Source organism: Furipterus horrens, unplaced genomic scaffold, assembly GCF_987537825.1.
Source record: "Furipterus horrens unplaced genomic scaffold, mFurHor1.1.pri manual_scaffold_6, whole genome shotgun sequence".
Classification (NCBI taxonomy): Eukaryota; Metazoa; Chordata; class Mammalia; order Chiroptera; family Furipteridae; genus Furipterus; species Furipterus horrens.
In genome coordinates this window covers 69,853,172-69,977,938 of record NW_028327176.1, presented here as the reverse complement: position 1 = coordinate 69,977,938, position 124,767 = coordinate 69,853,172, and the positions used below count along the sequence as shown (strand labels likewise).

At 43.1% G+C, this 124,767-nt stretch overlaps 1 protein-coding gene across 1 annotated transcript; it reads left to right on the top strand.

Moving 5' to 3' along the window:
• The first annotated feature begins 3,125 nt into the window (after positions 1-3,125).
• On the top strand, positions 3,126-98,741 carry MERTK (MER proto-oncogene, tyrosine kinase). Its single transcript, XM_090281737.1, has 19 exons — positions 3,126-3,267; positions 23,554-23,956; positions 32,751-32,851; positions 34,754-34,927; positions 49,594-49,680; positions 52,207-52,322; positions 57,184-57,367; positions 64,324-64,475; positions 71,057-71,210; positions 75,809-75,962; positions 80,343-80,428; positions 81,906-82,001; positions 82,905-82,985; positions 84,838-84,930; positions 85,981-86,099; positions 88,972-89,081; positions 90,289-90,448; positions 91,097-91,233; positions 96,434-98,741. Exons 1-19 carry the CDS (start codon positions 3,180-3,182, stop codon positions 96,945-96,947), a joined length of 3,009 nt encoding a protein of 1,002 aa, XP_090137863.1. The 5' UTR covers positions 3,126-3,179; the 3' UTR covers positions 96,948-98,741.
• Positions 98,742-124,767: the final 26,026 nt, after the last annotated feature.

The window sequence follows — 124,767 nt, the reverse complement described above, 5'->3', positions numbered from 1 at the left end:
ACTTAACTAATTAATGGACTTAACATTATTTTGTGTTCTGCTTTATGGATAATTTTGTGATGATTACCTTTGTATAAGTATCTCTGAACACTTATTCAATTATTTTAAAGTAATTTCCTGCGTGTAAAGTTTCTGTATTTCAAAAAAATACACATTCTAATGTCAGAATTTATAGATTAGGTTAGCCGGAATTCTGCCATTTTAATTATGATGTGTCTTGGAGTGGGCATGTTTGAGTTCATCTTCATTGGGACCCTCTGTGCTTCCTGGACTTGCGTGACTTTTTCTCTCATCAAGTTTAGGGACGTTTTCTATCATTACTTTTTTAGAAAAGTTTTATATCCCTTGCTTCTCTTCTTCTCATTCTAGTATTCCTGTGGTAGGGATATTATTACGTTTCATGTTGTCCTGCAGCTCTCTTAAAACCTCTTCATTCTTTTTCGGTCTTTTTTCATTTTGTTGCACTGTCTGGGAGTTTTTTTCTATGTTGTCCTCCAGCTCACTGATCCAATCTTCTGCTTCCTCTAGCCTGCTTTTAATTCCATCTACTGTGTTCTTCAATTCAGAAATTGTATTCTTCATTTCCTTCTGGCTCTTATTGATAGCTTCTGTGTCCTTTTTAATGCTGTTGTAATTCTCAGTAAGTTCCTTGTAGTTTCCTGGAGTCCTCTGTAATTTTCTTTGAGCTCGCTGACCTCATTGAGCTTCCCTATAATCCATATTTTGAATTCCGTGTCTGGTAGTTTGTTTTCCTCTGTTTCATTTAGCACTCTTTCTGGGGATTCCTCCTTTCCTTCGATGGGGGGTTGTTTGTCTCCTCATTTTTTTGTGACTCTTGTTTGTTTCTGCATCTTATATTGATCTACACTTCCTGGATCTGCCCTTGGTGGCATTGGTTCGTGTCCCAGTCTGGGCCTGTTGGAGACTACCAGAGATCTACTGCCTTTGTCTGTCTTCTTTAGTTGTTAGTCTATTCAATCTGTGATCGGCCATCAGGCTTAAGCACAGAGGGTGGGGCAGATTAATTCCTGTGGTCGGAGCTATTGCTTCCCCTCAAGATGATGCCACTTGGAGGGGAGTGGTCTGCCTGTAGTATGGGAAGTGAGTCAGCATTGGGACCCGGTAGACTGCTCCCTCAGTTCTCTCCTCAAAGCCACCGCCCCAAAATCTCCTTAAGTGTCTCTAGTCCTCTCTGCACCCCCTCTGCCTGAGCCCAGGGTAGGTGGGTGCCAATATATTTTCGTATGTGATCCCTTTAAGAGCTCTTTGTCTCCAGTTATTTCTTTCAGGCCAGCAAAAAAAATAATGCTGTTGATTTTCACTTTTTAAAGCTGGATGCTATCTTACCTTCTGCTCTGTTGCTGTAGTCTGGGGAGCACAGCTGGGGTTTAGACCCCGCCCTTCTCCGGGGGAACCCCAGGCTGCTGAGCTGTTTCTCAGTCCTTCTGCTGCCTGTGGGAGCCCAGCCAACCCTTCTGTGTCTCCACACTTCCTACCGGTCACATTGTGATGAAGCGGCCTTTTCTGTCTCTTCGTGGTTATAAGGCTTCTCTCTAGCTACTGTTCAGTTGGATATTCCAGATGATTTCTCCACAGTTAAGTTGTAATTCCAGATTAGTCCTGGGAGGAGATTAGTGTAGCTTCCACTTACGCTTCCACCATCTTGGATCTCAGAGTTTTCATTGTATAGCCTTTCTCTTTCTTGGCTAAGTTAATTCTGAAGTATGTGAATTCTTTTGCAATATAGTAAATGGAATTATTTTCTTAATTTCCTTTTCAGGTTGTTCATTGTTAGTGTGTAGAAATGTAACAGATTTTTGTTTGTTCACTGTGTATTCTACTACTTCGCTAAATTTGTTTAAGTTTTTTTGTGGAATCTTTAAGTCTCCTACGTATGAGGTAATCGATGGATGTTTTTTAACATTATATAATATACTTAGTAAGAAAGTCAGCATCATACTTAATGGACAAACAGTAGAGGCATTTCCACTCCCCTGGCTGGTTTGGCTCAGTGGATTGAGCGTCGGCCTGCGAGCTAAGTGTCGCTGGTTCGATCTTCCAGTCAGGGCACATCAGAGAAGGAAAACTCTGACTCCAAAAAACCTCCGCTGCCTTGCGGCATACCTCTTCAGGGGAAAGGCTAAGGGAGTAAACCCCGACAGAAAATCCGGAGCCGGAGTCCCTAAGGCGGTTCGACGTTGTAGTCAACACCGGCAACTCCTGCGGCGTACCTGAAGCCAAGCTGTATTGACTCCGTCTTTCCCTTGGACCCTTCAGCTGCGAAGAGAGGGGGGGTCTGCTGCATGGGCAACAGCAGACCCTCCATATCACCCTGCCCAGGCTCTGTAGCTTCAGCTTCACTGGAGAGGACACTCCAGCGTCATCGCAAGATGTCGATTCAACACGGGAGGAGACAGATACCGTGTCACTCCCGAGTCGGACTGCACAACCATTCTCGGCGGTGCAGACAGACTCTTAAGAAGCTACACCATCGTCTCTCGAGACGGACGGCTGCTGACGAGAGGAGAGCCGGAATTCATTCACACGCTTCTTGAACAAGTAGGTTTGTACAGAGCGCCTCCTATGGGCCAGGCAGTAGAAGCGCAGTGGACAATCCAAAGAGCATGCAATGATTCGATTGCATCAGAGTCAACCCAACTAGCCCAAAGGTACTTAACGGTGAAGTCAGTACCTGCTTCTTTGCTCTCCTGCTCTGCGCTTTTCCTTGATGTTTATCCCTCCTGGAGCATCCCGCTCTGCTTCCCAGATAACACGGGCGCTAGCTCCTCCCGCCGGGCGGGCCCCACTACGTTGGCCAGTGCCCCGGGCTCTCGGTTGGACGCCGGGGCGCGGGGATGCCGGGGCGCGTGAGCACCGGTCCCTTTCTCCGCACCTCTCTCCTCGGCCGCGCCTCCCCTAGATGGGCCTCCATTCCCGTTCCTCTCGTTGTCCCTTCCACCCTTTCAGCTGCCGGCCGGCGGGTCCCCTTCGTTCCTCTGGGCCCGCCCCCTGATCTCTCCCCGCACCCCCGGTGCCGCCCCTTCCAGCGTTCCGCCCCTTCCAGAGTTCTGCACCTCCCAGCTGCATTCCCGGCGCCTGCTGGCAGGCGCCAGACTGCGTATCTCCGTTGGCCTATCCGCCGGCAGGTTGGGAAGAATTTGCAGACCCGCGGCCCCGGGATGGGGCAGGCGCAGCCACCGCCGCCGCCACTGCTGCTACTGTTGCCGTTGCTGCTTTGGCTTTTCGTCCCCGGGCTTCGGACAGGGGGTGAGTGCACAGGACTCAGGGTCTGGGAGAGGGGGCGCGCGGCCCGGGGACTTGGGGCGAGGGCAGGGGGAGTCGGGGAACGGGGCGAGGGGCGGGAGAGGAGGGCCAGTGTTGGGAGTTCCGCCGGGGCAGGGGCGTCAGTAGGCGGCGAAGGGGAGTGCGCCACGCTGCTGGGCTGGTTTGCAAACACCTACTACCCCGACGCCCCCCAGCACCCTCACCCTCAGCCCGGTTGGGACCGCCAGAGCCTGGGCGCCGGGACAGACAGTGTAGGTGCGTCCCGTGAAGCGGGCGGGGGTCACTGGGGCCCCCTTTCCGAGGGGAGGAGCTCGCGCTCGCGGCGCGCTGTGAGTGCCCAAGTTTTCCGCGAAGAGGATCGTGGTCGCAGGTCTAGGCAGGAATGCGCGGAAAACTTCCCTGGGCCCCTCTGCGCAGCTGGACCCGCTTTGGCGGTAGCTCTAGGGGCCGTACACTCGCCTTCCCAACGACCTGAGCCCACAGACGCGCAGGGTGCGGAGTTGGGTGGTTGTTTGGGCACGATGCATCAAGGCCGGAGCGGGGGATGGGGGTGGGGGACGGGTGGCCTTCCCACGGCTCTCACTGGGCCCCGGTGGGCAATACTAGCGTCCCTCTGCAGGACAGCCTGTGGGGGTGCAGGGCCAGGAGAACGGGGGCGCATTCTGTACTCCTGTTATTACCTGACAGTATCGACTGTGCTGGGACAGCGTCTAGATTTACCCTGGTTCAGCCACGTGTACCCACAGGTATTCCGGTGTAGACGCTGCAGGATGAGAGCAGGCCGGTCAGCGGGCCGGTTCTGCACCCACAGCTGTTTCGCGGGTGAGGGATTGAAAACAGGGTAGAAGTCTGGTCAGGATCCACTTCTCCTGGAAGCAGGGAGAAACTTAACCAGGCCTTACCAAAAAAGACAAAGAAAAGAGGAGGAAGGTATGCTAAATAAACACATCCCAGGCATTTTTCGTTGGCTAAGCTATTTCCATCCAGCGTGGGCGTTTTTTGACCATGAACATGGCTGAGTAGCTTTCACCTATTAAGAGTCAAAGGTGGTTTTCAAGAATACCCGGAAAGTTCAAGTTACAGTTAAGCACTTTACTTAAAACTTTTCCTTTGAAAGCTCAGTTGGTCAGTGAAAAATTATTGTTTTTAAAATAGATTTTTTTTAAAGATTTTTATTTATTTTTAGATAAAGGGGAAGGTTAGGAAGAAAGAGAGGGAAACACCCCTTGATGTTTCCCCTTGCTGGCCCCCAACTGGGGACCTGGCCGCCAACCCAGGCATGTGCCCTGACCAGGAATCCACCTCGCAAATTCTGGATTTGCCCTTTGCCAGACGATGCCCAACCCACTGAGTCACACTAGTCAGAGACAAATGAAAAGTTCTTAAGCAGTGCATCTTTTTTGCACATGAAATTACGTCTAATCAATTTATAATTTGGGACAACACAGCAATTTGAAACAAACATCAAAAGACAAAACCAATCAAAAAACTAAAACAATCCTTCTCTCTACCTCACAAGCCCTCAAAAATTCCTCAGCATTTCTGCCAGACCCATTTGTCATAATCTGCCAATCTGTTATGTTTTTTTACTAGTGAGGGCTGGCCATAAATAGTCGTACAAGTAATGTGTGGTGAAAAGTAATGGAAATAATAGTTTTGGTATAAGATACTTAAAAAGAGGGTGTTTTTCTAAAATTTTAAAAAGTTATAATAGAAAACTTTTGGAGCTGACAGTCAGGTTTAGTCAGATAATCATTAAAGTTTTGTTAAAGTATACCCAGCAGGAAGAATGAAAAATTTCCTCATTTTTTTTTGTTGTAATTTTGCTTTTTATCTTGAATTTACTTGGGAAATGTCTGACACTATTAGCACTGAAAAGCCTAAAGCCTGGTGTTCTCACTGGCAGAATTAGAGCAGAAGCAGGAGCGCTGTGGTGAAGGGATTCAAGATGGAAATAGACTCTTGGTCTAATTTTAAGTTTTCATACTGTGGGTCCAGGTGGCCTCCTTATGAGACAGGATCTGGTAGACTGTGTGTGTAAACTCTATGCTGTGGAAGGATGAATAAATAATTAACACTTACCCATCACTTAAAGCCAGGAATCCTCCCACCCCCCATTCCCCAACACACACACACACACACACACACACACACACCATCCCTCAAAGCTGCAGTGCAGGCAGGTAGAAGTGAGACTGCTGCCCCTGGGGCATTTCGGTCTGCCCTGTCTGATCAGTCTGGTGGGGGTGCTAGTGAGCAGCAAAACCTGGCAAAGAGGGGTCCCTTTTGTGTGCTGGGAGAGGACAGAGGAGAAATATAAAAGTAGGTGACAGTGAAGGCATTTCCAGAAGCTGGTCCATGACAGAGCTCTGTGTGCAGCTAAACTCAACCTTGAGAACAAATTGGGCTTTTAAAGCTCTTAAATGTTAGTGTATTACTCCCAAACGGATGCAGTAACATACATTACAAAATACCACTAACTTCCCAGGGAAAACTTGAATTTGTCCTTTTGCTTACTGGTTTTATAACAATGGCCTCAAATGCTTTCTGGGAGTAGTCAGGGCATATGTCACAAATAAATAATTTTTATTTATTTATTTTTAAGGATTTTATTTATTTTTTAGAGAGAGGGTAAGGGTGGGAGAAAGAGAGGAAGAGAAACATTGATCAGTTACCTCTGGCACCTCCACCCCCCAAATGGAGGACTTGGCCCACAACCGAGGCATGTACCCTGACTGGGAATTGAACCGGAGACCTTTTGGTTTGCAGACCAGCACTCAATACACGGAGCCACACTAGCAGGGCCAGATAAATCATTTTTGGAAAGTTATTCTGATTCATTTTCTTGAAGTGCTGAATAGAGCGCAGTTATTTTTTATATTAACAGTAATGACGTCTTTTCATCATGTTTTTAGAAATAATTTCTAGATAATCCAAGGAGCATGGCCAGTAAGTTAGCAGCCAGAGTTGGTTCTGAACAGGCTGACTTCAGATGACTGAGATTTGGGAATATGCTGCCAGGTGGACACACTGAGCCAGGACCTTCATAAATGGACACAAGAAACAGCCGCTTCCCACACAGTAGCCAGAATGAGATTTGAAGATGAGTCCCTTGTTTAGAATCCTCAGATGGCTTTTCATTCCTTTCCAGGATCTATAAGGACTCTAAGGGCCTCTCACTCCTGTTGACTCATTTCCAGTTACTCCCCCTTGTTCAGGTTGCTTCCTCCACAGTGTCTTCTTCTTAGCACTTCTGCAGTGGACCTGTCCTTTGGCTGACTCTTTCTCCAAGATCTTTCCTTGCTGGCTTCTTTTGATTTGGGTTTCAGCTCAGATATTGTCCTGAAGAAGCTTTCCCTTGCTCTCTCCCCGTCCAGTTACCTCTGTTTCTTTCTCCATCCACCACCTTTTAAAATTCCTAATGATGCTTCTCACCACCTGGTGGTGGATGGCACAGTGCTGAGCCTATCTCAGGTGCTCAGTGGGTGACTGTCTGGATGATGTCCAGGGCCAGGCCTCCATGGCCTCACATGTGCTTCTTCCATCTGTCTCCCCACTGATTTTTCCAGAAACAAAATTGCTGCAGCTCCTGTGCCCTTTTCTGGGGGGTGGGGGTGGGGGGGTCTTGGTTCATACAAAAATCACCTTTGATTTCACTGTGATGCCAAAGTGGTTTCATTACAAGAAAAGTAAAGACATTGAGAGAAGATAGATTTTGGACTCTGTTAACTCCAGTATAGCATGTTAGCATGTTTTATATTGTCTTAACTATTCCAACTGGGAAAACATCAAGAACTATTTTTTCTTAATGTTGAAAACACAGATTTAGCAGCTCCTCACCGGGGCAGGTTGCCTGGCCCTCAGGTGGTGGTGGCCCTGAGTGCCTTAATTTTGGCTCATTGTCATAGATTTAATCTTAACCCAGAGCAGGAGGCTGTGGTTGGCATGCATCTCAGCAGGAGGTTAATGATTATAAATACTGAAAAAAGCATTCACCTGGAATGAAGTGTTTAATAGAGGCTTGGCTCACAGTCTGAATAGCCACCAAGCCAGCTCTCACCTTGTCTGGCTGGCCTCAGTTTCCTCTCTGGTCAGTGGGACTCTCAATTATTCATAGAATTGTGGGGAGGATGAAATGAGCTATGTTGTATAGTCAGTGCTACAGAAGTATTAGCCATTATTACCAATGGTTTCCTCCATTCTTCTGAGCTCAAACATTTTTAAAAAGATTTTATTTATTAACTTCTAGAGTAAGGAGAAGGGAGGGAGAAGGAGAGGGAAACACTGATGTGAGAGAGAAACATCGATTGGTTGCCTCTTGCACGTGCCCTGACCGGGTACCAAACCTGCAACCCAGGCATGTGCCCTGATTGGGAATTGAACCAGCTACCCTTGGTCATGGGCCAACACTCAACCAACTAAGTAAGCTATACTAGACAGGGCCTGTTTTGTTCATTTTTTCTTTTTAAAAAATTTTTATTGATTGATTTTTAGAGAGATAAGAAGGGGGGAGAGAAACATATTGTTCCACTTAATTATGCATTTATTTGTTGATTTCTTGTATGTGCCATGACCTGGGATTAAACCCATAGTAACTTTGGCGTATCAAGACGATGCTCTAACCAACTGAATTACCTGGCTAGGGAGAGCTCGTATTTTGGGGTAATTGTTTTTGCTGGACAGATGGTGTTGGTAGGAAAGGGTCTTTTCTCATTGAAATGTATCCTAAATTGCACCTTGAACTATGGGGGCAGAACTGTGGGCCACCCTCCCCTGTTCCCTCTGGGACAAGGCTGTGGGGTATCAGTCCTGAGTTCAGAGTCTTAGCTATGTTCTTCATGATTTTATTTCCTGGTAGTTCCCTCGCAAAACCCACACTTGTCATGGGTGGGCAGGGCCTGCCCTGACCACCCCTGCCCTGCTGCCCTCTTACCTTCACTTGCTGGATTCAGACTTAACTCTGTCCAGGAATAGCTTCCTGTCATGTGCTTCCCTGTGAGGTTAAAAATGAAGGCCAATTCCTGCTCTACTCTCCCACGCCAATGTGGGTGTGGTTTTTGTTTTGTTTTTGTTTTTTGAGTGTAAACATCCAGCTATTTCCTTTTTACCAGCGAAAACCAGGTTTGTCAAGTGAAGTCTTTTGGCTACAGTGGATGGAAAACATGGCTTTGTTTCTTAGACCAGCCTCTGTGTACCTGCCTGATATGCATGTGCTTGTGTCAGGTCTGTACGTGCCAGTTGTGTGTGTGCCCAGGTGCCCTCCTGACTGGGTACTTCCTGTTGGTGGCAGATGTGAGCCGACCTTCAGGTGTACCTGGGGAAGCCCTGACCTGCCTCTAGCACTCCAGGCATTTGCTGAACCCTGACAGAAGGGGAACCTGTTCCTGCTCTTTACCCCTTCCTTGTTTGGGCCCCCTGTCTCAGCCTGGCAAGAGTTCAGAATTCCATCAGGATGTTGGGCAGGAATATTGAGGGGACCTGCTAACTCCCACTTTCTCCCTTCGAGGAGACCCAAGGTTGCTTCCTCTGAGCAGTGGCTTTGAACTACATGTGAGGAAGATTCTTGACTGCAGCCAAGGCCCAGCCCTCCCCACTTCTGTGAGACTGCGTAGTGGGGCGGCCCTCCTTGGTAGCTGTATCCTGCCCCCTCCCTGGACCTCTGTTACACAGCAGGACCCAGTGGGCCCAGCCCCATGCAGGTCCCACATTTTAAAGTGATAAAGAAAGGGTGATCATGTCTTCCACATTTCACTGGGAAACCTACACTCAATTCTAAAGCATTTTATTTCATCTCATTGCCCATTTCATTCATGGCCAGTGTTTCTTTATTCACTTAAAGGTAAAATGGATTTTCTATGAGTTGCAGTGGCAGGGGTAGGAGAAGGAGCAGGGGAGGGGGGCGGGGCAGAGGGAAGGAGAGAAGTAAATGTTGATTTTATGTTTGGACAAGGTCATCTAAGAAAATTTTTACACCGAAAGCTAAGAATATTCGAGAGACTTATCTTAGAGAGAACCCATTTCATATCTCAGTGTGTAGGGTTTGTTTATTTTTTAAAATGCTCTTGTGTTTTCCCTTGTACTCAGTCATTAGTGGTGTCTTGGATATTTCTTAGTCCCATCAAAGGTGCTGCCTAGCGTCTACTGAGCCATGTAAGGCCCCAGCAAGTTCCGGTCACATGGGTGGTTCCTGCTCTGGTTGCTTCAAGGAGGGGCCCGTCCTCAGGACTGGGGTAGCAGGTTGGCACCTATAATCAGGCAAATGGGACAGATCTTTATTTTGGGGGAAGGGGTATCCATTTACCTCCACGTTCAGGAATGGTAAACACCTTAGACTTTGCCTTAGCTGCGGTCTTGCCTCTGGTGAGACACAAGAGAAAGCCTTGCTTATTGGGGAGAATGGATTATTTTACTATTTTAAGCCTGAGGGATTGTTAAAGCTGCTAATAGACTGGCCTCATTATGGTTTTGGAAAATGATGGTTTGTACAAGTCAGAACAGGCTGTCTTGGTGCAGAGTATTAGAACAGGGACCCAGTGTCACCGAACATGGTTTTCCGTCCAGGACTGACTCCCGACTGAACGCTCGGCCGGCTGATCCATACTCGTGGCTCCCACTGCGGCCACAGCTGCCGGCGGGTTTCCACTCACCCGTGGCTGTCTGTCTGTCCCCACACAGGAAGGGGAAGCAGCCTATAAGCCTGTTTATAGCTCTGGCCCGTGATTTGCAGATTTGTGGGTGAAAACCATGTTCTTTGAAAGTTTTGGAGCAAAGAAAAAAGAAAGCTTATTAGGGTTAGCATTAGATCTGTAGCATTAGTTAGGAAAAAAAACAACCGTTTTGGGAGTCCAGAGATGTGCCTTCTCATCCCAGTTTTGATGTGAGCTCGGAGGACAAGGAGAGAGTCAACGAGGAAGCTTTTTCACAATGCAGATGCCCGGGCCCCACCCAGGACCTGTGGGCTCAGTCTTTGGGGTGCACATGTCATTACCCACCACAGATCCAGTGCATCCTATTCTTGAGGAGGGGTGGAGAGCGTCACCCCCACTTCCACTTCAGAACCTGGCCCTAAGGGTAGAAATAAGATAATTACATTTACCCAAGGCAGGTGGCAACTCTTTGACTAGGGTGACAAATGCGGGCTGGACAGTTCCCCAAACCAAGCACCCTTATGCTATTTGGACCCACAAGTGGGAGGAAGCTTGAGGTCCCTCATGTGAGCCACGTGGGGTGGGTTCCCACCATTGTCATTTGGTGGGCCAGCCAGTAAACCTAAAGGCTGAACTTTCTCTTTTTACCATTATGTTTTGTTTTCCCACCTGCTTTTTTCTTTATATTCAGATCTTGTTATAAAATATTTAGGATACACAAAAAGATATAAAGGGTAGTAATATGCACCTCTGTACTCACCACCCAGCATAAGAAACCAGCCATCAGCAATAGAGGTGCAGTCCCCCTTCTCCCCTCACCATTCTCATCCCCCGCCTCCCCTCCCCCAGAGCAACCACTTCCCCATAGTAGGTGTTTTAACTCCCAGGCATCTCTTTATCCTCTGACCAGACACAATTGTCCTGGCAGCACTCTACAGTGTGGTTTTACAGCAGTCAGTTCGGATTTCCATTTGGCTGTATGTAAGAGCAAACCTCACTTCAGTGAATCGAAAGAGAGGTATTTCTCTCACTTGACAAGCAGTGTGAGGGCAGCCAGGCTGGGTTGGGACAGAGGCTCCAGGTTGTGGCGAGGGACCTGCCTCTCCAGCTGCCGCCTTGACTGTGGTGTTGGAACTCACTGCCTTAGAATGGCTGCTGCTCCTCTGGGCATTGCATTTGTATTACAAGCAGAAGGAATCAGGAAGGACAGAAGACTGTGTTATACCATCTGAGTCTTTCCTTTTTAGGACAGGAGAGGAAGAGGATGATGACTTTTTATTTTTAATTTATTTATTTTAGAGAGAGAGGGAGAAACATTGATCTGCTGCTCCAGCCATTTATGCATTCACTGGTTAACTCCTGCATGTGCCCTGCAGGATCGAACCTGCAACCTTCGAATGTCGGGAGGATGCTCTAAACACCTGAGCTACTCAGCCAGGGCAAGAGGATGATAACTATGTGAAGCTCCATGCGGAGGACTTGTGCTTAGAGTTCCCTGGCTGCTTCAAGTGGCAAGTAAGAGGGCAAATCAAGTGTGTTAGCTAGACAAGCTGCTACCCTGAGTGAGCTGGGGTCCCATTTGTAGGAAAAGGGAGTATGAGCATTGAGTGGGACATCAGCAGCTGCTGCCATGCACACGTTATACAATGTTATGTGAATAGTGTGCCTTCTTCTTTGGCTTGCTGTTTCACTCTTTGTTGTTTGCTAGACATTTTTCATGTCTTTGCTCATTTTCATCTGGGTTGAAAAGTTTTCCCTAGTTCATTTATCTTCATAGGCAAATATGTGACTATATCATAGTTTATTTTATCCACCTCTTATGGGGCATTTAGGTTTTTCTAAATATTTTTATTGCCATGAACATGCTTCTTTTTAATCTTTTGTTTATAGAGGTTTAATTTGCTATAATAAAGTGCATAGATATTAAGTGTTGAGTTTGATGAGTTTGACAAATATATGTGTTAAAACCACTGTCTGGACCCTGGCTCAGTGGATTGAGCACTGACCTGCAAACCAAATGGTTGTAGTTCGATTCCCAGTCAGAGTACAAGCCTGGGTTGCAGGACAGGTCCCCAGTTGGGGGTGTGCAAGAGGCAACCAACCCATGTTTTCCTCATTCTCTTTCTCCCTCCCTTCTCATCACTAAATAAATAAATAAAATCTTTGAAAAAAAAATCACTGCCCAAGTCAAGCTACAAACTTTCGTGCATGTCTCACTGTGGGCAGAATGAATCTCTGGGGCCAAAAATGCTAAGTTGTAGGTTATATGCAATTTCAGCTTTGTTATATATTGCCAAATTTGTTATTCGAAGCGGAGAAAAGGCCTCTTTGTGCACATCTCATATGCAGGTTATTGCCATGGAAGATCTGGATTGAGATATTTCCTCCCAAGGATGTTCTAACAGGTCTGGGAAACTCTTCAGGGTGGGTTGTGAAGCTGGCTGAGGCCATCCTGGCATCACCTCCCAGCCTTCCCAGTGCAGGGGAGGTGATATAGGAGCTGGGTCCTTTGCTCTTACCCAATAGACCATATTGAACATATTTGGATTTTTAAAATGAAACTCTTAATTTTGAGATCATTTTAGCTTCTCGTGCTATTTCTAACAAGAATTAATACAGAGAGCTCCCGGGCACCCTTTCCCTAGTTTCCCCCAATGGTAACATCTTAGAAAACAGTAGGATGATGTTGACACCAGGATGCTTCCATCACCAGCAGGATCCTCAGGTGCCCCCTGTAGCCACACCCTCTTCCCTCCAGCCCCACCACATTTTTTTTTTTTTTTGGCTTAAAACAACACAAATTTATTTTGTATACCGTTCTCAAGGACAGAAGTCTGAAATGGGTTACACTGGGATAAAGTCAGGGTGTTTTTGGTTTGCCTGATTGCTATAGAACCCCAGCCTGTGTTGTTTGGAATAGCTGTGGGGTCTGATTGCCAGCCACCAAGAAGTGCGATTCCCAATACAAGTTTGGTGGAAAAGGAAAGTGGGTATGTTTAAAAGTCTTACAGATTCAGAATAATGGCAGGTTTCTGCCATTAAGTCCTACTCCCTTTAAAACACCCAAAAACACATAGTACCCCCTGCCAAACCAGGCCAGTTTCAGAACATACCTGTCAGAGGTACCATCCTCCAGAAAAGCAGAAGTCTGCGACGCAGCATTCCCGACCACAGTTCAGCATTTCAGGCATCTCCCACTAATCTGCACTTGGTTAGGCAGGTCCTTGCCATTCTAGTCTCATCAGCTGTGCTGCCATGCTCTCCAGGCAGATTTCCTGGTGGGTCTTCTCTTTGTTACTCCAGCTCTTAGTTCAAAACTGTATAGCACCTTTTTCACACTAGACCTCATGGATGCTCTGGGGAGGGCCCTTCTACATTCTTTCAAACAGCATGGCCCCCTTCCTTATGGATCCCCATCACATTTTTAACTACGGCATTCACTGATCTGTGTTCTGTTTCTATAATTCATTTCAAAAATGCTATGTAAATGGAATTATACTGTATCACTTTCCCTTTTGCTGTCATGAAAATTTATCAAAACTTAAAACAACAAAGAAGTATATTATCTCAACTGTGTAGGTCAGAAGTTGGCCCCAGGTCACTGGGCTGAGATCCAGCTTTTGACAGGACCACGTTCCTTTCAGGAAGCTGTCGGGCAGACTGCATGCACTTTCTTGCTCTGCCCAGCTTCCAGAATTTGCCCAGTCCTTGGCTCGTGGCCACCTCTTCCGTTTTCCCACCCAACAAGTGTGGATTGGTCTCTCCTTCTGGCACCCCTATGATGTGAATGTTGAAACACTTGACGTTGTCTCAGAGGCTGCTTACGCTATCATTTCTTTTTAATTATTTTTTCTTCTTGTTTTTATTGGTTGTTTTTTGCTTTCTTATGTTCCAGATCCTTGATTTGATTCTCAGTGCCATCCACTCTACTGTTGTTTCCCTGTAAATTGTTCTTTATTTCAATTAGTGTATCCTTCGTTTCCAACTGGATCTTTTTTATGTTTTTGTGATTCTCATTAAGTTCCTTGAGCATCCTTATCACCAGTGTTTTGAACTCTGCATCTGATAGATTTCTTATCTCCATTTCATTTATCTCTTTTTTCTGGAGTTTTGATCTGTTCTTTCACTTGGGCCATGTTTCTTTGTCTCCTCATTTTGGCAGCCTCCCTGTGTTTGTTTCTATGTATTAGGTAGAGCTGCTATGACTCCCTAATTTGATGGTGTGGCCTTATGTATTAGGTGTCCTGTAGTGTCCAGTGGCACAGCCTTTTCTATTATCCTAGCTGGGTACTCCAGGTGCGCCCTTTATGTGGACTGAGTACACCTTCCTCTTGTAGTTGAGCCTTGATTGCTATTGGCAGGTCAATGGGAGGGATTTACCCAGGCCAGTCAGCTGCAAGGTTGGTGACCACTGACCACCAACCTCTGTCCTCTGTGGAGGATCAGCTGTGCAACGGCAGGGTGTTGGTGCTCTGACATGGCCTGTAGTTGTCCACGGGCGTGCAGGCCCTGCAGTTTCCTGAGGGATGCAGGTCAAGTTCAGCCCCAACTTGCGTTCTGCCTGGGGCCACCCTGCCTGAGCTATAAAGCAATCTGCAGATGGCTGCAACTTGGGCTGGCCTTGGAGGTACCCAGGCAAAGCCAAACTGTGAACTTAGGCTGGTTCCTGCTAGTGCCAGGTCTGGGCACTTAGCAAGAAGAACCGAGGCTGAGGGCTCACTGAGGCCGGCTGTTGCTTGTTTGAGAGGATTTAGGAAGTTGTGAAGCTTGAGCCAAGACCAGCCATTCATATGGAAAAGCCTGTTAACAGCTTGGGTGGGCAGTAAGTTGGGTGGGGTGGAGCCTCAGGGATTCCCCTGGGTGGGATAAACAGTGTGAGCCAGGTTGATGAAGTCTCAGATATGGCTCCCTCCTGTCTGGCTCTGTGGCTCTATGGGGGGAGGGTTCAGAGAAGGGACAATGGCCTCTGCCTGCCTTTCTGTCTGGGAGAAAGCTGTCCCTCAGCTCTCTCCCTGATGCCAGACACTTTAGTTCCTCCTTGTATACCACTGGTGCCTTTTAAGCTGCTACCCCGTTATGGAGCTCAGAAAGAGTGAGTCCGATTAAGTCCGTGTGTGGGTTCTTTAAGAGGAATTGCTTGGGGCTCCAGAAGTTTCTTCCATTGACTCAATCCCCACTGGTTTTTGCAGCCAGAAGTTATAGGAACTTATCTTCCTGGCAGTGGACCCCTGGGCTGGAGGCCAGATGTGGGGCTGGGACTCCTCTCTCTGGAGATATCCCTCCCAAATTTTTATCCACCACATGTGGGTGTGGAACCAGCCTGTCGTGTGTCTCTGCCCCCTCCTGCTAGTCTGGATGGATGTGGTTGCTTTAGTTCCATAGTTGTCAGACTTCCATTCAGCTCAGTTTCTGGCAGTTCTGAGTGATGCTTGTTCTATAGTTTCACTGTAATTTTGATGTGGTTGTACGAGGAGGCGAGACACATTTATGTAAGCCTCCATCTTGACCAGAATTCCTACATCTGTTTTTGTAGGTAATTTTTTGCTGGGCTGGCAATATGTGCTGGGGGTGGTTTGTGGAACAAAGAAACCTGGAATCTGAGAGTTGCTCCTGGGTCTTGCGAAAGCCATGTCTGGCCCTAGTGGAGAACCAGTCTCAGGCTCCCAAGGGGGAAGCTGCTGTAGGACTCTGGGTAGGAAGTATTCCGTGTCTTTCTTTGACAGTTGGTGTGTTGCCAAAGGGGAAAGAGAAGGAAAAACCTTGGTTAAGCAAACATATCTTCCTCTTTCACTGCATGAAGCTGAATAGTCTAAAATCTAAGGCATAATTGATTCCATACGTTCAGCAGTGATAGTCCGTGCATGACCAGTGGCACCTCTGAAATAAGACAGATCATGTGTTTAATGTTATGAATTAGTAACTGGCACGTATCGCAAGTCTGTGCACAGCAAGCATTGTGCAGTGTTCTATGTGTAGTCTTCTGCTCTCACCTCTGAGAGAGTAGATGTTACCTGCCTGACTTTATAATGAGGAGACTGAGTCTTAGATGGACAGGTGACTTGCATAAGGTCCTGTGGCCTCAGTAAGGGTGAACTGGGCATACCCCTTGCCCCCCTGACCCTGAATTCTTATACTTACCACTCTCCCAAGTCATGTACATTCAAACCTGAGTCTTCTTCATGGGAATTCTCAGGCCAGACCCTTAGGAATGCCCCAACCAAAGTGATCTGATGCTGCATTCCTTAGAGCAGGGTATCTGGTCCTGGCAGCATGTTAGAATCTGTAGAAAGGATTTCCTAAAGTCTGACGCCCAGCGGCACCCCTATTAATGAACTCCAGCTGTGGGTGAGCCGAGGCGTCAGAGCTTTGAAACCGTCCCTGGAGATGCTGGTGTTCTGTTGGAGAGCTTGGTGGAGCATGGGGAGGACGGTGGAGTGTCGGAGTCAGGCCCTGGAACTCTCTTTTCTTGTTGCATTAGTTTCCCCACAGAGAGAACTAGGGGAACTTTTTCCTGCAAAGTAGTTCTACCAAGGAAACGTCAAATGCGCTAGTCAAAAAGTGGGGTTCAGGCTGAAGGGGTTGCCTAAGGGCCTTGGAGACCCTTGGGGCTCCCACTGCTGAAGTGTGTGTGTGTGTGTGTGTGTGTGTGGCCTGGGGAGAGGCCGAGGTGGACCCCTGTGGGCCTGCTCTCTCTCCTCTCAGCTAATGTATGGGCGCCCTATAAGTGGGTAAGTGGGAGAACACCTGATAATCATCATTTCTGCTCAGAGGTGGAAGCAAGTCCTCCAGGTGAGGACTCAGAGAGGTGGGAGGGGCTAATGGGTATGCTGTGGTTTCTGTGTGCTCCCCAGACCCACTCTTCCCCTAGCCTGACCCTTAACGGAGAGCTCCCTGGGGCTACTTCTGCAAAGTGATACTACATTAAATTTATCTGACTGAGTAGATCATCCCACACAGTCATTGTTTATCTGAAATGCAGGTGTAACGGGTGTGCTGTTGTTTTTATCTGGCAGCCCTGCGCCTGCTGGGGCTCTTGTGGAGACGTATTTTACCCCCGACTTTACCGTCTTCATTGTGCAGACATCTCAGTGGGTTGTCACTGGCAGCCCCGCCCCCACATGGCAGCTGGGACCCCTTCAGGCGCACGAAGCCCACCCCTCCTTTCCCGGAGGCCCCTGTCAGGGCAGCTAACTCCAGGTGGCTGAGTGCAGTCACTCAGAGGTTCATGTTTACCATTTACCACTTGAGGACCTCAGGTCAAAGAGTTTTTAAAAGTTTTCTCTCGTTCATTATTGTTGCTGCTCTTTATCACTGGAGAATTCTTGGCTTTAGCATAAAGTGGACACTAAGTAGAAAGTTTCTGTTTGTTCTCGTTTGGCTTCATCCAGCGGGTGTGAGGGATAGGGAGGAGTCCTTAAACTGTCACAGAGAGGTGGCCTAGGGACATAAAGAGAATAGTAAATATCAGCCAGAATTGGTGGGAGGGGAGGCACGAGTCCAGGCACACGTCTCTCCTGGGGGGCAGGGGCATGGACATAAATGGGATTCTGGAGGCCATAAGCCTTTCTATAAACCACAGATTCACCCCAGAAGGAGCCTCTCTCCTCCACTGCAGGGGCTGCTGGACAGCAAAGCCTGGTGGGCAGCAGGCTGATGGCACCGGGCAGTGCCCAACCCCAGGCTGCCGTCGTTATCCCTGCCCTCATATGCTCCACAGGTGGAAGCAGAGAACCCCTGGGAGTTCAAGGGCACTCTTCACTTTTGCAGTGCCCTCCATTTCCCCCTCGCCCCCTGCCTATTGATGGTTGGGCTGAACCTTAGAGACCCAGGCTCCTGCCTCTGCCCATCCTGCTGTCTGAGGAAGAGCAGAAAGACCAGGACAGAGGTCCCACAGGCTGGCGCTTCAGTCCTGCCCTTATCCCACCACTTGGTTCCCAGGACTGTGAAGCAGGCTGAGTGCACCTGACACCCAAGGGTAGAGGAATCAGACAGGGCTGCCAGCCTGCAGGGCCAGGAGGCTGCTTAGCGCAGCTGCTGCCCTTGCTACTCTGGGACCTGCAACTTCAGCAGCTGTCGCTCCCTGTATCTTCTTGAGACCCAAGTCTTCAGGAGAACCTAGGCGCTCATGCTAGGAGAGGGTGTGGAGGCCCACCCTAGGGAGCCTCCTCAGGGCCCAGAGCCTTTTGGCTGGAAGTATATTTTTTCCACTTGTTCGTGGCCAGCAGTTACCCTGCTCCAGTGTTGCCACTGCCTGGGCCTTGTGTAAAACATACCTCCCCAGCAACCCCAGCCCTTGCTCCCACCTTAGCCAGGATCTGCACAGAGTGCTGGTGGACCGATACCTCCCATCATCTGCATCCACCCAGGGACTCTGATCCTGGCAGGGGATCAAATGGGTTAGAGCACTTCCCCTGAGGACATGTCTCAGTGTGAGGGACTGGGGCCTGTCTAACTGCAGAGGTGCTGGCCAACCACTGAACACTTCCCAACCCTCCTGCCACCACGCATGCTCAGCACACACTCTGCAGGCATTTGTGAACTTGGAACGCACAAGTTCATCACTCAGAAAACAGCTTCTTCACTAGCAGCCCCTAAATGACTAGTGTTAAGTCTAAGAGACTGAGGTCCCTAAACATCTGACCCACTGGAGCTGCTTGTGGTTGGTGGAAGTGGTGCTGCTTCAGAGGCAGTCCCAACGCAGTGCCCCTTGCAGCTGCAGCGGTGTCCTTGCCTGGACCATATCTCTTCCCTGCTGGCACACCACTCAGAACAGTGCCTGCATCACACCCATTTATTGCATAGGTGTTCACGGCATGTCACCTCCATTCCATTCACCATGTTGGGTTCAGAGGATGCCACCTCCAGACTTCAAGAAGGCTACAGACAAATTTGTTCAGGAGGATAAGGCAAAGCCACATGAATCAATGGGTAGTATACCTAACCGATTTCTTTATTTCTTTGTTGAATGAGTAAACATTTGCTACTCACACCCCATGGGCCTGCCCTATGCTGGGCACAGAAGGAATTTGATGGAAACACAATTCGTCTTTCAGAAGCTGACATTGAAATCTGATCAAGGGCTTGGTGGTGATTGGGAATCGTGGGTACGTGGCAGGGGAGCTCCATCATGTCCCTCCAGGGCTGCATGGGTGTGGCCCCTAGAGTTGGCCTTCAGCTGCTAGAACACCTGGACAGCCTCTCTTAGACCTGAGTGGGAGGCCACTTATCCAAGGTTGCTCGTGATGTTAAACTTCTCACTTTAGCCACTAGCCCAGTCACACAAGGAAATGACCTTGAAAGAAGGTGCCTTGCAGAAAGGACCATATTCTCATTAAGTCTCTGTGGGTTTTCATACATCTCACATGCTGGCTGACCATTGTTTCCACAATGGCAATTGTCATATAGGCCCAGCACATTTGCTGTTATTACCTTGAAGATGAGTTAACAAGGATAGGTTAATATTGAAAATGGGAAGTTTAAAAATTTTTTATCTGACCTCCCCCAAAATAATGTTAAAGTATTCATTTTCTGGGAGGAAAAACGGGGTCGGGTGGGGGAGGAGGGCATCATACAATCGAGGTCAATTGGCATAGTAAGAACAGGGAAAAATTGGCAGCTTAAGATGAAATTCCTAATCAACCGTTGCCCTTGGTTCCAAACCTTTGGAATAACTATCATTTTGCCTTTTTTCACATGATCCACACTCATTCAGCTCTCAAGCACCATTCATGCAGGCCACTATGTGAATACAACACCCTGCGCGCCCACCCACGATATTCCAGTGTAAACCTCACCGACCTTATGGACCTCATTCCCAATCCTACAAATCAGCAGTTCTCCAGGACTGCGCCATGGCAGGTTTTCGCTGATTCGTGATAAAATGAGGAAACAGCTAAGATTGACCAAGTGCTTACTCTGAACCTATATAGCAATACTTGTTTATTTTCAGCGGCAGTCCTGGGCAGCACCGTTATTCCATCCCCATTTTCACCAGGAAGAGATGACCTGAAGCAGCCTCATGCCCTGCATTCTACAAGCAGCAGGCAGGATAAATCTGCCAAGTGACCCCTCCTGAGAACCACCCTGTGCTCTGAGACTGTGTCCTTCCTCAGTATTTGAGTCAGACTGACTTTCTTGTATGAAATGGTGGCGATGGAGAGAATGCTGATGTGGTCAGCCTCTTCTGTCCCCTGCGTCCTTTGCACTCCTGGCTGCTCCTGAAGTTAGGTCTTGGGTATCTTCCCAACAGGTTTCCCCGCTTCCAGGCCTCCTCCTTCCTGGTGCTGTAGTCCAGCACTGCCTCCGCCCTTCCTCTGTGCAGAAACCTTCAGGAATCCTGCTTCTTCTCCTGGGATTCAGGGCCCAGAGCAGCACCACTTGACAGCTAAATTGGTGTTCCCAGACCACTAGGACCTCTTCTTTCTCTTCATTTTCCTGCCACCTGTGCCCCTGGAAACTCTGTGCATCCCTCCCTCCTCCCCATTCATGCTTTTACTTATTCATTCAACACACCTACTGTGAGCTCCTGTCTGAACTGGCTGTGGTGTGCATGAGAGGACTCATGGGGCTCTCAGTGCGTCCAGCAGGGCAAAGGAACTGAACAAGGGATGACATCAATATGTTACCAAAGGTGGGGGGCAGCACCCACCTGGGAGGGCTAACCAGTCTGAGATGGGGCGGGATCAGGGAAGGCCTTCCCACACCCCCAGTCAGCCATGCTGTTTCCCCTTTAATCCTGGGACCCTCTGCTCCTCTCGCCTGGGCAGGTGCCTTCATGACCCCGTTAGACTGTCACAGCAACTCAGAGTCCCAAGAGGCACTATGTAAATATTTGTTGGCAATTAAATCATTATACTGACTTTTGGCAGATCAAGTCATGGAGACCAGTTATCTTTTCAGCCATCCATAGGGATTACAGGGTGGGTGTGGCTGCTCCCCAGCTTCAGTGACATCATCTGTGTGGGGACCTTGCCATCAGTTTGTTCAGTTAGCTCGGCTCATGGAAAACGAAGGTTATACCTCAAACTGTAATCAGAGGTTAAGTTGCAGGGTTGGGATTACAAAACAGGTTTCCATGTTATAGTTTCTATGCTTCTATAAACATTTTAATTCTTCACAACAGACTGTGTAACATTTGTAATTAGAAAACTCAAATTTTGTAAGTAAATTGAACAAACCAAAGAAAATATTGTTTGCTTTCCTCAATCTCCTTTATGCCTTCTGTGAAAGGTTTATATATTTAAAGGTAAAAAATAGTGATTTGGGCAAAACCTGGCTCCCTGGAGCTCAGTGAGTTGGAGGGACTAGAGGTAAGTTTGCCAACACAAGAGGCAGAGGTGGAAGCCTGAAGAGAAAGAGTGTGCGTAAGGCATAGGCAAGCAGCTAGAGCATTTATTACTGCAGAGAGCACCTCACATCAGAGAAAGGTGGGTGCTGGATAGAACCCAGGCGCTGGGCTTCTCCCTGCCCCTACCGAAAGCACAGGCCCCCACTCCTGTGTCAGGCTTGCCTAGTGAGTTGAGTCACCCTGCCCTGCTGTCCACAGAGTGAACGAACACCCACCCCAGCACACTCATCTGTCCGCACGACTGCTCAAGGTTGTCCCACGTAGCCCTCCACCAAGCATGCAGAGGGCCCTGCACCACAGCCACTGAGACCTCAGTGTAAAGACAAGCAGTGAGCTTTCCCTGGTTCCTTCCAGTGAAATCTTTTCTCCTCCACCCTGACCTTCACCCCAAGACATTCCCAAATGCAGCAGCCATGAGAGTGGGCCTGATGTGGGAGAAAGTCAAATGGACAGTACTCCTTGACTAGAACTGTGGCCTTCATTTGAGGCGTGTTTGCAGCCCAGAGAGCTTGGCGGGGAGGAGACCGGAGGAATACATTCTCAGGTCCCTCCTTCTGCCTCCTGCGCCCTCCGGCCTCCTCTCTGCGCCCCCAGATCTCCTGCTTGTAGCTCCATTATCCAAATAAGCGCTTAGCTGGACACTTATGCAAAAAATTATTTGCTATTGATCTGAAATTCAAGTTTAAGTGGGTGTTGTTCTTTTTTTCTTTTCTTTTCTTCTTTCTTTCTTCCTTCTTGTTTTCTTTTTTATTGACTTTATTGGGGTGACAATGGTAAATAAAATTACATAGGTTTCAAGCATACCATCCTATGACACATCATCTGTATATTGTATTGTGTGTCCATCTCCCAAAGTCAAGCCTTGCATTGTGCATTCTTATTCACTAAATCTGGCACAATGCCAAGCAGAGACCACCCTCCTCTGCACACACATATTCAGGAGCCCAGGAGGGTGTGACATCTTGAACATGACAAGAGGCACAGCCCTCGAGCAGGGATCGGGGCTTCAGTGTACCCCAATCACTACCTGCCTGTGTCCAGGCCTGTGTCTCTCCTACCTGTTTCACCAGAATTGTGGTCATTGTGTTTAAATACATAGCAAGCAGCATAGAACGTGTGTTCCCAAAATGCCATTAAAAGAGCTGAAAGTACAACTATTATAAGCCTATATTTTTAGAAATACTTCTGAACCAGATGAAATGAAAACTTTTCTGGGTCAAGTCCAGCTAGCGAGCCTTTTGATAAATGCTCTGAGTCATTCTGTAGTTGCTGACATGAGCACACTTGGATCCCCCGCCCCCATACCTAGGGGTGGGTTTCTTTGTAACCAGTAGAGGCCTTCCAAGGCTATTGGCCAGATTTGTAGCACGGTCTTGTGACTGGGCAGATAGAAAGTGATCTCAGGTGCCATCACCTTCCTCCAGGCTCTTGAGTTTGCTAGGAAGTGTTAGCGTAGGCAGCTAGGAGTCAATAAAAGAGAAAGGAGCTAGACTGACTGGACCCGATTCCGTCTGGAAGGTATAGCTTCAGACACCCCAGGGGATGGCTGCATCCCTACCAGGGGGGTTGGCATCCCTCTACCCCCCTCATACCCCCACTGTAGAGAGGGATGGAACTAAGCCACCTGGTTGTGGATGAGACACTGGGCGACTGGGGATAGTCCTTTGTGTTTGCTCCAGCTCCACTAAGCCTTACCACTACACCTCACCCTCCCATGCATGGGTCCCCAAAGTGCTTTTCTTGCAACTCCATGGAGGAACCACATTTCCACTGGCAACAGAAGGACTTGGAATGAATCACAAAAAAAGTTTTTGATTGGGATGTGTGGTTCAGAACAAGCCACCCCAAAATGTGCCTCTGTGGTATGTGGATTATTTTGAGCTGAAGACAACTTTAGCCTCCTTTAGGCTCAAGGGAAACTCGGCCCCTCTCTTAACTACTCTGAAGAACTGGACTTAGAGACTTAGCCCATAATAGGAGATCATCAGCCATAACCTCTTGTAACTTGTCTGCAGGGAAGGACACATTTCTGTTTACCCAACGTGTGCTCTTCTTATCGTCCTGCCACGACCCTTTGAAGCCCCCAGGCCCCTTTCCTCATCCTGGCTCAGGATGTCTTTCATAGCTCTGTTCACGTTCTGTCTCTGCGCCTCCTGCACACATTCCGATGGCAGTGAGGTGCCTCACTCTCCATTGTCGTGGCCTCATACGTTGAGAGCCTACTTGGAAAACTCCAGTACTTAAAAGGCTAAATGTCACTATTCTGTTTTGCAGCTCTGGCCGAGGAGAGGAAAGAAACCGTGCCCAGCCGGCCATTCCCAGGAGACCTAGACGACCTTGTGCCGTCCCCCTTTCCTCCCACCCGCGGGGCCCAGCCTTTTATGGTGGTGTCACCAGTCCAGCGTGGAAGACCCCACACAGGAAGTGCAGTCCTTCCCAGCACGACCTCGGCCAGCTCCAAGCTCATACCGCCTCTTGCGTTTGATCACACAGTTAGCCACATAATACTTTCTGAACACAAAGACGTCAACTTTAATTGTTCAATCAGTATACCTAACACATACCAGGACACCCATATTTCTTGGTGGAAAGATGGGAAGGAACTGCTTGGGGCACATCATGCAGTTACTCACTTTTATCCAGATGATGAAGTCACAGCAGTGATAGCATCCTTCAGGTACGTGTTTCTCCTCTCTTTAAAGATTATGCAGTTGTCAGTTCAAAAACAAATGCCTTCTCAATACAGAAAAGCCTTTTGCTTCTGTGTTTGTAGCTCCACAGGTCCATTCAGAGTGTAGAATAATATCAGATGGTCTGCATGGTAGATCTCTTTTCAATTGGTTGTAGCCCCACTGGAATACAATGGGCTCTCAGGCCTGTTGTGAGAGTGGCAGCTCTCCAGCTGAGCTGGGAAGGCTCCCTCCCAGGTGCATCTTCCCAGGGGTCACCAGCCCTCAGGTCCAGGGCCTGGGAGGCAGCTCTCAGCAAAACGGGAGCTGGTGCTCCTGTGGCTGGTAGGCCCTGCTGACCTGGTGATCAGTGGTTCTTGGCAAAGGAAATGTTTTTGTGGTTTGTTTTCTGTGCGGTCGAGGACCTTTTAATGGTTTCCATCAGTAAAGCTGGGAGGACTTTGCTTTTTTAGTCGATTTTTCTCTGTGAAGATGTGAAGTGGTCATTTGGTATCCCTGTGGGTTTCTTGCACCCTGAGCAGCTGGTGTTTGACACACCCCTGCTCACAGCTGCCCTGTGGGGTCTGACACCTGCTGCTTCTCGTGGCCCCCAGATGGAATCATGCATGAGAAAGTAGCAGAACATCTAGAAAATAAGAACATAATTTCTTTCTTTCTTTCTTTTTTTCTTTTTTTCTTTCTTTAAGATTTTATTTATTTTTAGAGAATGGGGAAAGAAGGGAGAAAGAGAGGGAGAAAAACATCAATGTGTGAGAGAAACAGATTGATTACATCTCACATGCCCCCAACTAGTGACCTGGCCTGCAACCCAGGCATGTACCCTGGCCGGGAATTGAACCAACGAACCTCAGTTCGCAGGCCAGTACTCAATCCACTGAGCCACACCAGCCAGGACAGGACATCATTTCTTAAGTCAAACCATCAGCTGGAAAAGTTATCAGTAACCACAGATCACTACTGACACACTGTCACTTGCTTCATACTCAGAAGACTTTCTTTCAGCTCAGTTTATACAAGACTTTGCATGGGGTGACCCATGGCATGCCACCAGCACCATTTGATCTGTGACAAGTACAGGCAGGACACCTATCAGTGTGTCTTTGCTTTTCTTTAAAAATTTTTTTTCATTTTTCATATTTTTTATCATGGTAACGTATATATAAGTAAAATTTACCATTTTAGCCCTTTTTGAGTGTACAGTTCAGTGGCATTAAGTACATTCACACTGTGGTGCAGCCTTCATCACCATCATCTCCAGAATGTTTCCATTCTCCCAAATGGAAACTCCTTGCCCCTGAAGCACCAACACCCCACCCCGCCCCCAGCTCCTGCTGACCTCTATTCTCTGTTCCTTTTCTGTGAATTTCTCTACTCTAGGGACCTCATATAAATGGAAACATATAATATTTGTCCTTTTGTATTTTAAGAAGGTTTTAGAGCTTACCTGCTACATAAGAGCCATTTCTGAGTAATCTAGCCCAGGTGGGACAGGTCCTGGGGACAGAGAGGCACTGTTTGTTCCTTTAGGACATTCTGGGGCCAGTCCAGTTGAGGCTGCCTTGGTGTGATGGGCTCTGCAACTGCTGGCCTTGTGGTCTGTCCAGGTGGGTCCTATGTGGACACTGTGGCTGATCTGTATGGTTCCGATGCTTCTGCCTGGCTCAGATGTTTGTACTTGACCAAAATCTCATGGGATTTTTATCCTCCTTTTTTTTTTTTTTTTTAAAGCAGTGTATACATGTGGTAGAGTATTTTAACTCTTCAGAAGTTCTGTGTAGGAACCTAACAGAGTGTTACTCACAGCTGTGGTGACTCAGAACCCATCGCTCACATCACTGGGGCTATTTAAGTGCTGTGTTCAGCTGAATCATGTCGTAGGCGGTAATCTATTTATTTCTTAGCATTTTTATTTTCCGGAAGTTAATATTGTTTCCTTGATTGTTAGTTTGTTTAATTTTCTAAGCATCAATCACACATTCTTCTCTAAACTCTACAGGAAAACAGACATTTCTTCTCAGTGACAAAATGATCTGCCTGAGTTCTTCCTTGGCAAAACCTGTTCTAGAGCCATCCCCTCTTCTGCTCTTATCTGGGATTCAGCTGAGCCATCTTTGTGCTCCTTGTGGGGACCCTCAATCCTCTGACTCCCAGCTGCTGCTTCCAGAAGCCCAGGCCCCTTCTTGGCTTTCATTCCCTCACTTGGCATTATGCCCATCCTACACTAGTGTCCTGGGACTTGCATCTTGGAAAATGCCATTTTGTTTCTTAGCCTCACCTTGAGGCAGTTTGGCCTGATTCAGAATTCAAAAGGAAAATCATTTCCTGTTGTCACTTGGAATTCATTGATATACTTCCTTTTCACTCTCAGATTTGTTCTTGCTACTCTGATTCACGGGTGAATGACCTGCTTCTCTTTCCTCTGGAAGCTTTGGGGATACCACTTTGCCTCAGGGTTGTGGCATTCCCTCGTGAAGCTCCTGAGTGGGTTTTTATTTTCCCACTGTGCTGCCCACCAAGGGGCCCAGGGAGGTGAGGCCCGTATTTCCAGGACTGGGCATTTTCTTAAATCATGCTTCCCGCTTCTGTCTTCCCTCTGGAACCGCTCCTCGGTTGCTGGTACACGTACATTGCTATTCTGAGCTCAGAGCCTTTCCTGTTGAGCCTGCATGGAGACTGCCTGCTGTTTCTGCAGGGGAGGGGCGCTAGGTGGGGATAGGGAGGGCCTCGAGGATGCCATTCCTCCTTGTCTCCAGACCACCCTACCCTGCCTTCAGCATGGGAGCCTTTCCCTAGATGTGTAGAAATAACACTCTGAATTCTTTGTGAAAACCCTGTCCTGTGCTATAGGTACGATGGACATGGACTTGCTTTTAACGTCGGCATACAGTCCTTCTCTCACTGCTAAGCTCTCCCTGACTTGAATGTGTCAACATAAGAAATATCCAGAGCTGTAGAGAATTTTCTTTTACTTTAAATGATTTTTTATTTTTTAATTATAGTTGATATTCAATATTACATTCGTTTCATGTCTACCAGCCAGTGACTAGACATTATATAACTTACTAAGTGATCACCCTGATAAATCTAGCACCCATATGACACCATACATAGTATTATAATATTATGGACTGTGTTCCCTAAGTTGTACTTTACATCTCATGACTATTCTGTAACTACCAATTTGAATTTCTTAATCCCTTCACCTTTTTCATCTGTCCCCCTCAACCCACCTCCCATCTGGCAACCATCAAACTGATCTCTGTATCTGAGTCTGTTCCTGTTCTGCTTGTTCATTTATTTTTGTTAAGATTTTACAAATAAGTTAAATCGTATGGTATTTCTTTCTCTGCCTGGTTTATTTTACTCAGCACTATACCTTCTAGGTTCATCTATATTGTTGCAGATAGCAAGATTTCATTCTTTTTAATGGCTGAGGCATAATCCATTGTATACATGCACCATTGCTTTATCCATGCATCTATTGATGACACTTAGGTTGCTTCCATAGCTTGGTTATTTGTAAATAATGCTGCAATGAACATATAGACGTATGTGTCTTTTGTTGTTGTTGTTGTTGTTGTTGTTTTTCTATTACAGTTGTCCCACTTCTTCCCCCATTGCTTCCCCACACCTCAGCCCACCCCTTCTCCACACTCAATCCCCACCCTGTTGTCCATGGCCATGGGTCATTTATACATGTTGCTTGACTAGACCTTTCCTGTATATGTCTTTTTGATTTAGTGTTTTGGGTTTCTTCAGACAAATACCCAGAAGTAGAATTGCAGGGTCCTTCTTTGTCTCTTGTTATACAGCCTTCGTTTTAAAGTGTATTTTTTTGTCTGGTATAAGTATTGCTACCCCACCTTTTGTTTCTTTTCATTTTCATGAAATATCTTTTTCCATCCCTTCACTTTCAGACTCTGTGCGTCTTTCAATCTGAAGTGAATCTCTTGTTATCCTTTCAATCATTGTATGTCTTTTGATTAGAGCATTTAATCCATTTGCATTCAAAGTACTGTAATTATGTATTTATTGCCATTTATTATTCATATTTTTAATCTTTTGTTTACTACTTCTTAAAGAAGATCCTTTAACATTTCTTATAATACTGGTTTGGTGTTCGTGAACTCCTTTAGCTTTTTTTTTGTCTGGGAGACTCTTTATCTGTTTTTCAATTCTAAATGATAGCTTTACTAGGTAGAGTAATCTTGGTTATAAGTCCTTGCTTTTCATAACTTTGAGTATTTCATGTCAATCCCTTTTGGAATGCAAAGTTTCTGTTGAGAAATTAGCTGACAGTCTTTTGGGAACTCCCTTGTAGGTAACTGCTTTTCTCTTGCTGCTTTTAAGATTCTCTCTTTGTCATTAACCTTTTGCATTTTAATTGTGATGTGTCTTGCTGTGGGCCTCTTCGGGTTCATCTTGTTTGGGACTCTCTGTGCTTCCTGGAGTTGTATGTCTATTTCCCTCACCAGGTTAGGGAAGTTTTCTGTCATTATTTTTTCAAATAAGCTTTCAATTCCTTGCTCTCACTCTCTCCCTGCGGGCACCCCCCACAGTGCGAATGTGGGTATGTTTGAGGTTATTCCAGAGGCTCCTTATACTATCTTCATTTTTTTTTTTTTTTTGGATTCTTTTTGTTTTTGCTGTCCTGATTGGGTGTTTTCTGTTTCCTTACCTTCCAAATGCTGATTTGATCCTCTGCCTTATCTATTCTACTGTTGTTTCTCTGTAATGTGTTCTTTATATCTGACTGGATCCTTTTTATGGTCTTCATGTCCTTTTTTTATGCTGTTGAAGTTCTCCCTAAGTTCCCTGAATATCCTTATAACCATTGTTTTGAACTCTGTATCTGTTAGTTTGCTTGCCTCCATTTCATTTAGTTCTTTTTCTGGAGATTTCTCCTGTTCTTTTATTTGGGGCTTGTTTCCTTGTTTCCTTGTTTTGGCTGCTTCCCTGTGTTTATTTGTATGCATTATGTAGAGCTAGTAGATCCTTTGGTTTTAGTAGAATGGACTTTATGTAATAGGGGTCCTGTAGGGCCCAGTGACCAGCCTCCACAGTAACTTGAGCCAGGGACTCCAGGTGCACCCCTCCCTCCCTGCTGGGGACTGTGTGCACCCTTCTTTGTAGTTGAGCCTTGATTACTATTGACATATTACTGATAGGGATTCATGGCCAGGCTGACTGACTGAGGACTGGCTAGAACTACAGCAGAGGAGCTGCTGAGCAGGGACCAACCTCATAGAGCAGGACTTGCTTCAGTGAGGCTTTGGTGCCTGCCATGTCCACCCTTGAGTGAGTCACTTGGGGAAGTGGTTGGGTTGTAATCCCACGTGGTCTGAAGCTGTCCACCGGGTACACTGGCTCTGAGGCCTTCCAGAGGTTCACACCAAGGCCAGCCACTGTCTGTGCCCTGCCCAGGGCCACCTGGCAAAAGCTACAAGGCTATCTGCAGATGGCTGCTACTTGTGCTAGGCTTAGAGGTGCCTAGGAGAGGCCAAGCCATAACTGAACGCTGGCTGCCACTAGTGCTAGGCCTGGGGCCACTTAGCAAGAGATACAGGGTATGTTAAGGCCAGATGCTACTTGTTTGAGAGAGTTTAGGTAAGTCCAAAGCATGAGCCAAGAGAGTCCATTGGTATGGAAAAGCCACTGGAAGGAGCTTACATAGGCCCCAAATTGGGTGGGGCAGGGTCTCAGGGAATCACCAGGGTGGGGAGAATAGTGTTAGCTAGGTTGAAGGAGACTTATATATGGTACCTGCCTGATGAATCTGTGAGGGGAGGGCCCAGAAAAGGAGTAATGGCCTCTGCTAGCATTTCTGTCTGGGAGAAAGCTGCTGCTTCAGCTCTTGCCTTGATGCCAGACAATTTAGTTCTTCCCCGTAGTCTCTGCTGCTGCAGTGCTGGAGGTCAGAGCACATGAGTGCTAGTAAGTCCATGCACAGTCCCTTTGAGAGGAACAGCTGGGACTCAGGAGCCCTCTGTCTCACTTAGCCACAGTCGCCACTGGTCTTTACATCTAGAAGTTATGGAGACTTCTCCTGGCACTGGAACCCTGGGCTGGCAAGCCTGATGTGGGGCTGTGAACCCTTGCTCCTCAGGGAACCTCTGCATCGGAGTTACCCCTCCTGATTTTTATCTATTACACGTGTGTGGGACCAACCTGTTCTATTTCTCTGCCCCTCCTAACCATCTCCATGTGACTTCTTCTTTATATCCTTAGTTATAGGATTTCTGTTCAGCTAGACTTCAGGTGGTCTGAATGATAATTGCTCTGTAGTTTAGTTGTAGTTTTGGTTGTGGGAGGATTTGAGTACAGTATTCCCTCACTTATCACGGGTATTACATTCTAGACCCCCCTGCGATAGGTGAAAATCCGCCAAGTAGGAACCTTCCCTTTATTTTAGTATTTATATATATTTTAAGGCTTTATAAACCCTTCCCGCATACTTATAAACCATTCCCAGTCCCTTATTAACCTTTCCCACTCCCTTATTAACCTTTTCCACACTTTTACAGACACTACTTATGTTCTTAAACATATTCTTCACTCTTAAACCTATGTAACTTTAACAACATACTTATACAGTACTGCAAAATCCCGCGATATAGTGAAAAATCTGCGATAAATAATTAAATATAATATTTTTAAAAATCCTGCGATACAGTGAGGCCGCGATAAGAACAGTGATATAGAGAGGGCCTACTGTACTTCATTTACTTACACTGGTCATCTTGACTAGAACTCTGAGAATTTTTTTAAGGACTTATTTCAGGCAAACTGGTGACATAAACTGGGGAGCAAGATCTCAAATGCTCCCAAGAATAACAGTTTTACAGCTTCTTTTAGGCATTTGAAATTAAGGAGGGAATGGAGGGAAGATTATATGAAGGCCAGAGAAATCAAAGTGGGGATCAGACTACAGGATAGTTAACAAGATTATGTGCTCTCTTGAGGGTGGTTATAGCTTATTTCTAAGATGGGTTAGCCTAGATGCACAGAAACAATGGACATTGCTTTCTGAAGGCAAAGATAAACCTTCTACTAAAAGTTATATGCCTGGGTGTGACTACCCACCATGACCTGCCAGTTAGAAATTTAGAATCAGATCATACTTTCCATAGAACCCCTTTTTCATCCACAAGTGACCGAAGACAGAGTTTGATCATGTTCCCTCTGTCCCCCTTTTCTAGTCCTGGCCTGAATTTTCCTTGCTTGTTGGCTGATGGTCCTCCTGGACTTTCTGTGAAGTCTGATTTCCACGGCCCAAGGTGTGCTGCTAACCTCTCATTTGTGCCCGATGGTTACTTGGGCTCCCCGTGCCTCCACATGGGTGTGCTCTGCGTCCTCCTCAGGTGCCTTCCTGGGGCCCTAAGTTGCCCTCCCCTTTCTGGCTCTCACTTTTTCCCTGGTTGCTGGCTCTTTGTGTCATCTGGCAAGCCTGCTGCTACTTTGGGGTCCCAGAGCCACAGGTGTCCTCAGCCTGTCAGATGTTGTCCTCCACTCCATGGATTCCTGGGCCTTGCCTGAAAAAAAGTGACACCTATTCTAAAGTGAACTCATGACCATGTGGAAAGGACTCTCTCTGCAGTGGCTATGAAGCTTGGCCTCCCCTGGAAATGCAAAGAAGACTAGGCTGACCAGTCAGCAGGGCAGAGTTTTCAGGAGCTGCTGAAACCAGGTGCACTGCTCAGCCCCTTGTCTTAGTCATGATGGGCAGGACACCCCTCCAGACACCCTTCCCCGTAGTCCCTGCTGCTGCAGTGCTGGAGATCAGAGCACATGAGTGCTAGTAAATCCATGCACAGGCTTGGACTCCCTCTCACTTCAGCTCCTTCATGTCACCACGACATCCAGGGAGATACCAGGGGAGTGTCAGCCCCTTATGTGGAGATACTTGTCCTGTGAGGTCTCTTTCTGTCTTTTCCCATTTTCCTGTTGACCTCCAGACATTGTGACATTCAGTGTCTGCCCTAAAGCATGGAGAGACCTGACCTTTCTTTCACATTGGGTCCTCCCCACATCCAATGTTCATTCATCAGGTGCGTTCAAGAATTAATTTTGTCCTAAACAGCCCTGCCCCCTCACCCACCCTTTTCATGGTAATTACAGCCCTGGGAAATTCGATGGATGTTAAAACCAGGGAAGACACTTTATGTGTATATAAAATGGAGTGTGTTCTGGTCTCAGGGGGTCATTTGGGATACAGAACAGTTGCCCCCAGCTCCTAAAAGCCATGGTGATCATCCAAACAACCCTTCAAATTCGCAGAGGGGCCTGTATTCCACTATAGAGTCTACCACAGAAGTCAAGACAAGTAACAGCATAGGGATTAGAGTAACTTGTTGTCAAGAATTGGCCAATGTGACTGTGGATGCTGGCCAGTCTGAAATTGGCAGGATGTCAGCGGGGTATCCAGGGACGCATCGCTATTGCAGTCTGGGGTCCCAAGGCAGTTTGGAGGTGGAATCCCTCTTCCTCAGAGGACCTCGTGCTTTGCTCATAGGCCTTCAACTGACTGGTTGAGGCACCCCCACGTTACAGGGTGTTACCTGCTTTAAAAGTTGGAGTCTGCTGATTCAAGTTCAATCTCATCTGAAAACTACCTTCCCAGAAACATCTGAAGTGGCGTTAGACTAAATATCTGCGCACCGTGACCTAGCCATGTCCATATGTAAGGTTGACATCACAGCATATGACAAAGTTGAAGAATGTTTCTGTAATAGGAACTCGAAGGGTAGTGACTCTAAATATCTTCCTGTGTTTTCTCTGAAGCATAACCAGTGTGCAGCGTTCAGACAGTGGGTCATATATCTGTAAGACGAACATAAACAATGAAGAGATCATGTCTGACCCCATCTACGTCGAGGTACAAGGTAAGTGCAGAGGTCACAGAGTGGCCAGTATTAACTGCTTTGTTGATGATACTCTATAGTGTGGCAGGCCCATTTGTAACTCCGTTTGCAAACCTTGCAGATCCATAAGCACTGAGTTTTTATAAGCCAATCCTCTTTTTAGTCTTTAGGTAATAATGAAATGAAGTCAATTGTCAAAGTTTTAGCTCCATCCTAGGCACAAGGACTAAGATTGAAGAGATTATTGGCTTCCTTGTCCTGAGGTTATATACAATTTAAAAAGTTGATGATTTTTTAAGAGAGCAAACTCATGTCATCATCCAGCTCTCAGTGCTGGTACCAAGTACCACTCACCTGGTCAGGTGGCAGTTTGCTTGTTATTCAGCATCTCTTCCTGTCTTGCGTATGTGGATTGGTGAGCCCAGGGAGGGTGAGTGGCTTTCCTGGACAGGGTCAGCAGCTCAGGCTAGGACTCCCTTCAGGGCCCTAGGATTTGTCAGGTGTTTGGTTCAGTGCAGTTCCATGCCATGACAAGAGATGGGTTCAATAGAGGTGAGAAGTGAGACACAAGATAGAGGATAAGGCAGCCTCTGCCCTGGATGAACTTGAACTCCTGTGGGGAACGTGAGCTGAGGCACAGGTGAGCCCAGGTCCCTGGGTCTCTGAGTTTGCATGACTAATTCTGCAATGGCAGAGCCTGTGAAGAAAGGCTTCAAGGAGGAAACATCTTTATTTTAACCACCCCAGTGCTCACTCCACCATCCAGGTGCTGCCCTTTGGGGTCCTCTGTGAGCTGAGGATCAGAACACCTTTCTTTCCTACTTTCTCCTGACCCTCATTTACATGGGCTGTAGAGCAAGTGATTAGCTTTCCAGGGAAGTTCAACTGGAAACATCTTCCACTAAAAGGCTCCTGCTACCCATTCTTCTGTAAACACAAACCTGATACCTACTAATGCTGCAGAGGCCTGAGGGAGGCAGGCCCTCGGGCATCTCTTTTATAGCTTTGTTCTGGGCCTGTCCCAGACTGAAATATAGTGTTATGTCAGCATTGTGGGTGGGGGTGGATCCTTCATTTGCTGTTTATCTGGGGAAATATTTAGAGGACATTTTACTTGTCAAAGTCTCAGAAAATGCTCAGGGCAGGTTCCCGTTCGGTCCAAGTGGAGTTCTACAAAACTTTGAAGCAGGAAAAATGTTTTCCATTTACTAGTTCGACAACATTCCTGCTGGAACCAGTAGGTCTGTGAGTTCGCAGTCCCAAAAGAACACACTTTAAATGTATGAAAACAATTAGCTTCACCTGGTCAAGTTTTGGCACATGCCCCGAATAAGTGAGTTATTTGGGTTCCTCTGAGACATTCCTGAAGTGCCTTTCCTTACAGCCTTGGTCCTGGAATGACAGTCCGAGATCTTAGGACTGTGACTGTGTAACTGTGTCTACAGTGTTTTCATGAGACTGTGCTTTGAAAGGCGTTCAGCCCTCTACACGTGCACAGATTTTAAAGTTCATGTCACCCATCTCAAAGCCTAACACAACACACTGTCCTCAAAAGCAGGCAGACCTATTGCGTGGCTTGGTGTTTCACTCTCTTTATTCTGGTGAGGAATGCTGAAAACTGCCCACCTGCCCCAGGAGTGTGAGCAAGGCCTGATTTCAAAATGGTCCGGCCTCCCTGCTGGTAAAACCAGTTCCAAGTCACTGTTACAACCCCTTTGGGAAAGTGTCCTAGAAAGTCAGCTGGAGCTAGGTTGGTGGAGATTAGCCTCTGTTTTCTTTCTTACCCAACTTTCACAGGAGAACTGGGGCTTCAGAGCTGAGGTGGTATAGAAAGAATCTTCTGTAGCCAAGTTTCCATTCCCCTAGGGCTCTGCCTTTGCTTATGAATTTGAAACTTTCCTTCCCTTAAATCTTTCTCTGCAGGACTTCCTCACTTTACCAGGCAGCCTGAGAGCATGAACGTCACCAGAAACACTGCCTTCAACCTCACCTGTCAGGCCATGGGCCCGCCAGAGCCTGTCAACATTTTCTGGGTTCAAAACAGCAGCCGTGTGAATGAACGACCCGAAAAATCCCCATCTGTGCTAACTGTTCCTGGTGAGTGTGTGCCGATTTCTTTATTTCCTCAGTAGAAGGGAGCCAGAGTTTGCTAAGCACTGCTGTGAACCGAAAGGATGAAAATGGGTGTGGCGGCCGGCCAAGGTGAGGGACAAGTAGATGGGGAGGCAGGCAGGACACCCAGGTGTGAGAGTTCCCAGGTCAGGGTTGGGAAGTGGCTGAGTGCTCTCCCTTCCCAAGCGTGTCTGTGGTTCAGATGGGGATGCAGCTGGCATCCACCCGCCAGGCAGTGGAGCCCATTCACGTCACCCATCGCAGCTGCGGCCTTGCTGGCCTGGCAGGTCTGGCACTTCAGGAGCCACCGATGTGAAGACCTCGGTGAGGCTGGACAGCAAGGCAGCTGCACGGGTCACGGGGGCCAAGCGAGTCATCGTCGCAATCGGGCCACATTGCTGGTCAGTGGCCATTTTGATGTCCACCCAAATACAAGAGTGCGACTTCGTTGGCATCGCTCTGTGTTCTAGAGTCAACGCCAATGAGGTTCCTGTGCTTCGAAAGCCGATGGGCTCCTCTTTGCTCCTCCCATTGTGTCTTTCAGCAACATCCGGCCAGGGTACCACTCTTGTGGGGGAGGGAGGACCTTTCCTCTGTATCCTCCAGGGTTCTTCTGCTGGTCTAATAATCAAATAGAAGTGAGGCAGATTAGCAAGAGAAAATGGCCAAATTTAATGCATACATGTGTATGGGAACCCCACATACATAGTAAGAGTCAGAGACCCTCCACTCCCCCCATACAGGAGAGGTTCAGAGACAGAAAGGAAACATAGTATAAATAAGACATCCTGAAGTAGGGATAAGGCAAGGTGCCCTTGGGGGCTTTAAAAGGTCATTGCAGGAAGAGTCAGGTGTTCAGTAAATAGAAGTTTGTCCCAGCACATAGACAGGTTCTCTCCGGAATCTCTTCTTATGGGCAGGGCCTCTAATTCCAGTCATCCAGGCAGTGAAGAGAGGAGCAGAACTTCCTCACAGAGGCACATCTTGGGATGACTCATTCTGAACCACAGCCCTAATCCTGCATTTAGGACTTGGGTATTCAAGGATGTTCTAGGCCCTGAGACGGTGGCTCCTGGAAACTGTCTTTTTGCTTCTTCAGCCCTTAACTGCTCCTCCTGAGCCTGTGGCAGGAGTTCTGAGTGGGTGATGCCTTAGGGCTCAGTCCTGGACCCGCTTCTCTTCCTTCTGAGACGCATTCTGGGAGAGTTTCTCTGGGTTGCTGACTTCGGTACCATCTGTGTGATGATGACCTCAAACGTTGCGTCTCCAGCCCAGACCTCTCTCCTGAGCTTTGGGCTCATGGAGCCAACTCTCTCCTTATCATTTCCAGTTGCTGGGTCTGTAGACATTTTAAAATGAAGCACTTGATCCTCCCCCGGACTTGTTCTGCCCTGAATTTCTCAACTTAGTAAGGGATACTGCCATTTGCTTTTTTCTCTTTTTTCGCATGACTGTATCAGCAAGTTCCATCAGTTTTGCCTCTGCAGTACATCCAAAATCTGTCTTTTCTTCATCTCTGATGCAGTGTCCTGGTCTTGTCACCATCAGCCCTTGCCAGCACCACTCCAGCAGTGTCCTAGCTGGTCTCCTTGTTCTCAAACTTGTCCTCACTCTGATCCTTCCTCCTCATGGCAGATCATGTCATTTGCCTGCTGAAAACCCTTCTGTGACTTAATGTTGTCTTAGACTGTCACTCAGTCCTTCCTGCCTCCACCCAGCTCTCCAACCCAACCCCATCCAACTCTCCCTCCTTTCCTCACCGAGTACCAGTCACACTAGTTGTCTTTCATTTTCTCAAACACATCACCCTCCTTCTGCCTCAGGACCTTTGCATTCTCTTTTGTCTGCCTATAGTGTCCTTCCATCTGCCCTTTGTTCTGTGACACAAATCAAATATCACTTCTTCAGGGAAGCCTTTCCTGGTCACTCTTAACCATTTTAGGTTTTTGCCACCTTTTTATTGACTTCCAATCACAAGTCCTTGTGGACTTCCTTATTGTACTTGTCAGTCTATAATGACCCTGCTTATATTATCTCAGAGAATATGTACTCAGTAAGGATAAGGACTTGGTCTCTCCCAAGGCAGTGCCTGACCCATAGTATAAGTCACTAAATATTTATGGCAAGAATGGGTCAGCAAGTGAATGCCAGCCCCTAGGTGTTGTCTCTGAGTCACTTTTTTAACTCCTGACTCTCCAGGAACATAGGGCTTTTTCTGCCTTCATCTGAGTTTTCTTAGAGTTTCTCCAAAGAGTTGATCATCAGTGACTTCTTTTCAAAATCAATTTTTAAAAATACACTCCATTCTCCCTAGGATGGTTGCTTTGAAGTCCCATAAAGAAAGATTTTCTTCATTGAGGTAAAATCAACCTACAAGTAGATGAAATCCATAGAATTTAAGTGTACAGCTCAGGGAGTTTGATGAGTGTAGAGACTCCTTTAACCACCACTTGAATCAAGATATAGAACATGGCTGTCACCTCAGAAGGTTCCCTCACCCACTTCTGGTCAGTCCCCACCTCCCATAGGCAGTCCTGTTCTGATGTCTGTCATCAGATTAGTGTTGCCTGGTCTCATGCTCTAGATAAATGGAATCATAATGTGTGTGTTCTTCTGTGCTGGGCTTCTTGGGCACGGTGTGCTGTGTCTGAGGTTCATCCACACTGTTGTATTGGCAGTGCATTCTTTTTTACCACCAATGTTGTATGAAGGCACTATAGTATGTTATCCATTTGTTGAACATTTGGGATGTTTACAGCTGTTGGCTCCTGTGAATAAAGCAAATATGAATAACACAAATATGAATATTTATGTGTAAGTCTCTTGGGGGACATATATTTTTATTTCCCTTGGATAAATAGCTAGGAGAGCAACAGCTGAGTCATATGTAGGCGTATGTTTAACTTTGAAAGAACCAAGGAATCTGTTTTCCGAAGGGGTTGTACCATAGTGTGTTCCCCACAGCAGTGGAGGAGCATTCTAGTTATTCCACCCTCATCCTACATCCCCAGTGTGAACATTTCACATAGCTTAAGTCTGCTGTCGAAACCAGGAAACTGACACTGGTACCAGCTATACGTGGACTCATCTGTGTGCGCATGGCTCTATGTAAATTTACCACATGTGTAGCTTTGGGCAATCACAGTATCACATAAAGATTATATTGAAAAGCACACTATTAGGTTATAAACTCCTCAATTCCTATTTTGCATCTGTCTTCTCTATCAAAGAAAACACCTTCAAATTAGAGAAAGTAAAATAAAGATCTCAAAGAACGTGAAACCCCACACAGGTGGCAGTTGCAAGGATGTATCTGGCTCTTGTAAATATGTCAGATCTTTGAGCTGAGACAAATTACCTATGGCCTTGGGTGTTAAAAGAACCTGTAGATCATGGAGTGAGAAGAGCCTCTTAAACAAATGCTGGGAGAACTGGACAGGGACGTGCAAAAAAATGAAACTAGACCACCAACTTACACCACACACCAGAATAAACTCAAGATGAATCAAAGACTTAAATGTAAGCCGTGACACCATAGAAGTCCTAGAGGAAAATAGGCAGGGAAATTTCAGATATCCTACATAGCAATATTTTCACCAATGCATCTCCTAAAGCAGTGGTTCTCAACCTTCGTAATTCTGCGACCTTTTAATACAGTTCTTCATGTTGCAGTGACCCCCAACTGTAACTAAAGCATAGTGATTAATCACAAAAACAATATGTAATTGTATGTGTGTTTTCTGATGGTCTTAGGCGACCCCTGCGAAAGGGTCGTTTGACCCCCAAAGGGGTCGCAACCCACAGGTTGAGAACCACTGTCCTAAGGCAAGGGAAATAAAGGAAAGAATAAACAAATGGGACTACATCAAACAAAAGACTTTCTGCTCAGCAAAAGAAAACATCAGCAGGTTGAAAAGGGAACCAATCATATGGGAAAACATATTTGCCAATGATACCTCAGACAAGAGATTGATCTCCAAAATATATAAAGAACTTACACATCTCAACACCAAGAAGACAGACAGCTCAATTAAAAAATGGGCAAAGGACCTGAACAAATACATCTCCAAGAAGGATACATAGAAGGTCCATAGACATATGAAAGAATACTCAACATCACTAGCCATCAGAGAGATGCAAATAAAAACCACAATGAGATACCATTTTACACCAGTCAGAATGGCCATCATCAACAAATCAACAAACAACATGTGCTGGTGAGGATGTGGAGAAAAGGGAACCCTAGTGCACTGCTGGTGGGAATGCAGACTGGTGCAGCCACTATGGAAAACAGTATGGAATTACCTCAAAAAAACTAAAAATGGAACCGCCTTTTGAACCAGCTATTCCACTGCTAGGATTATACCTGAAGAATCCTGAAACCCCAATTCAAAAGAATTTATGCACCCCTACGTTCATAGCAGCACTGTTTACAATAGCCAAGTGCTGGAAACAGCCTAAGTGCCCATCTGTAGATGAGTGAATTAAAAAACTGTGGTACATTTACACAACGGAATACTATGCAGCAGAAAGGAAGAAGGAACTCCTGCCATTTGCGACACCATGGATGGAGCTAAAGAGAATTATGCTGAGCAAAATAAGCCAGGCAATGAAAGAAAAATACCATATGATATCACCTTATACAGGAGACCAATGAACAACACAAACAAATAAACACAATTGAACAAGGAGCAGAATAACAGTTATCAGAGGGGAGGGGGAAAGGGAAACAAGGGGGGTAATTAGAGGAAAGGTCTAGTAAAGGAACTAGTATAAATAACCCAAGGACAAGGACAACAGGGTGGGGAATGACTGAGGGAGAAGGGGTGGGCTGGGTGTGGGGGGAGCAATGTGGGAAAAAATGGGACAACTGTAATAGAAAAGCAATAAAAATATATATGTGTATATAAGATAAAATAAAAGATTCTGTAGATCTTATCACAGAAACACACTTCTAATTATTCTGGAAACATACAGAAGAAAAAAAGTGCTAGATAAACGGAGATGGAGAGTGTGGCCTATTTTCATAAGGAAATGACATTGGTTCTGGTGAGTACCGAATCATTGAGAGATGGAAATACACAGTAAAACTTAAAGAGGGGGGTATTAAGTTGGTGCCTATAAAGATGTGGAAAACTATCTTATTTAGGAGTTCAGCTCACTAACAGTGTCACGCCTGATTTCAAAATGAATTCCAAACTGATTTCCAGTCTTTCTGTGAAAGTTTAGTAACTGATGTATCAGGGAATGTCTCAGAAGACAAGATGAAGCAATAAATGGAAAAAAATAAAAGTAAGCACTTATGTGTTGAACAGTAGCCAAGAACACTGATTTAATGAACTGATGTCAACTCAGAAGCTGCCTTTATTAACAAGCCTCTGGCTTTGCTCTCAGTTAGATCAGAATCTAGGCTTTCATCAACAACAAAATGGCAGCTGCCACAAAGTAGGGAGAAAATCTGCTAATCCAATGAGTCATGGCTCCAAATGGGTTCAGTAAACTGGGACAATGGCTTAAACGTTTATAAGGATAAATGTCACATAGTAGAATATTATTTCAAAAATAATTAAATAGACAAGAGGCCGGAGAGCTTTGACTTTGCAGAAATTTAATGAGAAAAAAGACCTGGGGATTTCAGTTAACCTCATACTCAACATTAGCCACCTCCTCTGTTTTCTGAAAGCATTGGTATTACTTTGAGAAGACATGCATACAGTTCAGCAGAGGTTCTAACCTGTGTTTTGGACACTATTTCTGGTTTTGACAGTCCACTTAAGTTATGTGAAATGTTCACACTGGAGATGTAGGGTGAAGGAAACAGAATCTTCCCTGTATATTTCTTTACATCTTTCTGTGAATCTATACTTAATTCAAAATAAGGTTTTAAAAAGCTTTATTTTGCATAATTATTAAATAATTGTATGTTGAAAATGTAGAAAATTCAGAAAAGTGTTTTTAGAGCCTCTTATACATTTACAATTACAACGAAAACTGTTTTCTTCCTAATTTTTTCTAGAAATATGTGTGTGTAACTGTAAGTGATTTTCCTTCAAGTGAGAATGATAATATTTGTGCAGATTAATTCCAGCCTTTTTATTATGCAAATAATATGTGAACACATAGTCACACCATAGACATAACAAAACAAAATGTGAAAATCTCCCTTTTCTCTCTGTATTTTCACTGCCCTGTGCAACAGAATCCACTCTCAAACTTTGATTCACCCCTTTCAGACCCATCCCAGTTCTTGAATTACCCTCACATATATTCATAACACACAGACAACCAAGCCATATAGCTCTTTCCCAGTGACAGTGCTGGTGGGCCTGTCTCATTGTTTATGAAATTGTCACAGTGAGTGGAAGGACAGTAATTTACTTAACCATTTCCTTGTTGATGAACACATAGGTTTTACTTTTTTTCTGTTGCTCATGTAGATATCTTCGTACCTATGTATTTCTTCTCTGAAAACCTGGCTAGACACCCTGACCTTGTCTGTACCCAGAGAGCCTCTTCCATGACTCTTGTGCCTCCCCACTAACAGGGAGGCAGAACCATCTGCTTGTCTGCCCCTCAGTTGTTAATCAGTGTGATTATCATATATTAATTATTAATCTGCTTAACCCCATAACCCAGTACAGTGCCTGGCAGAACTGTGAGACTGAATGAATGAACTCATTAACAAACAAATGAATGACAAACAGTCCAATGTCTTTGATCCTTTCACTGGAACAAAGGGATGCAGGATACTAAAATAACTTGTATTTGTATAATTATTTTTTCACTTAAGTCTTATCTCTTTCGTCATTATATCTCTAACCAGTTCTGTGAAATTACCAGAACAGGGTTTTTACATCCATTTTGTAGGTGCAGAGGAAAAAGGGGCCCTAAGTGCAGGCTTCTGATGCAGGACTTGTGCTCGGCCATCAGTCAGACCCAGTCAGTCACACGGGCCGTGCTGAGCACCCAAACTTTGTAACATCAGAAAAGAATGACATAACCCCGGCTGGTGCAGCTCAGTTGGTTGGAGCATCATCTGGTAAACCGAAAGGTCACAGGTTCAATTCCCTGCCAGGGCACGTATCTAAGTCACAGGTTCAGTCCCAGTTGAGGTACACACAGGAGGCAACCTATCGATGTTTCTCTCTTGCATTGATGTTCCTCTCCCTCTCTCTCTCCCTCCCTTCCCCTCTCTTTAAAGTCAATAAGCATGTCCTCAGATGAGAATAAAAAGAAAAAAAGAAGAATGACATAATACTTTTGAGGAACTTTTGTGTGATACCTGAGCTTTTCCACTAATTCAAATTTGAGGAACTGGGTGCCAAGGCCATTCTGACCAGAGGTGCCTTTGGAGGGTTACATGCTGATGTAAAGCGGGGTGTTTGCAGGGAGGCGCAGTTCTATCTTGGCATTAACCCCGACTGAGAGAATGCAACCTAAGGAAGCATTTGAAGAGCCCTGATTGTGGAGGCTGCTCTGAGCAAGCATGTTTATGAATGAGTAGGTCACACACTGTCCATCTGATACCAGTTTTTTCTCTAGTGATGTAAGAGCTACCTTTAAGATAAAGGACATTATTCTGAGTCAACAAGCCAATCTCAAAGGTTCCATGCTGTAGGATTCCAGTTATATAATAGCCTCAAAATGACAGGGTTATTGTGATGGCAGACAGACCAGCTCTTTCCGGGGTTAGGTTGGGGAGGGATGTTCCTAAAAGGGGTAGCAGAAATGAGCTTCTTTTCCATATGGAACAGTTCTGTTTCTCTGCGCAACCTCTAATAAGATTTTATAGGACCACAATATACACTTCTCCCTCCCCAAATAAAACAAAACAGAAACTGATGAAGTCTGAATCAGGGCTGCATTTTAGTTAACAGTACTACACCAGGTCACTTTCCTGGTTTTGGGGGATGTCCTCCGATTGTGTAAGATCTCAACAGCAGGGGAAGCTGAGTGAAGGGTGGACTGGAACTCTGTACTATTTCTGCAATTTCTTAGGAATCGAAAATGATTTCAAAATAAAGGGTTTTTTTGTTTTTGTTTTTTCTTTTTAAAGAACCACTTTGTCAGGGACAAAACTCAGTTCTGCCAACAAAAAAGAACTGTAACAAGCATTTGCTGCATGGTATTTAGGGGTGGGATGTATTCATTATAGGCTAGATGTGAAGGTCTCCAGCTTCAACGCAGAGACTAATGCTATCTCACTGTCATGTGTCCCTAGGCAAGCTATTCGACTTTTTTAGGTAAAATAAGGATAATAACCGTGTCTGCTTCATGGAACATTTATGAGGACCCAGTGAAATAATGAGCCAAAAGCAGCCTACAGGAATGACTCCAATGTTACCTATTATAAATTTTTACGTGTAGTAGTTACTCACTATCAATTATGAGCTACCTTCCTAAGAAAAGTGGTGGACTTATGCTAATCTTTCTGATTTTTTAAATACTTATTTTATATTTAAGTCTACATTTAGAAAACAGCAAAGCTAGTTTTTTAGTTAGTTGGATATACTTATTAATTAATATTTATTGTAATAATAATAGTAATGAACTTAAGGGTTTGCTGCTTGGGGTGCTCTATTCAAGAACCAGAGATGGTTCTTGCAAGGTAGTGAGTGAAGTCATTGCTTATATACACTTGTTTGGTCAATCACACACTGATTTATTCTTTTTAATTGGCTACATTTATCAGGTTGGGTTTTGCCCTTCCCCCTCCAAGGTTATCCTGTTTACAGCTGGTCTGCAAAATACTGTGCTACATTTTAACATCTAGCAAGGATAACATCTACAACTGCCCAGCCCTTGAGACTCTCGTCTTTATATAAATCAGCTCATTATTCTCACAGTGCTTTTTGTGAAGATTTACTTTGAACCTTATAGCAAGGTGTGATAGAGTCACTTTTAGTACCTATTTTACAGATCAGGGGAAAAATGGAGTGAGTTTGGAGCCTACATGCTTAATTATTCTAGTCTTTCTATGGCAGCTGGCACGATCCTGATAAAGCATGTTAGATCCTGTCAGCCTTCTGCTTAAAGCTCCAGGTTTCCCACTCCACTTAGAGGACAAACCAAAGGCCTGTCCCACCTGTTTTTCTACCTCGATCCTGCCCCCACCTCTGGTAAAAACTTGGCCCATTCCGTCACCCTAACTCTGCTCACAGAACATTGCTCAAGGAGCCAGTCTGCCGCACGTATTTAAAATCACAGCCCACTGCTCCACTCACCTCTGACCTCCTGATCCTCTTCTATTTTTTTCCCTAGTACTAATCACCTCTGAGAGTGCATGCGGCTCACTTAGTGAAAAGGTTATTATTTCTTGCCCACGTTCTCCATGAGCCTGTGAGATGTGTAAGGTCAGAGACCTTTGTTTTATTTTTGGACACATCCCCAGTTCCTGGGAAAATGTCTGGTACACAGTAAACAGTAGGTAAGTGAATGAATTCTGGGCAGACAGTGAGTTCAAAGTTAGGAAGCATAAGTGCCTTCCTTTATGCAGCATATTCTTCTATTTCTTGCCTCTTTTGGTAGAAAGACAAAAATGAAAGGATCAGATTACTTAAACCAGAACTCAAGGAACTGGCCTAACCGTACCCTTAGAAATTGCCCCTTCAGCAGTTCTGAATGTCCTTCCCTCAAGGGAACATCCTGTTACTCAATGTTCCTTAAAATATCTTTCAGACTTTGTATCAGAGGCCCTGTTTTAAAAAACAAACAAACAGCAGAGAACCAAGCAAGAGGGTCGTGAGCCATCTTGGGGTTGGGTGAGATATAAGGAGTGGGGGTGGAGGACACAGGCTCGGGGAGACCTGGGCACAGGGGAGGGCAGGGCGGAGTGGGTGGTGGGGCGTAGACGGAGGGCTGGATCACTTCTTCCCTGGAAAACCGCAAGAGTTGGGGTATAAAACTTGCAGGTCTATTCCAGTCTGGTGGTTCATGCTCCACCAGAGGGAAGGCAGGACCGTGGAAGGGAGCTGTCTGTCCTGTGCACGCCCATTGCTGTGTCCAACCCAGGCTGAGAGGGGAGTCTCACTCATTGGGTCTCTCAGGCCAAAAGAAGTATCGCTGAATTACAGTAAGCAAAGAACACTGTATTTGGCCCTAGCCGCCCACCAAGTTTTGGAGAAAGTTCACTGGTTTGGACCAACTTCCCCTCTCTCTGCTGGCATCTTTGGAACCTCTGTTGAGAACTGCTGTCGTCAGTGGTTTGGCTCCTTCTGGGTGGTTCCGAAAGGGGGTGGGCACCAGGGAGTTTGCTGCAAATGGTTTTCCTGACTTTGTGTTCCCTCGGAAAAGAAACACAAAGAGGAAAACGGACTTCCTGCTTAACCAGAAGTCATGTCCCCCGATAAGCACTTTTACTTCCTGCATCAATAAATACTGCGGGCTTGAAGGACGGTGGGTAACATCTCAGTGAAACCCACCCATCCTCCTCATTTACAGAAGGGCTAGCTCTTCCCTCACGGCAGAATATGACTTGAACTTTGTTCCTAAGTATTTCCCCAAGACTTTTGCCACATTTATTGAATTCAAATGACTGGTTTTTGCCTGTAGATGTCTGCTCAAGTACAAAAAATTCCACTCCCTGTGTCTTCTAATTAAGGGTGATTTTTCTAAATATAAGTAAAATTTCACAAGTTCATGGAAACTTGTGACATGTGCATCTTGTTTGGGAGCTTATGACCTGGAAGATGAAAAGTGGTACTTAAGCATGAAAACCAAAGTGTCACAGGCTGACTGTGAAATAGTGATTGGCAGCCCGGGCCCCAGGCAGTGGCTTGGAGGGGTCAGTGTCTTCATCCTCACCTAGGATGCCTTCTTTCCTAAAATCCAAGCCAGACAAAGTGCCCAAAGTCCACATGCTGTGCCAGCTCTTCTGTTGTCTCCTCTATCTCCTGCTCCCCTATCATTGCTCCCTTACTGTACAAAGAAAAAAAAGACCCCCCCAGTCTTCTCTTGTGTCACTGTGGAGCCTCGGTTCTCAGAAGCTTTGGTCTCAAGATCCCTGTAAAATTAAAGTCTTAAAAATGATTGAGAACCCAAGAGTTTTGGTTATATTAGTTCTATCTGTTGATATGTAGTGAATCAGAAATGAAAACTGAAAATGTTTCTAACACAGTAACACACAAGCATATATTTCAATAGATTAGTGACATCACACAGCGTTCAGCCTCTGGAAAATTGCACACATTCTTGTACATATTGCATTGGACCTTTTAAAGGCGTTTTCCTGGAGAAAGTTGAGATGTATTCAGGGTACCTAAAGTTACATTCTTTGCAGCTGTTTAAATTAGGAGCAGCTTAAGATGCAAACCTCAAAATGTGAGAGACACTACACATATTTTTCAAAATTATTTGGGAGGAAATCAAGCAGAAGCTACAGAGGCCCCAGAGATGGCATCTTCACAGGTGTCCTTTTATAGATGCAGCTGATGGGGTTGAAATAAATACTTCTCTGCAGGGCAGTAAATATTTTCTAAACCACCACACATGCTATTAGCAGTTTCATCCCTGACTTGAGAGGAGTTGACCAACTTGGAAAAAAGTCTGGTTCCTACCTGGAACTGTAGCTTCCTGGCACCTGCAGTTGTCACGAGAATCTAGCTCAGCAATCCGTTTAGGATTTTCCTCCAGCCTGATGAAAATACTCCTCTTAGAAAGTTAAAATGCAAACCTAAAATGTTTGTTTGATTCTGATGTAACATTACTTTAGAGAGTAAATAGTCAGAAGCCCAAAGGTCAGTTTTTCCCTTAAGGGGCTATGTCTGATCAGAGCTCAGATGTGGGGACAAACTTCCATCTGGATGGAGAAGAAGAAAAACCCACCAGCACTGGTTTTTCTCTGCACATTGAAACGCTCAGGAGAAGCACCAACACAAAAGGGATTGGATTTGCATTTCTTCCTGGATCTGCTCCCAGACGTGGTCCTCTGGCCACTTGGCCAAGCCTTTCTTGGTTCATGCCTGGCAGCATGTTCCCTTTTGGTTTTTAAAATATTTAAGTATTTCCTTCCTGACAAGCTTTGAATTTTAAAATTATCAGATGGAACATTCCCTATGCAAGTAGATCGATAGTAGAAGACAAAATAGGCTTTTTGGGCAAGAAGCAGAAGGTGGTATACTTTGAAGAATTCTGTCTTCCTCCAGTTCATGTGAACTTTGTGCCAGAGACATAGATTGAAAAGTTTCCAGGTTAAACTAGAGGGTATAAATGGCTGTGTGTTTAAAATATAATCTTTTTAATTTTTCAAATAGTTTTATATTTATAGAAAAATTGTGGAAATGCTACAGAGAATTCCACCCCCACTCTCCCCTGCTGTTGACATCATACCTTAATGTGGCACATTTGTTACAATTAATGAACCAATACTGATACAGTGTTGTTAACTAAAGTCTATACCTTATTCACATTTCCTTTGCTTTTGCCTAAGTCTTTTGCTACTCCCGGATTTCATTCAGTGTTTAGTTGCCATGTCTGCTTAGGCTTCTCTTGGCTGCCACAGTTTCTGCAACAGTTTTTGTTTTCAATGACACTTGACAGTTTTTTTTAATATATTTTTTTATTGAATTTATTGGGATGACAATGGTTAATAAAATTATATAGATTTCACATGTACAGTCCTATAGTCGTCGTCGGCAGCCGTCCGTCTCGAGAGACGATGGTGTAGCTTCTGAAGAGTCTATCTGCACCGCCGAGAATGGCTGTGCAGTCCGACTCGGGAGTGACATGGTATCTGTCTCCTCCCGTGTTGAATCGACATCTTGCAATGACACTGAAGCTACAGAGCCTGCGCAGGGTAATATGGAGGGTCTGCTGTTGCCCATGCAGCAGACCCCCCCCCCTCTTCGCAGCTGAAAGGTCCAAGGGAAAGACGGAGTCGATACAGCTTGGCTTCAGGTGCGCCGCAGGAGTTGCCGGTGTTGACTACAACGTCAAACCGCCTTAGGGACTCCGGCTCCGGATTTTCTGTCGGGGTTTACTCCCTTAGCCTTTCCCCTGAAGAGGTATGCCGCAAGGCAGCGGAGGTTTTTTGGAGTCAGAGTTTTCCTTCTCTGACAGTCCTATAGTACATCATTTGTGTATTGTATTGTGTGTTCACCTCCCCAAGTCAAGTCTCCCTCCATCACCATTTACCCACCCCCAACCCCTGTCCCATGCCCTTTTCTATCTTCCCCCAACACCCTCTTCCCTCTGGCAACCACCATATTGTTGTCTGTGTCTATGAGGTTTTGTTTGTTTGTTTTTACTTAATCCCTTCACCTTTTTCACCCAGCACCCCCGAAACCCTCTCCTGTCTGACAGCTGTCAGAATCTTGATGGTTTTTAGGAGGATGGGGCAAGTTTTTTGTAGACTGCCCCACAATTGGACCTGTCTGTGGCTTTTGTCACGAGTAGACTTTGGTTATCTATTTTGGGGGGTAAGATTGTGGAGGGGAAGTACAATTTACATCACGTCATATCGAGGATACATTGTCACCTGGTTTATCATTGTTGGTGTTAACCTTGATCATCTGGGTGAGCCAGTGTTTGTCAGTTTCTCCACACTCAAGTTTTTATTTTATTTTCCTTTCCACACTGTCCTCTTTGGAAGGAAGTCACCGTGTGCAGCCTGTGCTTAAGTAGGGTGAGTTAATGCTCCCTGCTGAGGGCAGAGCACCCATGATAATTATTGGGGAGCTTGCCTAGTCTCCCTCTTTTATTTAATTGTATATTTATATCAGTATGGATTCATGGGCATTTGTTTTATACTTTGGGTTACAATCCAGTGGTACTTCATTTATTTTCTTGTTCACATTGTTCCAGTTGTGGCCACTGGAAGCACTTTTCAGTTGCCCCATGTCTCTGCCATACCCCTATCTGTGTGTGTGTGTGTGTGTGTGTGTGTGTGTGTGTGTGATGCCATGTTTCATGCCCCCATCTGAGAATCAGCCATTTCTCCAAGGAGCCTGGGTTCCTTTATTGAAAAATGGAATTAGACCTCAGTTACCTCTCTTCCTTTCTTCTTAAAATTAATGAATGGGAGATCTTCACAGCTCGGGAATAATTTTTTTAATTAAAAAAAAAATTTAACACTTATCGAGTAGAAATAAAGCCTCATTCTTGTATAATAATTCTTTATGAGTTGACTTATTTTTACTATTAAATAAGGACTAGGTATAGCAGATCCTCTGAAATTTTTTAAAGTGTGGCTTTTCTCCTGCTGTTTTTTGAATTGTGAAGTGCCCATGGTATACTGGGCAGCTAAGCTCCAGGGCACTATCTGGGGAGCCTCAGAGACCATTTTCTTGACATTGGGGCCTGTGACTGCCACACCTCCTTGTAGAAATTAAAAAACTAAATGATAGTGCTTTGTTACTTGATGTCTCCCATGAGGGAAAAAGAAAGGCTTTGAATGGAGAAACTGCTGCCTCTCAGGCCCCTGGTTGCTCCCTGGTACCGAGGGTTTAATCCCAGGTGTGTGTGTGTGTGTGTGTGTGTGTGTGTGTGTGTGTGTGTTTCTTTTTCAAAACATCAGAACACTTTTAAAATTAACTTTGCATTTATGGCTTGAAGCAATGAACCAAGAAGTAAAAGCATGTCCAGACACCCGTGGGGTTCTGCTGAGCAGTGGCCTATTTGTCTGCTGCTGGTCTCACGGTCTCCTTCCACTTCAGGTCTGACCGAGACAGCAGTCTTCAGCTGTGAAGCCCACAATGACAAGGGGCTGACCGTGTCCAAGGGCATACAGGTCAACATCAAAGGTGAGAAGCAGGGCCGGTCCCTTGAGCGTGTCTGGGAGTTGGGTTGGGGGACAGCTGGAGCCTGGGCCTCCCCACTGACTGCCGCTGTGAACTTGGGCAAGTCACGTGACCTCTCTGGCTTGTATTCCCCTCTGTAAAATGGGGTAATTACAGAACCTACCTGTTCTTGAGGCATAAATGAGCTTGCACCAGTAAAAGTGCTCACAACAGTGCCTGGCACATATGTTTGGTAAACCTTAGCCAGTTTAGCTCTGCTCAGTCTGAGAAGAAAATAGGCTGAAATGTTTACCTCGATCATCTCAGCCCGTTTTCACTTTTCGCTCTTCCAGCCTGAACTAGTCCCAGTTTACCCCTTAAAGAGCCCCTGGGGCGGGGGCAGCTGGAGTCCTTGGTCTAGGAATGGGCCCCATCCTTCCCAGGGCAGCTGGAGCACAGCAAGTCTGCCAGCTGCTGCTCCAAGGTGGGAGGGGAGCATGTCAGGGTCGCTGTCCTCCAGGCCCAGCGCTCCTGTCCTTTTCTCCTCACCTCCCTGCCCCTCTTGCTTCCTTTAGGCTGGGACATAAGGTTATGGAAACCTTGTGTGGAGATGGTCTAGTCCAGTCAGCTGCCTCTTCCTCCTTTCTCTGAGGGATCAAAGGCATTTAAACCAGAAACTTGAGAAGACAGGAAAACCTAAATATGAATACTGTCTTTTATCCCTTTTCTAATCATCTTCCTTACCCACTCTCACAGAAATTCAGGCAAATTTTATGTTTCAGTATTTGTTCTTAATGAGGGGGCGTTTTCTAAAAGTTCATTGGGAGGGAAAAATGAGCACATCGCATGTTACCGCTGCCGGAACTGTATAACTTCCTTCCTTCGTTAGGAATCCCATCATTACCACTTTCAAAGGAAATGTTGGGAATTTCAACAATGCATGAGTGGGCATAAATTTATAAAGACATTTTCATTGCGTATAAACATCCTAAAAATCCATAAAAGGTGAAGTACTTCTTTAATTTTTGCTTCACATAGAATCTCAGCTTTTTAGAAAATAAATCTTACTTTCAAAACTTATGCTTTTGGCTTTTATTTATTTAAAAATTTATGTCAAAGCAATGAAGACTCCCTTCTTCTAATCTTTTGTTAACTTTATTATCTAAATATTGAATACTGAATATTTAGTTTCCAAATATTGATGTGGAAAAGCAGACATTTTACACAGTTCTACAACTAATCTATTTAGGGGAGTAAATCAAACAAAATGCTCCCCCCATCCCCCACTCACCAACCTGTATGTCTGCTGGTAAAACTGAAATAACTGAATGTGGCGCTCAGTGTGCGCTTAACATGGCCCAGCCTTCCCGCCCACCCCGTCATCGCCTTCCTCAGACCTCATGTGCTCTTATCAGCTCATTTAATCCTCACCACAGCCCCGTGGAACAGCGCTGCTACTGTCCCCATTAAAAGAAGAGGGAACTGAGCTTAGAGAGGCCATTCAACTGTGCCCTGGGCCATATAGCCGGCCAAGTGGCCATCAGGTGCCCAGTCCCTACTGGTGCTCACATGGGTCTGCTTGCTGCCTCCTTAACAGGCCTCCCATGAGCTCTGGGGGTCAGATAGACCTGAGTTCAAGTTTGCATTTCTCTGCTCTGTGACTTTTGGCAAGTTTTCACTTCTGTGATTCTGTTTCCTCACCTGTAAATGGAGATGGGAAGACAACCTCTCTGATAGGGTTCTAATAATAATGAGATGAGATGGAGGCCATAAAGTGGGGTATATGGTAGACACACAACAACATTAGTCATCATGTTTTATTATAAGTGTAATTATTACTATTAATTAAGAATTAAATTTAGCCCAAGAAAATAAGACTGCCACACTTCAGATTCTTCTTACAGTCTAATTGAAATACCTGTCCACATCCCACGTATGACCAAGGTCATTGCACACTCATTATGGTCCCCCCAGCCCCCCGAAAGCAGAGGCAGTGGACTCTTGCTGGAACTGACTCATCTGCTTCCTTGGCCTGGAAAGCTCCTCCCCGCAAGCACACATGCACACACACATACACACAGGCATGTGCATACCCATGCTCCTGTGGTACCCCTCTCTTCCCTGCACAGGGTGCTTTTACCCTCTGCTCACACAGGTCTCCCCAACTCAGGCAAGAGCTCCGCCAGGGCAGGGCTGTGTCTCTTCTTCCTCACCAAGTGCCTAGCAAGGCACTTGCACACAGTAGAACCATGGATGTGAACTCTATAAAGGAGATGGACATCTCCACATCTTTTCCATCTAAAAGCTTTCCCTTCATCAGTGGGTAGAGAAACAGGCCTGTGTCCCCCCAGGCAGAGCCACCTCATCTCTGAAAGGCCTGTCTGTAGGTTAACACAGTCACCCTCAGGCATCGGATGGCTCCTCTTTAAGACTTGTGTTTAATATTTTAATCTTAAGAAGTGGAAAGAAGCTTGGTATTAATATGACTGGTTGCTTGGCCTCCTGTACTTTATAACTGTGTTTGTGTGTGTGTCTTTGTTTTTTATGTAGCCCTGCCCTTCCCACCAGCCAAAGTCAGCATTCACAACAGGAGCGCACACGGCTTCCTGATCTCCTGGGTCCCAGGCTTTGATGGGTACTCCCCATTCAGCAGTTGCAACATTCAGGTAAATGAACCTCCAGGATACAGCGCGAAGTCACTGTTTGGTGCCCTGCGGGTCTCCCTGACTTTTCCTTCCTCGTGCAGATGGGCACTGACGGCACCTCAACGCCATTCAGAGTCCTTGACCTCTTCCCGGCTCACGGCTCACCTGCATGCACCATCTTATGGGCTTCTGCCCCAGTACTCTGCCTCCCTCCTGTGCATGGCCAGGGCCCAACCAGGGGGAACCATGAGGCCAGGGAGAATTAGTTTTTAAGGTATAAAAACACATCCCTAAAGTAGGACTGGCTTGCGATCAGGAGTTCAGGAAGCCAGGTACTGTCATCCTTGCTCCTCCTGGGCTGGTGGCCATGAAGGACAGGCATGAAGGCACAAGCCAGGTTATCTTTGCTATTGAGTGTCACACCTTAGCCCGTGGCCTTACAGGTCTTGCAAAGGCTTCACCCATTTTTAGCCACTACCTAAAACTGGTATAAAATAGAGGTTAGCCATCCTACAATGATTCCATGCCATGATGTAGTCTCTGCTCTGAGTGTTAGTTTTATAAACATGGAAAGGAACCCTACTGTTTGTTTCCCGAGTGCCCAAAACAGCCCAGGGGCTTTGCAGACCATCTCACTGAAACCCGCACCACCGCAGGCCCAGAGCCTGGGGGGCAGGACCAAATTCAAGCCTGGAAAACTTAGCCACAAGCAGGGCTCAGGACCACTTGCCCCTCTGTGTGTCAGGAGAGACATTGCATGTGAGAACAGGTAGTGAATGTGTGTAGATAATCTGTTGACAATGTAAATGTGTTCTGCCTGGTACTTTATCATAACAGTGGGATCAAGAACTGTTCTTACTTTCATAGATGTCTGGTCTTCTTAGTTAAAAACATGTTAACCTGACACAGGCCATTTATACCCATTCAACTTGAGGAAGCAACTTCCAAAGAATTTTGTGTTGACAACCAGATGTTTTTAATACCAAATGGAATTAGTTTCCCTGCTCTCATTGCCTCCCACTGTTGTCTAATAGCTGCTCTTGCTTTGCAGAATGAAAACATGCATTATCCCCAAAATAGCCTGCACCCTCACCCCGCCACCCCCAGCCTTGCTTAGTTCTTGCCCAGCTTTATTTATAAACCTCCCAAGTACTGGTCAGTGTCAGGAATTCTTGTTGTGTCTACAAAGTCCTCACTGGGGATATTTTTTAACAGCTTTTTGGAGATATATTTCACACCCATAATATTCACCCATTTAAATAAGTGTACACTTGAGTGATCTTTAGTATACTCACAGAGTTGTGCAGTCATCACCACTGTGTGTTTGTGTCTATATTCAAAAGACATAATGTGCTGTAATTTTATTGTGTTGGCTTCTTCTGGTTTCAGTCTGTGGGTGATACTGGCCTCATAAAATGAATTGGGAGGGGTTCCTCCCTTTCTGTTTCTTGGAATAGTTTGTGAAAGATTGCTGTTCATTCTTTAACTATCCGGTAGAAATCACCAGAAAAGCCGTCTGGTCCTGAGCTTTTCTTTGTGGGACGTTTTTTGAATACTTGCTGAATCTTTTTATTTGATATAGATCTGTTCAAATTTTCTGTTTCTTCTTGAATCACTTTTGGTAGTTTGCCTGTTTCTAGGAATTTGCCCATTTCCTCTGGATTATCTAATTTGTTGGTATACAATTTATTCGATTAGAGATTGTTTTTTCCTTGGAGGCTTTAATAATGGCCCCGCTTTTATTCCTTATTTTAGTAATTTGAGTCTTCCCTCCTTTTTTTCTTGGTCAGTCTAGCTGAAGATTTACAAATTTTGTTATCTTTGCGAAGAACCAGCTTTTGCCTTTGTGAGTTTTTCTGTTCTCTACTTCACTCATTTCTGCCCTAATCTTTATTTCTTTTCTTCTCTTTGCTTTGGCTTAGTTTGCTCTTTTCTTGTTTTTGTTTCTTAAAGAGGAAAGTTAGGTGATTGATTTTAAATCTCTTCATTAAATATGGGCATGTTTGCCGATTATAGCCCTCTAATCCCCTGGTGTTAGCTGCCTCCCCTAAGTTTTATGCTTTTTTGTTTGGTTGGTTTTTGGTGTTTTTCCAGTTTATCTCAAGTTTGTCATTTTCCTTGTGATCTTTTTTTCCTTTTCATGATGGTTATTTAGGAATATGTTGTTAACTTGCATGTGATTGTGAGTTTCTCAAATGTTCGTTCTTTATTGATTTCTAATGTTCTTCCATTGTGTTTGGAGGATACACTACTATGATTTCCATCCTTTTAAGTTTATCAAGGCTTATTTATGGCCAAGCATAAGTTCTGGCCTGGACTGTACTCTGTGTGCACTCAGCATGGGTGTATTCACCTGGGGCTGGTGAAGTGTCCTACACCTGTCAGGTTGAGTTAAGTTATAGTTTTGTTCAATTATTCTGTTTCCTTGGTGATCTTTTGTCTGGTGGTTCTATTGATTATGGAAAGTGGGAAATTGAGGTCTCAACTGTTGTTTTTGAATTGTCTATTTCTCCCTTTAGTTCTTTCAGTTTTTGCTTCATGTATTTCAGGGCTCTGTTGTTGGGGACTACCAGGATCTGTTTCCTTATACAGGGCCATGAATGCCCCTATATATCTGCAGCTTAGAGGAGCGCTTTGAAAAACTGTTACCAAATGGCTGAGCTGTTTGAAGAGAGCACAAGGCTCCTCCCTCACGAGGGTGGTTGCCTACAGACGGGCTTGGAGGAGGAGCTCCCTAACCTGGAGAGGGGACTTCAGGGTAGACATGAAGTGGAGTGGGGTGGCTGGAGGGTCTGAAAACATCAGGCTGCCCTGAAGGTGGAGGGTGATGATGACACGCACACTTCACCTGCTCTCTCTGTCCTTGCCTCGGCTTTGGGTGGCCATGGCCTGAATCAGTGATCTTCCTGCCTCACCCACCTCAGATCCTGTAGTACCGACATGGTTATTCTGTCTTTGCCCTCCAGCTACTTCTGCCTTCCTTTACCCATTCTCTTTTCCATCTCTGGTAGGGTGACCAGATTTAGCAAATAAGGATAATATTTTACAAGTTAAATTACACGAGTAATTTGGTGTCATACCTATACATATAATTATTTCTCGTTGATGTGAAATTCAAATATAACTGGGCCCTTTTTTTCCTCCTGTAGTCCTAATAGGGATAATTAGGACTGGCTTGAGAAGTTATAATTTACATTCTGCAGATTCACAGTATATTCCATTTCTAAAGGAACCAAGGATAGTTTTATAGTAAGTTCCCAGTTCATTACAGTTTTAAACTCTGACTAGGTAACAAATGAATGTTCTGGCCGAGATTCAGACCCATGCTATAGCAGGACACACCCTCCCACTTCCTTTGGTCCTGAGGTGAATTCCGTTCTTCACCCATTTTGGGCTGCATACTCCAGGTCTATTTTTAACTCTCCCACATACTTCTTGCTGTTTTATTCCTTTTTTTCTCCCCAGGATCCATTGAACCCTGGAAATGTTCCACACATTGCTTCCAAAATGGGTGGGTGGGTGGGTGGGAGCTACAGGTTTCCTCCACCTTAGTTTACGTGGTTGGTCACCAGGAAGGAGCTGCATACTCTAAAGTGAAGAAACAAAGTGGTGTCTGCCAACAACCACCAGTGAGATGAGCATGCAGCTCATCATGTCTCCTCAGGCCAACTGGTGCTTCTTGTCACCCAGTGGAGTCTCTGGTTCTTAGTCGGAAGTGAGACTCGGCCTCGACACCACCATTGAGGTATCACTAATGGATTTGGAATTCCAAAATGTTATCTGTGGCTCCTTGGCCTCAATTTCAACACTTATATCCTGAAATGGCAGCATTATAGATCTACACCTCATGATTGTCAGCCCATTCTTATCAGGAATAAATACAGAGTTTAAGATTTTTTCCCTCAGATTGCTTTTGGTTACTTCTTTGTTTATTCAATACCGTTTTGTCTTTCTGATTTTATAAGTACTCTGTTTTATAGAAAATTTAAAAAATGTCTGGAGAAAAAAAAGAAAACACTCCCAATTTCCCCATCCCCAGACAGGAGGTGTGCCTAAGGAAAACTGGGGAGATTTTTTACTGGGAAACCCCTCTCTTGCCTGTGCAGACACAGGACACCTGGAGAGGGATGTGGGGAGATTGGTGGGCTTTATGGAGGGAAGGATGAAGAGTAGGAACGCAGAGAAAGAGCTGATATGCTTTAGAGAGATTTGGAGAAAATTGTATTGGGTGGGGTGTAAATGACCCTTTCCTATGTCTCCCCACCAAAAAATGTCATAAAATCTGCATTATCTGTGTATGCTTTTGGAGTGAATTTATATTGGGTTATGCAGGCGGGGAAGAATAATGAACATGCTAAAATTTCCCTCAAGGAAGAGCAGAGGGTCCTCAGGATACATGATGAAAAGAAATACACATTAAAACAAATCCAGTATTCCATCTTCTAAAATAGGATTTGGGGAAGATTTTCTTCAAAGTTCTGGATAGTAAATATCTTAGGCTTTGTTACCATATGTCTGTTGACTTTGTTGCATATTCTGTGAAACCACTGGAAGAAATCAAGACTTGCGGTGGCTCTCAGAGAGGAAGGGCTATTTTATAATGTATTGTCATAATTGTAATATAATGATAATTATGTGCTCTGTTGCCTGCCACACTGAGATCACTTATTTTAGGCCTTTCCTCGGGTCCTCCATTGTTGCTCCAGCAGCATGAGTAACACTCAGTAATGCTGGTGGGGACATTGGTGTGTGGCCTGGAAGGAAGCAGGTACTTCCCTTCTGTGGACAGGAAGGGCCACGTGCTCAGGATGCCTGAGAGCCCCATGTCTGACATTCCCACCACCTTACTAATGCCGGGTCCACGTCTTCACTCTTCACTTAGGTCAAGGAAGTTGACCCTCTGAGTAATGGCTCCATCATGATTTTTAACACCTCTGCTTCTCCACCTCTGTATCAAGCTGAGCAGCTGCGAGCTCTAGCTAATTACAGCATTGGCGTGTCCTGCAGGAATGAGATTGGCTGGTCCACGTGGAGCCCTTGGATCCTGGCCAGCACGACCGAAGGAGGTAATTCCTTGCGTTCAGAATATTGCTTCTAATGGCATGTGATTAAACAAGTCCTTCCCAGTGGCCTGATTTAGAGTTTAAGTTTTGCTTTGTTTGGTCTTTGTCTCCAGAAGAAATTTTTATTGAGGTAGCCAGTGAAAATGAGAAAGAAACTTAAAAACTACATATAAGTAATATTTTCTTTTTGTATAAGAATATATGATACCAGCACACTCTTTATAGCGTATATTATTTTTAATTAAAATATAATAATACAAAAGTTTTCACTCATAGCATCAAACTCAAGAAAACTAATGAATTTGAAGATGGCTAACATTAGCCAAAGACTGTGTGCCAGGGACCATGTTAGGTGCTTTACATGCATTATCTCATGAGATCCTCACAGCAGTCGAGTGGAGTAGGTACTGTTACCTCTGTATCATCTTGCTCATAGCAAATTTCAATAACATCTTTAAATTTAAACAATTTTCTGTGTGCTGCTTTTTAATTCTGAGATTTTTTCCTTTTCTATGAATATTGGAGTAAATGATGTAGTTCTGTTAAAGTTGAGTCACACAGCCTTCATTCTTTCCCAACTGGAGCTATAGATCATGCAGAACCTCTTACGTGCCCTTAAGTCCAGCCTCATACCATTAGTGACCTGGTCTTAATACAGACTGTGCGGCAGCGCCAGATCAGAAATTGTTAGGGCTTAATCTTTGCACAGATGAAACTCCAGTGCCAAAATTGTAAAATACCTCCTTTTCTCAAATGAGGAAGAAAACCCTTTAAGAACAATTTTTATATGCTGAGTTCCATTTCCAGTGAGTTCAAAATACTTACTTTCTGATTCCTTCTTTGACCCATTAGTTCCTCAGGTATGTATCTTAGTTTTCAAATATTTGGGGGTTTTCTAGAGAACTGTATATTGACTTCTAATTTCATTTTGTTGGGGCTGGAGAAAATAATTTATTGAAATTTATTTTATGGTCCAGAATATGGTCTATCTTGATAAATGTTTGCTGTGCACTTGAAGAGAAATGTGTATTCTGCTTGTATTAGATTGTATACAGTATTCTATAAATGTCATCTTGTTGAAATTCATTGGTTGTGTTTTTCAAATTATATTTTTATCGATTTTCTTCCTACTTCTATCAGTTACTTAGAAAGAAGCATTGAAATCTGCAGTTATAACTGGCTTTATCAATTTCTATTTGTAGTTCTCTAGCAGGTTTTTTTTTAATGTTTTGAAGGTCTGTTATTTTGCACATAAATGTTTAATATTGCTGTGCTCTCATAACAAATTGACTGCTTTATCATTATGAAATTATTTTCTTTATCCTTGGTAATATTATCCTCTGTGAAGTCTACTTTGTCTGATATTGTGATAACCATTTTAGCTTTGATTCCATGGTATATCTTTGTTTCATCCTTATTTTTCTTATCTCTGCCTTTATATTTAAAGTGTGTTTCACTTAGGAAGCATATACTTTAGTCTTGCTTTTTAACCCATTTACAACTTCTGTCTTTAAATTGAGGTATTTAATCCATTAAAATATGATGTGATGCATGTTATCTTGCTCGTATCAAATTACATTTACACCTTTAAACTTTGAGTTTAAAGGTTAAGTTGAAATCTATCACATTTTTTATCTGTTTCGTCTGTAGTTTGTTCCTTTTTTCTTCCTTCTCTTAGGTTAATTGAATATTTTTATTCTATTTTGTCTCCTTTGTTTTCTTATTAGCTATAATTCTTGTTTTTTGTTTACCTCATGGTTGCTTTAGGGTTAATAGTATACATGTTTAACTTATCACTGTCTACCTTCAAGTGATGTTATATACCACTTCATGTGCCATGTAGGAACCTTCAAATAGTACACTTCCATTTTCTCCTCTGATATTTGCACAATGGCTGTTATCCATTTTAGTTTTATCTATGTTATAAGTCCACACAACATTGTTGTTTCTTTTTTCAATCAATCAGTAATTTTTTAGGGTGACTTAGATAATTAGAAAAACACATACTTACCCACAAAGTTGTCGTTTCTAATTTTATTCATTTATTGGTATTGATCCACATTTTCATGCAGCATTGTTTTCTATCTTAACAGCTCTCATCATTTATTATAGTATGGATCTGGTGAGGAATTAAGCTTCTGTATGTCTGAGAAAAATCTTTATTTTTACCTTTGATATTTCTTTTGCTCTGTTTTTGAAAAATATTTTTACTAGATATAGGATTCCAGGTTCACATTTTCTTTTTACTTTCAGTACTTTAAAAATGTTGCATCACTGTCTTCTTGCTTGAATTATTTCTGATAAGAAATGTACACTAGTAGTTATTTGTTCCTCTGTATGTAATGTATCTGCATGTATTTTGTCTCTCGTTTTCCCTTTATTGTTGATTTTGAGCAATTTGTGATGTGCTTTGGTGTCATTTTTTTTAATCCCCACCTGAGGACATGCTTATTGATTTTAGAGAGAAGGAATGGGAGAGAGGGTGTGGGAGAGAAACAGAAACATCAATGTGAGAGAGAAACATCAATTGGTTGCCTCTCCCATGCTCCCCAATCAGAGACTAAACCCACATCCTAGCCAGGTGACCTGACCAGGAATTGAACCTGTGGGATGATGCTCCAACCAACTGAGCCACACCAGCTGGTGTAATTTTTAAAAAATATTGCTTGTGCTTGCGGGTCCTTGAATTTCTTGGATCTGTGTGTTTATGTTTTGCACCCGATTTGTAAACATTTTAGCCATTACCTTTTCTAATATTTTTTTTGTTCCCATCCCTCTTCTTAAAGGATGCCAATTATACACATACAAGGTCTGTCCAGAAAGTATCCAGCCACATACTATGAAAAATTGAAACTTTTATTGAAGAAGATACAAGATATAAGAAATATTGTACATAATACAATGATGCTTCAGTCCCCTTCAAAGCAGGCACCTTGGGCCCTCACACAGTTCTCCCAATAGCCATCAGTTGTCCCATTGTATTTTCCTGAATCTCATCAATGGTCTGAAATATTTTCTGTTTCAGAGGTGATTTTAGTTTTGGGAAAGACCAGAAATCCCGGAGTGCCAAATCTTGGCTGTAGCAGGGCTGAATCACCTGGGTGACTTGATGTTTCTCCAAAAAAGTCTGCACAAGGTGTGTTCATGAGTGGGCGCATTGTCATGATGAAGCTGCCACTCACCAGTTGCCCATAGCTGTGGCCTTCTGAGTCATCAGAATAGTTTCCAAGGAGGAATGTTCCAGCTTAATGCAAAATTTGATGCAGCTTCATTGCTCTACTCACTCAGTCATTTTGAATGTGAAGGCCACACAGTACACATGCCCACTCAATTGCATCTACCACCCCACTGACTAGTACAGTGAAGTTGTCATTGTTCACACATGTGCATTCCAGTCCACTGTCCTTGCCTGCCGGCTTACATCGATGTCTTGCAAACCGTTCTCATCATATTAACACTGTCTGGACGTTTTCCGGACAGACTTCATATTTGATCACTTGAAGTTGCCTCATAACTCATTGATATTCTTTTATTTTTTCTTGCTTTTCTGTTTTATATTGGGTAGTTTCTATGGTGTTTTCAAATTTACTGGTCTTGTGTGGTGTCTAATCTGCCATTAATTCTATCTAATGTATATTTCATCTTTCATATTATAATTTTTGTATCTTTTTTGTATCTTTCATCTTTGTACTTAACTTTTGGACTATATGGAATGCAGTTGTAATAACTTTTAATGTCCTTGATAATTCTAACATCTGTGATGTTTCTGGGGCAGTTTTGTTTGATTCATTTTATATTCATGTTACGTAGAGGACTTTACAGTTTCTTTGTTTGGATTCCCGACATTGTGAATTTAGCCTTCTGAGATACTAGGTATTTTTATATTCCTGTTAAGTTGAGCTTTTGGGGGGACATTGTTAAATTATTGGAAAAAGTTTGATCCTTTTGGATCTTCCTTTTCAGATTTGTGAGGCAGGACAAGAACAGGGCTCACTCTAGAGTCAGTTATTACCCACTAGTGAGACAAGACTGTTATGTGTACTCTGTCCAATGCTCCTCAGATCATTAGGTTTTCCAGTCTTGATAACTGAGAACAGACATGACTCCTAGCCCTGAGTGAGGCCCGAGCACTGTTATCTTTAATTCTTTCATGTGTTACTTTTCCTGTTTCCCTCCAGAGTCATCTTAGCAACTCCATAGCCTTCTCCCGGGTGTTTGTCTTTCTTGGTTCAAGCCCTCATTTTCATGGAGCACGTTGTTTAGTAGCTCCAGGGACAGTATGTGTAAAGTATAAAAACTATGGGAACTTGCATGTCTTTATGTCATACTGGAGTGCTAATTTTTCCTAATATAGAATTTTATGTTGGAAATTATTTTCTCAAAAATTTAAAAATATTTCTGCATTGTTTTTTATCTTCAAGAGTTACTGTGGAGAATTCCAATACTTGAGTTTTCTACATGAACTATTTAATTTGTTTTTTAAAATACCTTTTCTGTTTAATCATGGGGCTGTGATGGGTTGTGATGTGGATTCTGTTTGTCATCCTCATAAACTGTAAGGGGCCCTTCTGACCTAGAAATGCAAGTACTTTGGTTTTGAGACTTTTTCTGAAACATTATTTTCTTTGAAAATGTTCTGTTTTTCAGTTCAGGAATTGTATTAGACAGATGGCGGACCTCTTTGGCTGCTTCTTCAATTTTCTTTTCTCAAATTGACCTCTTTAATTTTTAGTCTACTATTTTGGAAACTTACTAGATTTCTCTTCCAATTCTTCTATTAAATATTGTATTTTATCATATTGCTAATTTCAAGAGTTTTCTATTTCACTGACTTTTTTTTTTTTTTCAGTTCTCAAGTACAAGAACCTTTACCTATCTTTGGGTATATTAATTATCAGGTTTTTTTTTTGTTGTTTTAGTTTTCTGTAGTTCCCTACATTGGCTTTGTCTCCTCTGAGCCCTCTGTCCTGTGTGTCCTGTGGTCTTTGACCTCTGCTGATTGTCCACTGTCTGCTTCTACTGAAGAGTGGAGAACCAGAACCTTAATTGGATGCTCTAAGAGTGTGGGTGGATTTTGCAGACATTACTGTCAGGTGATTGGGCGGTGACCTTAAGTGTTAGAGTGAAGATATCCCCAAGTGTCAGTATTGGTTTTCTTTCCAGTAGGACTTATCACTTTCTCTAGAAAAGAAGTCTTCTGTCCCGACTCATGAATAGCAGCCAGGTGAGGAAGACAGGTAAGGTGGAGTCCTCATTCAGGGCACAGGCTTTCACTTATTTTCCCACTTCCCAGTCTGGCCCCTCATTGTACTTCCATTCTATTAATGCTGAGTCCAGAGGTATTTTAGTTCATAGAATAAGGAAGGTATCCTGTCTCCTGTAAGAATTTGAGGGGGTTCCGGACACATGTATGGCAATAAGTTAGAGGAATTTCAAGGACTAACAACTTCCTGATCAAACTTTCAGTCTTCCACCTGGGCCCACAGCTTCTGAGCCTCTCCTAGTGCTTTTGGGAGAATCATCTAGCTGAGTTAATTACACCTTCTCTGTTTCTTTTCCAGCTTTCAAATATATGTTGAAATTTGCCTTCCACTGTTGATTCCTCTTTACCTTATGAGTTTATACTGTTTTAAAACCCTTACTGTCATTGTAGAGGGGTTGCAGGAGGGAGCAGATGTAAAAACATGATGAGCTGGCTATGTTTATCCATTAATTCTACAACAGATTTGAAAGTGTGATTCATTTCACAGGTACAGCATTAGCTGTATGACATGTCTTACGCTGAAATGCCTTCTAACTGCTCCTGGAACCAGCAGAGACAAAGAGGGTTAGGGTTCCTTTGTCTTTTCCTTTCAGACATAACAGAAATATACAACTACAGGCAATAATTTGGGATCTATTATTCCAATTGTCTTTATTCTTTTATATATATAAAACACTTTTAAAATTTCTAAAATGGATCATTAATCATACCTTCTAGCATTTTGAACTTTACCTCCATTAGATATTTTTTCGTAACAGTGTACATGATCTCATTTTTTTTCCACTGGCCGAGTTGTAAGTTTTCCATTGGAAAATGTATCAAAATTCATTATGTCACAATTATTGACTGACCATTACACTTATTGCTTTTTGTCACTATTTTGTTTCAATGAATATAATGCCACCCACAGGAGAATTTTGTAGGTTAAATAGCTGGAAATAAAATATCTGGTCAAAGAATATCATTTTCCATTTTAATAGATGTAGTCAAGGTTCCTCTCTCACAAAAAAAATATATAGTAATGACCTTGACCTGTTTCCCAAAAAGCTTTAACTTTTATTATCCTTGTGAGAAATAACAGACATAGAGGAGGTATGTGCCTTAGCAGAATGGACTATAAACCAGAGAGCGAAAAACAGTACTAAATGCTACCTTTTGACATCTAGCCTAGTAATTAACATTTAAGCCTCAGATCTCCAATAATGAAAGGTCTTACACATATATAGTAATTTTCTGGCTGATTAGTTCTCTTCATACTATCAGTCACCTGCCTCTGGACTTCAAAGGGGTGGTTTCCTTCTGAGGTATGCAGAGTTCTCTGCCTTGTACATCTCACATGACACAGACTTCCTATCCATTTGGCCTGCTTGACCTTCGGCTTCTCAGGTTACTATTGGAGAACGCTGGTCAAGTGTGTCTGCTTTGCTTCCCCTGGGGGAGTCCATGTGCTCCACCCACTGCCTTCCCTGTCTTCCTCTTCCTCGTTCTTTTAGTTTGGAAAGAGCTGACTTTTGAACACTCGTGTACTACCTCAGAAGTCCTGAATTTTGAAAAGAGAAAATCTGCTATTCGTCTCAGTCTCACTTGAGTGCTTTCCTAGGACATTTGAAAACCAAACATTCAGAAACCAAGAAGAGACTGAATCTCTGTGTGCTTTTCTTTGCGATTCTTCATCCTTCTCTCCTTTTCCTTTTAGCTCCATCGGTAGCACCTTTGAACATCACTGTGTTTCTGAATGAATCTGGTAGCAAGTTGGACATCAGATGGATCAAGCCTCCAATTGAACGGCAGAATGGGGAGCTGGTGGGCTACCGGGTATCTCACCTGTGGCAGAGTGCGGATGCTTCCGTAAGTCTGAGCACTAGTAGAGTGCGCTTGTCTCTGATCTGCTGATTTAATACTGTTTTAGAAGCCTTCATTTTGTTGTGAGAATACCAGATGTTACTGAGTTAGGCAAGGCAACTCCAGTGGGTGGGATATGAAGGATGTTTAAAACTTAAAGGTGACTGAATAGTTATGAAATTTCAAGGAATCTTTGGCACTTTCCTCACTTATTCATTTATCCATTCAATTATTTATTCAGTACGTACAGGTAGAAGTCATCTCTGTTACCACCTGATTTCTACCTTCAGGGAGCTTGGGCCCTTTAGGAAGATATGTGAATTACTCACATAACCATAACAAATGGTCAAGAAGCTATAAGACTTAGCAAGCCAGCAATTCATAGCCTTTTGTAATTCCAGGGGACACTTTTCTGAAGAAGATTGTTAGGGGAGAACCCAGCTGCATAGAGGACAGCAAGGAGTAACCAGACTCTGAACGGGAGGGCTCAGTAAGCAAGTGGTCGCCTTGACACTTCTCCATAGGAGCCAAATTAGATACAAGTGCCAACCGACCAGAGCAAACATTTGTCACTCACAGCACATCAGACAGAACTTCAGCATGGTGGTGCGGGTTCCCTGCCCTCAAGCTCAATGGAGCTATGCAATAGGCTCACTTACGGAGGGTTCTTGGGCCAAGAGCGTGGCACCCTGTGCAGCAAGAACAAATGGCCCATGCGCTGCAGTTGCACAGTGGTCTCACTGCTGCCACCATGAGTGACTTCACTGCCTATGTGACCAGCCCCAGTATGGCTCAGGGTCAGGAGTGGTTAGGCCTTGCAGTTTGGCCCACTCAGCAGGGATGAGCAATGGTGCTCGGGCCCGTGCAGATGCCTCTCCAGCAAAGGGGGAACTTGATCTGGGCTTGGAATAATCTTGACAGGAGATGATGGAGGAGTTCCAGATGAGAGAGAGAACGTGAGACGAGGCATAATGTGACAGCTGTGAGGGATCATGACTCACTCAAAGCGCTGGAACATGAATGCTTTTAGGGGCATGATGTGATGGGGAGCTGGACCGGAGAGCCATGGGTAGATTATTGCAGTTATGCTGAAAACTTGGTTTTCAAAGTTTATACCTTTGTTACCACAACCGTTGTGTCTCTTCCAGACTAAAAAACTTCTGATATTTAACATACAGACATTTACTAGATCTTGATAAAGACATTGACACTTTTGTACTATTTTTTTTTTTATACCCTTTCCTTTTTCAATAAAAGTCCCAAGTCAGGAGCACGTGTGGTTTTTTCTCTTTAAAACTGGAGCGTGTCTTGCCCACCTTTGTACCATCTGAATGCAGGACCATGAACTTTCTTGTAGGCATTTATGGCACTACAGACTCCATACATGGACCTGGCAGACATCTCAACCAGCCGGGGGACTTTTCTCTGAATGGAACAGTCATTTCTTTTTTTTCTTTAAATAATTGTTAATTTTTTTATTACAGTTGACAGAGAGAATGGTATTATTTTCATGTGTACAATCCAGTGATTAGACATTAATATAGCTTACTAAGTGATCACCATGATAAATCTAGACCCATCTGACACCATACTTGGTTATTACAATATTGACTATGTTCCCTATGCTATACTTTACATCCCATGACTATTCTGTAACAACCAATTTGTACTTCTTAATCCCTTCACTTTTTTTACCCATTCTCCTCCCAGCCCCCTTCCATTTGGCAATCATCAAAATATCCCTGTATCTATGAGTATGTTTCTTTTCTGCTTGTTTATTTGTTTTGCTTTTTAGATTTCACATAGAAGTGAAATTATATGACATTTGTCTTACTCTGTCTGACTTACTTCACTTATCACAAAGCCCTCTAAGTCCATCCACATTGTTGCAGATGGCAAGATTTCATTTCTTTACATGGCTGAGTCATATTCTGTTGTATACGTGCACCACTTCTTCTTTTTCCATTCATCTCTTGATGGAGACTTAGACTGCTTCCATATCTTGATGATTACAAATAATGCTGCAATGAACATATGGATGTATATGCCTTTTTGAATTAGTGTTTTGGGTTTTTTCGGATAAGTACTCAGAAGTGGAATTGCTAAGGCCACCTTTGTCTCTTGTTATATAGCCTTTGTTTCAAAGTCTATTTTGACTGGTATAAGTATTGCTACCCACACTTTTTGTTTTTTAGTTTCCACTTTCAGAAAGTATCTTTTCCATCCCTTTACTTTCAGTCTTTGTGTGTGTTTCCATCTAAAGTGAGTCTCTTGTAGACAGCATGTGTACGTGTCTTGTTTTGTTATCTATTCAGCCTCCATATGTCTTTTGACTGGAGCATTTTATCCATTTGCATTTAAAGTAATTGTTGATAGATATGTATTTATTGCCATTTTATTCATATTTTTTATCTTTTTTCTTCTTCTTAAAAAAGTCCCTTTAATATTTATGTAATACTGGTTTGGCGGTGATGAACTACTTTAGCTTTTTCTTGTCTGAGAAGCTCTTTATCTTTCAAAGCTAAATGATAGCTTTGCTGGGTAGAGTAATCTTGGTTGTAGGTCCTTGCTTTTTATATCACTTTGAATATTTTGTGCCACTCCCTTCCGTCCTGCAAAGTTTCTTTTGAGAAATCAGCTGACAGTCTTTTAGGTAATTGCTTTTATCTTGCTGCTTTTAAGAGTCTCTCTTTGTCTTTAACCTTTTGCATTTTAATTGTGATGTGTCTTGGTGTGGGCCTCTTTGAGTTCATCTTGTTTGGGACTCTGTACTTTCTGGACTTGTATGTTTATTTACTGCATTGGGCAGGACGCCTATTTTCCATCATTATTTTTTCAAAGAAATTTTCAGTTTCATGCTCTCCCTCTTCTTCCAGCAATCCCATGATGTGAATGCTGGTATGCTTGAAGTTGTCCCAGAGAGACTCCTTATACTATCCTTATATTTTTGGATTCTCTTTTGTTTTTGTTCTTGTGATTGGGTGTTTTCTGCTTTCTGATCTTCCAAATCTCTGATTTGATCCTCTACTTTATTTATCCCTCTGTTTATTTTCTGTAGTATATATTCATCCTTTCAGTTAGTGTTTTCTTCATTTCTGACTGATTCTCTTTTATGTTTTCTAGTTCTGTTTTTATGTTTCCTCTCTCTCTTTGTTGAAGTTCTCACTAAATTCATCTATTCTTCCCCAGAGTTCATTGAGCTTCCTTCTAACCAGTATTCTGAGCTTTAAATCTAGTAGCTTGCTTGTCTCCGTTTTGTTTAGTTCTTTTTCTTCAGTTTTGTTATTTTCTTTCATTTGGGACATGTTTCTTTATCTTCTCATTTTGGCAGGCTCCCTGTGTTTGTTTCTATGTATTAGCTAACATGACAGAAGCTTTTATCTGCTAGTCCTTCCCCACTGAATGTTGCTATTCTTTGAAGCAATAAAAAGGGCCATATTCTTAAATATAGTTACAAAGATAGGGCTGTGCTTTCTCACAGAGCTGAAGATATTAAAGTCTTTTGATAACTGAGCACAAACACCACTACAGTCACCCTGATGACCTAATGCCCACGTGGGAAACAAGACATAATGTTTCTTACATTATGTGCTCTTACGTTCCCCAATAGGCCAAGTCCATATGTTTTATCCATGAGTGAAGTTCTAATCAGTATCATACTATACTTCTGATTTCATTTCCTGGAAATTTTAAGTCTTTGAGGACATGGGCCTGTGTTGGTGAAAAATGAAAGGCCATAAATGAGAAATATGCAGTCAACCCATGGCCAGACCATCTTGTGCCAGGAACACAGCCCCACCTTCTGTGGTTGGCACCTGACACTGAGCGGGATGGTGCACACAGGGCAGCTCCTACATGTGTGTATTTTTCTTTTTTTTTTTTATTGATTTTAGATAGAGAGAGGGAGAGAAAAAAACATTAATTTGTTGTTCCACTTATTTATGCATTCATTCGTTGATTCTTTTATGTACCCTGAACAGGGATCCGGGATTAAACCCGCAACCTGGGCATATCAGGACGACACTAACCAACTGAATTACCTGGCCAGGGCTATGTGTGTGATTTTTAAATGGGTTTCTTTGTCTGCTTTCAGAATCAAAATTAAAATAATTTTTGAGGCTATAGATATTGTCACACCTCTCTTTACACACTTGACATCAAAACAAAGGATGAGAGACATCACCTTTTTAAAAGTTATCATTTTAAAACTATGTTGGAGGTTCCCATTTAAGAATATTCTTAGAAAAAATTGTTAAACCTCCACTAAAATATTTATCATATATCTTTCTAATCACTACTTTAAATTTATTATAATTCCATCCCTAGAGTGAATAGTTTTGATATATTTCCAAAATGTGTGGCCAGTAAGCAGTGCCTGGCATCATGTCCATAGTTTGGTTCAGAATGATGACAAGAGCTGTGCATGGATTAGCTCTTTACTCATTTAAGGGACTGGAGGGGGGAATTAAAAAGTCACTTCTCTAGGTTTTCATAGTCAGCCAATAGGTTTCATAAAGTACTTTTATGTTTATTTCCAAAAGGATAACTCTCTTTATTATTATTTCTCTCCTTCTAGAGGGTTTAATTCTTTCATAATTATGCATATCCTTTTATTTGGAGATAATTTCTCTCATAAATGAGGTCTTATATTTGAGTGTTTGTAGACAAAAGTGTGGAGCCAAAAGCGGGCCTGTGCTCCTGGCCAGGCATGGAGTTGGACACTGAAGCAGGCATGTAATCCTCAGCCGCCGCCTGACTCGCGGTAGGGCTGCAGGACCACGAGTTGGACTAGGGAATTACTCTCCTTGATGGTTTTCTGTCCCTCACAAATTAGAGATGGACCAGGTATCCCATAAGCAAAACACACATGCTGCAAATAGTAAATAAGTCCTACAGATGTAAGGCACGGTACAGTGAACACAAGCCACAATGTTATAGTATAGTCCTCACGTTTGCCAAGAGACTAGATCTTAATTATTACAACTACTACAAGGAAATGATAATTATGAGACATGATAGAGGTGTTAACTATGGCTGCAATGGCAATTATATAATATATAAATGTTTCAAATCAATATGTTGTACACCTTAAATTCACCCAATTTACATGTCAAATATAGTTTAATTTTAGAAAATAACTGGGTTTGCCATAAATAAAATGTTCTGTTTCTAAAAGAATATTGCCTGAATATTCAAAAAAATGGTTAATTATTGATTTGTTTACTTCATTAACAAACAACAACAACAAAAAATCTATGGCAAGTCTTTCTGCAACAATAGAGTCCCATGGGATAGAAAAAACAAAAAAATTTAAGTCTATATTTTCCCTTATCATTGCTTGTCTGAGGGCATTTCTGAGACCTAATGGTCCCCGCTGGTCAAATTCAGAAACCATCTCTAGGCAGCTGACCCAGAACCCCACTTGGTCACGAGGGATGGGACTGCCCTCTCCGTTAAGGCTGAGCTGGTCCATCCTGCACGATGGTTAGAAGTGACTGTATGCGACTGAGTGGCCAGGAAAGAAAGTTACCCCCAAAGCAGGCCCTCTGTTCACGGGCGACCCATGACATCTGTGGTCCACATGACATGATAGTTCTCCTTTCTCTCTGTGAAATCAGATTTCCAGAATCCATACAGCTTCTATTTGAAAAGCCAGCCCAGACACACAATTCATTTCCTACCCCAGAGAACATCATTACAGTTGAGGTATGGAAACAAAGGGTAAAGTGCTGTATAAACGCTTAATCCTGGTTACTTTTTCTTTCTTTCTTTTTTATTTTAGAGGAAGGGGTAGGGAGAGAGAAACAGGGAGACAAATATCAATATGAGAGAGAAACATCAATTGGCTGTCTTCCATATGCACGTAGTTGGGGACCAAACCTGCAACCCAGGCATGTGCCCTGACTGGGAATCGAACCCATGACCTTTTGGTTTGTGGGACGATGCCCAACCAACTGAGCTGCACTGGTGATGCAGGTCCTGTTTACTTTTTCAAAAGTCATTTTCTTCTGTGTCTTAATAGCTCATGTTACTTGGCGGTGGCTTTAAAACAAAATAAATAAAAATAAAAACAGATTTTTAAAAATTGGGCAACTTGTGCATTTGTCACACTGGTAAAAACAAAAAAAAATACTGTCATTACCTTCCTAAATGGAGATTTAGTCAGAATTCTTTTAATTACAAGGAACAAGCCCACTTGTACTGGTCCAAGGAAGGCTGGCAGGTGATCCGTGTCGGGAGCAGTGTGGCTCCTGGGCAGCGTCCTTTGGAAGTTCTGAGGGGGGTCTGGAGTCACCGTGCTCTTGTCGTCTGGCTGCTTGGCTCCATGCCCCCTCCCTTCCAGAGGTGTCTTCACTGCCACCCTGAGGGCTGTGCTCTCACAACCATGGTTGCTGCCAGCCCACCCTGTGTCTCTGTGCTTTCGTTCCATTGGCTGTGGCCTGAGTGAGGGAAGGGACATGTGGAAACATGGCCACGGCCCCTGGAGGCAATGGAGTGACTTCCCTCAGAAGGAACTGTGGTGGAACAGGTGACATGCCCCAAGCAGCGCCAAGTTTCATTTCCTTTTCTTTCTTGTCCATCCCCAGGAAGAGCTGTCTGAAGACATCAGCCATAATGGCAGCCATGCTCAGATTCCTGTTCAAGTCCACAATGCCACATGCACAGTGAGGATTGCTGCTGTCACCAAAGGAGGGGTCGGACCTTTCAGTGCCCCAGTGAAAATATTCATCCCTGAACATGGTGAGGGCCGGGCCCCCCATTGGCTGCTGGATCAGGTCCATCCAGGCAGCACACAGATTGCCAGAGAGTGGGTGGCTGGGTTAAGACTGAAACATAGGACCAAAAGGAATTTTTGCCATGGTAAAGAGAGTTGATAGGATAACATGCCTCACCAATGTGTGAGTCCTCCCACTGGCATGACTGCGAATGGTTCTAACTTGCTAGCAGGCTTGGTCCACTCAGGGTACCTAGTTTGACTCGGGTTACTGAAGATGGTTAAATGATGAATACTGACTGAATGTTGGAAAGGCAATATGGCTGGTACTTCACTCTCTAGAACTGGTACTATTTGTTTACTTCCAGTGTTTGTTTTAATCAGTGCTGCTTGTCAGATTATTGCCCATTCAAGCCTTGGCCAGCATGCTTCGTGATTGATCAGTACAGAACATACAGTGTTTCCTACAGAAGCTACCTTCATATGGCCCTGGGCTCCCTGAGTTAAGTGCCCAGCCCTATGTGCTGGCTTCTGCATGTTGTTGGAGTGTCCTTTGGTGAGGTACCACCATGGTGCCCCAAGTGGCCCAAATAGCGTGCTCACTTCCACAGATGAGGGGAGCCGGCTTTGTTCTGACTGTCCTGCCCTGGGTTCTTTGATGTTAAACTGCTCTCATCAACTCCATGCACAGGCATCCATGTCAGTGTGACCTGAGCTTTTACAAGTCCTTGAAAACATGGCCTTTGTACTTGTAGCAGACAGGACTTGTGAGCAGACCAGTGAGTTCCTGACTATCTCTTCCAGTGACCCTCACACGCGCTCTCCCTTTAGTGAAGAAATCGAGCCATATTACAGGTCCTGTCATCCCATAGGCTCAGTACCTGGGATCATTTAGTAACTGGCAATGCAGACACAAGTCTTGTCTGCCGGGTAGAAATTCAATGACAATGAGATTCTAATTCTAAAGGCACAAGTTAAAAAAATCAGGCTTTAAGATGACAGAGCATTTGCCCTGGCCAGGTGGCTTAGTTGGTTTGAGCATCGTCCCTTACACCAAAAGATTGCAGGTTTTTCCGGCCAATATGTAGGCATAGACAGATACGCTGCATCTCCCTCCACAACTAAGAAGGAATACAACTACCTCAAAACTAGGAACAACCAGAAGTTCCTGAAAATCAAGCTGCATGGAAGTCCAGCAAACAAAGAAATAAAGAAGAAATATTCATCTAGAGAGGAGCGACAGCTCTACCTAAGACACAGAGGCAAACACACACAGGAGACTTTCGGCGAAGATGGAGACCTAGACTGGCGCGCTTCATTTCCCTCAACAACTAAGAAGGAATACAACTACTGCAAAATGAGAAATAACCAGAAGTTCCAGAAAATAAATGGAAGTCCAACATATGAAGTTATAAAGAAGTGGTTCTCATCAGGATGGGTAGGAGGGGCAAAGCCTGGGCGGAGAGGTCAAGCTGTGCTGGTGGCGGCAGCAGTGGTGATGGCAGCAGGACAGCGGTAAGCACAGACACCCATATTTAAGGGGAGGCAAGAAGCACCTGGGGGGCACCCCCGGCTGCAGACCAGACCCGTCAGTTTGTGATTCCAGTGCTGGGGAAGGCAGATCCTCATTGCCTTAGACTGTGAAGCCTGGAGGGGGTGGGGATGGAGGAGGAGGCTCCCGGTCTCTCAGTGGAGAGTGAATGACAGGAATCCATCTTGGACCCTCACCCCCACAGAAAACGCCACACTGTGGTGAGAAGGGTCGCCTGGTTGTGACAAGTGCACAGGGCTTCACCCCTTATAGTGTAGGTGGTGTGACAGCCCCGCCCAGGAAGCAAAGATAAACACAAAACTGTCAGGATGGCACAGATCATGATAGAGATCCCGGTGACACTGCTGACCAGACAGCAAATATCTAATCTAATGAAGCAGCAGATAGGAAATCTTTCAGAGGTACAGTTCAGAGCTTTGGTTATACTAATGCTTACAGACCTAACAGCAGATCTTAAACAAGACAGAGAAGGAATGAAGGCTAGTCCTGCTGAAATGAATGAAAATGCATACAAAACTAGTGGTGAGGGAAAGAAAACCAGGGATCAAATCAACAAATCAGAACATAGGGAAGGAACAGTCAACCAGTGCAGAAAGAGGAAACAAAAAGTGAGGAAAATGAGGAGAGGCTCAGAAACCTATGGGACAGCTATAAGCGGGCCAACATCTCAATCACAGGGCTGCCAGAAGGTGAAGAAGAAGAACTAGAAATTGAAAAAGTATGTGAAAAAATAATGAAGCAGAACTTCCCTAACTTGGGAAAGGAAATAGACTTACAGGTCCAGGAAGCACAGAGAGTTCCAAAAAACTGGACCCAGGGAGAACCACACCAAGAGACATTATAACCAAAATGTCAAAAATTAAGGATAAAGAGAGGATCTTAAAAGCAGCAAGAGAGAAGAAGAGAATTACGTGCAAAGGGGTCCCAATAAGACTATCAGCTGATTTCTCAAAAGGAACTCTGCAGGCAAGGAAGGACTGGCAAGAAATATTTAAAGTCATGAAAACCAAAAACCTACAACCACGATTACTCTATCCAGTGAAGCTGTCATTCAGAATAGAAGGGCAGAGAAAGTGCATGCAGAACAAAGTAAAACTGAAGGAGTTCATCAGACCCAAACCACTGTTATATGAAATGTTAAAGGGACTTGTTTAGGAGAAAGAGGATCAAAACTATGAACATTAAAATGAAAACTGTATCACAACAACCAACAGAAGCTAGAGAACCGAAACAAAGGCAAACCAAGTAGGCAACGAGAGTTGGAAAAGAATTATAGGCATGGGAAACATTATGGGGGGAGGTCAGCGGGGAGGAGGAAGTGGGGAAAGGGAGGGAGATGATGCAGGAATCAAGAAGGATAGTAGACAGGAAGATGTTGAGAAGAACTATATACACAATCAGTGGGCATGGACTAAGGAGGGGTGGGGAACACTGGGTAGAGGGGAACAAAGGGAAAAGAAATTGGGACAACTCAAACAGCATAATCAATAAAGCGTATAAAAAAAAAAAAAAAGATTGAAGGTTCAATTCCCAGTCATGGCACATGCCTAGGTTGCAGGTTTGATCACCAGTTAGTGAGCCTATGAAAGGCAACCAATTGGTGTTTCTCTGTTACGTTGATGTTTCTCATGTTTCTCTCGCCCCTCCCCCTTCGTCCTCTCTCTCCATAAAAGCAATGTAAAAATGTACTCAAGTGAGGACTAAAACAAAAATTTTTTTTAAAAAGATGACAGAGCTTTTATCTTCTTACATAACAAACTGTCCAGAATTGTCAACAGTTTTGCACTATTTGCAGTTTGTGCTTTGCATGATTCCAGTATGCATACATTTCAGTTACCACTATTGAGTTAACACCATTCCTAAACAGTATGGTTCAAATGTTTATTAACTGAGAACTGCATAGAATATACACTTCACCACTGGCTCTTCAGTCCACAAATCTACGTAAACAACAGGCTCATTGTGACCACAGCCAGTGTGCTACGTCTTGAAGTCACGGTGGTAGTTGGTCACTGCTCTTTTGTTATCCAGTTCACTCACATCTAAGGCATGTCACCCTACTGCTCTCTTGTCTACAAGTGACAGAACACATGTGACATCTTACAAAAACAGAAAATTAAAAGAGGGAGTTGGGTCTGGCTGCTGTGGCTCAGTGGATTGAGCGTCGGCCAGCGAGCCAAGTGTCGCTGGTTGGATTCCCAATCAGGGCACATGACTAGGTTGCACGTCAGGTCCTCAGTTAGGGGCGCGAGTGAGAGGCAACCACACAGTGATGTTTCTTGCCCTCTCTTTATCCTTTCCCCTCTCTCTAAAAATAAAATAAAACAAACAAATAAATGAATAATTTTTTTTTTAAAAAGGAGGGAGTTGGCCAACAACAATGAAAGTACAGTAAAGAAAGGAAAAGTGAGTGTTTGCAGTGAAATTTGAGTTGAATTATGGAAGAAATAGCTTACAGGCTCTAGATACACACCAGGGACTTGGAGAAGGTGAACTTAACCATGTGACTGAAGTGATTGTGCCCTAAAGGATGGAGATGTTCCAGAGGAAGGTATGCCAGCAAAGATCTTCCTACAAAGGAGCTCTCAGAGATACTGTTCCACATTGAAAGCACAAAGCATAAGATGTTGGGAGCGGATCCAAACAGAATGGAGCATGACAATTCACAGGCACAGGAAGTAGATTCTGTTCACAACATAAGTTATACGACTGGAAGGAAGCAAGCCCTCTTCACACTTCTCTTGATAAGTGTTTACAAAGAAGTAAACATTCTAGTTCTCAATGTTTCTAGTGTTTTAATCACAGAGTACCAGGTAAATACTAGTTTGACCCCTTTTTCACTTCCTTACATCTTTGTAGCCAACAGTTACCCATTGATTCTGAGACCGCCCTGCCCAGTCTCAGCTTGCATTGTCACAGCGAGGTCTTGCCTGTCTGTGTGGATCACGGAATCTTAGAAGGACTAGTTCTAACGATTAGGACTCTGCTCTCCCCTGTTACAAGCCAGTGTTCCATGTGTACTTTGGATCCCAAAAGAGGTGTTCTGAGTTGCTTCCATTGGTTTTTTACCAGGTTGGGTAGGTTTTGCCCCCTCGTCAGCTCCAGCACCTGGCAACACAGACCCTGTGCTCATTGTCCTTGGCTGCTTCTGTGGATTTGTTCTGATGGGGCTGGTTTTGTATGTGTCTCTGGCCATCAGAAGAAGAGTCCAGGAGACAAGGTTTGGGTAAGTGTTCCAGTTAAAAACGGTCTGTTCAGTGGTGTTGATGTGGTTGTTATGCCAGGTGATAATGCCTATCCTGCTAGGCCAGCTCCTCAGTGTTCCAGCTGGGCACCCCATACCATGCTCCTCCAAGGGCAGGCAGCATCCTCGCCAAGGCCAGCGCTGCAGAGGCAGCCAGCTGTGAGAGCCAGCCTGGAGGGGCTCACTGGCATAGACCATCCTCAGGCCTTAGCTTCTCAAATGCATTTGCTGTTAAATGAGGACTTCTATTAGAAGTCTTTAGATGATCCTAATTATTAACAAAAATCAAACAGACTATATCTGGAAAAAAAAAACACTAGAAGAAAATTCACCAAAGCATTAGCAATTCTATAACTGTGGGTGATTCTGTGTTTTTTTTTCCCCTGTATTTTACATATGTTCTGTAATGATCAGTTCTCTGTCAATAGAGGAAAACTATATTTTCACATTCACATCTACAAGAAGCTCTTTTTCTTATTTCCTATACCTATGGCTTTTACGGCCAAACAGTAGTTGAATATCAAGAAAAACGAGAAGCCATGTTGTAAAGCAGCCTAGGAATACAAGCTGTGTGTGTCAGTGTTGTTTCTGGGGCTCAGTGTTCCACTCTAGTGCCTGTGCAGAGAGGCTGGATTTCCATGAACTCCAGTTTGTCCCTCTCGGGGCAGAGGAGGTATTTTGCAAAAGAGGCAAGTTGTTGACAGCTCAGAGTGGGACAGGATCGGGGAGGGAGGGAGCTCTGCAACCTCTCCCACGGCTCCACAGCCTTAGCACGTTCCCTCCCTCAGAAACTCCCAGGGGCCCTCCACAGAGTGGGGCTGCCCTTTATGTGTGTCCACCTCAGGCTTGTGATCAGGTATCCACAGTGCTTAACAGCTCTATCCTTATAATGAGTATATCTGAGTATGTAAATTCTAACAGTGACTATTTTAAAGACATGGGCAAAATCTCACCTGGACACTGGGTTGACTAAAACACCCCAGTCTGTCGTTCGGGGGCTCCTTGCAGAGACGCTCTGCAGAAGGTGCAGGAGTAGCTCATTGAAGGCCTACCAGATGCTGGGCACTGTGATAGCCTGGGGTGCAGTGGTGAACAAAACAGGCACTGCTTCCGGCTTCATGGGAACCCCAGTTCATGGGGAGTCAGGCAGTCATCACGCAACTTAATATAAAATGGCAACTATGAAAAATTCTACATAGAAGGGCCTTTCTGAGTATATAGCAGCCAATTTGACTGCCTTAAGAAAGGCAGGAAAGGCCTCCCTGTAGAGCCAGTACCTGAGGTAAAAGCTGAAGAAAGAGCAGGTGTTGATCAGGTGAGAGAGAAGGGAAGAGCATTTTAGCCAGGAAGAGCAGCACGTGTAAAGGCCCTGTGGTGCCAGGAGCCTGGCCCACAAAGGGACAGCACCAGACTGCAGGATGCAACGCCTGGGATCTGGCATTCATTCTACCACTCAGACAAGTCTTTTAGCTTATCCAGGCTTCCACTGTATTACCTCTCTCTAAAGAGTCCCCAAGGTTATTACCAGTGTAATTGCTATGATTCTGAATTGAGACTTTCAGACTCAGTCATTTATGGGAGTCTAAGTTGTTGGTGTCCTCAAAACCAGTGGCAGCATGCAGTTTGTATCATCAGTCCTATGTTGTTATTGCTGAGGAAACAATGATTGATATAGGAGGAGGCATAGACACATTCGCTTAGGCCCCTCAAATATAGACTTAATAAAGACAGAGCCTTCAGGATAAGAGGCAAAGCTGTCATGGTGGTCCTGAGCTCCCAAGGCCTGGTGTGGGCCCCTAGATGTGCAGCTGAGGGGATTTGGAGGGGTGGGTGCAGGAGCAAAGGGTGCTGCTTTGTCTTTTGAGGGTTAGCCCAGCACTGAGAACTACACGTAGCAACACTGCCCTTCCTAGTCTCCCGAAACTCAGTGTCTTTTCGCTTCTTCTGAAGTCTCCCCAAGGCACCCACTTTTCTTACATTTTTATTAGGAGGAAATGTTTTTAGGCCATTATGTGTTGTAAAAAATATTTTTATTATGGTTTTATATTTTTTAAAGTATATTTTGATTATATTGTTACAGTAGTTTCAATTTTTTTCCCCTTTGCTCCCCTCCGCCCAGGACCCCCCTTCCCCCCAGCAATCACACCCCTCTTAGTTCATGTCCATGGGTCATGCCTATAAGTTCTTTGGCTTCATATTATATTATTCTTAATATTATTCTTTATACTATTCTTAAATTCCCCCTGTCTATTTTGTACCAACCGATTATGCTTCTTAATCTCTGCACCATATCCCCATTTCTCCCCCTCTGCCCTCCCAGCTGATAACGCTCCAAATGATCCCCATACCTATGATTCTCTTCCTATTCTGGTTTGCTTAGTTGGATTTTTTTATTTTTTAGATTCAGTTGTTGATAGTTGTGAGTTTGTTGTCATTTTAGTGTTCATAGTTTTGATCTTCTTTTTCTTAAGTAAGTCCCTTTGACATTTCATATAATAATGGCTTGATGATGATGAACTCCTTTAGCTTTACCTTGTCTGGGAAGCACTTCATCTGCCCTTCCCTTCCAAACGATAGCTTTACTAGATAGGGTAATCCTGGTTGCAGGTTGCCTTTCATCACATTGAATACTGCTTGCCAGTCCCTTCCTGCCTGCAGTGTCCTCTGAGAAATCAGCTGATAGTCCTATAGGCACCCCCCTGTAGGCAACTCTCCGCCTCTCTCTTGCTGCCCCCAGGACTCTCTTTATCTTCCATCTTTGACATCTCAATCATGATGCATCCTGGTGTGGTCCCCTCTGGGTCCAGCTTACCTGGGAGCCTCCGTGCCTCCTGAACCTGTATGTTCATCTCCTTCGCAAAATTTGCGAAGTTTTCCTAATTTTTTTCAATTTTTGCTTCCTCATTCTGCACTGGTTGACTGTTTTTTCTTCCTTATGTTCCAAATCATTGATTTGAACCCCGGTTTCCTTCCCTTCCCCACTGGTTTTGTGCGGATGTTCTTTCGTTTCATTTAACATAGCCTTCACTTCTTGTCTTATGCATTTGCCATACTCAAGCATATCTGTCAAGCCTGTGAGCATCTTTATCACCAGTGTTTTGGATTCTGCATCTGTTAGGTTGTCTGTCTCCTCATCTGTGAGGTTGGCTATCTCCTCATCGCTTAGTTCTCTCACTGGAACCTTGATCCATTTCCCCGTTTGGACCATACTTCTCTGTCTCCTCATTCTGACAGGCTCCTGTGTTTGTTTGCCTCCGCATCCCAGGTAGAGCTGCCACTCCTGTTATGTTGTAAGGGGTGGAGCCTTAGGTATTCGTCAGTACAGGGTGACTCGTTTCACCACGTTGTGGCGCTGTATGTGGGGGAGGGATCCGAGAGGGAACAGTGCTGCCTGCCCAGCTCTCGCCCCTCTTCCAGGCACCTCTCCCACTTCCGCTGCAGACTGGTGCCCCTCTAGCTGCTGCCCCGGCCGTCGTTCCCAGAGTGGGTGGGTCTGCGGATGTTCTAGGACCATAGGTGCCCTTTAAACAAGCGGACTCTGCTGAAAGACTGGCAGTTTCTGTCTCCACCCCAACTCACACTGGTCTGCAGTCAGAAGCAATGAGGCTTGATTTTCCCTGGGACTGGGACCGTGAGCTGCAAGGTCCAGTGAGGAACTGGGAACGCTCCCCAGGTGTCCCTCCTGACTTTTCAAAACATGTGACTGTGCTTTCCACTGGCCTGCCGCTGCTGCTGTTGTTGCTGCTGCCACCACACCAAGTCCACTCCACCCGGCTCTGCCCCTCCTACCTGTCTGGATGAGTATTTCTTCTTTATATCTTTGTTTGCTGGACTTCCATGCAGTTTGTTTTTCTGGAACTTCTGGTTGTTCCTAGTTTTGAGGTAGTTGTATTCCTTCTTAGTTGTGGAGGGAGACACAGCGTGTCTGTCTATGCCTCCATCTTGGCCGGAAGTCCTGATTATGGTTTTAAAATACATGAAAGACAAAGTTCTGGAATGAGACTTCACCCACAACAGTATGAAAACCATCGTGTCATATGAATAAACTCAATAAATGTGCAAGAACTTTGTGGAAAAGGGGTAAATTTTATCAACAACATGGAAGAAAACTTAAATAAGTGGGTAAATGTGTAGCATGTTCATGGATGGGAAGGCTCCGTGTTGTTCGAGACATGGTTTGTTTTCCCCAAGTTAACCATAAATTTGACATAATCACCAACTAAATGGCGGCAGAGGTGTTGATAACACTTGGGAAGCTGCTATAAATATGTACATGTAAGAGAAAAGGATCAGGGGGAGCCAAGGAGTGGGGTCAGCACCTGCTGTTGTTGTAACTCCAGATGTTTGTTTTCCATCACCCAGGACCGCATTCACAGAGGAGGATTTGAAACTGGTCGTCAGTTACACAGCCAAGAAGTCCTTCTGCCGGAGAGCCATCCAGCTCACCTGTAAGTTGACTTTCATTTCCCTTCTTTGGCAAAAGTTAAAATAGTGGAGAGAAAAGAAAGAACAACAAATTCATTGACAGATTTCTCACAAAAGCCAAAAGAGTCAAAGAATATATATTTTTAATGTGCAAGATGTCTTTGGCAAGCAACAAGGAGATAGTCAGACCTGGCCCTGTGCTACCCTGTTGGCCAATTTACTGGAGACCTGGGTGAGGTAGTGGGGTGCAGGCCTTCAAATGCCATGAGACATGGAGGGAAAAGGAACTCTGGGGTGACAGGAGATGCGTGTAGTGGTCAGAGACTTCAAGGACAGAGCAGAACCACCGACAGTCTCAGAGCTTGTTTGTCCTGTTTTTTGCTGGCACTCAACTCAGAGAACGATTTGCTAACATGCTTTGTAGCACTTATGATTTGAGCTTTGCTGAATCAGAGTGGGCACTCTCCCCACTGAACAGTGGGAATAAACAGATAGTTCTGTGTTCTTGGATAATTTCAGAGACTGTGTATAAAATATGTGCAGACTTCAAATTTAAACTTCTGCACATTTGTCAAAACAACCACAATAGCAAGCCAAATATAGGAATGATGAAATACAGGTTGCTATGAAATAAATACTCATATGATGTAGAATAGTCCCCTTACTTTCTCATCTAGAAGTTTTAACTTTTAGATGTTATTAAATTTTTAAAAATTCTTAATTTAGACCAGTTTATTCCTTTATTGGAGGACCATTTGAGTAAGATGTTTTAACTAAGAGCTAAAGTTTCCAGATAATTCACATTTAATTTTTTCTTTCAAAGCCTTTCTCGTTGCCTAGCTGGGGCACCAACTGAGTCATTTGCCAGGTAGTCATTGCATTGGCCTCCCTCTCCTGGTTAATTGCCCTTGTTGATAACACTGACTATCAGTGCTGCATCTCTGCCCTCTGTTACAGAGGGTCTCGTTCTCCAGTCCTCCCTCCAGGTGCTCAGTGTAGCACTTTCCATGTCAGCGTGAGGAAGCTGCATGTACCAAGTGTGAACTGTAGCTTGTGCTCTGTGTTTCCTGTGGCTTCTGCACCTCCTTCCCTGGCAGGGAGGATGGGAGGTGCCCGATGGCTCCTTTGCATCCTGTCCTTGGGGATGTAACAGTACATACTCACTGGAAAGTATTGACTTCTTTCTCTCTCTCCTGGTCATGGGCGAACCTATCCAACAGGAATGTGATTTCCAGCTGCTGATAACTAGCACATTGGGAGGAGACATATGGTTCTGATTTTTGTACTCCCTTAGAATTCATCTTGCCCTAAGGGATTCATTTTACTCACTTTAATCATAGTACAATTGAGTGTCATATTTTATTACGGGCATTTATGAGGGGTGCTATGGGGTATAAAATGGAATAAAACGTTTATTTTATGGGACTTTATATGTAATTTGAATTATATTCAAATGATAGGAAGCACAATGACAACTCATATGTCCCCTCACTTCTACAGTACGCAGTTTGGGAGTCAGCGAGGAGCTACAAAATAAGCTGGAAGATGTCGTGATTGACAGGAACCTTCTAATTCTTGGAAAAATTCTGGGTGAAGGTAAGCAGTTTAATTCTTTTAACATACAAAGTAAGAAAGCAGTTCACAGTAATTTTTTTAAATATGGATTATTAAATAAAATATTATTTTGTGACTTTGTTAATACAAGTAGTCTATTTTATCATTTAAAATGGAAAAGTAAATACTTATTTTGAAACTAAGACTTGGCATATGAGTGGGGCTTTACAGTGCCTAGCGTGCACAGTAGGTCCTGAAACTAGGAATTCCCTTCCTCCATTGAAAAACATGTAATGCACTGGGTGGTTTGCTCTTTTAACCCTTTGAGTGCCAACGTCGCTGTGAGCGACACTGACAAATTTTCCCAAAAGTGCCAGTGTCTTTCCCAGCGACTCTTTTTTCAATGTCTACAAATGTAAATAACAGTGGAATAATTTGTATTTTGTGTTTTGTTCTCTTTTTTTTTTTTGTACCTCAGGTTATATATTGATATAATTTTTTCTCATGTTGATCCAAATTTTGAATTACACATGGCACTCAAAGGGTTAAATTTATTCCACTAGTCTCAAGTTTATAATTCCTGGCATCTTCCTGGTTAAATAGGAACAAGGGTGAGAATACATATTTAATTTGTCAGTCTGGCATTAGGATGAATGATAATGGTGTTCTGAGGTTGTACTTTATAAATTTCAAAAACATTTTTTCATGTTGTCCTGTGATAAAGTGAACTGAGCTAAGTCCAAGCCAACCAAGGTAGTGACAAGCAGGAGGTCAATGCCTGGCCTGTGCCCTGGTTTGCAAATGTGGGTAGCCTGGCAGCTCTTCCTGGCTGCATGTATGGGTCACTCTCGGGCCATGTGAAAACAGTGGCTCTGGCACTGTGGCGTTTCTGTGGTCAGGAGAGATTTTACACAAGGTCCACATAGGTGCTGTTTGACTTCACAGGAGAGTTTGGGTCTGTCATGGAAGGAAGTCTTACTCAACAAGATGGGACCTCTCAGAAAGTGGCTGTGAAGACCATGAAATGTGAGTTATCACCCATCACACCCATTCGTCTAGGTGCAGATAGCTGCTTCACTTTCCAGGGCTCCGTAAAGCCAGGATGGAGTTCGTGTGTCACGATCTTGGTCACCGATGGGTCAGAGGGCCACCCAGAGCACTGCCTGATCGTAGACGGGCAGTTACCCTAATGAGCTCTTCATACCTGCACTTAGAGTCGTCACCCTCAAGGCAATACTGTGTCATTCATTTTCTCTCCCTCATTAGTGACTCCAAGTAAGGCATGAATTCCTGGGCAGGGCTGATCTGGTGGCAGCATGTGACCCCATGATTGTCTCAGTTTGATTCATCAGGTGTTCATCTGGGCACCATAAAATAGACCTCTGTTGTATGGCATGTCACCCGAACCCTGCATGGAGCCACACACAGCATTGGTTCTGACTCACAGTGTTTTATTGGAACCTCACAGCGTGTCCATGGGGAGGCTCCTTCCATTGCCCCCATTTACTGAATTGGAAGTTTAGGGAACATGGTCAGAGGAGCAGGGCCTGGAACCTGTTTTCTCTCTGGCCTTGGCTCTGCTATTCTTCAACTTAATAGAGTAACTTGCATACAAATTGCATCCATGCTAATTATCAAATATCGAAAGACTAGTCTCTGGCCTCCAGTTGTGGGCTTCTCTGCATTTGCCAGGATGTTGCCCCTTGGGGGAAGGGCTTACAGGCAGACCCCCACCCCTCTTGTCCCACCCATTTTGTCTGCAACAAAGTCTGAATGTGAGGACTAAGTGGCAGACATTTTACAAGTCTGTACAATTATTTTTTATGTTTTTTGAAATTTATTTTTATCGGAAGGTTAATATATATTAAATCCATAGGATGCACAGACATTTCTAGATGCTCTCAAGTGATTTAGTTAATCCTTGTACCCAGTTAGAGTAGATTCCCTAAGGCACACCTGGCTTTATGTGAGTTTGTTTACTTTTAATTATGGGAAAATACACATTTTTAAGTTCCAAATACCATTTTTAAGTTCAGTGGCATTTAAGTACATTCATATTATTGTGCAACCATCAACACCATCATTTCCCGAACTTTTTCATCTTACAAAACTGAAAGTTGTTTCCTTCAACAACTCTGGACCCCATGCCACCCCCAGCATATCCCCTTCCATTTTTGTCTATGAATTTGACTCCTCTACCTACCTCATGCCAGTGGGATCACACAGTATGTGTCCTCTTGTCACTGGCTATGTCACTTAGCATAGACTTTTAAATATCTCTCTTAACTTGGTTTCATTCCAAAAACTTAGCATGAAAAAGTGTCTTGTTAGTAAGGCAGGACTGAGCAACCAGACGTGCATGGCACAGAGAGGCGGGGTAGGGCACAGGTTCCTTCTTTTTTTAAGGCCAAACTGATTGCAACACATCATTTGGATTTGCCTAACATCTTTAAAACTAATATACTTCAATTTTAGAGTAAGTTTTAGGTTTATAGAAAAACCAGGCAGCAAGGACAGAGTTCCCATGTATCCTCCCTATACATGGCACTACTCTCATTAACATCTTGCAATAGCGTGATGCATGTTTTACAGTTGAGGAACCCGTATTTATACATCATTGACTGAAGTCCATAGGTTTACATAGACTTCTGCTGTACATCCTGTGGGTTTGACAAGAACATCATGTCATATATCCACTGTCACCCTGTCCTACAGATGTTTCCCCTCTATTCCTCCGCCCAGCCCCTCACAACCACTGTTTGCTGTTGCTACAGTTTTGTCTTTTCCCGATTTTACTTTTAGAAAACAAAATTGCTGTTGCCCCTCCCCTTTACGGAGCACGTTATTCGTGCCTGAGATTTCCCTTCTCTTCTTTCAGTGGACAGCTTTTCTCAGCGAGAGATTGAGGAGTTCCTCAGTGAGGCCGCGTGCATGAAAGACTTCAGCCACCCCAACGTCATCCGGCTCCTAGGTACCTCGAGGGCTGCAGGCCTGGGGCCAGAGGGGCTCCACTCCCCTACTCTGTGCCTAGGGGAACCCTGGTGTAACTTGAAGTGGTTTATAACATGGAGTTTTTCACCCAAAAGGCTTTTCTTACAGTTGCACTTTCAGAGACTGATGGCAAAATGGGTAAAAATGGGACATGATTTAACATCAGAGTTTGGCTTGTAGCGCCGTTGGCTGAAAAACAGGAAAGGGGAGGTCAGGTTCCAGTGGCTGCTGTGCAAGTGACGCTGTTTCGAGAGAGAGCGAGCAGCCTAAAAATAATTGGATATTCTGATGACTTATTTTTGCTCTCCTGCCATTTAATAAAGGCTAAATTCTTTGGGGAACTTTCAAAGTGCCTTTGTCACTTCAGGGAGATGTGAAAACTAATGTTTGGATACAATATTATGTCAAAGAAACTACTGTTACTCATTTGCAGCAATTGACTTCAGCAGACTGGGAACAATCGTGCTTTGTCATTGCACCAACATGTGCAAGAGCTTTGCAAGCCTAGTATCAGGTGACAGACAGGCTCTAGTTCTAGAGTTCCAGGGTAAACGGGGCTGCAGCTTTTCCTGTGTCTAACCATTAAAATATAAGGAGGTAGAGCTTACCTAATGGCCTTCAAAGTACTTTGCATAGTTTTAAGCATTTGGTTTCAGTGCACATCTTCATATGATTAAGTATTTAACCATCACGGGGAACTAGTTTGCTCTTGAATTCTAATGCAGTCACTGCCCCTCACTTGGACTCAGTACAACAAAAACTCCACAGGTCTCTAGGCGCTTATACTTGTTATAGTTGAAGTTTTGAGAACTCTTGTGCAAAGACTGGCGCTAATCTGAAAGAGAAAAATACCAAGATGTGGACCCAGTGTGTGTTCTGTGTTCTGGAACACAGTGTGAGTTACAAGCATTTGTCTTTTTAACTGTTCACTTGGCAGCACATGGTTTCAATTTGGCCGGTGCTGCTTCCCTGCTTTTACTGGTCCCTGCTAACAGAGCATTCTTTGTAACTAACTCCGCTCTAATTTCAGGTGTTTGTATAGAAATGGGCTCTCAAGGCACCCCAAAGCCCATGGTGATTTTACCCTTTATGAAATATGGGGACCTACATACCTACTTACTCTACTCCCGACTGGAGACAGGATCAAAGGTAATTAATTACCTGTTGCATTGCCTCTGGACACTTCTCAGCGCTTACATGACAAGGCCTGCACAATGTCAGTGTCCGACCTTGAAAATAAAGGAGGGGAGGAGAGGACTTTAGCCTTTGTTTGGTGCTCACTGTGGAAATGGGGTAACCACCTTCACAGCAGGCCTGCTCCCAGGTCCTGTTATTCCTGTTTATGTGGGGAGGAAGCCAGCTGGGAGCACAGTCTCCTCTCCCTGGCAGTGGAGCCAGGGAACCCCTTGTGCTATCGAGAGTGGCCACTTTCTTTTGAAGTCACCTCTTTTTCACTGTTCACTCTGAAATCCCTGGGTGCAGGACCTGACTCAGTTTTCAGATGGAAGGTACCCTGAACTGTTTCTCAGAGACAATGAGGGTGAACTTAACTCCACCCATCTTTCTCTTTATCATGAGCCCCTCCATCCTCAGAATCAGCGGGCTGATGGCTGTAGCTTTATTGTAATTCTTAATATCAGGTCATGTGACTCCTCCAAGTTCATTCTACTTTCCAGAATTGTTGCAGCTCTTCTAGTTCCATTGCCCTGCCGTGGGATTTTAGAATCAACGTGTCTGTGCCAGCCCAAAGGACTGCTGTCGTCTCACGTTCTTCTGAACAAAATAACAAGAGAAACACGTAGACAGCATTTTATTGAATAATGAATAGTTTCTATTTACAAAAACACAAATGTATCTCCACTGTTGGAAATGAACTCCCATGTTTTATTAATATGAAAAAGGAATATATTTTCATATTTTAATACTTTTATAGCCACAAATAAAGCTGGAGGTCACAAAATGCACAGAGAAACTGGAAAATCAAACTTTTATTCAGATCTTTTCTTTTCTATCTGTTCAGTCCATTTTGGAATAAATACTTTCTGTTCCTGCTAGCATGGCCCAGGACTAGGTCTTGGTTACGTAACATGTCCCTCCAGCAGGGCCTCAGGCCGTCCTGTCCTTGTCTTCAGATCCACGAGTACAGACGGTCATTTTGTTTGTTTAGACCATCTTTGGTTTCTTTCATTTTGTAATTGTCAAAGTATGTTTTGCACTTTCATTAAATTTATTCCTAAATATTTTATTTTTTATTCTTATGTAGATAAAATGACTTTCTTGATTTCATCTTTGCTAGTGTATAGAAATACAGTTGATTTTGGTATATCAATCTAGTGTCCTGCAACTTTGTACAACTCATTTATTAGTTATTAATAAATATTACCTTTTAAATGATTTGTAGTCACAATTTACAAGAACAAAATCATTGTTCAAAGAAAAACTAACACAAATCAGGAGTATCTGATACTCATTATACCTTCATGAATGTCAGCAGATTTGATATTTCTTAGCACCCAAATCTTTCTCTGAAAATCAGCATCAAGAAAATTAAAGCCCCAAATATACAGAACACAGGCATAAGACATTCCTTCTTGATCTGGGCACTTCTTCTTTTTTTTTTTTTTTTTTAACAACTTCATTATGTAAAGGTCAAGGATAATTAAAGCATTTTGTTGTATAGACCATGTATGACTGACACAGGTCTTAGCTGGGAAACATGAATCATTAAAAATTCAGTGGCTTTGTTACAACCACTTTGGAAAACTCATGCCATACCAAGTAAAACGTGACAAATTCAGTGTGTTGAGGAAAGGATGTCATGGAAGGACATGCTCGTGGTTGCCAGGAACTTGTAAACCCTTCTGTCTTAGACTCTGACTGTGTTCACACATGCATTGCTGCAGAGAGGGCTTCTTTTCAAGATTTTATTTATTTATGTTTAGAGAGAGGAGAGGCAAGGGAGAGAGAGAGAGAGTGAAACATTGATGTGGGAGAGAAACATTGATTAGTTGCCTCTTGTTTGTGCCCCGACGGGGGACCGAACCCACAACCCCAGCATGTGCCCTGACCAGGAATCAAACCAGCGACCTTTTGATTTGCAGGACACAGTGCCCAACCCACTGAGCCACACTAACCAGGGCAAGAGAAGGTTTCTTCTGTCATGATCCTCAGAATCAGTTCCCACCTGGGAGGTTTCTAACCCAGAAGCCTAGTGCACTTGTACCACATGGAGAAAACACTGGACTGCTGAACCTTGCAGGAGGGTCCTAGAGAAACAGAAATGAAGTCCTGGCTGCTGTGGCTCAGTGAATTGAGCATCGGCCTGCGAACCAAGTGTCACTGGTTCCATCCCGTCAGGGCACACGACTAGGTTGCACATCAGGTCCCCAGGTGGGGGCGTGAGTGAGAGGCAACCACACAGTGATGTTTCTCTCCCTCTCTTTCTCCTTTCCCCTCTCTCTAAAAACAAACAAACAAACAAATAATTTCAAAAAAGAAACAAAAATGAAAATTCCTGTGATAAGGAGCAAGGACCATCCTAATTTCTAACAGAAAAGTCTCTTTGGAAACGTTTCAAAGTGAAGTGATAGCAGATGTGGGTGCACAATTGTAAATAGCTCCTTTAAAGTGGGATTTTTACCTCAAAACATTAGAACCCTCCCCCCTCCATGAAAACAGACCACCCTTCTGTCCCCTCTCTGTGGCATAGGTGCTTGGTCCCATGGCCACTCAGGACACGGAGGATCCCATTTGATCTCATACCTTGAGAATGGAAGTTATTTACTGTCAATACTTCTAAATATGGGGAGAAAAAAAAGTGTTGTTTGCCAAACACTTTTAGGGTTTGTTTTTTCATTCCTTTTTTAAAACTGTATTTGTGCTATTAGAGATATGGAAATGAAAGATTTGTTTCCATGTTTCACAGCCACACATTTAAGAGGTAAAAACATTGTTTTCCCCCAGAGATACCTTGCGAGCTTTTCTTTTAAAAAGTAATCTTTCTTCTTGCTTCATCTACCAGCACGTTCCTGTGCAGATCCTGGTGAAGTTCATGGTGGACATTGCCCAGGGCATGGAGTATCTGAGCAACAGGAACTTCCTCCATCGAGACTTAGCTGCTCGAAACTGCATGTAAGGGTCCTGCTGCGTGCGTCCTGGGGGCCTGGGCCTCACTGTGCTGGAGTTGGTAGCGGGCACACAGGGGGTGGCCTGTCGCTGGTACTGTCAGTAATGAAAATCGTAGAGGTCTCTCCCTAAGTTCTCGTGATGCTGCCTTGTGAAGACGCTCTGTCCTGTGGAGACCCCGACCAGAGTGACAAGGACGCACACAAGAACTTTGAGCTTAACTTCTCTCCCACCTCCTCACCTGGCCCCAACAGAGCCAGCATCTGCTGTGAACAGTAACTGTGTTGTACTGTTGCAAGAAGAGGGAATGTTCCCTAAGTGTGTTGCTTTTATTTGCTCTTCTTGGTACGAGATGTGGCATTGGGGCCTGCCCTCCTCCTAACCAGCCCCTGCCACTTTCACCTCATTTCTGAAAGCCCAGAAGGCTCTTGTTTTTGTTTTTTATTTAAATCGTCTTTCTACCATGGAGAGAGACCTGTGAAAACCTTTTATTCCCCTTAATATTTCCTTCATGTTTTTCCTACCAGATAGGGAGACCAGCTGTCAGTTTACCCGGAACTAAGGGATTTCCCAGGACGGGGGACGTCCACTTTTAAAAGTCAGTGTTGGGAAAACAGGGACAGTCATCACCCTGCCTCCAGACCACTCGTGTCTGCTCTTCCTTGTCCTTCTTGTCTAGGATCTGTTTTAACAGGTTGGGCTATAAATGTGATTGTATCTCTTTAATTTTCTGAGTAACTCCTCAAGTACCACCTGGCCATGTTTGCAGGGAGCCCAGGGTCTCCCTGTTACGGGATGTACTTGCCCACTTTCCCCAAGCTGCCTGGAGGCTCCCTTGGTCCACAGAGCCGGTGCTGCTTCCAGACTTCAGGCAGGAAGGCTGCTGGGGCACTTGAGGCACCAGAGGCCTTGGATTTGAGCTGGGCTTCTGCTCCTATGCAGCTCCTCTCTTCCTTCCAAATGTCTCCATTCTTGTGCCTAGGTGGCCTTGCTGGTCCAGATCCACATGCAGACCAGAAAGGTGCAGGGTTACATCTCTTCCACTCCCTGTCACTTGCTCTGCTGTTGGTCCCCAAGCAGGACCCTTACAGGCTGTGGGGGGTCTGTATCTTTGGGCTACTTATTGTGCCTGTTTTCAGCTGCTTGTGAAGCAGAACTGTGCTTTAAGGTTTTGCCTGTGCTGGTTCTGAGCACTCGAACTCCCTCCCTGTAGGTTGCGAGATGACATGACTGTGTGTGTCGCAGACTTCGGCCTCTCTAAGAAGATTTACAGTGGCGACTACTACCGCCAAGGCCGCATCGCTAAGATGCCTGTGAAGTGGATTGCCATCGAGAGCCTCGCGGACCGTGTCTACACCAGTAAAAGTGACGTGGTAGGTACAGGATTTTGATTCGGGACCTTGGGTTTCAGAGATGAACCACTCTGAATGAAGTGACTTAGCAGGTGTCACGAAACATTTTATTCTGATAAACTGAGGGTTGGGAGCGTGCTCACATCTCTCATATTTATTGCTGGATACCCTAATTCAGATGGAATCCTAGATTCCAGTGACATCTCCTGACATTCAAAAGATCTGTCTTTACACAGGCCCTTAATTTATTCCCATTTTCATTTGCTACTGTAGAGTGATTTATCACCCACAATTCAGATATTCATACTAAATTCAATACGTTCCTCCTGTGGCTCAATGGGACCAAGATGCTGTATAAAAGGTGCTGTGTGGTTACACCCTCACCCAGAGGTTAGGAGAGAAAGCACTTGATGATGACAGTGGAACCAAGCGTTGATGTGGCAGGAGGCTCTCTCTGCTTTGTCAGTGCCCAGAACAGCGTTAGTAGAAAATGGGACTGTGACGCTCCAGCCCACGTTACTGCTGTGTTGGGAGAGCAGTGTGTCTCAGACATAATTGTCAGCTTTGTGCACAGTCACCGGGGCTGTAGGAAATGACCTTTCCCAATGAACAAGTCCATTCAGCCTTTCTGAAAAGACTCAGATCTGATTCTTGTTGCTTTGTTCTCAGTGGGCATTTGGTGTGACCATGTGGGAAATTGTAACGCGGGGCATGACGCCCTACCCCGGAGTCCAGAACCACGAGATGTACGACTATCTTCTCCACGGCCACAGGCTGAGGCAGCCAGAGGACTGCCTGGACGAACTGTGAGTGAGCTTCTCAATGTCCCCGGGCATCCTGCGTGGGCCAGCCAGTGGGTCTTTGAAGACCTGGGGACACTCAGCCACAGGGGGAGGGGTTGCTTTTAGACAGGCTGTGTATACAGAGATGGCACATAAAGGCCAAAGCCTTTCCTGGTGTGAGAGATGGTGTGTGTACTTGTACAGTGAACCCACACCTTCCACAGGCCTGCAGGCACCTCTAGGAAACGCATCCTAGGTAAATGCGTTGACTTGATAGCACGTGTGGTACCTGAATGATCACTTGCCCTCTTGTGCTGCCATCATGCTTCTCTTCCTGTAGAACTTTGCAGACAAACAAATTGCAATAATATCCTTAATCAGGAAATTTAGAAACCTAAACCCATGGCTCTGAGGTCAGGCTGATCATCAGAATAGCATGAGGGTATGCTAGCCGTGCGATTCCTCGGCTCTATGCCTAGACACTGTGAGTCTGTTGGAACAAAGTGGGCCTAAAAGTGCGCGTCTTAAAACACTCTGGGAGACAAGGTTTTCAGCCCGGTGTAAGAGCCCCAGCTCTGTGCGTGCAGGACCACAGTGCACAGCCCGTCCCCAGCAGGCCCCTCCTCTCCAGGGTGGGCAGTATGGGGAGAGGCCCAGGCCCACAACCCACAGGGGCCAGGTGCTGCCTCCAGTGACCCACAGGGGAGGCCACTGAAGCTGACTTGACCTCTCTGTGCCTCATTATTAGCCACAGGCACAGTCTAGTCACATGTTCTTCAGAGGTATTGGGAGTATTAAAGAAAGTGGTGTGCTCAGCCTGCTGGGGGCACAGAGCAGGTGTCACATCATGGTGCTGATTAGTAATATAACATCATTATAGATCCATCAGCCCAAGCACCTTGCTGACCTTCTCAAAATAATTTCTTGCGGCATTGCCTCTAGCTTGTGACATGAGACTTCCTAGAGTCAAGTCTCTTCTCCACATGACGGAGGTTACAGGCATTTTTCCCACATTCAGCAAGATTTCAGGACCTTGTGCCTGCGTGGGCTCAGGCTTGGAAGGGCTGGGTGAGCATGTGTGGGAACATCCCCACCCCCACCCCCACTGTCTCACACACACACACACACACACACACACACACACACACACTCTGGTCCTGCTCTTCACACAGAGGAGGGCTAGGTTAGGTGGCATGCAGGCATCCCAGATCTCGCCCAAGTCAAACACAAAGTTTATTTTTATTTTATTTTTTTAAACAAGAGAAAAATCAAATTTTAATACCTGTGCATGGAGAATTCACATAAGCATGAAAATTCCCAGAAAGAAACTTTATTGATCAGAGCCTCAGCTTGCTTGGTGGTGGTGGCTGTTGTTATTGTGGTTGTAAACTATTAACATTAACAAGTGTTAAGCCCTTTAAAGACATTCTGAAATTGTAATTAAGTTAGACCTGGGGTTTCATGATGGTTTTTGAAAGGCCCCTGTGAATGAAATGTTTGCTTCTGCAAAGGGGGATGCTGTTTCACCTGAACAATGTTGAATGAAGACTTTTGTGGCCATTTCTTTCTTGGCTTCTGTTTTACGCCACAAGCACTTGGTATTTGCAGATTATTTGAGGTCTTCACAAGGTCTGAGCTGTGTTGCACTGTGGTTTTTTGATGCCTCACACAGGGCTAAATGAAGAACGCTGACTCGGTGTTCTGTGAGGATGTTTAGGTGAGAGCTGCGGAGTCAGCACACACTGTGGGGCCAGGAGGTCAGGAGGATCCGGTGGCCCTGTGGTCCCCAGCCACCCCTTCCTGGGAGTCTCTGCACCTCAGGCTTGAACCAGGCCTTCTTCGTGGGCCCCCTGTCCCATCTGCATGCTGGGCCTCTGTTTCTATATCTGGGGCATCTTCTTTTAAAAATGAGAAACACTTCTGAGCTTCTCACCTTCGTTTGCTCTCTAACCTTAACTGAGATGAGTTCACGCTTGTGTTACGTGCCCCTCCCTCTTTTTAAAGTCAACTCTAAGAAATGTTGTGATGTCAGTAATGGAGCACACTTTGTGCCCTGCACTTCCATCCTGCCCTCTGAGGCTGCCTCTTCTCAGGGTGTCACGCACCTTCAACTGAGCAGGTCTTTCCCCCTGGCCCAAGAGGCCACTTTGCATGATGTCCTCATCACCTCTGTAGGACATTTCCTCAACTGAGCTTATGGCCTCCTGGCTGTTGCCCTCAGACACGCCCCACCAGCTGACTGCTGTGGTTCATGCACTGGCATTCATTCCCCTCTTCCTCCAGTGACACTTGGAAGCCACCTTGTTCTTTTTTTATCCCACTGGGTCCCCTCCACCAGCAGATGTCCTTCAGAGTCCCTCTGCCCTCCAATCCTACCACTAACACCATCACATCAGAGAAGCTCAGGCTGGTGGGGCCTGGCGTCATCTGCTTCCAATCCCTCATCACACATGAGGAAACGGTGGCACGGTAACGTCACACGGCTCACGCCTGCCTTCCCCCTCTCAGAAACCCTCCTCTACTTATTGAACAGTCCCTCCACTTCTACCTGTGGCAGCTGCAAGCCCCAGGAAGGAGAACAGTGGGGGCTTTCCCTTGGCCAAGTGTCAGGGCTCAGCCCTGCTTAGCGCTATGGAGACACATGCTGCCAGCAGGACACCTGCCTCTCAGGTGTCACTTCTCTGAGCAGATGTGAAGCACACAGCCATCCTCAGAGCTGGGGGAAAAGCAGGTGCTGACAAATATGGATTAAATTCATAAATATATACATTTTATAAATTTGTAAGATTGCATGTTTTTAACTTCTTTTTAGAAAAATTGTTGTTCACCTTCTTAACCATTTATAAGTGCATAGCTCAGTAGTTTAAGTACATTTGCCTTGTTGTACAGCCATCACCATCATTATCTCCAAAACTCTTTTCATCGTACAAAACTGAAACTCTGTCGCCGTGACTCAAAAATCCCCATGCTCCACTCCGCCAGCCCCAGCAACCTATATGAGTACATCTTTCATAAAAATCTCAATAGAAAAGCAAAAACGACCATTTACAAAGGCATCTACCAACTTGGTTTTTTTACCACATCTGAAATTGAAATCACTGACCATCACAGGCCTCTGTTTACTGACCAGGGATGCGCCCTCTTGCTGCTCTCCTTGGTCCACCACAGTGGGAGTGGCTTAAGACAGCATACACGCTGCCACGTCTTTACAAGTCACTTTTGTACTGTTACATATTTCATGAAGTATTGAAAGTAAAAGAAAAGTAACTTTGAAAGTTATACTGCTGCCCCGGCTGGTTGGCTCAATGGACTGAGCGCCGGCCTGTGAACCAAAAGGTCTCCTATTTGATTCCTGGTCAGGACACAGGCCTGGGTTGCGGACCAGGTCCCCAGTTGGGGGTGTACAAGAGACAACCAATCAATGTTTCTTTCACACATTGACATTTCTCTCCACCTCATTCTCCCTCCCTTCCCTTCTCTCCCAAAATAAATCAATAAAATCTCTTTTAAAAAAAGAAAGTGTGACTGCTACCATGTTATATGAAGAAGAATCTAGATCATGTCAGTGATTTTCAACCTTTTTCATCTCATGACACATATAAACTACTAAAATTTGGTGGCACTCCAAAAATACATTTTTTTCCGATCTGACAAAAAAAGATAGGTATAATTTTGATTCATTCACACCAGACGGCTATTGTTGTGTTGGCTGTTGTCGTTTTTTAATTTGACCATATAAGGGAGAAGAGGTCAGGTATAGCATGGTTTAAAAATTCTTGTTGCACACAGTTGAAAATCACTGGATTGTGTAAACACTTTCTCATGAGACATGGAATAAATGAAGGTAAATTAAATAACAACGCCTTCACAGCATAATGCAAAGGAAGCATCTCTAAGATGAGAATTCCTCCAGCTCATCTCAGACTGCAAACAGTCAAAGCTCTGTGGAAAACAAGGAAGCCATGCAAATCAGTTTATACCATAAAAACTTCAAAAATGGAAACAAAAGCTGTTTGCCAGGTCCCAGTGACCATCTCATGAAAGTAGAACAGCTGAGCCGATGCCCAGGCGAAAATCAGGCTTGTCAGAGAAATGTGCCTGCTGTTCGGTAGCTCAGTGTCCTGTGCTCACAGGCAAAGCACTTGCCGACCCCCACCTTCCAGAAGCTCATGCTTTGTTGATAGAAACTGAAAAAGAAACAAATGCAGATGTTGACTGCCATATGTCTACATGAATGAGATCCATCTATCTGTATGTGTGTGATTGTTAGTAGAATTAGCCCAAGTTCTACATGCTGTGATTACGTGTGAATGTGGGAATTGCATATTTATGTTCACAAATAGCAGTAATCTAATACAGGTTTCAGATGATTAACATTTGGGTCATTTCCCTATCCAGCAACATGAATATCAATTTTCTCAAAACAGGAAAGAATCCAAATGAAATGGTGGTAGAACTCACTCTTCCTAATTCAGTCATCTCCCTGTTTTGCTGTGCTCACATCAATTTCCCTTCATTGTATTTCTTAGTTACATGGAGAATGAGGACACCACCTCGCTACAGAGCACAGCAGAGAGGGTCATGAGAAGCCCTGGGGGTAGGAGTCCAGTTCCCCTCCTGCCCCCTGCTGCCCACATAGCCATGGCATGTTTTGTAACGTCCCTGAGCCCACTTTCCTTTTTACTGCAAGATAACAAGGACAGGACTGTTGAAAAGATTACATGTAGTAGCACCCACGAAACACCTGGCTCCACCCACCCCCAGGCCCTTCTAACTCAGCTCTCCTGATGACAAACCCAGTTTGATGGCATAGAGCAGGGGGCTGCACACTTTTTCTGTAAAGGGCCAAATAGTAAATATTTTTTATTTTGAGGCCACGTGGTCTCTGTTGCAACTGCTTAACTCTGCCATTGCAGTGAAAGCAACCACACATAGACAAATAAATGTAGCTGGATTCCAGTAAAACTTTATTTACAAAAGACAGTGGGCTGCATTTGGCCTATAGGCCATAGTATGCCCTGTATTCCTGGAGACAGAGGAACACTGTCATGTACCCACAGAACATGAATACAAATTGAACAAACATTATGCCACAAGGAAAACTTCAGTCATTTCCAAAAAGTAAAATTTGTGTGGATTAAAATGCGATAAAATCTAAGACGAGGTGAAACAGGGTGGAGAGCTCGGTGCTGCCCAGATGGTAACGCATGTTCTCTGCTTATAGGTATGAAATAATGTACTCTTGCTGGAGGGCGGAGCCCTTGGACCGGCCTGCCTTTGCCATGTTGAGGCTGCAGCTAGAAAAGCTCTTGGAAAGTTTGCCTCAAGTGCAGGACAAAGCTGATGTCATTTACATCAACACCCAGTTTCCAGAGAGCGGTGAGGGCCTGGCAGAGGGCCCCCCGCTCACGCAGTTGGACATGGACATCGATCCGGACTCTATCATTGCGGCTTGCACGTCCAGCGCTGCTGTCAGCGTGGTCACAGCGCAAGTTCATGAGAGCAGACCTCCCGAGGGAAGATACATTCTAAATGCGGGCAGTGAGGACTGGGAAGACCTGGCTTCTGCCACCCCAGGAATGGGGACAGCGGGGAAGAGCGACGTTTTCCTGGAAGACGGGCCTGTAAGGAATGGGGTCTCCTGGTCGCAGTGCAACACACTCCCCTTGGGGAGCCCACCACCAGATGAACTTCTGTTTGCAGACAACTCCTTAGAAGAGGAAGAAGCCGTTGTGTGAGGAGATCCGAGAGACAGTCCCAAACCAGGCAGATTCCTCTGTCTGTGAGATCCAAATACGCCCGAAGTTTTGGGCCTCTGTCTTCCTTACCAAGTAGATGCCACAGCGTGAAAGCACCAGATGAATGTTGTTAAGAACGTCATCATTAAAAATACACAGTATTTATTTAAAGAGAAAAATATATATGTATATGGTGGAAAGATATAGATATTATATTTTAATAAGAGATGACTTATTTTATGTCATTTACCTTACAGATTTTAAAATTTAAGCTTTAACAGCTTCATCTTTATAGCTGCTCTTTGATGTTAACGTTTGCACAAAGTTCTTTTTTTAACTTCTTTTCTTTTTCCTGACTTAAATGTAAAAATATTTGTAAAGTGAAATGCCATATTTGACTTAGCTTCTGGTCTTATGAAAAATCTGATACTCTTCTGTGAATCATTTGTTTAATAAGAGTGACTTTTTGATATTTAAAGTTTTATAACTGATTAATTCTTTGATACAACTTTCTAATAAAATAAGAATGAGGAAGGATGTGTTGTGCTTGCCTGACTTGGAAAGACAGGTCACCAGCAGCCTCGTGCCTTTGCAAAGGAATTTTTCCTTGGTGCCTGACCCACAAGGCATTTGCTCTGGTCATTCTTGTGTGTTTCTTAAAGATAAGAAAAAAAACATTCCAGAGAGACCAAAGGTAAAGAACAGAAAATATTAAAGGGTTGAAAAATACACTGTGGGAAGAGTTAAAATGAATAGTAGAAGAGCATTGGACAAGTGAAGGACTTTTCTGTTTGGGTGGCAGGTGCAGCAGGGAGCACTTAGTGCCCAGCAGCCCACGTTTGTGTCCTGGCTCCTCTGCATCACAACAGCCATTGTTTCTGAGCACCTGCTAGGTTTCAGGCACTTCACGGAACTGACCTGTTGAATCTGTGCATCACAATCGTGGTGCCAGTGCCATCATCGTGTGTGTGCCACGAAGTGAGGCAGTAAAGGTTGAGTGGTCGGTGAGGGCCCACACCGAGAGAGGGGCGGAAGGAGAATTCAGAACCATCTGCTTCTGGCTGGTTCTAAGCATGCAATTTGGGGGCCTGCTCCAGAGCCTCTCAACCTTTGTATATTTTAACTTTTTTTTATTTATTGACTTTTAGTGGGAGAGAGAGAAACATCAATTTGTTGTTTCACTTATTGATGCATTCATTGGTTGTTTCTTGTATGTGCCCTGACTGGGGATCAAACCTGCAACCTTGATGTTTCAGGACCATGCTCTAACCAACTGAGCTTGACTTTTTAATTTAATTAATAAACACATAGGTGGCACTTACTATGTGCCAGGAACTGCTCTCACTTAGTCCTCCTAACAAGCCTACAGATAGGTACTATTATTGCTACTTCACAGATGGGCACCCTGAAGCAGAAGAAGCCACCCTTACTCTGCTAGTAAGAGCAGTAGCCTGATGCCGTCAGTTGATTCCTCTGCCCTCAGGGCAGCACAGCTGGGGCAGGACTGCTGCCCTCCTCAGGCCAATCACTTGTGAGTAGCCTCACGCAAGCCATCACAGCCTGTGAGGATCAGCTTCTGCACCAGGCCCAGGACCCTGGTCCTGGCTGCCAGCCCCAGTGCCCCTGTCTCCAGGGTAAGCAGTTCCCCTGTTACTGTGAAATGCCCCATACTAGAAAGTTCCGAGGGTAGGAAAAGGATCTGCATTGTTAGGAGAAATACCAGCATCCCATTTTATCAGTGAAAGAAAAGAATCATTTCTACTGTTGGAAATTTTTGAATGGTTGTTTTAAAAAATCAATAAAAAATTGTATGCCATTTCCTTGAGCAAAGTTTCTTGTTGATGGTGACTATCAAGAATGTGACTAGAGACTTCCGGGCAAGATGGACGCATAGACCGACACGCTTTGTCTCCCTCTATAACTCAGAAGGATTACAACTAATGCAAAACTAAAAATTATAAGAAGTTCCTGAAAATAAAGCTACATGGAAGTCCAATGTAGGAAGTCATAAACAAGTGGTGCTCGTCCGGAGGGGTAGGAAGTGCGAGCCCGCGGCTGAGAGAGATCGAACTGTGCTGGAGGCGGCAGCCGCAGCCGCGAATGGCGGGACCTGGTGAGCAGACGCCTGTGTTTGGGGGGAGGAGAGAGACACCTGGGGGCCGCCCCAGCTGCAGACCGAATCCTTCGGCTCCTGCGATTCCAACTCTGGAGAGGGTGGACTCCATTGGGAGGCGGCCCTGTTCCCCAGCGGAGAGTAACAACGGGAATCCATCTTGGACCCCGGCCCCCACGCAAAGCGCCACAGGGTGGTGAGAAAGGTCACCGGGTTGTGACGAGCACGAGGGGCTCTGCCCAATACAGCGTAGGAGGTGTGACAGCGCCCCGCCCAAGAGGGAAAGATAAACAAAATGGTCAGAATGGCAGAATTGATTATTGAAATACCAATCACACAGCTAACGAAAAAACAAATAAAAGCCTTGACCGAGGAACAAATAGCGAACCTTTCGGCAGCTCAGTTTAGAGCCATAGTCCTAAAACAGCTTACAGACCTAACAGCAGGGCTAAATCAAGACAGGGAAGGAATGAAGGCTAGCCCTGCTGAAATGAACAAAAATACATACAAGACAAGTGGTGAGGAAGGGAAAGCCATGGATCACATCATCAAATCGGAACATTAAGGAGGGAACAAACAGTCAACCAGTGCAGAAAGAGGAAATGAAGAGTGAGGAATATGATGAGAGGCTCAGAAACCTCTGGAACAGCTATAAGAGAATGAACATTCGGATTATCAGATTGCCAGAGGGTGAAGAAGAAGAATTAGAAATTGAAAAATTATGCGAAAAAATTATGAAGCAGAACTTCCCTAACTTGGGGAAGGAGGTGAACTTACAGGTCTCAGAAGCACAGAGAGTTCTAGATAGGATGGACCCAGGGAGAACCACACCAAGACACATCATCAAAATGTCAAAAATTAAAGATAAAGAGAGGATTTTAAAAGCAGCAAGAGAGAAGAGAAGAATCATGTACAAAGGGGTCCCAATTAGACTATCAGCAGATTTCTCAAAGGAGACTTTACCGGCAAGAAGGGACTAGCAAGAAATATTTAAAGTAATGAAAATCAAAAACCTACAACCACAATTGCTCTATCCAGCAAAGCTGTCATTCAGGATAGAAGGGCAGAGAAAGTGTTTCCAGGACAAAGTAAGACTGAAGGAGTTTGTTAGGTCCAAACCACTGTTATATGAGATGTTAAAGAGACTTGTTTAGAAGAAGGAGGGTCAAGACAATGAACATTAAAATGAAAACGGTATTACAACAACCAACAGCAGAAGCTAGGGAAGTGAGGCAAGGGCAAACCAAGTAGACAACAAGAAGGGAAAAAGAATTAAAGGTAAGGGGAGCATACTGGGGGGAGGTCAGCAGGGTGGAGGAGGGGGGAGAGGGAGGGAGATGGTGCAGGAATTGGGAAGCATAGTGGGAGGGAGTGGAGTGGACAGGAAGATGTTGAAAAGAACTATATGCAGGACCAATGGGCATGGACTAAGGAGGGAGACAACTAGAGAGGGGGAGGCAGGGAGGAAGGAAATTGGGACAACTGTAACAGCATAATCAATAATAAAAAAAAAGAATGTGAATAACTCGTCATTAAAGTCTTGATAAGGAGCTGACTGGTTCAAGAAAAAAAAAAGGTATAAAGGTGTTCATGTCTGTGAGCAAATTACAAAAACCTATTTGGAAGTTTTATATAAATTTCATATTAAGTAATATACAGCAGGCCCTTGAATAATGTCATTTCATTATAGCATTAATGAAAAGAAAAAATGGACTTGGAGCCAGGGTCGCTGTCTGTGTGGCTTTCTCCAGGGACCTTGGTTTCCTATCACATCCCAGAGATATGCATGTGAGGTGACCTGGCAGGTCTATACTGTCCGAGTCTGAGTGAGTGTCATTGTGCACTGCGATGTCCTCTCCAGGGCGGGTCCTGCCTGGTGCCATGAGCTGCTGGGACAGGTTCCAGCCACTGGAATCAGCAGGTTGGAAAATCATCACCTTAGTTGTTTTTAGTCATCACTTAAATATATGTAGGGCTCCCATTTATTTCAATGTTTAGTATTAGGAGTGTTTTGGGTCTTTCATTTAGAAGTTTGGTGATGTATTTGTGACCAGAAAGAAGATACAGGAACTTAACTCTTGTTTATATCAATTAATCTCTGGTAAAGATGGTTTCGTTGTATGTCATTTTGCTTAAAGTTACAATCTCCAGGAACCTATTGAGGATGTTAGGCAAGGACTTCCTGTACTCTATGTTTTATATTTCCACTTTCAATTATCTAATGTAAAGTATATAATGAATAGTTCATCAGATTCCCACAGCGCCCCAGATCCTGTCCCACTTGCCCAGAGTGCGCCCCGTGGCCAGAGGAGGGCTAGGACGCCTGGACCAAGCAGAGTAGAGAAGTGAGCCAGTGGTGGCCTCTGGGTTTTCTTGAGACATCAGCAAATAGAGAAAGGTCTTCATCCACCTGCAGCAAAGCACCAGGGCCAGGGTTACACGGGGTGTGAGGAGCAGCTCTTTCACATCCTGCTTGCTTTTCCCTCAGGAAAAGGAGCAGGGCCACCATCATTCAGACATTGGAGATCTCCTCACAGAACTTTGCAACCCAGTGTCCTCTCAGCCATTTTGAATATCTGGAAGTTTTGAAAGAACGGACTTTCAGAGGCTCCAACCTTTGGCAGACTGGTACTGTCTTCTGAGCATGAACTAAAAATAGTCTTTCAAGTTCTCCTTTGTGTAAACTCAAATTACTTTCAGAAGTGGCTCTTATGGGCCAACCATGGGGAAAGAAAACAGGAAGAAACAAGTTGGGTCTTTGTCTTCAGCCAGGCTTGGACAGGGCCAGAGAGGTCAGTCCACAAGGCAAGAGAAATAAAGAAATACAGAAATACTCGTGACCTGCAGGTGGAGATTAGATGTGCCTTGTGAGGGTTCTTTTTGCTTTTTCTTCTTTTCTCCTCTCCCCTCCCCCCATCCTTTTCCTGACTTTTCTTATTGAATAGGAAGGAGGAGTGAGGATCAGGGTCCCAGGAGCAGAGACACAGGCAGCAGCAAAGGCTGGACAGGAACCTATCAATAAGCAGTCCCTGAACAATTGGGCAGGTTGCTGACTGTCCTGGAGCCTGAGTTTCCATGGTGCACAGTAAACATAGCCACACTTTCTCCTGCACCCCTTGCTGGCTGTGTAGGAAGGGGAGGCAAGCTCTCTAAGATAACTTGACACTTGTTAGAGGCTTTCCCAATTGGCTGCTTCTGCCATTTTCATTCTTTATGGAGTACAAACTCACCATTTGCCATATTAGAAATATTTACCCTGATTCTGTTACCAACTTGCTCCAAAATAATACAAATTGACTGGAAAAGAAAAGAATTTTATCTTTGCCAATGATGCTCACAGTAGGGCAGTTGTCAGGGGATGGGGGACAACTGGCCCCCATCACTCACCTCACGTGGCTGTTGGGCTCAGAGGCAGGCAACTCCAGACACATCAGTGCCCAAAGATGCGCCTCCTGTCAGTCTCTCCCTGAGTTCAGTACTGTCAGCCTCAGGGTCCACCCCTCCCCAGATGTGGGTAATGGCAAGCAGTGGTCTCTTTATCAACAGGATTTGGGGACCTGAGGGGGGTCAGTGCCCTCTGGGAAGGGTGAGATTTCCCCTCTGCCTCCATGTTCCCCAGACCAAGCAGAGATTCCCTGCTCAGGAGACAGCAGAAACTCCAGTCTCTTATCTTAGAAACCAGATTGATTCTGGCCAGACTAGTCTCAACCTTTATAACTTCTTGCAAAAAGCAAGCTGGAAAGTCTGCTGAGTCAATGGGAAAATAACAACTGCAAAGTTAATCAGCTACGACAGCAACTTAACTTCTCTAAAGACGTTTTATTAACTTGAATGACAAATGGAAAACGGAAGTTTTGTTTCCTTTAATGAACATTTCAGTAATGCACAATGTTTCTCCTTTAAAGCTTTAAGAACAGAAGTAAAACTGGCCTTCTATTTAGCTATAAAAAGCATGGCTAAATAACTTATTAGTATTTAAATGTAACGATTGTTCCTAGAAACTGTAACGCAAAGTCCACTACTTCAGGATATTTTCGTGTACAATATCTTTTATTTAAATAGGTTGCACATACAGATATTTGGAACGTACCTCTTAAGGACACTATAATTTTTAACTGATTCCGTGGGTTTTTTGATATTCCACAACTATAAATCCTAACAAGAACAAGTCACAAGAGGACACACAATCAATTCACCCACCCACCAACATTTCACAGAGCAGAAGACTGTTCTGGACATTGGGGTTTGCCAACAATAGCAGTCAAGCCCTTGCTGTCATGAGTCACAGCCCAGAGGAGGGAACAGATGGCTTCCAATGCACACTCTCTTTTAAAGAATATCCTCAGAATGCCCTGACTTGCACGTTTTGTTGAAGTTCGTTAGTAGCATGGTGAAGCGAATCAGCCAAGCCTCATACTACTGAGACACTAACAAACCTCAGAACTAGAGACCAGGTCTCTACAGCCCTGCCCCATAGGATGTAAAATTATAGAAAAAAGAAAGCCCAGGTTGGAAAAGAGGTAGTAAGCTGTCTTGATTCACAGATGAGATGACTCTGTATGTAGAAAAATCCCAAGGAATTCACACACAGAAAAAAAGAAAAGGTAACTAATGATCTTAGCAAGGTCACAAGATAGAAGATCAATATGCAAAAATTGCATTTATATTGTGAACAATCAAAATATGAAATTAAGAAAAAATTTAGTCACAATATTATCTAAAAGATAAAACACATAGAAACAAATTTAATATCTAAAGTGCAAGACATGTACACTGAAAACAATAAAACATTGCTGACAAAAATTGAAGATGCTCTAAATAAATGGAAAGACACTTTATGTTCATGGATTGAAACACCCCAAATTGCCAAGATGACAATTCTTCCCAAATTGATCTGAAGTTCAACGTAATTCCAATAAAAATCCCTGCAATTTTTTTTAGTAGAAATTGAGAAGCTGACCCTAATATGTATATAGTAATGCATAGAATCAAAACACTTCAGTAGAAGAACCGAGTTAGACTCAAAACTTTTAAAGAAATGCAGCTGTGACAATGGTTATCCATAAGCCAAAAAGAAAAGTACACAGAAATTAACCCAAAATGGATTATAGACCTAAATGTAACAGCTAAACTTTCTGGAAGGAGGTATAGGAGAAAATCTCTGTGACCTAGAGGTAGGCACAATCCATAAAAGAATAATTGGATAAATTGGAGTTCATCAAAATTTTAGAATTTTGCTCTGTGAAAGATGCTGTTCAGAGAATGAAAAGACAATGATGCTCAACATCACTGGCCATTTGGGATATGAAAATTAAACCATATAGTGAGATACCACTACATGCACACTGGAACGGTTAGAGTGAAAGACAAATGCCAAGTGTAGGCAAAGATGTGGAGGCCTGGGGCCCTTGATACATTGCTATCGGAGAAAATAGAGCCACTTTGGAAAAGTTTCGCAGTTTCTTAAAAAGTTAAAAATAAACTTGTCATAATCCCAAGGATTTCCACTTCTTGGAAACCACTCACCAAATAAAAACTTATGTCTACACTAAGACATGTATGTGAATGTTCATAGCAGCGTTATTTCTAACAGAATAAAACTGGAAACAACTCAGATGTCCATCCACTGGTGTGTGCATAAACAAAGTGTGGTATACCCCATAATGGTACATAATTTAATAACAGAAGGGAAGAACTACTGAACATGTTGAGTCTCAAAAACGTTATGCTAAGTGAAAGCAGGCAAATGCTAAAGACCATATACTGTGTTGTATAATTCATGTGAAATGTCCAAAAAGGGGCAATGGAAGTGTTCTAAAACTAGACTGCAGTGATAGTTGCAGAACTCTGTAAAGTTTACTAAAAACTATTGACTTAGAACTTACAGTGGGTAATTTTTATAGTATGAAAGTTATACATCAATAAAACTACTTTTTAAAAAGTATGACTTCCTCATTCAAATATTTGAAATCCTCCTTTATCCTGTATCTTTCTGAACATGGTGAAAAATAAGCTCTCTCTTAAAAACTCCTAATATAATCAATAGATGATTCTTCATTTTTGCTTAGCCTTTCAAAACAATACACAAAACTTGCAATTTTTACAATGTTTTAAGTTAGGACATAATTTAAAATATATAGAAAAGTGTGCATATTAATATCATGCAGGAAATTAAAGTGTGCCACCTCCAAACATACCACTGTGGCATAGGGGTTATTCCAAGCTGGAGGCAACCAAGAATCAACAGATGCAGAAAGAAGCTTTCTCCAAGCTTCCCTTATCTGACCCAAAGCAGAAACTTCTGAAAAATAAAGACTGCCATAAATTTTCTCTGCTGGGGAAATTTTCTAATGATAAAGAAGATGGCAAGTCAGTATCAAACAAACAAATCTTACTCCATTAGTTTCCCACATGTATTTACCTTCCCACAGCTTGCCCGCCTTGAAAACATAAAACCCCTTTCCTTTTGTCATTTTCACTTCTCTACAAACATATTAGTCTTTGATAGGAAGCTATATAAGCCCAAGTTCTAACTAGCCTTTTGAATTACTCATCAGTGAGTTCTCTCACATGTACACATGTTAATTAACTCCTTGTTTTTCTCTTTTATATATATTTTTTCTGGTCAGTCTTAATTTACTGAGTCCCAGTTAGAGAACGTAGGAAGATAACAATAACACTCATTTACGCACTGCTCCAAATTCACCAATGTGAACATTTTCCCAGAGTGTGGTCTATCTAGCAGATATTCTATGTGAACTTGAAAGAGTGTGTATTCTGCTGTTTTGGGGTGGAATGTTCTATTATGATTAATCAGGTCAAGTTGGTTGATAGTGTTGTTCAAATCCACTATATTCTTACAGATTTGGGGTTTACTTTCTCTGTTAATTATTTAGGGATGGCAGCTCATATCTCTGACTGTAATTGTGGATTTTTCTAAATTTTCTGCTAGTTTTTGCTTTATTCATCTTACGTTCTGTTAATAGAGGCATAAATGTACAGGATTGTTATGTCTTTCTGATGAAGTGACCCGTCTTATTATAAAATGACTTACCCTAAATCCCTCTTCTGTGAAATCTACTTTGATGTCTATATAGTCACTCTAGCTTTCCTTTTTGTACTGTTAATATGTCATGTCATTTTCAGTTTTAACCTATTTGTGTCTTTATATTTAAAGTGCCTTTTTTTGTAGGCAGCATATAGTGAGATACTGTTTTATCTCAACCAATCAGACATTGTTATTTTTTAAGAATTTATTTATTTATTTATTTATTTATTTATTTATTTATTTATATATCCTCACCCAAGACCATGCTTATTGACTTTAGAGAGAGGGGAATGGAGAAAGAAAGAGAGAGAGAGAAACATCAAAGTGAGAGAGAAACATCAGTTGCCTCTAAGTTTGCACCCTAGACATGTGCACTTACTGGCAATCAAACCCAAGAACTTTTGGTTTACAGGATGGGATGACGCTCCAACCAACTGAAAGCCACAACTGCCAGGGCTGACACTGATATTTTTTTATCATGATAGACACTTTACATTTAATATGATTATCGATATGGTTGGTTTTGAGTCAATCCTCTTGTGATTATTTTTCTATTTGTCCTATTTGTTATTCATTCCCTTAAACTATTTTCTGCCTTTTTTTTAAATCATGAAATTTTTTATGATTCTATTTTATCTCCTATTTTGGTTTATTACTGATAACTCTTTGCTGTTGTTCTTCTAGTGGTTGCTTTATGATTCATAGTATATATACTCAACTTATCACAGTCTATATTTAATTGATAAACCACATCAAATATAGTATAAATCCTTTACAATAGTGTATTTCCATTTTCCCTTCCCTGGGCCTTGGGTTTTACATATATATGAGGGGAGACCCAGAAACTGGAATTTATTTATAAAATATTGTATATTTATTCTTACATATTTAAACTTCAGTCACCTTCAAAGTACTCTCCATTTATTGCAATTCACCTATCAAGACTTTTTGAAAAAGATTTTATTTTTATAAGAGCGAGGGGAGAAGAGGGAGAAAGAGAGGGAGAGAAACATCAGTGTGTGGTTACCTCTCATGCACCGCCAACTGGGGACCTGGCCTGCAACCCAGGCATGTGCCCTGACTGGGAATCAAATGGTCAACCCTTTGGTTTGCAGGCTGGCACTCAATCCACTGAGCCAGACCAGCCAGGGCTTGGGATGTTTTTTTTCCACTGCCCAAAACAGCTTTTGAATTTGTCAATTTTGACGCCTTTTAGTGCTTCTGCCAGTTTTTGTTTCACCTCTTCCACATCAGCAAAATGTTTCCCTTTGAGGACTTTTTTCATCTGGGGAAACATAAAAAAGTCACTAGAGGCAAGATCTGGTGAATAGGGAGGGTGGGACAAAGGGTCATGCTGCTTTGGATCAAAAACTCCTGAACACTCAGCACAGTGTGGGCAGATGCATTCTTAAATCACACATCACAAACCAGGCAAACGTGTTGAAAAAGTCTTCAAAAAAAATTCACTGAAGCCAAATGCAGCCTCTCACAACAACACCAGCTGGTATGCTAATACTGATGGGTTCCTAGAACACTCACCTAGCAGAGGAAGCCTGTACTGCAAGGGGCCAGCCCTCCAGAAGGTAATTTTGGTTTTTGGGGGGTAGGGTCCATCCCTCATATGTACATATTATAGACCTCAAAATAGTGTTTTTATTTTTATTTAAACAGTAAAATATTTAAAACTATCTCAATTATAAGAAAAGATCTTATACATAGGGTGGGGAAAAGTAGGTTTACAGTCGTTCATATAGAAAATAATACAATTAATAAATAATAATACAAGAATAAACTGTGTTTTGCATGCTCACAACTGTAAACATACTTTTACCCCACCCTGTATTTACACATTTCTCCCATTTCCAGTGCTATTCATTCCTTTGTGTAAATCCAGTTTTCCGTCTGGAATCATCTTGTGAACATATCCTCCAGGGATGGGCTTCTTATGATGAATTCTTTGTTTTTCTAGATCTGAAGTGTCTTTATTTCTCCTTTGCTTTTAAAGATTTTTCTTCAGGCTATTGAATTCTAGGTTAGGAGATTTTTTCTTTGAGTACTTTTTAAGTGTTTCTCCATTGTCTTTCTTGTATTGTTTCTGACAAGAAAGATATCATCCTTATAATTTTTTTCCTTTGTATGTAACATGTCTTTTTTCTCTGACTGATTTTAAGATTTTATTATCACTGATTTTGTGCAATTTGCTTATGATGTGTTTTCGTGTAATTTTCTGTATTTTCTTTTGTTCAGCTTTAATAAAACTTCTTGGATCTGTGTATTTACAGTTTTTATCAATTTTGGGGAATTTTCAGCCATTATTGATTGAAAGATTTTTTCTGTTTTTGTGTTCTTTGGGGAAATCCAATTGCACATATATTAAACCACTTGAATACTCACTGGTACTCTGTTAATTTTTTAATTGTCTTTTTTTCTCTGAAATTTTGGTTAGTTTTTATTCCTACATCTTCAAATTTACTAATCTTTTCTTCTTCAATAGCCAACCTACCATTAATTTTACCCAGTATATTTTTTATCTCAGGCAGTGTATTTTTCATTGCTAAAATTTGATTCTTTTTCTATTTCCTTTACTTAAATTTTGAGTTAAATATGGAATAAAGTTACAATAAATTTTAATGTCCTTTTCTGCTTATTTTGAAATATGTTCAGTTCTAAGTCAGTTTCAATTGATTTTTCTCCTCCTATGTCTCATATTTTCCTGATTCTTTGCACACCTGGTAGTCTTTGACTGGATGACAGACATTGTGATTTGATTTTGTAGAGTGCTGAAGATTTTTATATTCCTGTAAGTATCATGGAGTTTTGTTCTAGGACACAATTAATTGAAAACTATTTGATCCTTCTGGGTCTTGCTTTTAAGATGTTCACTGAGATCAACCCTGTTTAATCGTAGGCTAATTGTTCCCCACATTTGAGACAAGAAGCTTTTGAGTACTCTACCCAATACCCTATGAATTTTGAAGTTTTCTGGATTAGCAATGGGAACAGGCACTTTCCTAGCCCTTTGGGGTACTGTCCTTTCTTATTCTTCGTGCTGATTCTTTTGGGGGGCCTCAGGCAGTTTATTCACATGCAGAGGCAGATCAGTTCTCTGCTAAAGATTAAGGAGGACCTTCTGTAGATCTCAGGATTCCCTCTCTGTGCACCTCTCTCCTCTCCATATTCAATCTTGCAAACTATTAATTGCTGCCTTCCTCACATTGGACTTCCAGCTCAGTTTTCTAAACTCAGGGAATCTGCCAGGCTCTGCTTTGGTTTCTCCATCCTGTTTTGTGGCCTGGAAATTTTCTCAAGCCAGTAAACTGAATCGATCATAGGGCTCACCTATTTTTTTATCTTCTTCCTTTCTCTCAGGGGTGACAGTCCTTCATTGCCTGATGTCCAGTGTATTGAAAACTGCCACTTCATATATTTGGTTTGTTTTGTTGTTGTTGTTGTTTTAGGCAGGGGTGTAAATTTGGTCCCTATTACTCCTTTTCACAGAAGCCTATAATGCACTTTTTACAAACTTTTTATTATGGAAAATTTTAAACCTACACGAAAGTAGACCAGATAGTCATGCAGCTGCCCATGTACCCATATCCAGGCTTTAAAAAATGATCAGCTCATCCTAGTCAAGTAGCTCAGTTGGTTAGAGAGTCATTCCCATATGCCAAGGTTGCAAGTTCGATCGATCAATGGATGCATAAATAAGTAGAACAACAAATCTCTCTCTCTCTCTCTCTCTCTCTCTCTCTCTCTCTCTCTCTCTTTCTCTTTCTGATTAATAAAAGAAAGAAACCTTTATTTTTTTAATAAAATGATCAGCTCACGGCCAATCCTGTTGTATCTATGCCCGACTCTTCTCTCTCTGTCTTGTATTATTGAGTTGGCCAAAAAGTTTGGTTTTCTTCCATAAGATGGCTCTAGTAATGCTTAGTTGTCTTCAACTTCATCCAAAACAATTTTGTTAAATTGTGTTGTGACAGCTGTCATATCAACATGCATTTAAAAATAAACTTAACAAAATTGGTGAATTTTTGTGTAGCTATTTTAATATTGAAGATGGAAGAAATAAGCAATATTTTCAGCATATTATAATTTATTCTTTCACAAAAGGTAAAAATGCAACTGAAATGCAAAATAAAAGATTTATGCAGTTTATGGAGAAGGTGCTGTGACTGACTGGATATGTTAAAAGTGTTTTGTGAAATGAACAGGATAAATTTAAAATGGATTTAATGCAGTCCCTTTAATGACAAGGAGGGTAATCTTAAGGAGAAAAATCACGATTCAAAGAAAATCACAATGCTCAGTGGTAGACTATAAAGTAGTGCAGCTAACCGTCTTTAAAGTTTTTTTTTATTTAAAGTTTGTTTTCATTTGAAAGTTAAACTAGGTCTGTAGCATCATCAAAGATGCTTAATTTACAGGCAAGAAGAATGTCAAATGCCTTGCAACTGGATGTCTTTCCAATAGGACAGCCTTACAGATTTAGAGACTTGTTTGTGGGTTATGTTGCATAAATTAACATGTGTTTTCTGTTTTCAAAGGGCATAAGCCTATGATCTCATTACCTGAGTGACAGTCTGTATGTATAGGCCTCACTTAATCCTGTCTGCATTGCTGCCTCCTGAGACTCAACGGTTTGGCTGAACTAAGTGGCTGGGTTGATGAAGAATGGGGTGGTCTGTGGGCTTCACTTTAAAATTGGTTTCTCTTTTCTATCCTAATGGGTTGGACAGAAATGGCCCAGAGGTTTGAGAGGGGGGAAACCTAAAATATTTCCCTCAGCCCAAACTATGTATAATGGGCAAAAGGGTTTTGGACAGGTAAGACGTGCCTGGCACACCTTCCTCCAAAGAAGCCCTTTTTTTCCCTAACATGAGACATTGAAAAATTAATCCCTGCCTTTTGTCACCTAGTCGTTATGGATTGAATGATGTCTTTTGACCCTGTTGCCAAATCTGTTGCCCCCAGAATACAACAAGGATGCCAGCCTGTTAAACCAAGCACGCGTTGATCAGAGACAGCCAACTGACCTGGAGTCTGCAGGATCCTTCCCCATGTGGGAAGGCCACCCTCCCCTCCACACCCCCACTCTTGTTAGGGATTTCTGGACCGAAGGGTAGGTAGGATGACGACCATGCCCACCTTGAAGCAGCTAGAGAAGCTCGAGACCTTTGCCCATTGTCCTTTATAAGATTATAAAGGGTCTTAAGTCTGAGAGGGGGGGTGTTATTTTTTATTGTTAAAAAAATTAATTAGTTAATTAATTATTTAAAAAAGAATATAGGAAAGGGTGAAGTAGAGAACTTGTATGTATGACCCATGGGCATGGACTGGGGGGCGTGGGATTGCTGGGGGAAGGGTGGTGCTGGGCAGGGGAAGCAAAGGGGAAAAAATTGGAACTATTTTAACAATATAATCAATAAAATATACTTTTTTAAAAAAAGTGTTTTGCAAAGTTTTGTGCTAGAGATTTCTCACTGGATGATGCTCCATGGTCAGGTAGAGCGGTTGAAGTTGATAGTGATCGAATTGAGACATTGAAAGAGAACAATCAACGTTATACCATGCAGGACATAGCCAACATACTCAAATATCCAAATCAGTCAAGTTATTGGTGAAAAAAATGTGTCTTATTTTATGAAAAAAACCATACAGACTTTTTGGCCAACCCAATTATTTTGAAGCAAATCCCAGACCTCCTGTGAACTCAGGTGCAAACATTTCAGGCTGAGTTTCTACAGTGGTCCCTGTCAGTGCCTGGCCTGTAGCTCTTCTGTCTTTTCACTTCAGTGTGCCTGAGCAGACTTCTAGCTCTCACATCTACATCTCTTTGCTTAAGGGCTCTCCTCGAAAGTGGGAAAGCTACTCTGCCCTGCTCAGGGCAGGCTGGAACTGCCACAATAACTGGTACCTTCCTGGGAACAGCCCTCACTCAGGGACTTACAGTTGTGAATATATAAATACCCCAATTCCCTCATGCCTTGTGGGACATGGCTATGGGGCCTGTGCTTCTCACCCTTCCCCTCAGTTTCTCTGTGGGACTACATTCCCTTTGTCCACAGTGGTACCTGACTTGATTAATGCCCCATTATTGTCTACATCCCCTCCCTGTCAAATTGCTCAGTCCCTGTAACAGTATGCTTGGGCCATCTTACAAAGTACTGCAGACCAGGTGATTTAAACAACAGAAATTTATTTTGTCGCAGTTTTGGAGACCAGAAGCCCCAGATCAAAGCATCAGAGATCCAGGTGTTGGTAGGGTTGGTTTCTCCCAAGGCTTCTTTCCTTGATGTATACATAGCCATCTTCTCACTGTGTCTCATGGTCGTCCCTCCTTATGTGCCAGTGTACTGATCATTTTTACATTAATTACCTCCTTAAAGGTCCTCTCTCCACATACAGTCACATTCTGAGGTTCTGGTGCTTTGGACTTTATATAAATTTGGTGGACACAATTTATCCCATTGCACTCTCCTACTGGTGTTTACTGCTCCTCCCAAATAAACTACTTCCACTCAAGCCCTTATCTCAGGATCTGCTTCTGGGGAAACTCAGAGGAAGAACTCTTAAACAAAATAACCACATTAGACCTAACACACTCTTGATATCCACACTCAGGATTTGAGCCATTCTGCTTTGTATTATTGGCTCTGTGGATGGACGTCTCCTTGTAGGGATGGCATGGCCTGTGTTTGTTGATCTTATCCCTCCCTATTCAGGCAGTGCCTTGGGTGTAGCAAGTACCAAGTTCTATTTGATTGGTTAAGTCAATGATGTTAGTTCTAGTCTGCCTTGGAAACTAGGTGATAATAGAGTAGGAAGAAAAAAAAACTAAATAACAAGTGAAAATAATTACTCTTTAATAAAGTATTCCTCTGCTAAGCCTATTATGGGCAATCTACACAAATATGCAATATTCAGCACTGAGTAAGGCACCCATGTTTTTTGACTGCATTAAGGTTTTAATTATTTATATTAGAGGTATATACAGGTGTAGCATCACCAATTGAAGCCAGAAGCTGTAAACTGGGTTAAAAAGACATTTAGGGTATACACTCTCTTCTATAAAATATATTCAATCTGCTCGTGTCACCTGCTGGTGAGGATTGGTTAGTGTTCTAGAAATAATTCTGTTTCTTAGTGCTCTTGAATTTGACAGTTGCATAAGAAAGTCTGTAAAGCCTTAGTAAACAATGAAAATTTGGCACAAAAATATTTATATGATATATGATTACAAGTTTCTCATGAAAAGAAACTATCAGAACTTCAATTTTAACATTTCTATATACATGAGCCCCAACTCAAAACGAAAATCCTAAATGAGAATATAGATTAAGAAGAAAAGTTAAGTGAAGGCAACTGGAAGTATGTGGAAAGGGACTTTGTGTAATAAACTTTTAATATTTCTCATATAATCCAAATATCTTAAGGAAATTAGTTTTATGCAAAATAGCACTTGTTTGTTTTTGCTTTTAACCATATCTGATAGCATCTGATTAACAGGATTGAATTTTGAAGTCACGTGATGCCTGTGGCCTCAGCCCATAGCAATCTCCAGGCCATGTTGTTTTACATCAGTTGCAATAAACTCCACCAGAGGAAGTGCTGGTTCAGTGTCCAGTGGTGGGGATCTTTTAGTTCCAGCCTACAGTCAGCTCTTCATACATTTTTTCTTACTTGTTGTTCCTTGGAAATTATATCATATAATTTAAAATTATAAATTTAAATTATATTATAGCTTTAAAAATATCCCAGAAGACTCAAAAGAGAATGAGCAAAGCATCCTGGTGATCAATCAAACATCAATACATTTTGACCAAGTAATCATAAATCTTGCATTCACTGTGAACCTGAAGGTGGATGTCCCTGTATGGGATTTGGGAAACGTGAGCTATCCATTCTCTTTTAGTTTTTGGAAATTTTTAATTTGAAATGACTTCAAATTTATGGAAATGTTGCGAGAAGGGAGAAGATCCACATTTCTCAGTGGTTAACATTTATTTACCTAGTCAGGTTTATCATTCTCTTATTCTGTGTGTGTATTGTTTCTTTCTGAACCATGGGAGAGTAAGTTCAGACTAGATACCCTATTACTGCTTTGTGTACTTTCCAAGAATGAGAACATTCTCCTACAGTGTGATAGCAGCATAGGTCTCACATTCAGGGAATTGAAATTGATAGAAAACTATTTTCTATTGTATAGTGTTTATTCCAATTTCACCATTTGTCCTAAAAAATCTTCTCTGTAGCAAAGCAATTTATTTTTCTGGTTCAGGATCCAATCCAAGATCACAAGTCATATTCAGTGATGTTGTCTCTTTAGTCTCCTTAGTCTCTAAGTGTTCCTTGAAGTCCACTCCACGACCTTGACAATTTTTAGGAGTACCAGATAGTTACTTGTATACAGTTACCAAATGATTTTCAAACTCTATCATTTCTTTTATATTTATATGTTGGTGTTCTACTATAAGGAAGAACTTTTCTTACTTTCCTATTTATATATTTAGTCATTTACTTATTTGTATCAGTATAGACTCATGGATTCTTATTCAATTCAATGAGTTACAATTTATTGCTATCATTATTTATTTTGGTGTTCAAATTGCCCTATATCTGGTCAGTTGGGGGTGGGAGTCCCTTCAAGCTGGTGCCTTTGTTCTTCTGACATGTCCTCATTATTCTTTGACCACTTTCTTACCTTCTGGCAAAATAAGATGCTCCAAGTTCATTGTGACCTTCCCTATCCCTTCTCTGGAATTAGTCATTTCTCCAAGGAGCCCTTATTTATTTTAGTGGAGAATGGTATTTTTAAACCAAGATAGTGCTAGATGTGCTCACTGCTACTGAGGTGTCACTAGGTCACATCAGTAATCAAAGCAAGGAAATATAAATAAATGTACATATACATCTACATCTATTCATATATATAATTCTAAAAGATGAATACATATATATACATCTTCAGTTACAAGCCAGTATTACAGGATTCATTCTTGCCTTTCTCATTTCCATATTTGAACTCTTTTCTTTGTCAGTGGGAAACCTGGTTCCTATTATCCTCAATATAATTACTTCTGAAATACATAGAAAATTAGTCTCAGAATTACTATCCTATATCACTATAAAAGACAAATATACTATCTAGAGCTTAATATTTGTTTACATTTATTTATTTTTGTCATTTTATAGTCTGAGATTTTATACTGAAAGCATTATGTTCAAACTTTTTTCCTGATTTTTTCCCCCCTCACATGCCCAACAGAAGCAGAGCCCTCTCTTCACACTGCTAAATCTTGGTCTGTTTGGGCCTGATAAACCCTGTTGGCCTCACCCTGACAACTCCCTGAGACCCTTCCCCAACACAAAGACATGGCACAGGTGGCAGCTAGACATGGTATGCCCTGGGACACTTGCTGAGTGGCCTTAGACCCAGCATTGACACCGAGTTAGAATCTTTTATCAATCTGGTGAACATCACTCACCCCTACCAGGTGACTCACTGAGAACTTACCCCATACAACTCCAGTACCACCAGACACTTTTAGCGACTGAGTCTAAGAGGCAGCTGGCAGGTGGAGGATGGCAGAGGCAGATCTTGGGGTGCCTTGGGACTTCTGCTGATCTGCCCTTGGGCTTAGTGCTGGTAAAAGAGAGCCTTGGTGCACAGCTTGATCCTTCCCCTGTGTACCTGGAAACAGCCGAGGCAGCCATCAACTGTGGATTACTTGTAGCTCAAAACAGGTTGCCCAGGGCCAGTCACAGGCAACGTTTGACATTGGTCTCCACAAGAGTCCTTCCCAAGAGGCCCAGAATCAATACACCTAGTGGCCAGCTTCAGACAATATCTTCAGAGTATTTCTCACCAAAAATAGCAGAATATACATTCCTTTCAAGTACACATAGAACATTTTCTAAGATAGACTACCTGTTAGGACATAAAACAAGTCTCAATAAATTTAAGAAGACTGGAATGATGTCAAGTATCTTCTCTGACCACAATGGTATGACACTAGAAATCAGTCACAAGAAAAAAACTGAAAACACACAAAGACATGGAGGCTAAATAACATGGTACTAAACAATGACTGGGTTAACAATGAGATCAAGGAAGAAATAAAATGATATGATGAACCAAATGAAAATGAGAACACAACAACCCCAAATCTATGGGACACAGAAAAAGCACAAAGAGGAAAATGTATAGCATTACAGGCCTACCTCAGAAACAAGAAAAACCTCAAATGAAAAATATCTAACTTAACACTAAAAGGAACTAGAAAAAGAACAACAAACAAAGCCCAAAAGTAAGTAGAAGAAAGGAAATAATAAGCATCACAGCAGAAATAAGTAAAATAGAATCTAAAAAAAAAAAAAAAAGATCAATAAAACAAAGAGCTAGTTCTTTGAAAAGATAAACAAGATTGACGAACTTTTAACCAGACTCATCAAGAAAAAAGAGAGAGGACCCAAATAAATACAGTCAGAAATGAGAGAAGTAATAACTGACACCAAAGAAATACAAAGGATTGTAAGAAAACATTACAAACAACTATATACCAATAAATTGGACAATCTGGACGAAACAAATAAATTTCTAGAAAAAAAAAAATCTTCCAAAACTGAATTGGGAAGAATCTGAGAATCTGGACAGATTACAACCAGTAAAATTGAAGCAGTAATCAAAAACTCCCAACAAACAAAAGTCCTGGACCAGATGGCTTCCAGGTGAATTTTACCAAACATTCAAACAAGAACTAACACCTGTCCTTCTCAAACTATTCCAAAAAATGCAAGAGGAGGGAAGACTCCCAAGCTCATTTTACCAGGCCAGCATTATTCTAATTCCAAAACCAGATAAAGACACTTCAAAGAAAGAAAATTATAGGCCAATATCCCTCGTGAACATAGATGCTAAAATCCTCAACAAAATATTAGCAAACTGGTTCCAGCAACACATTAAAAAAGATCATACAACATGACCAAGTGGGATTTATCTGGGGATGCAAGGTTGGTACAATATTCATAAATCAATAAATGTGATACACCACATAAACAAAATGAAAAACAAAAACCACATAATCATATCAATAGATGCAGAAAAAGCATTTGATAAAATCCAGCACTAATTTATGATGAAAACTCTCAGCAAAGTGGAGATAGAGGGAACATACCATGTGTAACAAACCCAGTGCAAGCATCATACTCAACGGGCAAAACTACAAGCATTCCCCTTAAGATCAGGAATAAGACAGGAATGTCCGCTTCACCTCTCTTATTCAACATAGTACTAGAAGCCCTAGCCACAGCAATCAGAGGCAAAGAACAAATAAAAGGCATCCAAACTGGAAAAGAAGTAAAACTGTCATTATTAGCAGATGACATGATACTGTATATCAAGAATCCTAAAGATTCCACCAAAAACTACTACCAAATTGGAAAGGAAGAAGTAAAACTGTTGTTATTAGCAGATGACATGATAATGTATATAGAGTACCCTAAAGATTCCACCAAAAATCTAATAGAACTAATAAATGAATTCAGTTAAGTAGCAAGATACAAAATAAATATCCAGAAATCACTTGCATTTTATACACCAATAATGAACTATCAAGAAAATAATCCCACTCACAATTGCATCAAAAAATATAAAATACTAGGAATAAATTTAACCAAGGATATGAAAAACCTGTATTGGAATATTATAAGATACTGAAGAAAGAAATTGAGGAAGATACAAATAAATAGAAGCATATACAGTGTTTATGGTTAGGAAGAATTAACATAGTTAAAATCTCCATACTACCCAAACCAATCTATAGATTCAATGTGATGTCTATCAAGATACCAATGGCATATTTCACAGAACTAAAAAATATATTCTAAAAATTTATATGGAACCAAAAAAGACCCCAAATAGCCATAGCAATCTTGAGAAAGAAGAACAAAGTTGGAGGAATCATGCTATGTGATATCAAACTGTTCTCCAAGGCCATAATAATAAAAACAGCATGGTACTGGCATAAACACAGACTTATAGACCAATGGAACAGAATAGAGAGCCCAGAAATAAACCCATGCCTTTCTGATTAATTTATTTTTTGAGAAAGGAGGCAAAAACATACAATGGGGTCATGATAGTCTATTCAGTAAATGGTATATGGGTAAAATTGGACAGATAGTTGAAAAAAAAAAACAAAAAGAAGCTAGACCACCTTCTTACACCATACACAAGAATAAAGTCAAAATGCATTTAAAACTTAAATGTTAGACTTGAAGCCATAAAAATCCTACAAGAAAACACAGGCAGTAAAATATCAGCCATTTCACGTAGCAATATTTTTTCTGATATATCACCTCAGACAAGGGAATGGAAAAATAATAATAAATGGGACTACATCAAACTAAAAAGGTTTTGCACATCAAAGGAAACCATCAACAAAATAAAAAGACAACCCACTGAATGCAAGAACATATTTGCTAAGGAAACATTTGATTAGGGGTTAATATCCAAATTTTATTAAGACTTTATAAAACTCAACACCAGAAAAACAAACAATCTAGTTAAAAAATGGGCAAAGGACATGAATAGGCACTTCTCCAAAGAGGACATACAGAGGGTCCATAGGCAAATGAAAAGATGCTCAATGTCACCAATCATCAGAAAAATGCTAATTAAAACCACAATGAGATATCACCCCACACCTGTCAGAATGGCTATTATCAATAAATCAACAAAAAACAAATGTTGGCGAGGATGTGGAGAAAAGGGAACCCTCGTGCACTGTTGGTGGGAATGTAGATTTGTGCAGTCACTGTGGAAACAGTATGAAGTTACCTTAAAAAATTAAAAATGGAACTGCTTTAAAAAACGCTAATTTGAAAGAATATGTGCACCCCTATGTTCATTGCAGCATTATTTACAATAGCCAAGATTTAGAAGCAGCCCAAGTGCCCTTCAATAGATGAGTGGATAAAACAACTATGTGGCATTTATACAATGGAGTACTGCTTAGTTGTTAAAAATAAGGAAATCTTACCCTTTGCAACAGCATGGGTGGACCTGGAGAGCATCATGCTAAGCGAGATAAGCCAGTCAGAGAAAGACAAGTACCATATGATTTCACTTATGTGGAATCTAATGAGAAAAATAAACTAACAAACAAAATAGAATCAGATGCACAGAGACTAGACTGATTGCTCTCAGCAGGGCGTGGGTTGTAGGGCTCAATGAAAAAGGTGAAGGGATTAAGATTTAAAAAAAAAAAAAAAACCCAACTCATAGACACGGACAACAGTATGGTAATTACCAAAGGGAAAGGGGGTCCTGGGGGAAAGTAGGAGAGGTAAAGGGGGGATAAATAGTGATGGAAGGAGACTTGACTTGCGGTGGCGAACACACAATACAATAGAATTATATACCTTGAAACTTATGTAATTTTATTAACCAGCATCACCCCAATAAATTTAATAAAAAAGTTAAAAAAATTCTTGAGAGAGTCCTTTTCTCCCCTTATTGTGGTATGTTATTCATTTAAAAGTTATGTATGTTCATTTGTTTCTAATTGTATTCAATTTAGCTCCAGTATTGATTTTATTCTAATTCTTTGAGTATGTAAAACATTAATAAGATTCAAAAGTCAAAACTAACAGCAAAGTATACTAGAAGTGACTCCCATATTTCCAACTCTTCCATTCTACCTATAGCTAACCCATCTCGTTATTTCAGTTTTATTTCTCCTTTATTTTTGCAAACATAGGCATATACATATATTTTCTTTTATCTCTTCTCTTTTACATTTTCATTCTTTGTTATACCTGTATAGTACAGTACTCCACTGTGCAAAAGTGCCATAGTTTATTCAACTCATCTTGTCTTATGGGCATCTGCGTTCTTTCTAACTATACGATTATCATATTATTCAGTGTATAGTTTGAAGGAAATTAGTAGAAGTGGGATTGCTGGGACAAATACTGGGATGTCTGTAACAGGTTGGGTTTCCCAGAAAATCAACCATAAGATGGAGATTAGCAAGCAGTAAATTTACTAAGGAGTGCTCTTGGGGTCTACACCTGTGGCATGGAATGGACAGAAGTAGGATTATGCACAGAGAGAAATTAAATAGCTATGCTCTCAGTGTGGCCTCTGGGATGTTCTGCAGCTGGGCTGACCCTTCAGGGTAGTTTAGAGTTCGGCCTGGGCTGGGCCTTTATATCCTAACATTGATCAGTCATTGGATGCAGGCTGTCCCTGGAAGTGAATTGATTTTAGATGAGGTGGCTCTCTTTAATTGAAGTCATCTTGTGAGAAACGCTCACAATAAAAACACTGGGACACAGGACTTCAGTAGTGAACGAGGCATTGTTTATTCATAGGTATGCAGGGTGAGGCACAGCCAGGGGCAGGTGCACCGAAACAGAAAAAGCAAACTGGTTTTATACTAATTCCAGCAGCCTCCGGCACCCCCATATCCCCCTTTTCTCCATTACTGTATACTCAGGAGTTACAATCTAATGTGATGAACTAAGGGTAAGGGTAATTTAGTGAGGGGTCTGTTTCCAGCTCTCCCTTGCTCTGTGTTTGGGTTTGGTGATAAAGCTGTCCCTAGCTCTCCTTTGAAGAGTCCGACTGTGTTTGGGTGTGGTGATAACCTATCTCTAGCTCTGTCTTTTACAGTTGACTCAGAAACTGTTGCATTAATATTTGTGGAAAGAGACGCTGAGATTAAGTCCAGCAAGCAGGATGAGTGGCCAGCAACGAACGGAGGGCTGTAACTTTCTCTGGTTATCAGCGATTCTTCACAGCCTGACCATTCCTTTTATTGAGTTGCAGAAAAGATTTTTTTAAAGTAAAACTGAACAGAAACTAAAAAGGCTTACATGGTAACAAACATTCTTTCCACTAAAAGGAATGAACATTAACCTATAGAGCTACAGAACTAAAAGGCTTATGTGATCCCACTAAGAGGGATAAACATTAACCTATAGGGCTACAGAGCAAAGCGGTAAATCACAAAAGGTTCAAGGGTCTGTTGCACATCTGATATAGTCGCTATGGGAGAGGAGACACTAATTTTCAAGCTTCTTTGTTCTTAGAGACTTGTAAACCAGCCCCCAAGAATTGTGTGTGGGTAAGGGTCCAAGAGTCCACACCATTCGATGTTATCACTCTGGGAAGGAGGCTTAGGTCTTCAGCCCTCTTTGTTCCCTGGCTTTCGTGACTCAGCCACCAGGAGCCGCATGCAGCTGCTGGCGTCAGCAAGACTCGCTTGCAAGTTCTTGCAGGCTGAGGTCACAGGACACCTGGGTAGGAGGGGCCCGCTTGCAGGCCCCCCGGCAGAGGGCTTGTGACTTTCACCTACATTTCCCCCTTTTTGTTTTACAGACATCTTGTGGTGCAAGACCGAAAAAATTGCCAAAGTAGTGGCATAAGCCTTTTCCCTTTTTCTAATAAGTTTACAAATCACAATCAATAGGACAAGTAAAAGGGTAAGGAAAATTAACAATCCAGCATGTGATCCTATAAATCCTTCAATATAGTTAATAGGATTTATGCGTTCAATGCCTGTCATAACATCCTCAAAAACGCTTTGTCCAGACAGTTGTTCTAAGTGCTTTTCGAAGGTACTATGTATTTTAGTCTGGAGAGAAATAATATGCTGAGTTAAATTATCATGATTTAACAAATGCTTTCTAACCACTTCCTAAGGAAATTCAGTTTCATTATAAGGAACAGGAGTAATACAATAAGTAGATTGATTCCAATTACATTTCCATGACAATTGCCTTTTTACACTTTGTAATTGATTACCTAACAAAATAACAGCTTGGTTTAAATCAGCTAATTCAGATTGCATTTCAGTATCAATCTGACGCTGAGCAGTCCAAAGTTGTTCAGAATTTTGATGCCAGGTTCTTACAAATTTAGCCGTTTGAAACAGAATGATGAAGTGCTATCCCAGCATAACTGCGGTAGCAGGAATAGCTATTAGTCCTATTATTATAGCAATGAGAAGTCCAACGAAGTGTTTGCTTCTGCGTAATAGTTGTTCAGCCATTTTTTGAAAGAGTCCATAGGCAGGGCTGCCCTGCCAAAGTTGATCTAGTTGTACCGGGATCCAGACTTCAGTTCTTGCCCTTAATATATAGATGCTTTCCTCAGGAGTTAAAATCACAGTATGGTTAATACAGGTATGTAAAGTACAATTATAACACGATCTTTTCCCACTATTAGGTTTCCAGGTAATTTGTCCTTTTAATAGCAAATATGGAATGCGAACACAAGCTTGAATATAGCAGGTAAGATTTTTGGTCATGGTCAAATTATGAATACTATTATGTTGTTGTAATTGACCAGTCCACAAATTTACAGGAGTGAATGCAGCACTTAATTTCCATAAATGATGCTGAATATAAAATCCTTTTAAATAAGGCTCAGGGGGTGCAAATCCACCCCCGTGCCACATAATGGTCTCTTTGGCCAGAGTGGATATTGTATTGGCATATCTGATCCACCTTAAAGTTTTTTTTTTTTTTTGTCTTTACCGTACGAGTGGAGCCATAAGGACTCCAATTAATGACACTTCCATAGGAACTTTTAATTAAAACTCATACTTCTTCTCCCCTTGCATCGAGTCCAGTGGACCCAACTAGTTATTGAGAGAAAAGTTGGCATGGAACATAGTGGCATATCTGGAGTGGGTTAAGATTTATTGTTAGATTTTATAAAACCCCTAAAGCTTGTTGCTGCAAGTAAAATTAATTTTTCGTCATAAAGACCTGTTTTATTTTGCTGCATAGTTAACCAGGCTTGTATGGCTGGTTTAAGACAATGATTTCCAGCACCTAAACAAAATGGAAGCCCTGAAACACCAGTAACCTACTGTTTCATGATGGTTTCCTCTTCTTCAGGTTTTAAAGGCCCTCTTACATCAGAAGGACGGGGCAACCATTCCGTTTCATTATGATAAATGGGAACGGTGGGGTTCCACAAGGAAACTCCTCTCATTAGAGGTGGGTTAGCAATGTAGGCCCAATAAGTATAATTTTCAGTATGAACCCTGGAAGCTTGGGCAAACATGATACCAAGCCTAGCTACAAACAGCATTTTAAATGAAAGAGGGTTATGATTAGCTCTTACTAATACTTTTCCTTGATTTACTAATTGTTTACTCTGATTCTAAGTTGGCAGGTTTGGCAGGTTCCTTCAGTCCTTCCTGTTATTGTCCTCTTGCCCCCTCTTCTGGGCGGACATAGCACAACTTAAGGCGTTTATTAGGAATTCAGATATTCTGAGTGCCTGTGGAAATATAAGCATAGCCTCAGCCCCATCGAATAACAGTTGCTGATAGCCAGTTAGAGGTTAAAACATCATAATAAAAAATAGGTTGATTTAAAGGTGACACAGTTCTCATGGTCCAATGTCTTTGAGCTGCTGAGAGGGAATCATCTCCTAAATTTAAAAAATTTAAAGTAAATAATGCATTCATAATTCTCTTCCTTGGGGAATCCATACCATATCCCCCCCTTTTGTTTTTCAAGAAGCTCTTTAAGAGTCAGATTATGATGTTCAATAAGAGCTTATCCTGTGCTGTTATAAGGAATGCCAATAATGTGCTTGAATTATATTGAGAAAAAAAATTCCTGACATTTTTTAGAAAGATATGCAGGAGCATTATCCGTTTTAATAGTTTCTGGCTTTCCAATTACAGCAAATGCTTCAAGTAGATGTGTAATAACACATTCAGAACGTTCAGAAGACATAGCTGTAGCCCAGGAAAATTTTGAGCAAGTATCAATGGAATGATGAACAAATTTAAGTTTTTCAAAACTAGGTACAATAGTAACACCCATTTGCCAGATTTGATTAGGAGCTAAACCTTTAGGATTAACACCTGTTGGTAAAGAAGGTTGGTTAATTACTTGACACATAGGGCAATTATGAATAATTTGACGAGCTTGTTGCCAGGTAGGATTATACCGTTCCTTAAGTGAGCGAGCCTTAGTATGATGTAGCTGATGCTTAGACTGAGCACTTTAAACAGAGTCAACAAGCGTATTGACATGTTCATTGCCAGAATGTGGGTTATATAAATTGGATGATGTCTTTTCCTATGGAGAAACTGGAGCTGTAAAAAAAGCACATTAAGTTCTGAACCATTTTGAGGAATGGTTACAGTTTTAAGAGTTTGAACAGTATGAGCCGCATACTGAGAATCTGTGATGATATTTAGTGGAACTGAAAAAACATCTGTTAACAGCATGACAATGGAAAACAATTCAGCCTTTTGCACAGAAGTATAAGGGCTTTGAATAGTTTTACTCTTTTTTAAATTACTATATTCAGCAACGCCTAACTTACTGGCATTTGTAAAGTACGTCTCTGCTTCAGAGATGGGCTGCAGAGCAACACATTTTGGAAGTATCCACTGAGTTCTTTTTTTTTTAAACTGAAACCTTTTGGAGGAAGTATAAGAATTGTGAATTTTACCCAAATAATTAGAAAAAGCATTTTGCCACTCCTCAGATAACATCAAGTGAGAGGCAATTTCCTTATTTGTAAAAGAAACAATAATTTCACTAGGGTCTTGACCACGAAGTTGCCTAAAACGTAATTTGCCACAAATTATAACTTGAATGATTCTATTAAGATAAGT

What these genes read in the sequence shown, in the direction of transcription:
- MERTK (XM_090281737.1), top strand. Translation starts at nt 3,180, where the DNA reads ATGGGGCAGGCGCAGCCACCGCCGCCGCCACTGCTGCTACTGTTGCCG. An exon ending in GCAGTGATAGCATCCTTCAG is followed by an intron (nt 23,957 to 32,750) that starts GTACGTGTTTCT and finishes TTTTCTCTGAAG; the next exon opens with CATAACCAGTGTGCAGCGTT. An exon ending in CAACGTCATCCGGCTCCTAG is followed by an intron (nt 84,931 to 85,980) that starts GTACCTCGAGGG and finishes CTCTAATTTCAG; the next exon opens with GTGTTTGTATAGAAATGGGC.